This window comes from Canis aureus, chromosome 22 (assembly GCF_053574225.1).
Source record: "Canis aureus isolate CA01 chromosome 22, VMU_Caureus_v.1.0, whole genome shotgun sequence".
Taxonomy (NCBI): domain Eukaryota; kingdom Metazoa; phylum Chordata; class Mammalia; order Carnivora; family Canidae; genus Canis; species Canis aureus.
The window spans coordinates 39,057,755-39,201,933 of NC_135632.1; the positions used below are offsets into that span (position 1 = coordinate 39,057,755).

The 144,179-nt window shown below is 40.5% G+C and overlaps 3 long non-coding RNA genes across 11 annotated transcripts; 1 reads left to right on the plus strand and 2 right to left on the minus strand.

Moving 5' to 3' along the window:
• Window positions 1-1,411: 1,411 nt before the first annotated feature.
• On the minus strand, window positions 1,412-28,514 carry LOC144294024 (uncharacterized). The gene is made up of 3 exons (XR_013361417.1): window positions 28,456-28,514; window positions 7,633-7,744; window positions 1,412-1,754 (listed from the first exon to the last, which is right to left on the minus strand). It is a non-coding gene; the product is annotated as an uncharacterized LOC144294024 (long non-coding RNA).
• Window positions 28,515-28,549: 35 nt separating this feature from the next.
• Window positions 28,550-91,290, plus strand: LOC144294023 (uncharacterized). 9 transcript variants are annotated; one of them, XR_013361409.1, is made up of 8 exons: window positions 28,550-28,738; window positions 35,193-35,279; window positions 36,700-36,845; window positions 37,591-37,885; window positions 39,948-40,044; window positions 66,213-66,405; window positions 89,478-89,842; window positions 91,158-91,285. It is a non-coding gene; the product is annotated as an uncharacterized LOC144294023 (long non-coding RNA). The 9 variants fall into 9 exon arrangements; XR_013361410.1 differs by lacking the exon at window positions 89,478-89,842 and having other exon boundaries at window positions 91,158-91,290; XR_013361412.1 differs by lacking the exons at window positions 89,478-89,842; window positions 91,158-91,285 and adding an exon at window positions 72,221-72,594 and having other exon boundaries at window positions 28,550-29,016.
• Window positions 91,291-94,902: 3,612 nt separating this feature from the next.
• Window positions 94,903-104,981, minus strand: LOC144294026 (uncharacterized). Its single transcript, XR_013361420.1, has 3 exons — window positions 104,903-104,981; window positions 104,225-104,343; window positions 94,903-98,719 (listed from the first exon to the last, which is right to left on the minus strand). It is a non-coding gene; the product is annotated as an uncharacterized LOC144294026 (long non-coding RNA).
• Between the last annotated feature and the right edge of the window lie 39,198 nt (window positions 104,982-144,179).

Genomic DNA, 144,179 nt, shown 5'->3' on the forward strand with positions numbered 1-144,179 from the left:
GAGTTTCTACATTGATTGAACACATCCCTATACCAAGAGGCTGGTGCACCCCAACTCCACAGATAGGGACAGATACTCCTATGCTCGGGATCTTTCCAGACCTTACTACCATATGTATCTTTTCCCATGATTGTTCATTTGTATCCTTCATCATTTCTTTTATTATATAATAAGCCAGTAAACAAAAGTAAGCATGTACTTCTTTGAATTCTGTGACCCATTCTAGCAAACAATAGAACCTGAAGAAGGAGTTTCAGGAACGCTTGATTTATAGCCAGTGGGTCAGAAGCACAGGTGACAAGCTAGGACACACAACTAGCATCTGAGGGAGGGGGTGGGAGGCAATCTTGCAGGACGGAGCACTTAATCTTTTGGGTCTGCACTAACTCCACTTAGTGTCAGAACAAGATTGACTTGTAGGACATGGGCTGGTGTTGCCAATTGTTCAGTGTGGGGAGAACCCACCCAGTTGGGGTCAGAAGTGCTGAGGATGTAACAGTGGTGTGTGAGTAAAGGAGATACACAGGAGACTTTCTTCTTGTACAGAGGGGGACAATGTGAGAGTTGTAAACTGTATATACCCTATTGCCACACAGAGACACCACTATAGCTGGTAAACCAAAATCCCTGTTATTCTTGACCAGGATGTCTGAGTGACATAAATTTTGAATTATCAGATGCTTTCAGTGATGCATCTGTCACACAAAGTGTGGCCATGCAATAATTCTCATTTCCCTTTCCATGATCCAATATCAAGACAGTTCTTATATAGAAAGGCATCTCTTGTCAAAACAGCTGTTACCTCTCACATCAAACTGCCAGTTTTAAGAAGCTGGGGTTAAAGAAAATAAGATTCCACCTCTACTTCTCTCCACTTCTAATATTAAGTAGAATAACAATGTGAGTAGTGATCATGACGAATGTGAGAAAAAGAATGTGAAAATGTAAATCCCAGATTTATATTTCTAGCTTAGACACCCAGCCCAAACTGAACTCCAAATTCATATATATAACTGTCTCCACTTGGACGTCCAATAGATTCTTCAATCTCAAAACATCCAAAACTGAATCCTTAAAACATTTACACTGTGCACATCCCCTCTCCATTGAGGACAACTCCATCCTTCCAATTTTCCAAACCTTCTGCAGGACAACTAGGGACTTTTCTCATTTTCTCCTCCCCACATCCAATCTTCCAGAAAACTCTTTGGGTTCCATCTTTAGGAAATATTCAAAATCTAATGACTTCTCACCGTATCCGCCATTCCTGTCATAGCACCAACCACCAACTTCTTTCTCCTGGGCTACTGCAATATCCCCCCCACACACACACCTGTGTTCCCTACAGTCTACTCTCAGCAAAAGAGCCAGCTGACACTTTTATTTTTTTTTATTTTATTTTTTTTTATTTATTTATGATAGTCACAGAGAGAGAGAGAGGCAGAGACATAGGCAGAGGGAGAAGCAGGCTCCATGCACTGGGAGCCCGACGTGGGATTCGATCCCGGGTCTCCAGGATCGTGTCCTGGGCCAAAGGCAGGCGCCAAACCGCTGCGCCACCCAGGGATCCCAGCTGACACTTTTAAAACATGACTCAGATCATCTTCCTTTATTCAGAAGCTTCCAGTGGCTTCCCATATGCCTGATAGTAACCGTCAAATCTTCACAGTCATCTCCAGCATTCTGAGGACCACACCTCCTAGCACACTCTCTCTTCTCACTTGTCTGAGCCACACAGGGCCTGCTTGCTCCTCCTGGGAGAGGCAAAGCATTTCTGCCTGAATATGCCTTGCCTAAAATGCCCTTTCCTCATCCTCTTGGCTCACTACCTCACCTCCTTTAAATCTTTGTTCTAATCTTACCTCCTCAGTGAGGCTGACCTTCCCCTATTTAATATTTCAACCCCCTACCTTGACACTCTAGATTCTTATTTATTCTATTTTGCTTTTTTCCTTTCCTTTTCCCTTCTTTTCTTTTCCTTCCTTTTTTCTTTCTTTCTTTCTTTCTTTCTTTCTTTCTTTCTTTCTTTCTTTCTTTCTTTTTTTTTTCACACGGTGTTCAGTAACTTCACATCTTAGAATGCCAGCTCCATGTGGACAAGGATCTACCTTGCTCATGGCTGTATACCCAAGCCTGCAGCAGTGACAGACACACAGCAGACCCTCAACGCGTATTTGCTGGCCAAAGAATTTTAAGCGAAGGTCTCTCATCAAGCCAACCATTTCACCTAGGGTGAAATATTTCACCCTGCAGACCTTCTTGGTTTTGAGAACAAAAACACAATCATGCCATGTATTTTTGCTGAGTCCCAACCATGAATGTGATCTTATATCCCTAGGTCTGCTGACTCTCCCATCAGTTAAGCTCTGCTTCTCCTTAAGTTTTAAGTAGCTTAATAGTTCCTTTGCTATTTTGTGGGATTTCAGTTTAAATCTCTGTTTATGGCACATTCTTCCTTGAAAGAGAGGTATCTTTATATTTGTCACCTCCCCCTACTTCAGGGTTTTTGAACTCTGGGTAGCACACCATTAGTGAGTCATGATATCAATAGTGTTTCATGATCATAATTTTTAAAATATGGAAGAGAAGTAGATTAGAAATAGAATACAATAGAAATAAAATAGAAATAGAATAAGATAGAAAATATCAACTAAATTATACATAATAGGGGTAAACATTTATTTAGTGAAATTTTGTCTTATATCCATGTATTGGCTTGTGATATAAATAATATTTCTAATATTGGATTTCTGTCAAAATATGTTTGAAAAACACTGTCCTATTTGACTTTCAGGCCCATAAGGCAAAGAAAGTTCTCCCTCATCCTTCTATTCTTTATAAGGCCATCACACTGCCTTGTAAGTAGGCTAAGAATATGATTTGAATTGAATTGATACTCTGGACTTCAGGACTTTTCTTTTCATTAAAAAATATTTATATGCTAATATATGGCTGACATAAACACCCATTTAAGTGATGCTACCACCCTAAAAGTGATGACGTAGAAGCAATCCCAAATGCCAGCCTATTATTAGAAATCCTTGAGTCCTGTACACCACTGCTGCTCTAAATGTGGTGGTGAACTAATCATGGTGTGCAAACATTTTTTCACTAGTCTACAAAGAGATCATTGAGAATAAACATTTAGAGACTTTTATACAATTTGACACAATAATTACATGTTTATTAAAACTAATAATAAAAAATAGAGATTGTATTTTTAAATTTTTATTTCACTTTTCTGGTAATTCATTTTTATTGTATTTACAAAAACATGGCTTTATGGTGGTTTGGAGATTAACAACAACAACAACAAAAAAAAAAACTGATCCTTCACAGAATTCAAGAAGTACTATTCTGAAATATAAGTGGAAGATGTTCATTTCCAAATTATCAAAGCACAGATTTTTTTCCTAAAGTTCTTGATTCTTAGTGTGGACAGAAAGTGTTGTATGTAGCCTGGCCCTGATTGAAGTCACATGTATATTTGCTATCACTTAGTAGATTATATTCATGTATTTCATCTGTAACATTCATGTCTCTTGGCTATTGACCTCCAAATCATTATGAATATGCTTCTGTATATATATTTATTGATATAAATCATTACATATTTCTTGTGCTTAAATAAGAAGTACATTATAAGACACATAACAAAAATAGAAATTAGAAAGGTTGAGCTAAAAATAATAAATACTCATTGAAGTTCTGGCTTAGTATTTTCCTCCTGTCCCCTTAGGATGCCTATACTTCCACTTCAGAGATTCCTACTTTATACCTGTGGCAGCAAACTTTTCCTGAAAGGTCTGGATAGTAAATATTTTCAACATTCAGTCTCTGTTACAACTACTCAGCTCTATGAAAGCAGCCATAGGCAGTATGTTACCAGATGGGTATGGCTGTGTTTCAACGATCTTTATAAAAAGAGGTGGCAAACCAGATTTGACTTAAGGGCCATACTTTGCTGATCTTTGTTCTGGTCTCTAGAGAAAACTGCTAATCCAGATCCACTCTCCCAGGAAGTACCAGTTGCTCTATACAGAGCAACAAGAGAAATCGAGTCCCAGTTTCTGTTTTATTTTGTTTTAAATCCAAGTAAAAGCATTTTGTAAATGAGGAAGCTAAGGTCCAAAGAGCTGACATTCTCTATGATCCCAGCAAGGAAATTTTGCTGTGTATAACTGCAAGGTATGCCCACTCACTGTTATCACCTTGCACTTATCATAGAACTATTACATTTCATAATAACCATGTCAAATTGTTTTATTGATAAAGAACATTCTGTCTCAGCAAATTATGATATCCTATTGATGGTATTTTCCTCAGATTTTACAACATTTCATTAGAAAATATTACATTCATGTCTCAGAAAGCCCAGCTGAATTACTTCTAACTAGTTGGATGGTTAAAAGAACTCAGAGAGAAGTAAAAAGAACACTTGCCATTTGCTTTTAGGAAAGGCTCAAAAATTGGCAAGAATTCAGATTACAAAGGGAAGACATTCTTAGGAGTTTCATTTCAGTAACTGTACCAGGTATTAATGATCCACCTAGGTGTTGTTTAAACATGCACGGTCAATACATTATGCAAACAACACCCGGTCAACAGTAGAGGGCTTTCACACACACTGCACTTAAGACCCAAAGTCATGGTTAATTCATGGCCAAGGATACAACTAATGTGAGCAGTAAAAAAAGTTTTGCCCTGAGGGTCAGCAGATCAAGGAGGATGTTGCTACAACGGAAGTGCTCAAGGACATAAGCTTGCACCTCTTTATTTGTTCTTCTTCTGAACCTAGGCTAAGCAAGACCTGGCACAGTATGGACAGTCAGTGTTTGTAGAATGAACGAATGAATGCCAGGGCTGCTAAAGAGGATTACAGAGATTTCTTAAAGTTGTTCGCATCATTTTCAGTTTTCTTCATTTCTCCTTCTATTTCATTAAGATGATTGAAGAAGAGGGTGAGAAGGAATCTCACTCTGAGAGCAATCTAAATAATCATCTGTGTCATGGAAAAGGAATTGAAGTCCAGAGACATAAAATTCCTAGGCCAAGACTGTATAACAACTGGTAAAGACTTTACAAATAAATAAAATGTACAGATGTTTTCTCACATTTTTACAGTACTTTTTCAAAAACCAAACCCATTATTCTAAGAATGCATCCAGACTATGGAAGTTTCCCAAATTTACTCTGTCTTTAAAACCATAACTAGGAAGCTTTGCTTTGTAACTCTATTCAAATTCCAAGTGGATGGGAAATACAATTCATGGGTGACCCATCCCCAGAGAGCTCATAGACCTTCTTACTGAGGTACTCCACTCTTACCCTTCTGTGACCCTAAAAAACTCCCCAGTTAGAACTGATTTTGAGTGGGTGGGAAGAGGAAAGAGTCATTCTTCCCTATCCCCAATCTCTCTACTGAAGGATAGTTCCTTGAAATTCTTTTTAACAAAAGGACCACAATTTTTATTCCATAAAAATACTTAAAATGCAAATATCTCTGGAAGAGAGAAAACAAAACTGTTGACTTAGATTCACACTAAGGGGTAAATAGCTTATCAGATCTTTTCCAGAGAGTAGCTATATACTCCATGGAGAGAAAAAGGCACTGAGGAAAAGTAAAACAAATGTTGCCTAATTTACATTTCTGCTTGAGGCTGCCCTGCCTCTGAATTTAGTGGACTCTCTACCAGATCAATTTCGAAGGATTTGTTCTGAGCAGGTGCAGCTCCAGCATCAGTCCCTTTTCTGGGACTTGCTACCTGAACTTTTGCTTTCTCCTCTACCAGCTTGCTTCATGCTCCCAGAAGTCACTACAACAATTGCAATTCTGGCTTTGTCACCATCTATCTCAATGAAGCTCCTTTCTGGATGAAATAAAATACTTAACAAGAATCTTTTTAGGTAATTGTAACCTAGCTGACTAGAAAAGGACTCAGGTTTTCACGAAGACAATAGTACTGGTTGGCTGCATGGGCAGTCGGCTCTGAGATGAACACCTTTGGCCGGAGCTTTATTAGAAAGTGTTCTCAGAATCATCAACCCTGGGAGGCAGAGGGGAGCAGGGCTGGGCAGAGAGAGAAGTTAAACCAAAATACAGTTATAGCAAAGGTCTCAGCCAATCCAACAGAGATCCAGAACTGAGATGGCCCTTTAGAGTTGTCCTGAATTCAGGCAGAACTGCCTCATTCATAACCCAGCATTGACCAGCCATTGAATGAAGTCTGTCTCTAAGAAAGAGGAGTAGTGTTGGGGAGATAGTGGGCAAGGCAGTTTTCTTCAGTGGAGGGCAAGCTCCAAAGAGACCTATCAGCTGAGGGCCACCAGCAATCAGCACTCCCAGTAGCTGGAGAAGTAAGTGCTTCAATCCTGGAAGGGGAGTCTTCATAGGGAGTCATGGCATCCACTACAATAAGTCACTGCCCCTTAAATTACACACTTTGAACCAGGGCTCAGCAAAACAGAAAATTGTTCATTATTTTGTTAGAAATTTTAACAAGATCTGTTCTTTTCAGAAAATTATGTCACTCACGGTAATGTCATCCACGGTGTTTGAGTTACCAATTCAACATACAGGGATCAATCTGCATTTGCAACTATCATATTGATAATAACTCACTGAATCTGTCTGCTTCACTGTAAGTGTGGTCAGACCCACAAATTAAAATGTTTGAAATGCATATTATCATAAATTACTTTTCTGTACTTTCTACTTTATATTTCAGTTAAAAATATGTGCATGAGTAATAATATTCATATAAATTTTATTTCAGGTTAGTAAAGGAACCATTATATTTTATATGAAAGGAGAGAATTAGATTTGAAAAAGTAATTTAGGATGAGAACTGCCCTAGAGTAATTCTCAAGCCTGGTTACCCATTAAAATCATCTAGGAAGCTGCAAAACACCCTGATGTCCAGGCCATACCCCAGAGCAATTAAATCAGAACCCCCAGAGGTAAAATCCAGGCATATCTTATTTTTGAAACTCTCCAAAGAATTGCAATGTATAGATACAGATTGAAAACTCTGTGCGCTAGCACAATGGTTCCCAAACTTGAGATGTTTCACAATCACCCCGAGAGTTCCTTAAACTATAAACTGCTGGATCCTATCTCCAAAGCTTTGATCCAATAGCTCTGGGATGGGGTTGATAATTTGCATTTCTAATCAGTTCCTGGGTGTTGCTGATGCGGCTGGTTCTGGGACCACACTTTGAGAAACAGAGTTCTGGAAGCTTTGACTGTCTGATCAGAGTCCAACCACATTTAGCAACTCCCTTCTAATTTCTTCCTGGTCCCCTACCTTCCTCTGCTCTACTAAACATACTATGAAATATTTTTTTAAGTTCCTTTTATCAACATTTGGAAGCACACTTTCTCTCTTCTATACAGTTATTTCCAAATCCTCTATCTTTCCATCTCTGAGTAGCACCCACCAGCCATCAGGTAAGTTGACCTCTTAACTTCTTCCATTATTTTTTCATGTCCTTTTATCTTGAATCTCTTTATGATTGTAGGCATGATTCTACAGATTACAGGACTAGAAACATTTCTTTGAAACAGCAAACTAATTGCTTCCATTGCACATGTCAATCCCATTTATGTTGTTGGAAAGCAAATGCACTCACCTGTGTCTTTTCACATTTGCTGTTTTTTGTGTGTGTGCGTGTGTTTTTTTAATCCTGAGATGGGCCAGTTGCAGCTGTTCTTCTCTTCTATAAAGCATTCTGCTGCCAGGACCTAGAATTGCACCCCATTTGTCATAACTCACATCAAACAATGTCAGCAAATAACACAAAGATGGGCAGTGGTAATTTGGCTACAATCCTTTCTTAGTTCCCCTTAAAATCAGAATATTTCACAGGTGCATTTAAAATACGATTTGTTTGATGCCTACCTCTCTGGAATCCTTTCAATAGGATAGAGAATTTCTAAAATTTGCATTAGGACTTGTTTAAATATATATATATTTAATATATCCTATTTTGGAGGCACTTGTGCTAAGACCCATATCAGCATATCAGCAAACCAAGACTTAATATCTAACCTAATTGCAGTTCAGTCTCTCCCAGGAATGCAACCATCCACCAGTCAATCTGAAACTATCTGGTCAGCAATAGCGAGGTAAGCTGCCTGGCAGCTGCCCTAGCTGCACCAACACCTGCCCTAGCTTCTGAAAGGAAGGTGTGTTTGCCACAAATGATCCATTATGTCTCATCCCCATTCCACCTGTAAAAGCCTTCCATTTTGTATATCTCCTTGGATTTCCTTTCTGTCTATTAGATGCGATGCTGTCCAGTTCATGAATTGCTGAATAAAGCCAATAAGATCTTTACATTCTACTGAGTTGATTTTTGTCTTATAACCAGTTCATACCATCAGCTCCAACACCAAATCTCAAAAGGCAGTTTGGAAGTTCAGATAAAAACCTACTTTCCTCCTTAAGAAAGCCTGAAGAAAAAGGAGACCAAAAAAGCCCTCATTTTCTCTAGTAAAAGAAAAATATTCACACAATTTTTCAGTTTGGCTAAGATTAATAACTCATAATCTGAAGATATTGGCTTCTGTTGAAGTGAATATCAAGATTTATTGTCCTGCGGAGTAAATATTAACAGAGGTGAAACTGAGGTTAATAACAAACCTCAAGGGATAATACATCTTTATATTTGCTGAAATAAAAAGTCAGCCCATATATTGCTCATACATACATTCAAAAACCTCTTTAACCAGAAAGCTCTGGAAATCTCTTTGCTGTGACAGGTTGCTTAAATATATGGCCAAATTTCCATCTGTATTAACGTTCTCTGGGTATGGAGGCAGCTAGAAAAGCAAAACATTAATCATTTCCTCTGAGGATCATCAGTAGCCAATCAAAGGGCAACCGCTTATTTACATATTAGATTTGATTGGAAGAAATTGATCCTAACTAGCGTCTCATTCTCTTCTATCTTATTAATGTAGGCAATGCGTTGATCTGATACACATTAATATTTGGTCACCTAATAAGCCCATCTTTCCCCTATGTACAAAATAAAAATAGTCTCAACTCCTAACTTCATACAAATTCAAATAAATATGCTTATTGTCAACAACAAATCTTATAAACTAATGTTTGTTAAAGAGACATTAAAAAAAAAAACAACAGGAAATATAATTTTACATGAATAAAAAGAGAGATTTCTGGGCTATGGTGTCAGAGGGCCTGTGTTGGAATTCTAGCTTTACCACTTATTTGCTCTGTAACATTGGGCAAATGCTCAATGAAAGATGATTGTAAATGAAGTAAGGACTTCTGGGGAACATAGTGGAGTAGGAGGACCCAAGGGTCACCTCTTCCCATGGATATAACTAGATATCACTCTCAGCAGTGTAAATAATCCAGGGAATGACCCAAAGATGGGCAGGATACATTCCACAACTAAATGTAGAGAAGTAGCCACATTGAAGAGGGCAGGAGGGGCAAAGATGTGGTCATAATTACAGGACTGCCCACCAGAGGGAGGGATGCATGCTATGGGCATATAAAGGAGAGAGAAACAGACTTCCACACCAGGGATCCTGCTGAGGGAAAATGAATCTCCATAACATTTGGCTTTGAAAACCAAAGGGGCCAAATTTCATGAGTTCTTACAATCAGCAGCACTTAAAACTCAGAATTTAAAAAATTCAGTGGGTTCAGCTCTGAGAGAGCTGAGAAGGGGAGAGGAAAGTGAGTCTTTGCTCTTAAAGGGATAGCATAATAAATAGTCCACAGAGATATAGCATAGAAACAGCACTTTGAAAAGTGCCTGGGGGCATATGAGAGAAAGAGGGCTATTTACTAATCTCAGTGTCCTGGAAGGACAGAAATCACTGGGGAACTCCTCTAGGAATAAAGGAACTGGTAGGCACCGTTTCCCTCCCCCCTCTCCCAATGTACACATACACACACAGCCACCTAGAGGAATCACTATCTATATCTCTAGCACTTCTACCCTGCAACCCCCCTGTAGTTCTGTGGTTCTGTCAATCCATCCCTTTGGACATCAGTCCAGGTGTTGCAAGGCCCCTCCCACAGAGGAACCAATGCACTCAAAGCTTGCAAGCACCACTATCCCACTGCATCATGCCCTGTGCTGTGTTCCCTGGACCCAGCCCTTCAGATGGCACCTCAGTCCCAGCACTACCAGGGGCCCTCCTGCAAAGGAGCCAGGAATAACAGTTCACAAATCTTGCTAGCTCCACAGCTCCACTAGCCTTGTTGGTCTTTCTAGGACCTGACCCTTCCAATAGGATCTTGGCCAGAGCTATACAGGGTGATGCTATAGGCCTGGTATTGTGCATACAGCCCCCACAGTGGCCAGCACCACTCCAAAGTAACTCCTGTCCCAGAGAGGGGGAAAGATAATCACACTACCAGTCACAGGACTCAGCAGTAGACTAGGGGAGGCCTCACTCAGCAAGGAAAACTATCTAGGTGACAACAAATGAAAGTTCCCTGCAGTTCTGTGATACAGCATCTTGGGCAAATGCCTGGTCTGAATCAACTCAAGCCCAAATGTCCACAAACTGACCCACTGAGAACACAGGAATCAAGCACTGTTCGCAACAGGCAAAAAAAAAAAAAAAATCTTTTGCAGATGACAGGACTGAAGAAAAAATCAGCTCAGCCACAACAGCAGGGTGCACATATCAAGCAAAGGAGACACCCCTGAGGCACCAGGTTCTGATACATGGGGAACACTGCACTGCAGGACACTACAGGACCTCTTATTCAAAGACCATTACTTTCAGGTGCAGGAGATGTAGTTGTCTTTCCTAATAAGCATAAATAGACACAGTGAGTTAGACCAAATGAAGACACAGAGGAATACGTTCCAAATGAAAAACAGGACAAAACCACAGCAAGATCTAAGTGAAATGGAGATAAGTAATGCACCTGAGAGAAAGTTTAAAGTAATGATCATAAAGACACTCACTGGACTTGAGAAAAGAATGGAAGACATCAGTGAGACCCTTAACAAAGAGCTAAGAACCAATCAGAGATGAAGAACACAAAAAATGAAATTAAAAAAAAAAAAACACACTAGATGGACTAGATAGAGGAAGCAGAAGAATGAATCAGCAAAGTAATGGAAAGTAACCAAACTGAGCAGGTGAGAGAAAAAAAATATGCAAATGAGACTTAGTGATATTAGTGACACCATCAAGCAGAATATCATTCACATTATAGGGAACCTAAGAGGAAAAGAGAAAGAAAAGGAGAGGAGCATTTATTTGAAGAAATAATAGCTGAAAACTTCCTGAAACTGGGGAAGGAAACATAAATCCAGATTCAGGAGGCATGGGGATTCTCCAACAAAATCAACCCAAGTAGGTCCATACCAAGATACACAGCAATTAAAATAACAAAAAGTAGTCATAAAGAGAGAATTTTAAAAGCATGAAGAGAAAAGAAAGCAGTTACCCACAAAGGAAACTCCACTGGGCTATAAGCTGATCTTTTTTAGCAGAAACTTAGCAGGCCAGAAGAGAGTGGCATATATTCAAAGTGTTGAAAAGTAAAAAATCTGCAGCCAAGAATACTCTATCCAGCAAGGCAACCATCCAGAATAGGAGAAATAAAGAGTTTCCCAGACAAACAAAAGTTAAAGGAACTCATCATCACTAGATCAGCCTTACAAGAAATGCTAAAATGGATTCTGAGTGGAAAGGAAGGAACATAAGCAGGAGTAAGGAAAGTAGAAGCCCTAAAACAGTAAAGACAAGTATATCTATAGACATCAGTCAAGGAACTCACAAAATAAAAGGATGTAAAATTTGACTCTATATACCTGAAACGTAGGGAGGAGAGGAGTAAAGAATGGGTTTAAACTTAAGCAACCATCAATTTAATATAGACTACTATATCCAGATGTTATATACAAACCTAATGTAATCACAAATCAAAAACGAGTAGTAGATATGCACAAAATAAAAAGAAAGGAATCCAATTATATCGCTAAAGAAAGTCAACTAATCATAAGAGAAGAGAGGAAGAGAAGAGAGAAAAACTACAAAAACAGCCATAAAACAAACAAATAAAGGAAATAAATACATATCTATTACTAATTGCTTTGAATCTAAATGGACTAAATGCTCCAATCAAAAGACATAGGGTGACAGACTGGATAAAGAAAATAAGACCAATATATATGCTGCCCCTGAGAGACTCATTTCAGAGCTAAAGATGCCTGCAAATTGAAAGCAAAGGATTGGGAATACGTTTATCATGGAAATGGAAGTGAAAAGGAAGCTGAGTAGCAATACTTATATTGAACAAAATAGACTTTAAAACAAAGACGGTAACAAGAGATAAAGAAAGACACTATGTAATCATTAAGGGAACAATCTGACAAGAATATGTAACAATTGTAAATATTTATACACCCAATATGGGAGCACCCAAACACTTAAAGCAGTTAGTTAATAATAAACATAAAAGGAGTAATCAATAGTAATACGATAATAATAGGGGATGTTATCACCCCACTTACATCAATGGATAGATCATCTAGAGAGGAACTCAACAAGGAAATAGTGGCTTTCAATGACACATTAGACCTTATGAATTTAACAGATATATTCAGAATACTTCATCCTAAAACATTAGAATACATATTCTTTTCAAGTGCACGTGGAACAGCCTTCAGAATAAATCACATATTAGGCCACAAAACATATCTCAACATAATAAAAAAAGATCAAAGTCAAGTCCATGCATCTTTTCTGACCATAACACTATGAAACTAGAAATCAGCCACAAGAAAACATCTGGAAGGACCACAAATACATGGAGGTCAAATAACATTCTACTAAACAGTGACTGGGTCAAACAAGGAATCAAAGAAAAAAAAAATACATAAAGACAAATGAAAATGAAACCATAACAGTCCAAAACCTCTGGGATGTAGCAAAAGTTGTTCTAAGAGAGGTTTATAGTAATACAGGCCTACCTTAAGAAGCAAGAAAAATCTTGAATAAAAAACCTAACCTTACACCTAAAGGAGCTAGAAAAAGTACGAATGAAACCCCAAACCAATAGAAGGAAGGAAATAGTAGAAATTAGAGCAGAAATAAATGAAATAGCTACTCAAAAATAATTCAGTAAATCAATGAGACCAGGAGCTGGTTCTTTATTTATTTTTTATTATTTTTATTTTTTTTTATTATTATTTTTATTGGAGTTCAATTTGCCAACATATAGCATATCACCCAGTGCTCATCCCATCAAGTGCCCCCCTCAGTGCCCACCACCCAGTCACCACAACTCCCCATCCACCTCCACCATCCACTACCCCTGTTTGTCTCCCAGAGTTAGGAGTCTCTCATGTTCTGTCATCCTCACTGATATTTCCCACTCATTTTCTCTCCTTTCCCCTTTATTCCCTTTCACTATTTTTTATATTCCCCAAATGAATGAGACCATATAATGTTTGTCCTTCTCCGATTGACTTACTTCACTCAGCATACTACCCTCCAGTTCCATCCACGTTGAAGCAAATTATGGGTATTTGTCGCTTCTAATGGCCGAGTAATATTCCATTGTATACATAGACCACATCTTCTTTATCCATTCATCTTTCGATGGACACCGAGGCTCCTTCCACAGTTTGGCTATTGTGGACATTGCTGCTATAAATATTGGGGTGCAGGTGTCCTGCCGTTTCACTGCATCTGTATCTTTGGGGTAAATCCCCAGCAGTGCAATTGCTGGGTCGTAGGGCAGGTCTATTTTTAACTCTTTGAGGAACCTCCACACAGTTTTCCAGAGTGGTTCTACCAGTTCACATTCCCAACAGTGCAAGAGGGTTCCCCTTTCAGGTGCTGGTTCTTTAAAAGGCAAACAAAATTGATAAGCTTTTAGAAAGATTCATCAAAAAAAGAGAAAGAGAGGATTCAAATAAACAAAATCAGAAATGAAAGAGGAGAAATAACAACCAACACCCAGAAATATAAAGGATTATAAGACAATATTATGAAAAATTACATGCCAACAAATTGGACAATCTAGAAAAAATAGATAAACTCCTAGAAGCATATAACTACCTGAAATTGAACCAAGAAGAAATAGAAAATTTGAACAGACTGATTACCAGTAATGAAATTAAATCAGTAATCAAAAAACTCCCAAAAGTCCAGGACCGGATGGCTTCACAGGTGAATTTTACCAAACATTTAAAGAGTTCATATCTATTCTCAAAATATTCCCCCCCACCAAAAAAAATAGAAGAGGAAGGAAACCTTCCAAATTCATTCTATGAGGCTGACAATACTCTGATACCAAAACCAGATAAAAATACCGCAAAATAAGAGAACTACAGGCCAATAACTCTGATGAACATAGATGCAAAAATCCTCAAAAAAAATCAGTATAGTAAACTGAATCCAACATTATATTTTTAAAATCATTCACCATGATCAAGTGGGATTTGTTCTCAGGGTGCAAGAGTCATTCAATATTTGCAAATCAATGCAATATGTTACATGAACGAGAAAATTGTATAATCCTTTCAATAGATGCAGAAAAAGCACTTGACAAAGTTTAACATCCATGCATGATAAAAACCCTCAACAATGTAGGTTTAGAAGGAACATATCTCAATGTAATAAAAGAAATATATGGAAAAACACACAGCCTTTTCCTGAAGATCAGGAATAGGACAAGGATGTCTTCTTTCACCACTCTTATTCAACATAGTACTGGAAGTCTTAGACACAGCAATCCGACAAGAAAAAGAAATGACATGTATTCAAATCAGTAAGAGAGAAGTAAAATTTTTGCTATTTACAGGTGACATGATACTATATATAGAAAACCTTAAAGACTCCACCAAAAAATTACTCAAACTGATAAAGACTTTAGTAAGGTCACAGAATACAAAATCAATGTACAGAAATCCATTGTATTTCTATACACTAACAATGAAGCAACAGAAAAAGAAATTTAAAAAGCAATCCTATTTACAATTGCACCAAAAATAATAAAATACTTAGGAATAAACTTAACAAAGGCAATGAAAGACCTATAATCTGAAAACTCTAAAACACTGATGAAAGAAATTAAAGACAATACAAACAGAAAGATATCTCATGCTTATGGATTGGAAGAAGAAATATTGTTAAAATGTCATATTACCCAAAGCAATCTACAGACTTAATATGTCCATATCCAAATGCCAACAGCATTTCCCACAGAACCAGAAAAAATAATCTTATATTTATATAGAACCACAAAGGACTTTGAATGGCCAAAATAATCTTAAAAAGAAAAACAAATCTGGAGGTATCACAATCCCAGATTTCAAGTTATACCACAAAACTGTAGTGTTCAAAACAGTATGGTACTGGCACAAAAGTAGACACATAGATCAATAGAACGCAACAGAAAACCCAGAAGCAAACCTATGATTATATGATCAATTAATCTTTGACAAAAGAGGCAAGAATATGCAGTGGAAAAAAAGACAATTTCTTCAACAAAGGGTATTGGGAAAATTGGACAGCTACATGAAAAAGAAAAATAAAGAAAAAAAGAAACTGAAACATGAAAAAAAGAAACTGGATTGCTTTCTTACATCACACACAAAAATAAACTCAAAATGAATTAAAGACCTAAATGTGAGGCCTGGAGCCATAAAAACCCTAGAAGAAAACACAAGAAGAAATTTATCTGACATTGGCTGTAGCAACATTTTTCTAGATAGGTCTCCTGAGGCAAGGGAAGTAGAAGCAAAGGTAAACTATCGGGACTGCGTCAAAATAAAAATCTGCACAGCAAAGGAAACAATCAACAAAACTAAAAGACAACCTACTGAATGGGAGAAGATATTTCAAATGACATATCCAATAAAAAGTTAGTATCTAAAATATATAAAGAACTCATACAACTCAACACCCAAACACAAATAATCCATTTGAAATTGGGCAGAAGGCATGAACAGATATCTTTCCAAAGAAAACATACAGGTGGCCAACAGACACATGAAAAGATGCTCCACATCACTTATCATCAGGAAAATGCATATCAAAACAACAATGAGATACCACCTCACACCTGTCAGAATGGCTAAAATAAAAAACACAAGAAAATAGTGTTGGCAAGGATGTAGAGAAAAAGGAGCACTTCTGCACTGTTGGTAGGAATGTAAACTGATACAGCTACTGTGGAAAACAGTATGGAGATTACTCAAAAAATTAAAAACAGAACTATCCTATGATCAAGTAACTGCACTACTGGGTATTTCCCCCCAAAAATACAAAAACACTAATGCAAAGACATATGCACCTTTGAGCTTCTTACAGCATTACTTACAAGAGCCAGATTATGGAAGCAGCCCCAGTGTCCCTCAATAGATGGATGGATAATTATAGAAGATGTGGAATACACACAAAATGGAATATTACTCAGCCATAAAAAGAATGAAATCTTACCATTTGCAACCACATGGATGGAACTAGAGTGTATATTATGCTAAGCAAAATAAGCAGAGAAAGACAAATACCATATGTTTTCGCTCATATGTGGAGTTTAAGAAACAAAACAAACAAGCAAAGAGGAAAAAGAGAGAAAGAGACCAACCAAGAAACAGACTTTTGACTGTAGAGAACAGACTGCTGGTTACCAGAGGGGAAGTGGGGGTGGGGTGTTGGGGAATGGGTGCAATCGATGAAAGGGATTAAAGGATTGCGCTTGTCATGATGGCACTGAATGTTGTATGGAAGTGTTGAATGTAGTATTGTACACCTGAAACTAATCTAACAGTCTATGTTAAGTATAATGGAATTAAAAATACCAATTATCAGTTCTTCTACATATGTATATTATATACATATGTAGAAGAACTGATATCAAATAATAATAATAAGTGAAGTAAAATGAAAATAATAATAGCTCTTCTTAAAGTCATTGGGAAGATTAAAACAATTAGGACATCTAAAGTGCCTTAAAGTATATGCTCAGAACATAGTAAGGGTGCATAAATGTGTGTCATAAAAAATTAAGTTCCAGGGAAAAGAGAACTTCAAGGTCATTTGGCCCAAAGTCTTAAAACATTTTGTTCATGTGATCCAGTTTTCTCTTGTTTGGCCTGATTCATTAAGACTATTCAGTGTTGCTGCTATTAATGTTTACTTCTATTTAAATTTAGTTGCCAACATCTAAAACTCAGGAAAATTCCATGTAAGATAATCTGAATTTGCAGCTTTGAAAAAAGTTTAGGAGATACAACTGAACGGGACTCATTCTCAGAGGCCAGTAATCAACGGGTGCTAGGGCCAAGTGCCTGCTACAGAAAGGGCAGGTGCCTCTGCCCAGTTTGCAAAGTGCACACTCTCCACTTACCATAGTCCCCACCACTCTCTACTACTCCCCATCCTGAGGCTGAGTGTCAATTGGCAGATATTATCCTATTAACACTACTGGCTTCTCTTATAGTAGAATAAAGCAGAAGGAAAAGTATATCCTCGCACCCCAGTCTTTTTCAAAAATGGAAAAAAACAAAACCAACCAACCAAACAAACAAAAAAAACGTTTCAAGAAAAATGAAAGCCATTTTCTAGAACATTAAGAGGATTTCTGGGCTTAATATGGAACAAAGTGTGTCCATAGCAAAAGAATACAACTTAATCTGCCATTAGGAAAACCAGTCACTAGAAGAAGCATGGCTGCTGAGTGGAAAGGATGCTGAGGGAAAGCTTAATGATCTGTAAAAGAGCCTGAAATTTCAACAGTTGTTTCTGTTGAGTGTGAGGCAAATAAGTGGTGATGCTATGATAAGCAGTGATTTACATTTGTCACCTGCCCTGCCCACATTGCTACTTGTGCGCCTGCCCCCTGACCAAGCCAAACTTACCCTTGTATAGAGGAAAGAATGGAGGCCAAGGAAGTGTAGGGATTTGACCAATTGTAGCTTGCTAATTAGAGGCTGAGATAAGACTGGAACCTGGTCTTTTGGCTCCACTCCAGAGTCTTTCTATGATTCAAGTGCAAATGCAAACAGCTTCCAGGGCTTCCAGTGTGAATTCGTAGTGACGCCCAGTATGAATACACACCCTCCTGTGACTGAACTTCAACCTCATCTCCTAAGGAGACTACAGAGTGAGATATTTAAGTAAATGTGTTAGCTCCCCAGTTAGAAAACACTAATTGCAGGCCTAGAATTATAATTGTCCAAAGTGTTTACAAGATGGAATAAAATATTTGATCCACTGGTTTCTGGGTCAACAAACTATATAAATGAAGTTAACACATGTCTAAGCCTTAATTGCCAAAATGAAAATCTTGAGAGTGAAAAATATAACACAAATGCTTAAACAGTAAATACACATTTGGTGACATGACATCTCACTGATTGCCAGAAATTTCTCCATTTTCGTAATACAGTAGGAATAGTCCTCATTTCTTTTGAAGAAAATGCAGCATCGTTTTATTTAACCTTAGCCAAGTCTCTGATTCACCCCAATTTATTGTATTATTTCATTTTTGACAGTTCTGTGAGCCCACTGGTCAGACATCTTTGGAAAGATTGAAAGATACATGCCTCAAACTATAAAAATAAGGACTGGGGCCAAACGTTTGTTTAAAGAAACCAACAGACAGACAAACTACCCCCTCCACACACACAGATTGACATGCAATTTACTAACTTCAAAGGCTCTAGTATTGAAATTTACAATTATTTACTCCAAATGCTTTTTGTTTTCTATGCCTTTACTGTTCCTCTTTGGGCCAATGGCTTTCCCCGGTAGAAGATGAAACTTCTTATTTTTATTCTATTGCTTATTTTCTTTCTTGTGAGGTGAGTTTTGTTTTGTTTTAAGATATTAACTGATCTGTTTTTTCTTCAGTACTGCTCTCTTCCCAGCCCTCCTGCTCCCATTCAAGGTAATGGTGCTTTGAAAATTGCCTCAAGGGAGAAATCTAATGCCTCAAGTTGGAAATCCCTTAGAGAGTGAAAACTGGTTTTCAGACTTTGGTTTCCAAAAGTCTAAAACAATCAAAAACTTTGCTGGTCAAACACCAAGAGATAGAGTCAGAGGAGGAGTACTGAAGAGAGGGAGATTGCCTTGAGAGAATGAAGAAGGGGACAAGATGTGAGATGGGGACTTTAAGGTCCCCAGAAAAAAGAGGTTCTGTATCGTCTTCTGGGCAAAGCCCTAGGAGAGATCAAGATAAGACCCCAGGGAAGGGGCATGAGGAGTGGCAGGGCAGGAGAGATTTAAGGTTCCCTCAGGATTCCATATCATTCACATGAGACCTCCAGATGTGAGAGGACCCTGAGTTCATGAGAAAAGGACATCCCAGCTCTCACGAGTGTAGACTGATATTCAAGATGCATCTTCACAGGTAGACCATCCCCACTCACTTCCAGTGCCTTGGCGTGAGGCAATCTCCATGGGATTACAACTCCTCACAGAGGTTAGAACCTTAAGGAAGCCAATGGGAAACTACATGGACTGGCGGGGCAAGAGAGGTAGTCAAAATGCAAATAAAATTGAAAAAAATAAAATTGTGAGATTTTAAAATTATTTTTTCTTGCCTATCTGCTTTTATGAACTCATATAAGGACAAAAGTCCAGCACCAGGATTATTCTGACTTAAAAATAAGGTAAATAGTCCTATTGGTTTTCGGTAATGAGTTTAACCCTCTTTGAACAACTCTGTCTAAAATCCCTTCACTGAAACCTGTCTTTCCACCAGTGACCTTGGCACCCAAACCAGAAACAAGGACTTCTCTCTGTTTCTTTGGTTTCTTCTACTCCTCAACCCACCTAACATTACATTCTCTTTTTCCTTCATCTCTGTGATTGTAGAGTCCTTCAGATTTGAGCACTTATTTTTTGCTTTGGCCTATCCCCTTTGTGATGGCTAATTGTGTGTGTCAGCTTGACTGGGCTGAAGGATGTCCAGATAGCTGGTAAACTGTTTCTGAGTATTTCTGTAAGGGGATTTCTAGAAGAGGTTTGCATTTCAAACAGCAGACTGAGTAAAAAGTGCCCCCTCCCCCATGTAGGCAGGCATCACTAAGCAATCCCTAAGGACCCAAATAGAACAAAGGCCAGAGAAAAGGTGAATTCTTTCCCTCTTTTCTTGAGCTTGGATGGCAATCTTCACCTGCCCCTGATAATACACCCTACTTTCCTGGTTCCCCAGCTTGCAGAGGACAGGTTGATGGTTAGATTTCTTGGCTACCATAACCATGTAAGCCAAGCCAGTTCTCTCTCTCTCTCTCTCTCTCTCTCTCTCTTTCTCGATTAAGGGATTGCTACTGGAAGATATACCTCGACTAACTAATGCCCCAGTTGAGTTGATACACATATCTGCCCAGGAAAGAGCAGGGATTTAAAGTGCTGGGTAGAGGAAGAGCAAAAGGAAATTGGAGAGTGACATAAGGTTACTTGCAGCCGCAAAAAACTAAACAAAATAACAATCATGGAATGTGTAGGTGATGACAGAAAAGGAGAGAAATGGGCATTTACTGACCTTTTTGACTACTCAGCCAGGTAAGTGCTGCATACTTTAAGTATATTAACTTATTTTAATGTATTTAAAGTTCTTTTGAAGTAGATACTATTGCCCCCCCCCACCAAATGAGGAAGCTGAAGCTGAGTGAGCATAAATAATATACCCTGGTTTGAAGAGCTGACAAGAGAGGGAACTTGAACCTAGGTCTGGGTGATCATCACTGATGTCCTTGTTGCTTCTAAAAATATAGATGAGAAATTCCTGATTTTTCCTTGGATCTTCCCAGGGACCAAGAGAAAGGAATAGAGGGTCACAGTCGCCATCTCCTGATTATTATAATGATAGCAATATCAAATACATAGCACTCGAAATGTACTTTGCGCCGTTGTACATGCTCCAGATACACTCATTTTATCCACATCACCTTCCAGTGATGGAAATCTTATCATGTTCCTCCGCATTTTACAGATAAGCAAACGAGGCACAGAGAGTTTATAAACATGCCCAAAGCCATGTAGATAGTTGGTAGCAGATCTGGGATTCCAAACCAGGCATGGCTGCGGGGTCAATACCTTTAGCTATTCTGACCATCATCCCCGCATAGGACAGAGAAAGACCAGCAGAGCATGGAAGAAAAGAAATCCAGAATGCACAAAGACTTTTTTCCTAGCCATTCCAAGGGCTTTCTCTGTAACTGTATGAAGACAAGGTTTATATCAGTAGTCTGTTACATGGGTGACCTTCAAAGACCTACAACTCATGGCTAAATTTTACCCTGGAAGAAAGCTAGCTACAAGTCATACCATTATAAGTAAAGTTCTTATTTCCTACAGGTAAGAGTGATAAACTGGGTCCTATTTTTGGAAAACCATTAGATTCCACAAAAATACTCAAATCACAAAAATCCATTGAAAGGAACAGAAATGTAAGCTTTTATAAACATCTCTTATGTTAAAAAACACTTAACATAAGTTTGGTTTCTGTATGTACTAGTCTCCTTGAAGTTTGTTAAAATACAAATCAATGAAGTTTGGATTGAAGATAAATTATTTTTCCCAGCAGATTTCCCTATAGCAAGCATAGGCATATGTCACTGCTCTAGGCATCTCAGGCTTGAATTCAAAATTAGAGTGATTTGTCTCAAAAATTTTATTCCAAGTCAGTGTGAATGAACGGAAAATTTTGCATAGTAAAAGCTGGAAGAAAGACAGTTTCCATGATGCCATTTTTTCATTTTTTGCTCTTCTGTTTCAATAACGCTGCTGACAATGACCTCAGCCTGATCTGCCGGTATTGCTAGTCATTGCAGTCATTATTGATTACCCTCTTGGTTTTGGTATTTTGGTGTTCTGATCTATGTTACTGAAAATGCAGGCATTTTTATTGATGTAACACCATTGTTTTAGAATTTAAATAAATCTGAAAATTATTTGCATATTGATTGCATACTTAAAGGATTCTCTGCCGCATTCAAATTTTGTATTGAACAAAGCTTCCTTGTTTAGAAAGCATTTTTCTAAAGCTCCAGAATCCTCAAGAAGTGGAGGGAAATGACAATTGATAAAGTAAAGCTTCATTCACAAGAATAATTCTTATCTAGTTCAAAGGCTTTCTGAACAAGTGGTATATAAATCTGACAGTTTTGAAATTGGAACAGGTAACTCTTCTTTGGAGTATCAGCAGTACAAGATAAAACCAAAGAAGACATAGATAAACCTGAAATGCTTTCTTTCGAGACAAAAAAATACTGCACTTTCTCTCCCTCCTTCTCCCCCCTCCCTTCCTCTCTCTCTCTTTCTCAACTTCTCTCTCTTCATAAAGTTTCCCTTGAACAGGACATACAATTACAAAACTATTTGGGGATCCTTGGGTGGCGCCGTGGTTTAGCGCCTGTCTTTGGCCCAGGGCAGGATCCTGGAGACCAGGGATCAACTCCCACATTGGGGTCCCTGCATGGAGCCTGCTTCTCCCTCTGCCTGTGTCTCTGCTTCTCTCTCTGTCTATCATGAATAAATAAATAAAATCTTTAAAAAAAAATTTACAAAACTATTTGAAGATGAGCCTTCTTTCTCATTTTTCCCTGACAAAACACACAAAAGCCATTTCAGCAGCTAGAAAAAGCTGTGCAAAAACATGTTCACAACTCTCCAATTACAGTACTCATTGCCCCTAGTTTTATTTTCAGATTTAGCTTTTTATTTTTAAAAAAATAGCAAGTTACATTTTGCATCTTTTCATGATATCATCTCTTCTATGTAATGTGCTTCGATGCTTTGTTAATTTTATCTGTTAATATGTACTTAGCATTTTTATTTTCAATATATTTGAAACTTTCTAAATATTTTATGTGTTTATATGTTTTGAGGTTGGAAATGTGTTTCTATTAATTTCTTGGTTTAAAAAATTATTTTATGAATCCTGAGCATGCTTTAAAAAGATAGCAATAATGCCAATATTATGCAAATTAATTGCCAAAATTAATCAATCAGCAAAAATAAAAAAAAATTATCAATACAAGTTGAGTTTTTTAAAATAAGTGACTTAGGTGATGCAATGCTTACAAATAAAGCTGCTGTCATTTGTATCTCACTTAGAATTAAACTCTACTTACACTATCTCTTTAGAATAATTTCTCAATTTAATATGCACAAAAACCACCTGAAGATATTGCTGACCTTCAAGTTCTGATTCAATAGGTCTGGGTTGGGGCCTAGGAATTTGCAATTTATAACAAATTCCCAGGTGATAATGCTACTGGTCCAAGGGTCACACTCTGAGTAGCAAGGCTCATTGAGTCTACACACATTCCACCACTAGGCTCAGTTATTCCCAAGTGAATACTAGTTATCACTACCAGGTAGGATCATTTTAAAGCCTGTGATTTGAATGAAATGGAAGATGCGTGCTGGGAGTTATGAGGTAGGAGAGGTGGGGTGATCTTGACCTTAAAGGTTGGCCAAGGATTTGATGTATGTGGAAGAAAACTGAGAGTCATGCATTCTTAGGAAGAAGGATCTAGCAAGCATTCTGGTCATATAAATTGCCTTCTGGTACAATGAATTGAAGTGGACGAAACTGGCTGAGACTGTTTCCAGTCCTCTTGCAATCAATGGCACCAAAGGAACATGAAAGTGAAGCCAGCATCCCACCTCCCCCCCTCCCCCCCCCCTCCCCCCCCCGCCCACCTCACCACAATGGCTTGTTGCTCCTCTGTTCCCAGGAAGCAGTGAGTAGCTGGCCCAGAAATCCCACCTGAGCTTTGGATGGTGAGACTAGCACAGCAATGGAACTGATCACCTGCGCTCACCGCATGCTTTGCCATCTCCTCCTTAGAGCTCCTTCTGAGTGTGCCTGGTTAGATCAGGTGACCCTCCTGCATGCCTGCATGGTATGCAACTCCTTTCATCCTAACCATCTTTTCACCCTTTATCTCTCTTTTGAACTCTGTGCCCCCCCGGGGCGGGGGGGCCACACATGGACTGTTCATACCTGTCTGTTGTATACCTGGCACACAGCAGACTGATTGTCCAGCCTCTAGTGGACACAGATCATTAAATATTTGTTCAGTAAATGAGACTTTGAGCAAGTCTCTTGTCTGAATGTTTTTTTTCCCACTGTTAAATTAGGGGATGACATGGAGCAGAGTGAACTGGCTGCTGTGCTCCTATAGCTGCTCAGCTGGTTTTCCTTTTTGCTTTGACCTCTATGTCAAGACAGTGGTTTTAATGCTTTCCTTCCACCCCAAGACTCTACTTAATCCACCATCACTCACACTAGTCTCTCTGATTCAATGCAGGTCTTGTTCCTGGATTAGAGGACAGGCTTTATGCCAGCAATGACCACAGAGTATCTCCTACCTTTTCTCTGTCTTCATTAAGCATTTTGCTCAGATAGTGCTCAGAAGGTCACAAGGAGTGCAGGGGAGGTTAGGAAGTCAGGAAGCTTCCTTGGCAGTGGCAAAAGCACCCTGGTCCCAAGTTTCCCAGTAAAAGCAGCCTGCAGCAACATGGTGATGCTCATAACCACTCAAGAGGCACCAGTAATTCTAGTGTCCCATCTTGCTTGCTATACCCTCCCAAGCAGGAACTCAGAGCTCCCTGCAGCTTTCACTGTGTTTCGTTAGTGGCAAGGGCAGGAGGTTCACCTAGTACAAGGAGTAGCCTTTATATATGCAGAATCACCAGGTAGTCACAGTCAATAACACTAAGTGAAATCATTAACGTTGTAATGAGATATGGGGCACAAAGCCCACTCAGTGGCCTTTCAGATTGCCACTGGTTCACCCTGCAATTTGGGGGCCTTGCTCATGACCATCCTCTTGCCCAAACAGTGGGAGCCAAAAATGGTACTTTCTTGGGTGTTCCAAGTGTCATTTCATGGACAAACTCACCCTGTACAGGTCATCTTTTCATGGGACAGAGCTACTGTCTCATATCAAAGAATGTGCAGACATAGTAGCTGGAGCCCCTAAGTGCTCTAAGAGAGTGCTTTAAATGAACTTTGAATATTACACTTTCATTCCAATAAAATTGTGTATGTTTTGGATGATTTGTTTACTGAGGATGGCTATAGTATTTAAGTGCCCATGTTTGCATTTTGGTTTATGATCACAATAGTGCCAAGATGAATGCCTTTGATTATTGCAAGCTAAGGACAATAATAGAGAACAACTATATGTAAATGCTAAATAATTCCTTCCTGTTGAGTGAAGGCAAGAACCTCCTGACTTCTACAGATTAGGATTTGCAGAAGTTCTATTAGAGAAGAGTGCTGGAAAGGTGGTTCTTCAACACAGCATCTTATAACATAGGTCGTGTGAAACACATGAGACAATTTGCGATTAAAAAGTCTCATATTTATCTGGAAATGGCAACCTAGTTTCAGCAAGATAGTATCACCCATCACATTGAATTTATGTCATTTTGATTTTTAATGGTCTTGTGCTTTTTAAATTTTAATTTGTAATTTGTTTTGATTTTATGTCTTTTTAATAAATGCAAACATAAGTTTATTGAATCTTTTAGGTTTATATGTATTTAAGTAAAGTTTTAATAAAAACAATTTAAGCCAATTTTGGAAACTAAGAAAACTTTCCCTCCCAAGAGAGCATCCATATACTAATTGAGCTTGAGAAACAATGAACAGCCTCTTCATAACATCCTCTTTAACCTCTCTGTTCCACATCAATTCAGTCAAAGCAGCATGAAGAGGAACACAGCTGATTTCAAATGAAAGCACCATCTGTAAGGGATTCCACCGGTCCCTTTTGTTATACTAGTGCACCTATTCCCAGCTGGTAGGAATGGTGGCTCTAATGGCTCTTAGCTGTCCCCTTCTCTGGAGAATTGCCCTCAGACAAAAGGGAGCCCACAAGAAAGATTATACCTTCCTCTCCCAACAGAAGATACCCCACAGACATATTGACTTGTTGACTTGAGGTGCAAAAACCCAGTCCTCTTGTTTCAAGATGGACTCAACTCTGTGATCCATTTCATGCTCCAGAGTTCTCTGTGATAGAAGCTGACTCCAGAAGAGACCACACTTTTCCTTAGTGTCTTGTACTCTTTATCTTGCTTCCCTTACTCTTCCTCTTCTGAGAGCACACCCCCAATGTTCAGCCATGTTCCTGTCTGAGCCTCTGTTTCTGGGAACCCACACCTAAGATACCTTTCCAATCTATAGGAAACCTACCTGGCACCAAGATAGAGTCTGCTGTTTGAGCACACATGAATTCACATGAAGAATTCCTTCTTCTTCTCTCCTCATTACCATGAATAGGTGACACATATCTTATTCTCCAAAACATGAAATTTAATAACCAAAGAACTCTGGCAGATTTAACTTGAGGATTTCTGACTCATAGTCTGTGCGAGAATATCAAAACTAAAATGACTCCTTTATATATTTCTAAATCTCTAAAACCAATTTTCAGGATCCAATTATATGGAACTCCTCTAATCTGAGAAATTGACATCTCCCCAGGTACTCACTGCTACAGCAGACTGAACAACCTTTAGACCCTAGAATAAATATACCTGCGACCAGTTATCCATCTTTATCTATTATGACCACTTTTCTCTGTTTGGTAGAAGTAACTTAAGTCTTCAAGTATGGAAAATAAAATCCCTGATGGTCAACCTCTATTCTGTGTGTCATTTCATGAAGCTTGTAGAATTAGACATCTTTATATTTCCTGTCATCCTATAGCTTCCCTACTCACCCCCTGGCTTAGAAGAAAACAGAAGAAACCCACACCAATTAACACGGAGTTAATAATAGCAATAGTGATCAGCTATTGAGCATTTACTATATATCAATTACTGTATGAAGAATTACCTTATTTAGTGTTCACAACTACCCTGTGAGGTGAATATTATCACCATTCTGCAGGTAAGTAATCTGAGACCTCTCCAGGTTAAGTAAGGTGTCTAAGATCACGTGACTAGTAATGACCTCAGGTCTCTTCAGTCTATGCATTACTTTCTCATTGATAGGACAAATCACGTGAAAATGCTTGTTTCTCAACAGAGATTTCATGTGGCCTACCTAGCATTACCTTGAGTCAGTAGTCTATGAATCAACATAGTTCATGATGACAGTTCCTTGTTACTGTGGCAAATGATTAAAAAATTTTCTTTCTGCTTTTCAATAAGAGAATATCCTCAGTAAGAGAGGATATTATCCCATTCGTAATACGTACCCATCAAAAGAATGTTAATTTGCTTAACACAGCAACACACTCACAATACTGATGAAACAAAAATTATGCCATTCGGTTATAGGTATATCAGGATTTATTCTACTATTCTGCCTACTTTTGTGTGTTTGAAAATGTCTATAATTTAATAAAACACAATCAAAAAGAAATATTCAGATTGTGTTCTCAAACAATGTATAGTTTCTTTTCATAGAAAAGGAATTAAAGTGTTTGCCATATAAACACACTTACCTTATGGCTTCACTTGATACAACCTAACATTAAAAAAATTTAATAAAAAATCCATATATCAGCAGAATTTCTATTTGGGTATGAGGTTCAGAAATCTTATTAGATTAACCTAGAAGTTTGGGTTGATTTTTTTCCTGTATAAGAAGTCTGGAGGTGAGCAGTCCAGGCCTGTGCAGCAGGCCCATGAAATCATCAATATCCCAGTCCCCTCCATCTTTATCTTCACCATCCTGGCCATAGGCTTTCATCCTAATGCTCACATAACGGCTGGTGCATCTCTAGACCACGTGTGTGTAGTCCAAACAGGAGGAAGGGGACAGAGCCATAGTTCTCCCCAGTGTTGACTTATTAAGGAAGACAAGTCCTCCTCAGCCTCCTGCCTCTAACTCACAGACCACAACTATGAACTGACCACCGTAGCTATAGGGGAGGCTAGGAGTTTGGATACCTCACTTTCTAGTATTATAGCAGCATTTCAAACTGAAATTATGTATTCTATATTGGCATAAATCTTAGTTTGCCTGTGTTAGTCCTGGTTTACACTGGTAAAGTAGTAACAGCATGATCATTAATGGGGTCCCCTTCTAGCCTTAAATGTCCCTATTTGAGTGACAAATTATACAATTCACCTTTCTATAATAGAGAATGGCAAAAGAAGTGCTGAGCAAACCAACCCTTAGACTCTGTCATACTCCAGCAACCAAAATAATTGAAAATCAATGTAAATCTTAATTTACAGGCTTTCATGAAAACACCAAAAGTGTGTGTATTTATAACACAAAGCTAAACTTCTTTCAGATTTTCCTTCCTATTTCTCTCGTTGCCAATATCTTAATATATGCATGGCTGATGCCCTAAAGTGCCTTTCCTCTTCCATTCTAAGTCCAGAAAATTCTCTTTCCAACTCAGTCTGGATGCCTTCTTTCTTTCCACTCCAATCCCCTCTCTGGCCCAGGTTTTTTTGTGCCAGTCCTCTCAGCTTCCCCACCACCTGTTCCACTTTTCTTCTTGCCTCACCTCCACAGTAGAGTAAGTAGAACCTCTTCCATCCCCCCCCTTCTCTGCTCCAACTAAAGAGCCCTTTGTCTCTGTTGCTATTGACAACCACCTTGTAACAGGGTGAGAGTCAGTCTGAAACAGCAGGGAGGAGCCTCAACGGATGGTGCTGCAGCCTTGAGGGTTCTCCGCTGGAGCCCAGCCTACCCACCAAACTCCAGAAATGGGACATAACAAATCTTGTTCAAGCCTATTGAATCAGGATTCTCCTACTTGTCTCCTACTTGTGAAGACATCTTAAGAAGTATGCTGGATTCTGTACAACTGAGGAAGTCTCAGCATAGATGCTTACTTTGATGGTAGAGGAAGGGAGAAAAAAGATTCACAGATTAGTAAACCAATATTTTGTTTAAGGATTTTATTTATTTATTTGAGAGACAGAGAGAGAGAGCACGACAGAGTGAGGGGCCAAGGGAAACGCAGACTCCCCACTGAGCAGGAAGCCTGATGCAGGACTTGAACCAGGACCCCAGGATCATGATCTGAGCTAAAGGCAGATGCTTAACTGACTGAGCCACCCAGGTGCCCCCGTATTTTGCATTCCCATTACATAGCTTAATATATTTTTCTTTTGTTCTTTTTAAAAGTGTGTAATAGGAAACCATAATTCAACTGGGTTTTATTTTGTTTTAATGTTTGGGAGCAGTGTCCCTTGAAGAAATTTAGAAAGGCAATAAATGTGTTTGCTATTCTTTAAAATGGAAAGACATCAGCCTGTGGTCTATGTATACAATGGAATATTACTCAGCCATTAGAAACGACAAATACCCACCATTTGCTTCCACGTGGATGGAACTGGAGGGTATTATGCTGAGTGAAATAAGTCAATCTGAGAAGAACAAACATTATATGGTCTCATTCATTTGGGGAATATAAAACATAGTGAAAGGGAATAAAGGGGAAAGGAGAGAAAATGAGTGGGAAATATCAGAAAGGGAGACAGAACATGAGAGACTCCTAACTCTGGGAAACGAACAAGGGGTGGTGGAAAGGGAGGTGGGTGAGGGTGGGGGTGGCTGGGTGACAGGCACCGAGGAGGGCACTTGATGGAATGAGCACTGGGTGTTATGCTATATGTTGGCAAATTGAACTCCAATTTAAAAATATATATATATATGTAAAAAAAAAAAAAAAAAAAAGGAAAGACATCAGCCATTCTGTCCTAAACTGTTTTAAAATCAAAGCCAGTACGTCACTAAGTTGGTCCTGATGTGGGACAATAGTTTCCCTACTGTGGAAAAATACGAAGTTGTGTATGGACGTGTTGAAGGTGTGCTGGAGGAGTATACATACATATGGACGTGTGGGCCCGTGGGGAAGGGAGGAAGAGCAGAGTGTGGAGGAATCAGTTTGGCCTCAGAAATAGGAAACTTTGGCTAGAGGCTTCTGTGAAGGCCAAACACCATTGCGAGCAGTGAATAGCAACTACAGCTCACAGAGGGATTGAAAGTCAGCCTCTGATAAAGCGAAATAATGGAGGGAAGAAGATTTGACGCTCAAAAGTCACCAGGAGACTAGCAGAAACACGAGGAATAGAGCCCAGATGGCAAACCCTCATGCCGAACAGGTCTTTCGACTGTGGACAATCCTTCAGATGCCATCATGGCACAGGAACAGAGGGCCAGCCTTGCAAAAAGCATGGAAGAAAGATCATTGCAAACTAGAAAATACCACCAAAGGCAGTTTTTATGCTTGCTGTGATGTGATGAGGTCAGTCCAATCATGAGAAAAACATCATGACAAATGGCAATTTAGAGATGTTTTAAAAAGTATCTGAGTACTAATCCTCAAAACAGTAAAGCCCTTAAAAACAAAGTTTGAGAAACCATCTAAACCAGAAGGAACCCAAGAAGAAATGACAAATAAATGTAGCATATTATCCTGGATGGAATTTTGGAACAGAAAAAAAAAAAAAAGGAATCAGGTAAAAACCAAGCAAGTATGAGTAAAGTATAGGCTTCAGTTAGTAATAATGTATCGGTATTGATTCATTAATTGTGATAAGTGCATTGTATGAATAGAAGGGATTAATAATAGGGGAAAATGAGTGTGGAGGGTATGAGAACTCTCTGTTACCTTTACAGTGTTTCTATAAATCTAAAACCTTTCTAAAATAAAAAGTTCATTAGACAAAAAACAAGCAAACAAAAACAAAGGCAGGTTGAGAAGGAATAAATCCCAGTGAGTTTTTTGGAAATACTGTGTCAGTGTGTACCTGGTGCTTTAAATCTTGTTCTCTATTGTAATGATTTTCTTTTGCTAAAAGCATATGTACTAGTATATACTACTATATTTAGATTCTTACCCTGATCTTTTTTTTTTTAACAAATGACACTGATGGAAACTTCTTCCCTACCTGACCTGAATGTGATTTATACGTTCCAATGGATAGTGTAGTTATGAAAGCTACACAACCAGAAACCGATGCTTAGCTCCCCGGTGGTCCTCAGCTGATGCGTTGGCATGTGACCTGTCCAGTAAATCAGACTCTATTAAAGGAGGCAGTTATTCCAAAAAGAAAAAGACAAAGGAAGGAAGGAGGAAAGCAAGTAGGGGAAAAGTAGGAAAGTTAGTTGTGAGAAGCAAGAGCTGAAGGCCTTTCAGGAATGAGGAGAAGAGGTCACAGGAGAAAAGCCCAGAAAGTAGGAGGATTTTTGTGTTATCTTGAGGATGCTGAGATTAATGAAATGCACAGAGCTTGCTCTGAACTGACTGCTCAGGAAAACAGACACTATGTAAGCACAACATTCAACTTATTGTGTTTCTCACAGGACATATGAAAAGGGTACTTAGTCATTTCATAGTTGAACAATGCTCTATTATCAAAATGAGGCTAGATTTAAACTATTAAATAACTGCATTTACCCAAAGCATTTATATATATGGCAAAGCTATTTAGGCCAATAGGTATAATTTTGAAAGGGATTATTATATTAATTGTTTCACTTTTGTTATGAATGGCAGTGGGACAGTGAATACAGCAAAGCCAGCAACTGCTTGAATTCTAGGACATAGACCAATGCTCCAAAATGAAATCTTATTTTTCATTTATTCAACACGACTAATGTGGTCAGCATTGAACACAAATTTAGATACTATTCATGACTAACTGCTTTGTGATTTAAATAGGCAGAAACAAGCCTTTCCAGGAGAGAAAAGCAGATGCCAACCAGCAATAGACAGAAAGGTACTATTTTCTTCCCATGGTGTTATTTGCACAAAGCCCATCTTGGTGTATGTCTCCTAAGAGGCCTTGAGAGGTCAGCTGTCTTCAGACAATCAGTCTGGATTATGTCTCCTGACTCAACTGGAAAAGAATAAAGCTTTTCTTTTAATACCTAGAGAGAACCCTTGGTAAATTTGTAGGAAATACTGACTCCATGATGCACAAGTATCCACTGGAGTCAATCAAGCCTCCTGCTCCAGGTCAAGGGATTCCTGTAACATATGCTTCCTGTCTCATTTTCTCTGTCCTTCCAGCAGTTGTGGAAGAGAGGACTCTAATACAGAGTCCTCTCTGAGCTCATTCTGAGCTCATTCCAGGTGAGCTCAGAGTCACTTCTAATTGGGTGGTGTTTTCAAATGGTAGTATCTGTGTGTCACATGTGCTTAATATCAGTTGGTCTGTGTGTATTTTATCCATAGGGAATTAGCACAAGTCCCAATCTGGTAGGTTCAGAGTTCCCAAATCAACAAATGAGAGTCAAAAGGCCAAGGAAGTACTGGAGATTTGGACTGGGAATTTTAGTTCAATAATACTGAGTACTTACTATGTCCTATAGTAGTGAAAGAATCAGCAACCTAAAAATCTGAAAAATCCTAGCATGGAAGCCCATCTGGGAGAGCCTCACAGACTTTCTTGTGGCACACTGTGAGGCAGGAGCAGCAAAAATGACCTTTTGCACTCAAGAGGCATGGTGCTGTAGAGTTTCCAGAAGCCCTAGGTGGAGCAGTAGAGGGAGTGTATCAGGGACACAGTTTCAAAAGTTAATAGACTAGGGGCAGCTCCGGTGGCCCAGTGGTTTAGTGCTGCCTTTGGACCAGGGTATGATCCTGGAGACCCAGGATTGAGTCCCACATCAGGCTTCCTGCATGGAGCCTGCTTCTCCCTCTGCCTGTGTCTCTGCCTCTCTCTGTGTGTGTGTGTCTCCCATGGGTAAATAAATAAAATCTTAAAAAAAAAAAAGTCAATAGACTAGAAAGGCCCTTAGGTTCAGGAAGAGGGAGAGACCAAAGTGACCCCTGTGAACTGATAACTACAGATTAGACAGGAAGAAGGAACCCCAGGGAAGACAGCATAGGTTGATGGTGACACCAAGGAAAGCATGATCAGACATTCTCCCTGACAACACAACAACATAATGCCTCCCAGCTTAGACAATTCCACAGAAAAGAATAGCTTGGCTCACATGGCTGAGCCTCATTTCTCTCACCCGGTGGAATAAGAAGCTGGCAGTTGCTCAGCTACGTATTCTGCATAAAAAGCCACCCCAAACTAGTAGCTTGAAGTAACACCAATTATTTCCCTTTTACCCCACACCTCCCTGAGAGTTAGCAGGGCTCAGCAAGGTGGTTTGCATTTGTGTCTCTCACGTAGTTGCAGACAGATGGTGGCTAGAGCTAGAGTCTGTGGAAGGCTGGCTCAGTCATGTGACTGGTACTCAGCCTGGAGGACTCCAATGACTATCAGCTGGAACAGTTGAAGCTCCGGTGGCATCTCTATCTCCACATGGTCTCTGAAGCACCAAAGCTTCATGGAAGCTGAAATGATAGAGAGAGGCAGAGGCTGTTCTGCTTTTAAGACTGGGGCTCAGAAGTCACACAGCATCTCACCTGCCATACCCTAATAATAACCAGTCACAAAAGCTTGCCTACTGCCACAAGGAGACAGAGACTCTAGCTCTTGATGAAAAAAGAGTAAGTCCTGATACTGCAAATGGAACCCAAAACATTGTTGCAGTCATTTTTATCAGATACATTTTGTCCAAAAAAGTTCACTTGGAGGAAAAAGAAATGTCTTGCAAATTCAAGGTGACATACTGAAATGTGTGTATATCACACTAGGAACCAGCTGAGGGACAGTAAGGCAGCAATGGGGTCAGTGACTTACGCAGGATCTGTCTTCCAGGTAATGTCAGAGCAAGCCCAAATCCCAGAGCTCTGAGCTCCAGCTTAGTTCTCTTTCTAGAATCTTCCCCACCAGGTTTCCCACTGACCTTCACAGGCTCATTTCCTAAGCAGAGCTGAGTGAGGAAGGACACATGGAGTTCTTGCTTTTACATACCCAGTGGGAGTGGCAGGAGAAATCTCTGCCAACAAGGGCCACCCTGCATTCCGATATGGAAGAGAGGGAAACACCACAAGGTCTTCCAAATGTGAAGAGAGCAAAGCTCCCTAGCAATGATGATCTAAACATTGCGGGGGAACCCACGGATCAGAACAGACACCACATAAACAACTCTTAACAACAGTATCATAGTGTTCCAAGTGGAAATTACCTTTGCCTCCCTTCTGAGCCACGTTAAGAAGATATCTTGCTCTGTTTAAACCCAAGACCACAGCTCAAGTGTTCATAGCTTTGGGCTAGAAACTTAAGTTTAAAAACCATTTGTTCTAGGGTAAAAAAAATATGTGATTTTCTATTTGCTGGCAAAAAAGATTGTCGAAGTTACTTCTTAAATACTTTTTAGAAGTTAAATCACTTCTGCTGAGGAAAAATGATGAGTCAATAGAAACTAAATCATGATCAGATGGATTAAATTGTTCTCAATAAAACAATTTTTTTAAAGGAAGGGCAAAGTGTTAAGGAGAATGGGTTTCCAGTAGATTTCATATTAACAACCACCACTTTTCTGTTGTTAAGTCTTATCCAGCCCGTTGTTATGGAAATACAGGATGTGGTCCCAAATGCAACAGCATAATTTCACTGGAGGATTAACCAACACGGCAGTGGAAACCTTAGCTAAAGTATGGCACTTTGGTATTCTGTTAAATGTGAGAAAGTATACAGTAGACAGGAAGGAATTTACATTAACATCTTACATTTCTAAAGCTTTGGTTCCAGTGGGGAAAATCTGTCTGCCTCTCCCTTCTAGATGGGCATCTGGTTGAACAATCAATCAGGACATCAGAGAATCCCAATGTTTTTCAAGTGAGAAAGGTCTTAGAAGAGATTGTGACCAAATGTCTCAGCTTATCGATGCTGCTGCTGAGGCTCTCAGAGGAAAAGAAACTCATTAACTTACAGCTGGTGAGGAAGGACTAGAACCCAGGACTACTGATTCCAAAGCCAATGCCCTGTGCACATAAACCCCCAAGTAAGCCTTGTAGAAATATTTTAGCAAAAGCCCACACCATAGTTAGAAACCAGAGACTGTGAGAGGAAAAAGGGATTTTCAGAGCCATCTGCTCTCTGCTTCTCCAGCATCTATCCTGCCTGCCCGCAACAGCCTATTTTTGTTGGAAGATACTCAGCTCCCCCATTTCAGGCCACAGGGCTAGATAGGGGGTTGCTACTATCCTAAGGAGTCCAGCACATAACCAGGTTAAGCCAATCACACATTGCAACCATTTCCACTGTGACTAGTTCATAGACGGACACATCATGTGATCCGAACCAACAGGAAAGAATCCATTGTGTGGTTTTTGTTTGTTTGTTTTTTAACTCAAAAATATGTTTTCTTCTCTTCCCTTTTCAGCTTGAGAGGGAGAAAATATTAGACTTGAGGCACTGCAGCCATCTTCCTACAACTTGGATACTATGAGTGAAGTCAGGATATCACAAGGTAGAGAGAGCGACAAGATGGGAGAAATTGAATTCAACAGACATTGTTTAAACCCTGGATCCAGTCATGTCTGATTGGCACATGTTCTAATCATGTGCCTTTTAGTTACATGAGCCAGTAAAGTTCATTTAATCCCTCAAGAAAGTAGTTACTTTGGAAGGTGATCTCAGGAAACATCAGGAGAGTTGTGGAGAGAGGAAGCAGGGAAAAAAGAAAGCCAATAGAAAGTACACTATCTAGCAAGTTACCACTGTGGCCATGGTTGCCCGACCCTAGAGTAAACAGCACAGGTCCCTTCCCCAGATCTCTGGAGAGTTATCCCACCTAAGGATTAAGGGAGTTGGGGTATTTTTACACCAATCCTCGCAAGTCATTGTTTGAGGACTTGGAATTAGTTTGGGGGGCACCTCTGACACTTGTACACATGTGAGCAGAGCAGACTCAAGTAGTCAGAGAAACCCTCAGGAAAGAGATTCAGGCAGTGGTTCCGGCAACTGGAAGTTGGACTGGTATACACAGAAATGGGAATGGCCAAAGGGATATGGGGGAGGTGGGGAGGCCCTGAGGATGCCAGCCAATGCCCCATGTGCACAAAACCATAGACTGGATCCTAATATCCTGCTTCGAAGGCTGCTTGCTGACCAGGACCACACAATTGTACTTAACATTAGCAAGAAATAAACAGTTGTGCCAAGCCACCAAAATTTGGGGATTGTGTGCCACAGCAGGTAGCCTACCATGACTAATACAGGGGGAAAAGCAGGTATTTGTACCGCCAGCCACGCTCATGGCTTAAATCCTGGGATCAGTGGGTGACAGATGATGCAGCTAGATCACTACTGTGTTCATAAAAATCAGTGAGATGCCAGGTGAAGAGCTCTTGAGGCAACAAAGGCATGACAGGCAGGCAGACAGAAGAAAGAGCCTCTGGTTTATATCCCAGAGAAGCCCTGGCTCAGAAATACAGAGGATTCCTGAGCTTTGGCCTTTGGCTGCAGAAGAAGCTGTCTCTCTGAGAGAACAGATCTGATTAAATATTGCAGGCGCACAGACCCATCTATGATTGCAGAATGAAACTCCCCCAGGGGCAGAAACCAGCCCTGAATTTGTACCTAACTTCTAAGCATGGTTACAAGAGAGAGGGCATGATGTCATCTATGGCTGCTGCTCAAAAGAGAAGCCAGCCTCATGGTTACCGCCCCGGGGGCGGGGGAGGTGGGGTGGGGACAATGATGACAAGGGTGTTGGGAACTCGAAGTAGAGAAGAATCAGATGGGGGCTGAAGGGTTACCTAATACCATGACAAGCCATCAGCCTTCACAATAAAGATCATTAACATTTGTTAACCGCCCATCACTTACCAAACATGGTACTGTAATCCCATTTGGTCTCTGACAGTATCATCGCCCACATTTTTCAGATGAGAAAATTGAAGTTGGGGGGAGGAGAAGTCCCCTGTGCAAGGTCAAGAGCCAGGGAGTGACTGAGCTACCAGACACCACAAACAACACGTATGGCACCGCATCACGCCTCCTCCTCTGAGCTCTCTCTGCCTGGCACACCAGTGTAAGAAACAGAATGTATTGAGAATTTGTGAAGCTGGTAAACTTAAAATAAAATTGCATATTTATCTTAATTTTCCCAATATTCATTTACACACCTTATTTATATAGTTACTCAAATTAATTTTATGTAAGCAGTTATCTAAACATTCCCTTCTAGTAACATATGTGCTATGCATAGACAAGGCATCTAAAAACACTGTATTGAAGGAATAAATGAAAGTACTACATGTATTTCGACGAAGATTTTTTTTCCCATTCTCCTATACAATTGGTGAGCTTTTACTGTCTTAATATCTTTGCTTTTTCAGTCCACTCCACTCTCTCCCTACCTCTTGTCCTTTTAATGCTGCAACAAGCAGCACATCTCACAAATTTTTCCCAGCAGCTGCAATCTTCAGGATCCCATTGCCGCCCCAGCCCCCATCCTGCAGTCCCCTCCTGCATGGCTGCTTTCTCCCTGAGGGACACCACCTTGCTGATCCTCCCTGATAAAAATGATCAACATTCTGTCAAATTTTACAATTCACAGAGGGACACCTGCATGGCTCAGTGGCTGACCATCTGCCTTTGGCTCAGGGCGTGATCCCGGGGTCCAGGGATCGAGTCTGGCATCAGGCTCTCTGCAGGGAGCCTGCTTCTCCCTCTGCCTATGTCTCTGCCCCTGTGTGTGTGTGTGACTCTCATGAATGAATGAATAAATAAATGAAATAAATAAATAAACATATTTTAAATTTTACAATTCACAGAGCAATCTCTCCAAGATTAAGCCATTTGATTTCCACGGTAAACAGAGAGGAAAGCAAGACAGGTATCATTAACTCTTGTTTCAAATGAGAAGACCGAGGTTCGGATTTGCTCAGGATCATGCAACTAGCAGATGGACAAAGGAAGACTCACACCACGGTTTTCTCTCTGAAAACTTCACACTCCTTACAGCAGGTGATGCTGCATCTATCCTCCTCCTGATTCTTGAGACAACTTGCCAAGTGACCACATACCAGCTCTGCCACCTTCCGCTACCACCATCTATGGCAGTAACAGGTAGGCTCGCAATGGGGAGCCACCTTACCCCCCCTCTTCTAGGCAACAAGACTGTCATAGAGATAGCGAAGCAATGAGGGGGAGCTGGTGGCCAGAGTAGAGCCTGTGGGATCAGAGGCTGTACCTACAAGCAGTGCCAGCCCTTCCTCAGCTACTTACAATTACCTCCAGAGTCTGAGAAAAACTCCAGGCTCTTAAACATGTTGGAATTGGAGCACAAGAGCACTGGAACCCAGCTCTGCTGCTTCTGTCCCCTTGGGTGAAATTTAACCTCTCTGAACTCCCAAAATGGGGAAGAGAATATTAACATAGCATCTTTCAGCATCAGCCGAGGTAGGTAAAGTGTTTGGCATAAGATCTTAATAATAGAAGCTATCCATATTTATAACAAATTTAACTGTACGTGGTCATAATAATATACATAAAATATACGATAATAAATATAAGTCAACTGAGGATCATAAATAAGACATGAACAGCACAAGGAAACAAAAAACTACCCAAGGAAGTTTTGCAAATGATTCCTATTCCCTTCTTTTTTTTAAGATTTTATTTTTTTTGAGAGAGAGAGAAAGAAGAGAGAGAATGAGCAGTGGGGAAGGGCAGAGGGAGAAAGAGAGAAGCAGACTCCTCACTGAGCAGGGAGCCCAATGCGGGACTCCATCCCAAGACCCTGAGCCAAAGGCAGATGCCCAACTGACCAAGCCACCCAGGCACCCCAGTTCCTATTTTCTGTATCACCTCACAAGCATCGAGTACTGGTCCAGCTTCATCCTGTCTGAAATTTTCTTATGAATAATGAGATGGGAGAAGCCTTCACCCAGCATCATTCTTGTGCGTGGAAGGAGCCAAGTAGAACAGACATGCCAAATGCACTGTAATCATGACTGCAAAACTGTGTTTAGGGACATGTTGAATTTGTTCTCTAATGAAGTAACTGCAGCACATCCTGAGTGTGGTGTTTGCTTGGGTGCCATTCGGAGAGAATGAGAGTCTCCCCAACATAGGGAGCTATGTGATTCTGGGGGAAGGTAAGTCTGGGGTTTCAAAGTAGCAGAGCATCTAGATCTGCACCACCCTGGAGAAACCTAGATTCTATTAAAATGTAAACCCTTCAAAAAATAAAAATATAAATAAATAAATAAATAAATAAATAAATAAATAAAATGTAAACCTTTCGAAGGATGCTGACAGTGTTCATCTGGCAGCCAGAGTTCTAGAGGCGGAGCTTTTTCAGGATGAAGAACCCAAGGACTTAGAAGGACTATGTAAAAAATAAATAAATTATGTGTCCATGGCAAGTTTATTATACAAATCTTAAAAATTTGACTTTGATAGCTAAGGGGAAAAAAAGCAAACCCTACTGGAAAATGAGAAAATTTGTTATTTCCAGAAATTAAATTATCCTTGCAGAAGTGTTCATTATCTTAATTAACATAATAGATATACTTTCTATTTATGGAAATAAGGATTCTCTGAACTAATGGAGAATTTATTGATTAATTCCATATGTACTAAGTGACTTCTCTCTTCTAGTTGCTGTGCTAAGTTTTAAGAATAGATAAAGAAGAAGATCTAATTCATACTCTTATGGTCTAGTGAGGGGGCGGGGCATGCATTAAGGTTTGGTAAGTACTAGATGAAACCATGGCAGATTCTATTTTCTAAAAATGGTTATGACAACATCTCCTTTCTCATATGCTCTTCTAGAACCTTTTATTCCTCCATCAAGAGGTAGAGCCTAATTCCCCTGCCCCTAAATCTGAGCAGGCTGGTGGTGACTTACTTCTAGCTAAGAGAATGCAACAAAAGTGACAACGTGACTTCCAAAGCTAAATCCCAATAGGCAATGTAACCTCTGCCTTGCCTTCTGGAGTAATCACTTTTGAAGACTTCAGTTGTCACATAAGCAGTCTGACTGCCCTGAGGATGTCATGCTGTGAAGAAACCCAAACTAGCCTGTGCAGAGATACCAGATGGAGAGGCTCTGAGATCACATTAAAGGAGGGAGATGCTTGCAAGCTGACATGGTCCAACACTCTTCCTCTCTCTACTGTTCCAGCTGCAGCCACCATTTCGCTGCAACTCAGTGAGGACCCTAAGCTAGATGTACCCAGCTGGAGCCTTCCAGAATTCCTGACTCACAGAAGCCACATGAGGTAAGATGGTTGCTCTACCTCTACAGCATTGAGTTTCATGGTGATTTATCATGCAGAAATAGTACCTGGAATGGGGACCCTTGAGATGGAACCCTACTCTCTCTGTTCACCAATGTTCAGTGTGGTGATTACAACACCTGGCACATAGTATTTCAGAAATATTTGTTGAGTTTTGGTAAGTAGAGGTAAATGTTAGGTATATTAGCAACATAAAGGAAAAATGAATAATGACATTGATGAATTAGGAAATGCTTCTCAGAGGAAGTGACAAATCAAGTGGATCTCAAGGGATGAATCAATATTGTTCAGTCAAACAACGGATGGGAAGGGAATGCCAGGCAGAAGAGAGAGCAATTGCTAAGGCACAAAGGCATAGAATGGCTGGGTAGATTTAGGGAAGCATAGGTAATTCAGCAGGGCTGAAGTCGGGATGAAATGAAGGTAGGTGATGAGGAATGTGGCAGAGGAGATAGGCGGAAACAGATCAGGAGAGGCCTTGTATGCTCAGTGGGTCTCAGAGCCACAGACACAGCCCCACCACACCCTCTCCCCATTTCCAAACAGGAGGCCTTCTCAGGCCAGTGACACCTCTCCTCCATGTCTTCCACTGTGTCTATGCCTGGATTGGGTGTGTAGGTTTCTTCCCTTGACCTTGTGTTGCTAGATGGGTGAGAACTCTGTGAAGTGACTCAGCTATAGACACGTTTCAAAGACCTTATCTGCTCCTCATTGAGCTGTGTGCAGTTTTTCTAGAGGGTGACACAAATCCTTTCAGTTCTTGTATCTCCAAGCCTCTATGGATTTTATGGAGAAACTACCCACCTTGCAGAGACACAAGCAGGGAAAGAAGACTCAGGGATACACTTGTGTCTAAGCTCTTTGCCTTTCCCACAGTTTTCCATATTTTTTCCCTCCAAGTCCAGAACATCCTTATTTTAGTCTTGCCAAGGATAGCTTGCCTCTCCAGTTGATCTCTCAAACGTGTTGTTTGTACTCCTGGACTTTAGGCTTTGAACTGGAAAGTCATAACTAACTCCTTTGTTATCTGTGCTCTGCAGGGACATCTTTAAGACAGTGTATCAGTCAGTGCAGGCTGTGTAGTGCTGCAGGAATAAGTATCCCAACACTCAGTGACAAAACACAACCAATATCTCTCTGTCTCATCTGACCAGGAGGGTGCTCTGCTCACCTGGCTACTCAGGACCCCAGGTAGACACAAGCTCTCTCTCAACATGTGCTTCCGCCATTACCCCATCAGGGTAAAGAGAAGGTATGGGACTGTTCATTAGCTTTTAAAGCTTCTGCTCAAAAAACAAAACAAAACAAAACAAATATATACATATATATATATACAAACACACACACACACACACACACACACACATACACACACATACACATCTCACCATTGGAACTAAAAAGCAAAGCTGTTATAGAAGTTACAGGAAAAGATCAAGGAAAAATAACCTTAGCTATTGTCTTAGTCTGCTTAGGCTACCATAACATAATTCCAGAGACTAGGTGGCTTAAACAACAGGATTTTATTTTCTCACTGTCGGAGGCTGGAAGTCCAAGATCAAGGTACTAGCATGGTTGGTCTCTGATGAGGACTCCCTTCCTGGCTCATAGGTAGCCAGCTTCTCACTGTGTCTTTACATGACCTCTTTGTGCAAGGAAGGGGGTGGAGCTGAGGGGTCTATGTCTACAGCAGTCTAGACTTTGAAGAGATATATATATATATATATATTTTGTTAGAAGCATCTCAATTTGAACCTCAGCCATGCTACAGCTGGTGTTCAGCAGTGGCAATGTTTGGGTACTTTTGTAAACCAGCAGGTCGACCTCAGGAGAAGCCAACCTTAAGTGAAATGATTCACATTCAAGCTTTGATCTCCTCTGAAAGGAGCAAGAGCAGGTTCAGTCCTAACCAACTGGGTTTAGAGATTGGGGAGGCAGAGAGTGATTCTTTCCCACCTGGCCCCAGAAACCATGGATTCATGGAGAAAACTATTTTCTTCTGCTCCTTGAATTCCTGGTGACCCATATATTATGTATAAGATCTTCTCCTCTCCCAGAAGATTTTGGCTCTTGGCTCTCCCTATAAGAGGAGAGGTAATGGATCTGGTTAGACCCATAAGGAAAGTATCATTACAACTGCGTGAGTTTTTCTGGGTCTCTCTCTATCTTCTCATCTGCCCTGTAGAGAAGACCCACTCCTGCTGGAAGATGTTTAGAGGTCCTATTTATGGCTGGATGTATATGTTCAACTCAGAGGAGAAAGTGTAAGAAACCCATTGGGTCCTTTGTCTGTATTGTACACTCCAAAATCTATCCTTACAACAATAATTCTAATCTTGTTGACTTGACTTTCATGGAAAATATCAATAGCCAAGCTTTACATAATGCTCAGAATGTGCCAGATTCTGTTCCAAATGATTTACATATACTAATTTATTTAATCATCATAAAACCCTATAAGGTACATGGGAGGCCTCACAAAGATGTCCACACCCTGACCCCCAAAAGCAAAGACAATTGCTATGGTTACATGACAAAAGGAAAATTAAGGAATTAAGGTTGTGAATTGGCTGACCTTAAAATAAGATTACCCTGGATTTTCCACCTGGGCCCAGTGTACTCATAAGGGTACTTTAAAAAGGCAGAGGAGAGGCAGAAGTGTTCTCTGTGGAGTAAGGCAATATGAGAAAGGCTTGCTGGCTTTGAAAATGAAAGAAGGGGGGCACCCTGGATGGCTCAGTGGTTTAGCGCTGCCTTTGGCCTGGGTTGTGATTCTGGAGACCCGGGATCGAGTCCCACATCAGGTACCCTGCATGGAGTCTGCTTCTCCCTCTGCCTCTCTGTGTGTGTGTGTGTGTGTGTGTGTGTGTGTGTGTGTGTGTGTGTATCTCATAAATAAATAAAAATCTTTAAAAAAAATGGAGGAAGGGGCCAGCAGCCAAGGAGTAGAGGTGTCCCCCAGAAGCTAGAAAAGTCAAGAAAATAGATTTTCCCCTAGAGCCTCCAGAAAGAAACACAGCCCTGCCAACACCTTGATTTTAACTCAGCAAGGCCCATTTCAGACCTCTGACTTCTGGAACTGCAGGATAATACACGTGTATTGTTTTTAACTCCCAAGGTTGTGGTAATTTGTTACGGCAGCAATAGGAAACGGACACAAGGCAGGTTCTGTCATTATCCCCACTAACCCCCAATGAAACTGAGGTGAGGAAATGTCTGTCCAAGATCACGCTCAGGCCACCTGATCTGAAAGTCTGCCTTCTTGATCACTGTGCCAGCCGCCTTTCCAGTGCTTTCCTCAGATGGATTAGAAATGGATGGGAAGAGGGATGCAATCAATTAGTACCTTTACAAATCCCATTGGGGAGAGAAGACAATAACAAACATTCTGTAAGTATTTATAGCTCTGGGCATTTGGTAAGCATTCTCTTGTCTGACCCTAAGAACAACCGGATAGCAGACACAATCATTATTCCCATTTAGCAGATGGGACAATTGAGTTCTGCAGAGGGGAAGTGACTTGTCCAATGTCAGGAGATTAGTAAGTGATGGTAGTAGTTGCACCTGCTGGCTCAAAGACGAGCCAGTACGTGTATTGCTAAACTTGAAGAATCTACCTTTACAAGGCCTCCAAGAAACATGGATATATGCTGCCCTGCCTGGCCGCCCTGCTGACAAAATATCACAGAATTCAGGGAAGGGGGCATCTTCGGCTCTTCTGCATGGACAGAGCCCCATACTCTGAGAGCAATCCCTGCTCCTGTCACCAGGAGGCCAGGAATACCTGGAAGACATAGGGGTATGGCTGCTCTTACCTCCTTTGTGGTTACACATGAGCCATCCCCAGAGGTTTTCAGAAATACCTAGGGCATAGAGCTGAGCCTTTGGAGTAAAAGTGGGTGTAAGAATCAACAAAAATGAGATAGCATCTGTCCTGTGACTCTGTCTATATCCATAGTTGGTGATATTAGGAAAAGCAAGCTGTTGCTGTGCTATTCACAACAAAATCTCAATGACATAACAATAAGCCCTTATGTCTCACTTACGTGCCCAGAGTTGGGCTGATCCAGGCTGGGCCAAACTGGACCTGGTCATTGGTCATGAGTCAGATCCAAGTCTGCACCACGTATTTCTCATTATTCTGGGCCCAGCAGGCTACCTGGGACACCTTGTCTTTTTCATATTAATAGTAAAGTTTGAGGACAAGGAGAAAACAGGGTGCCTCTTAAGGAGGAGGCTTGGAACTTGCATGTTGCAACTGCTACCCTCTTTGGCCATATCAAGTCATGTGGCTAAACCCATGAAGGGTTTATGCTGTGTGCATAAAGGCTGGCTCATTGCAAACTCATTATTTCTGAAAGAACTTCTGAGGTGTGCTGAGCTCAAAGAGAAAGGAGGGAAATTTGTTTTCAATTATCCTCTCAACTGAACACTAAACAAAACAGCAGAGAAAAGCTGAAGCTGTAAACCATATAGTTCTCACAATAAGATAAAAATATGATTTATGAAAGTTTACAAAGGTAGAAAGAGAGCCTGATCTTTTCTTTGAGAGGGAAAAAAAAAAAGCAAATGACAGGTTTGGAGAACATGAACATATTAATTGTGTAGGGTTAAAAAATATGGTACTGGACATAAAATGTTGGATTTTCCAGTTTGCTGTAAGATATTAAAGGGTTCTCTTTCCTGACTCCCAGGAACATCATCTGAGGAAAGAACAGGAATTTCTTAAGCAAGTGAAGAAGATGGCTTTTGCAGTTTTATATTGCTCTCATTTTTTCTCTTCATGTGCTTTCTCTTGCTTTCATAATTAAAAACAAATAACAGTAGCGGTAGGATTTGCCCTGGGATTTTGTTAGAATGAAGAAGGATGGCTCTAATTCTCTATAAATTAGTTCTGCTAGTGACTGTACCCATTGAATTTCTGCTCAGGAAGTTACAACAGAAAAAACAACATGCTTTGGAATCAGACAAATCCTTAGCCTTGATTTCCTTTTCTATAGGATTGAGATGTTTGTGCCTGATTCAATTCAATAAGTGATTTTGAATATTAATTGATAATTTCCAAAAGGGAATGATCACATTGGGAAAATTTTTAGTCTTGAGTTATCGTTTTTGTTCTCTTCCTTATGCCTATTCTACCAGGTGGACCTTGAGTTAGAGTGATCACATGCTTCACCTATTTCCTCCTTGCATCAAATGACAGGATTATGGCTAATCTGGAAATCCTTTGTGTATAATCCTTAACAAATCCTCACGCAACCTTCCTCCATGTGGAGACTCAACAATGCCCTCTACAAGCCACAAACAAAGGAGAGGAGAGCTGGGGAGGGAACCCCTTGTTGGTTTGCAAATGCTTCACTTTAGAAGTGACACACATTGCTTGTACTCATAGCCTAGTGGTCAGAACTAGTCACCTGACCCAGACTCCCTGCAATGGAAGTAGGGAATATGAATACCTATTAACCTAGCAGTAAATATCTCTGCCACACAAGGTTTCAAGAGAACCAATCCAAGTCTTAGCTCCCCTGACCACAAGTGATGCTGGGTAAGCTGAGCAGACAGGCACACCCTCTTGCCCTCCCATCTGTCCAATGTGGTCATCATTTTAGGAGCTCAACAAGGAGAGTGATACTAGAGTTCAGGGAAAACTTTTGAATATTAAGAATACACACAAAAGACAAAATATAGTGTAATGGGCTGAGATTAGGGAGGAGCCCTGCAAATCTGGTGCCTGGAAATCAAGTCAACGGGATGCCAAGAAGAAAAGAAATATTGAACAATGTGGAAACATTTACAAGAAATCTAGAGCACAGCTATGCACTGGAAGCTTCCAAGGCACAGCCTTCCCACAGATGTGTTTTGTATTACTTACACAAGGTCTAAAAGATGTTTTTAATTAACTGCCAATGTTTAAAAATGGGAAATTGTACATAAAAATCTAGACTTTTCCCCTTCTGTTGAAAATTTAGAAGATTGGGTAACACTGAGTCAGCAACAATTTTTCCACAATGCCTGGCAATCATTAGCTGGAGGTGAGGGGCTGCTGCTCCCTATAGATGCTTTGCCATTCACCAACCCCTACTGAGCTCTGTTCATTCATTTATAGTAACTGATGATCCAAGAGGAGTTTGGGTTTGCAACTTCTGGTCTCATTGAGCTGATGGGAGCTCTTTCCAGCTCTGTGAACAATCATACTACATAAGTTACATAGAAATAAACCAACAGGGGCCACCTGAGTGGCTCAGTGGTTGAGCATCTGCCTTTGGCTCAGGTCATGATTCCAGGGTCCTGGAATCGAGTTCTGCATCCGGCTCCCCACAGGAAGCCTACTTCTCCCTCTGCTTATGTCTATGGTCTCTGCCTCTCTCTATCTCTCTGTATGTCTCTCATGAATAAATAAATAAAATCTTTTTTAAAAACTACAAAGACAGGGCACCCCGGTAGTTTAGTGGTTTAGCACCACCTTCAGTCCAGGGCCTGATCCTGGAGTCTGGGATGAGTCCAACATCGGGCTCCCTGCATGGAGCCTGCTTCTCCCTCTGCCTGTGTCTCTGCCTCTCTCTCTCTCTCTCTCTCTCTCTCTCTCTCTCTCTGTGTCTCTCATGAATAAATAAATAAAATATTAAAAAAAAAAAACTACAAAGACAGAGCTCATTTCAAATAAGAACCTCACACAGCTCTCCCCAGGCGCCATTACAGGCCAGAACACCTCTTCTGGAAAACAATTTCACAAGGTATCAAGGACTTTCCAAATGTCTACACTCCTTGACCCTGTAATTTCACCCCGGAGACCCTGTGTTAAAGACACCTTCCCTACAGTGCTTTACATAACAGTACATTATGACTTTACTTATAATGGAAAACCATTGGAAGCCCCTGAAAAGTTTATGCTGAAATCGTTAGGTAAACTATACTATGTACACTTAGTGGGCTCTTATGCATAGAGACAAGTACCAATTGAGGGTCGTGCTATTAAATGACAAGCCTATACTCTGAAAAATATTAATTCATACAAATCAACTGAGGATCTGTTGCAGAAGGTCATCGAGAGAAGACCTGACCACCACTTGACCTGTGATCTGGACCTGGGCACTGGAAGCTCTTCACCCCCAACCTGTCCTTGGAATGTGGGTTCCTCTTGCCTTTCCTGCTCCCCAGAGGCTGCTTCAAGGTCACAGCCTTACGATTGTGATGTGGTGTTGAGAACACCTGCATGGTATATGTGACTGAATCCAGTTAAGGCCTCTTTACAAACTTTTAAGGTTTAGCAGGCAGGTGTGGGGATTCACTGTCTTTCACCTGCCCAAGGGAAGCCTTGGATAGAATTTCCTTGGTTCATCAAATCTGCCACCTACCCACATGGAGTGGCCTGCATGGTCATCTCCCTGCTCTCTGAGTACCAGCCAGTTTCAGATCTCACTCAGGATGGGCCTGATGGTGTAAACCAACAGAAGCTCTTTAAGATTAAAAACCACTCAGGAGATATGTCTGCTAAATGTAATGTGTTATCTGTGATAGAATCTAGTTTGGAAAAATACTGCTAGATAAGACATTGTTTGAAGTTGGCCAAATTTGAATAAGAACTTTTATTAAATAATTCTATTGTATCAACATTAAATAAATCCTAAATTGGGTGATTTTGTTGTGATTATATGAGTGTCTTTGTTCTTAGGAGATATTCCTGAAATACTGAGAATAAAGAGTCATAAAGCCTTCGACTTAATCTCCAATGAGTTGGGGAAAAAATAGTGATAGTATTACTATTGTATATGTAATGGAGAGATAATACAAATGTGGCAAAATATTAACAATTGGTAAATCTGAGTGAAGAGTAAATAGGTAGTTCATTGTACTATTTCTTAAATTTCAAATTTCTTGAAATTTTTCTGTGTTTTAAAATTTTTTTTCAATTAGAAATTAAAAAAAAAGATACTCATCTGGAAAATGTCATGGCATTATGTTGAATAAAAGATTCAAGCCAGATAATCATGTATCCAGTGTCATCTTAATTTAGAAAACTCCCTCCATATAGAAGATGACACTGGAAGAAAAATGTGGAAACATTAATATCTAAATTTGTAGGTGAAGTGACCTGGGAATGCCTTGATACTTCCATTTTTCTATGTTTTCTTCACATTTTTAATAACCATCTATCACTTTTATAATGAAAAAAAAAATCCAACTACCAAGCACCATGGGAAAAAAACAAAGTCATTATTTTCTACCTCCACAACTTTGAGCCAGAAGCCAAGACCCAGAGCAATGACAGAGGAAATGGGTTCAAGCTCTCAGCTATTACGGTGTGAAACACTGTGTTTCAAGGGTTGCCAAGTGACCTTTAATGAACACCTGTCTGAGACAGAAAAATCATAGTATTCCAGGCTTAGGACTCAATGTATAATTTAGCTTTAGTGTCACAGTGGGACCGCTGGGTATATCCCCAGATTTAAGATTTGTGGCCAAGTCAAGAAGTAATTTTTAATTTGGCTGTTTCTCCATGGACATAGGTAGGCTTCAGGTTCACATGCTGCAAAGTAGTGAAACTTGACTTCAGATCAGAAAGGCTTTTTTTTTTTTTCCTTTTAAGATAAAAACTTTACAATTTTATAAAGTAGCTTTACATTAGGCATAAATCAAGTGGGTCAGGCTGAACTGATTCATTAGCCCACAAGCCTTTCATTGCGGGCAAGGTCAGCATTCTCTTAGCTCTGGGAAGGGGGGCAGGTGGGGATCAGAGCCTAAGACTCCCCCATGGTTCTTCCCCACCTCCTTCCAGCTACTGCCTTCTACCTGAACTTCTGTTCTGTGTCTTTTTCCTGGCTCCTGTTCTCAAATCCCCCCTCCTCCTCTAGACCTCTCCTAAAAGAGGAATCTGTCTCTCGCTTGTCTATCTGAAATATCTCCACATCCTTAAGAGCCTTCTTCCTTCCCCTGGCCTTATAAGCATGCAGTCCAAGTCTCCCTTCTCTCTACTCCAAGGTCTCCAGGCTCTATCCACCCCTGCCTCTCCCCACATCTGTCACTCTATCTTGCTGGAACCATATCTATCTTTGGAATCACAGCCAGCAACTTGCACCCACATAGCCTGGCATTTCTTATGACTCTTTTAATTGTCTCCCTTATTGGCTGGGACAAGAGCTTTTGTTCTGACTCTAAGACTTGCCTTGGCAGAGCCTAGGTTGGAGCTTGCCTAGACCAGAGAAGTGAGCTATCAACATTGCCAAGTCCCCTCCAAGAGACCAGAGACCTTCTTACCTCCCCTGGCAGTTGTGGTGTTCCTCTGGTCCAATTGACCATCATTACGCTGCCTCTAAGCCTTCATCCTGGTGAGCTGGTAGAAATATCAACCTCTGCCATGCTAGAAGCTTCCCACTCCCCAGGGGTTATGCAAAGGTCCTATGTGATGCCAAGGCATTAAATGAAAACCCCTTGAGATCAAACCCTGTCTCTGTTACTTAACAGCTGTGAGAACTCATGCAAGTCACCCCACCCTCTGTTTGTTTCCTTATTTGTGGAGTGGGAATAATAGTATCTGCCTTATGGGGATGTTCAGAAGATGAAATGACTTAAAATACATAAAATGCAAAAAAACAAAACAAAACAAAAAAACCCCACCAGTGCCTGGCATATAACAAGCTTAAAGAGTTAGTTTTTGTTACTGTTAATGCATCTGTATTGATTATGGGCCACTGTCCTGGAGCACATCTCCTTGAGATCCAATTGTTTCATCACTTCCTTGACACATTCAGGATTTAGGAATCCTTGGAGAAGCAGGGAGCTCCTGTGCCCAGGATCCAGGCCCCTTGGAGGGGTCTTCAACCTTCCCTGCTGGAGCCCTGCCACCTCCTTGCGGGCTTCCTGGGAGCAGGGCAAGCTCCTGGTTCCTCTGGAGTCCATAGAACATGAAGGCATAGAGCAGAAACTCAAAGCTTTATTAGGAAATGAATGAAAGAATCTCTAATGACTAAAAACTCAAATTAAAAAGGGATATAAGGAGATAGAGGAAAGAGCAGATGACAGAAGACAAACTGGTTTGACAGAATGACAGTCATCTTCCACTTCTGCTCACCGTGAGTTTGTGAAAGCTGGGCTTCAGGGTTTAGGGGAGAAAACAGGATGATCATAAGGATTTTTGTCTTCAGGCAGACCCTGGCCAGCATTTGCTCCTTAGATGGCACAGATTCTTGCTGAGACTAGAGCTACTGGCCAGGCTCCTTTGTGTGCCAGGTAGACATGGCTGGGCATTGGACATCAGAAGTGATGCGCTGCTCTATTTGTATATGAAAAAGTTGGCACTTGTTTCTAATTAACCCCTTTTGGTGGCACCTTTCGTTCTTAGCAAGTTTCTGGTGTCACCAAATGGAATGTAAATTTAAGATAAAATCATCATTTAAAAAAACCTACAGAGATGGGGTCACAGGGTATAATTGGAGAGAGCATTGACTTTGGTTATGGCCTTGGTTGTATGGCAAATGGTTTATAGACCTGAATGCATAAATCAAAGGAAGATCTCCCCAGTGGAGGGATTTTAGCACTGGAATCATGAATAAGAAAGACACTTCTGGTTTAGAGGCAAGGTATGTCAAAATCCTCCCTCAAACAACAGCCACTATGGAATATCTGTAAGTTGGTGAGAGTCCTACGAACATTTATACTACTACTTATAATCGGTTTGTGTATTCCACGTACTTGACAGCCACATACTATGTGACTTCAGAAAGGTTACTCAGCCTTCTCATGACTCAGGTTTTTTGTTTGGTTGGTTGTTGTGGTTGTTGTTGTTGTTGTTGTTGTTGTTGTTTTTTAATGGGGCTAGTAATATCACTCAGGGAAAATATTCCTACTCCTAGTTAGAATATGGAAAGTCACAAGAGATCGTTACTACCACTCTCGTAGCGAAAGCGAAATGACCAGACTGAACCCTGTGGAGAAAAGGAAAGAGCATGGAACATCTATAAACCAATATCAAATGTTCTACTGCACACGTAGCTGGAGTCTCAGAAAGGGAGGAGTGAATGGGGCCAAAGACATATTTAAAGAGATAAAGATTGAGAGAATTTTCCAAAACGGATGGACAACACCAAACCACATACAAAAAGCTGAGAAAACCCTCCAAAAAGAAAGACAGAGAAAACTCCCCCCAAGCATTTCAGACTCAAACTGCAGGAACCAAAGGCATAGACGATCTCACAGGCAGCTGGGAACAAAAGACAAATGACATCCAGGGGGAGAGTAGAGACTTACTGGAGACTTCTAATCAGAAAAGCTGAAGCCAAGAGAACAAAAGATTGGCTATTTTAACATAGCAAGCAGAAAAAGAAGCTATCTTAAATTTTACATTCAGTTTTGCTCCACCACATCCCTCTTAAACCAATAGCAGGTGGTACCTTTATTGCATCTTCCAGCCAGGGGGATGTCAAGTCCTGGCTGAACTTTCTTTTACATTTGCAAAGCCCTCTAGGACAGTCACCTGGCCCACAGGACCACCCATTCCTTCAGCAGCCCTAAGCTCACTAGACATCCCAGGAGCAGCAACTTCACTCCTGATCAAAGTGGCAGTTCCCAGCCTCCATATCGCCTGGGAGCCTCCTGGGTACTTTAAAATATCAACCACACCCAAGCCCCACAACTAAAGACTCTAATTTCATTGTTCTGGGGGGTGTCTGTGCATTTTCCTTTTTAATTTAGCAAAAATAATTGGCGTGGACAGCCAGGTACCTTGCAACCTTTTGTTTAAATAGGATGCTTTCTCTTGTTAAGACGGATATGATTTAAATACTCACCTGTTGGGGCATCTGGGTGGCTCAGTTGGTAAGCGTGTGCTTCCGACTCAGGTCATGATCTCAGGATCCTGATATCAAGCCCTGCATCAGGCTCCCTACACAGCAGAGAGCCTGCTTCTCCCTCTACCTCTGCCCCTGTTCATGTGCTCTCTCTCTGGCTCATTCTGTCTCTTGATTAAATAAATAAAATCTTTAAAAAAAAAATACATAAATACCCACATTGTTTCTTCTGTTGAATATTATGTAAGTTTTCTAACTGTTTTAAAAATTAGTAGCTAGAACTGTCCTTTGGCAAGATTGCTATACAGCTGGCTTGCTCCCAAATTTGGATGCACTGTTGGTATCACCAGGAGAATTCTAAACTATTCTGATACCTAGATTCATAAGAGATTCTAATTTCCTTGGGATGGGTGACAGCCTGGGCATCTGGATTTTTATAAGCTCCACTGCTCCTGAGATTTCTAGAAGGTCCAAGTTCCTAGTAAGAGGTTGAGGAATTCTGGCCAACCAGAGATTGTCATGGAGAGCAAACAAGAACAGATGGCATCAGACGAACTCCTAGGCCTCTGGCCTGCGACTTGCCCCTGTATTTACTCAGCCACCATTTTCCTTCCCCAAAAGGGCATCCCTGGGACACCCTGTGGCCCCGCTGCATGTCAGCGTCCAGCTGGCTGCCTGCTTACTGCCGAGAGCTGCACCTTACAGGGACCTCACACATATTCCCCTGCTGTCTAGTGCCCAGCCACAAAACGGAAATCTCATTACATCAAAATTGAGGGAGTTGCCAGAAAACAAACGGTTGCTGCTGTCTGGGGATATTGAAAGCCCTGGGGGAGGGTGGATTCCTGAGCATTGCTGCAGGCTGTCACCACACTCAGCAGCTGTTACCATTGCAGGGAAAACCTGCCACCAGATTGATGGCTAAACTATGTTGTCCCCTTCCCCATCCTCTTCCAGTTGGGTAGGAAGAGGCGTCCCCCAGCCACAAATTTAGGGTCCTCAGCACACTAACGTTACCTCCTTGGCTTAAGCAGCCTCATTACCAGGATCATGTCATTCAGCCACGGGTGGACTTAATTGCTGTACAATTACTGTTCCACTGAGTTCTGTAAATCCAACTTCTGTTTTCTGATATTAATGCTTCAGGGACTGAAATAAAGCCACAATTCTTCTCATCTTTGCATTTTTGTTTTTTGTTTTTGTTTTTTTCTCCTTTAGTACCTACCTCTTCTATTAAGGTTCATAGTTTTTCAAAGAATGCTCCCCAAATCATACATTTATATCATCTGGGGTATCTGTGAAAATCTTAGATTTCTAGACCTACCACAACACCACTGAATCTTATCTAAAGTAGGAACAGTTACTGTATTCTTAAAAGTACCCCCAGGTAATTGTAAAGATTGAGAACCACTGATCGGAGGCAGTATCCTGGGAAACAAAGTTTCCTGAGGCTGGTTCCAGTGTGGCAGTTTGCTGGTTGAATGTCCTTGAGCAACCTCTCTGGGTTTCAGTATCCTCCTCTGGAAAATAGAGCTGAAGTATCATCTACCCTGTAGGATCGTTGTGAGGTCAAAATGAACCAGCATAGTTAGCAAGCTTAGATGAACGAGTACCAGGCACACAGTAGGAGCTCATCGCCACCAATCCATTCAGTAAGCAAAGATTAACCTCATTAAATGTCAAAGAATGAAGCAAAGCAGAGTATGTTAAGTGCTAAAAGTGTAACAGAAATATGTTCATTAAAATATAGCAGAGGTTAAGATACCTCCGGCATACCTGAGGCTGGAGGCTTTAATCGGGATATAAGCAGACCTCACCTTAAACTGAGAAAATTTCAGTCCATCGGTGTAGAGATCCAAGTCAAGAGTACTACCTAGCTGATTCTTATTTTTCTTTTTCATTTAATTATTTAATGTACATAATTTATGAATGTAATACATTATATATCACAGATGTCACATATGATATACATATCATATATACAATCATATATACATATATAGTTGAATATGAAAAATGAATAAAATTACACATGCTTTTAAAAAAAGGTTTACAGAAAAATCAAGTACGTGATGCAGAGTTCCTACATACCTCCTGCTTGCAGTTCCCCATTATTAACATCTTGCACTAGTGTGTAATAGGTATGTTACAATTCATAAATCAATACTGATACAATATTACTAATTAATGTCCAAAGCATAGATTAGATTTCACTGTTTTCAGTTCTATGGGTTCTGATAAATGTAGAGTGACATGTATCCACCTTATAGTATTGTACAGAAGTTTCACTTCCCTAAAACCCCTATGCTCCAACAGTCCATCTCTCCCCCACTTTACCTCAAACCTTTAATGATCACTGACCTTTTTATGGTGTCTGTAGTTCTGCTTTGTCCAGAATATCATAGAGTTGGAATCATGCAATCCAGCTTTTTCAAACTGATTTTCTTGATTTAGCAATAATGTTTGGTTCCTCCATGCCGTCTTATGGATTAATGACTCACTCTTTTTTATCATTACATAATATTCTATTGCACTTTAAAGGATGCAGCACTTTATGTACTCCCATATTGAAGGATGTCTTAACTGCTTCCAGTTTGGGGCAATGATTAATAAAATTCCTATACACATTTGTGTGCACGTTTTCCTGTGGACATGTTTTCAGCTCATTTGGGTGAATACCAAGGAGCGCAACTGTGGAATCATAGAGTGAGATTATGTTTAAGTTTGTGAGAAACTGCCAGTTTTCCTATGTGGCTGCCCTATTTGCATTCCCACTAGCAATGAACTAGAGTTCTTGTTGCTCTACATCTTTGCCAGCATTTGGTGGTGTCAGCGTTCTGGATTTTTACCATTTTAATAAGTGTGCAGTGATATCTCATTGTTGCTTTAATTTGCAATTCCATAATGACATGTGACGCTGAGCATCTTTACATAAGCTTATTTGCCACTTGTAAACCTTCTTTGAGGAGGTGTCTGTTCAGCTCTTTTTGCCTATTTTTTGATTGGGTGTTTGTTTCTTATGGTTTTAAAGGAACATTATATTTGCTTCATTAACCATATATGTGGATACAGGTCCTTCCCTGTATATATATTTTGCCAATATTTTCTCCCAATCGGTGGCTTGGCACTTCACTCCCCTAACAGTGTCTTTCAGAGAGCAAAAAAATTTAATTTTACTAAAGTACACCTTATCAATTTTTTTCTTTAATAGATTATACTTTTGTTGTTGTATCTAAGAACTCACCACCAAGCCCAAGATCCTCTAGATTTTCTCCTATATTATCTTCTAAAAATGATAGTTTTACATTTAGATCAAGGATACATTTTGAGTGAACTTTTTTGAAAGGTATGAGTTTTGTAATACCAATATGTATTATATTTTTAGGGATAAGCTTCCAGGATTGAAACCTTAGGGTCAGAGGGCTATGTAATTTTCATTTTCACCAATGTTCGTTTCACCAGTGTTTCACCATCCAGAATGAATGTTCAGAAAATGTATTAATATTCTACTTTGGCATTATAAAAACATGGGTGGAAAATTTTAGCCATATTCCCACTAGAAATTACTATTATCATTCTTAATCATTTTCTCAGTCTGATGAGTATGAAAGAAGATCACTGTGTTACTTGTATTTTTATTTCCTTTTAGTTGAATTTGAATGTGGGACTTGACCCCGGACCCGGGATTAAACTCTGAGCCGAAGGCAGACACTCAACCACTGAGCCACTCAGGCGTCCCTACAGTTTGTTTTTCCCCCCAAACATAGCCATTTAATTTATTTTTTTATGGACCACTTATTGACTTTATTTCCACCTGAAAGCATCAAGTATTGGCTAAAATTTATAAGGAATATTTTAACTAAAGAAATCAGAGTCATATGAATTACTAGACAACTCATTCTTAGAAGTATCCAGATATAAGAAAACCACAGAGAAACTAAGGTCACACTGCCTGGAGAAGAAAATATTGGGCAGGTGGTTGGCAGGTAGAAGGAAATAAAAAGTTATTTCAAATATTTGCATGATGGCCATCTGGAAAAAGGATCACATTAATTCTGAATGGTCCGCAAATGCTAGAGCTACTTCAAAGGAGAATGATAAATAGGAAGAATTGGACTTGATATAAGGAAGAAGTGTCCTCACGGTCATGTCGGCCTCAGAATTAAATGGTTGCTTAGGACTTAGTGTTCCGTGAAATTTCAGAAGATGGTCACCATAAAGATGGAGAACTGGAGGGAAATATTATGCACACATTGCTATCATTCAGAAAACCTGAAACCAGGGCACCTGGATGGCACCATGGTTGAGCATCTGCCTTTGGCTGAGATTGTGATCCTGGGATCAAGTTCTACATCAGACTTCTCAAGGGGAGTTGCTTCTCCCTCTGCCTATGTCTCTGCCTCTTTCTCTCTCTGTGTGTCTCTCATGACTAAATAAATAAAATCCTTTGTTTTTAAAGAAAAAAGAATCTGAAATCAGCTGAGGTATTTCAGAGAAAATGGGACCTCAGTATAAACAATTTCATGATCACAAAACTGTTGGAAGGGCTGGAGAAGTTAGAGGCAGGAAGCAGGTGTTAGCTTTCAGCTTCACTGCTACAATTATAGCCTCTTAAGATGGAGAAATGCTGCTATCCCACAGGGGGCAGTAAGATGTTGGACCTCACTGCTAACTTCCCAACTCTTCTGTAGCCGTAGGTCAGGTTAAGCTCAGGAAAACTCAGATGTGAAAGTTAAATTGCATCTGTGCAAAGCCCATGTCCATCTGCTGTCTGCACTAAAGGAAGAAGAAATGGTGTCTACCTCTACTCCACCTTTGTGTAAGTGCTTTTCATTAACAGAATGTAAATGACATCCATGGGGCTGGAAACCAGAGGTCCTGAGAAAGATATTTCATAGACTTCTAGCCCCTGAAGTATAGAGTTAGAAGAATGGGGCAGAAGAATGTTGTCAGACCACATCTTGTGTAGGGTTCCAGCCTCAGTTTGGGGACAGAAGGATCATTGTACTTGATGCTACAAGGCCTGCTTAAAATTTATAGAAGTGGGATTCTATAGAACTCTATATAGCACTTTTCTTTTTCTTTTAAATTGTTTTAAGTCTTCTCTACACTGTCTCTGAAAAGCATGAGCAACACTGTCTTTCTAAATGTGATGGAAACCCACCCACTCTATCGCTCTTACAGATTTTATGCAAATTGTACTTTAAAAAGGTGTCATTTCACTGAAGATGACCATCTTTGTGACTGCTGAAAAATAAACTTATTTAATTAATTTAACAATGTATTGAAGAGTACCTTATATGAGTTGTTAGAGTAGTTTAAAAGGCCAAGGCCTGGTTCACCACTGGTGTTGTAGGCATAGCCATGTACTGCAAGTCTTCTCCTTCCCAGCTACAGAATCACCATGGCGTCCTCTGGAGAGCAAGGAAATGAGGACCAGTGGCCTTTTTGGGCTAATCACATCATGCTGTGATTTGGGCTCTCCCATTTATGCACCAAATTTCAGGACTAATTCTCAAGATCACATTGTGAAGAGTATGGAATAGACTTGGTTGAAGAAAGGAAAAACTCACAAGAAATTTATAGTGTACTTCATTGTTCATTATCCTATTAAAAGGCATGTCAGAGCCAGTGAGGAAGCCAGAGTATCCCCTCTCACGCTTCATTCAAGAGAGATTTGCCATGAGGAGTGTAGCTAGTTGACAGCCTCCTCTTTGAGGGGCTCTGGGATCTCTAGTAAGGGCATGCTGTTCTCAAGCAGCCTCCAGTCAATGACTGAAAATCATACAGGTATAGAGCCTGGCCATTTTTGCCCAGTGTGGAACTCCTCTATGGCCAAGCTATGCTGGCTTTCTCCATTGGGCTGCCAAAACTATCTCAGAGCTCCATCAGGGGATGCACGGGAATAGTTCTCCAGGTACATATATGCGAGAATCCCAGGGGACTTACCTATGAATGAAATTGCAGAATTGAAAGGAATATTTTTTACCTGGCTTCCAAAGAAAGCTCCCATTATAGGTCACCTCATTCATTCATTCGAGCACTACAATTTCAAATCTGTAGTGTGTCACAGAGTTAATTTGGACCAAACTGTACTTAGGAATTTATAGTATTTCTAAAGCAAGATGAACCTTTGAGGACTAGCCTCTCACTGCCATTCAGAAATTATAAGTGTGATAAGCAAAAGATTATTCCCCAAGCTTATAAACCAAAGGCAACTGAACTTCTGTTGAGTTTGGGAGATGATGACAGATTTTCATCTAAAGGAAGACAGGACTCCTAAAGCAGCAAGAATGGCCAATGAAACTGAAATTGCATTCTTTTGTGAAGAGGATTATAAGAACTACAAAACTCATCCCATTTAATCCTGGTGGAAACCATGTCGGCGGTTCCTTTTTGCATACTGTTAAACTCTTTATTCTACTTGTAAGTACAATGCAACTGTCTGAGGTTCTTCCTCCCTCACCTGCCCACCTTCCACTTCTCTTGATACAAGTGTCCCGTCCGTAGTGTGGTCTGAGCTTTCCCTGCTGAGCCCCCCTGCCACTTACTTTTCTCAGATGCTATCCCCAATGCATGTCTCGCCCTTGGAATTGGGTCTCAGTGTGCACTTTCTGGATGACCTAAACAAATACAGCTGTGGCATCTGCTAACACAATGTAGGCTTTGTTCCAGAGGAAATAGCCCTTCCGTCTTGTCAGCTCTTCATTTTCACATTGCTAGAGCCAGGGGAGGGGGGCAGGGAGAAAAAGAATTCTTACTGCCAAGCAGTCTGAATTTGGAATGCCAGCTGTTTATAGGAATTGTCTGAGAAGCCAGCTGCTCTGAGTCTGTGGGAAATTTGACCTCTGAGATTATAGAAGATCCTATAGAAAGCTGATCTTAGATGTAGTTTCTTCTACTAGGAGAAAGGAAGTCCTGCTCCCAAGTGGTTGCTTGCCCAGGAAAGGCAGGGTAATTCCCAAGACTATTTGGGAATAGTTCTGCTCATTGAATAATGTGCCATCAACACTGTTCATTTTACTCATACGCCATGGTGGTTCTGCAGAGCAGGAGTTAATTAGGTGATCCTGGATTCTATAGCTTTCAATCCCTAATTTACAGTAAGGATATGTACGCATTTTCCGATCTAAAAAACTCTCAATTAAAGAAAAAAAAATCCCAGCTGGAGAGACACACGGTCACATGCATACCACTCTCTATGCTCCAATTCAGAAGCAAGTTTTGCTTGTGAATCACAGCACTGTTGGGTTTTGCAAGGATTTATTTTCCTCCATTTCCCTTCAAACATGCAGCTCAAGCCTTTTCCACCCCTAACACCATATAAGTGTCCTTCTTCCCTCACCCTTGTTTTGTTCCTTCTGATGCCAGGAAGACAAAATTAGCACAATTCCTCGCTTTGAAAAGTTGATTTATTCCAAGGAGCAGAGTGGAGTTCACATATCCACATATCTATACCCCTTTGAGTCAGGAAAAGAAGAAGAAACTGAGACACAAACGAGGTAAATTGTATTAAGCAAGTTATACAGCAGCTTTTCTAGCAAGAGGATCCACTCCTTGGGTATCTAATCTGGGTACATCTGCCCCTCCCTCAAAGTCTAAGCACACAGCTGCAAACAGGAGACAGAGAGGCATGGCGGCACGTAGCACAGCAGAGGTCACAGGATCAGCTAAGGGCTCCTTTGGCTCATAATACGTAGAAGGCAGCTAGACATTTCTTTGGTCCAGTGCTTCCACTCACAGATGAGGAACCAGAGGAAACTCTGAAACCTCCTCAGAGCTTACAACCAGTTGTAACCCACCAGAAATGTGATCCAGTTCCCTGACCCCAAATCCAGGGCTCCTCCTGGATTGCCTGATTGCTCCTTTGTCATTTAAGGTTTTTCTGCCTCACTTTCTCCAATTACTTTTGTGTAACTCTCACCAAGGATAGATGTAAACAAGGTGGCCCACATTTCCTCTTGACTCACAGCAAAGGTATATGATATGGTCTGCAGATATCACATGGATTGTCAACAGCACCGTCATCTTCCCCTGTGGGCCCATTTCTTATATATTTACTCCCTACCTTGCCTTCTTCTGTCTAGCAGGCCCACTAAAATCCACATGTATTGCTTTCTCCAGAGAGGAGAGAAGCCCATTTACAAAGTTGATGAGGGCATTGCAATCTTCACTCTTGATGAGCAAGAACAGGTAATGGTAGGCAACTACGCCTCAAAGTGCTGAATCGCTTCCTCTGTTATTACCTGTGGTCATTTGCATCATTGACCCCAAATATCTTAGCTCTTTCTGAATCCACACCCTTTTCCACATGTAGCAGCTTTGTTTTGCCACCTTAGCTTAGCTGGAACTACATTCCCCAAAATGTTCTTCTCTGTCTGGTCCCGGATTGAGTTTGCCAGAAGAAAAATTCTGTGAGTTTTAGAAAAGGGAAGGAAAGCAGCAGCCACTTATTTTATGCTCTGAAGGTGGGTGTGGGTTGGCACTGTGGCAGCTCCTGCATGTTCTCACTGACCTGCCCAATCCCCGAGTTGACATGGAGCGGCGACCACCCCACAGCCCCTCCAGCTCCTGCTACCAAGCCTCCTTCCCCTTCCACAGCTCTTGAGCCTCGGATGCATGCAGCTGGCCACACCAGCTGGGGTGGCAGCTTCTCCTCAAGCCCCCAGAGTCTGCATATTTGAAGACAGAGCCTATGTCCGGAAAGATTCCTATCACCTGTGCTGTATACTTCAGCTACTCTCTCAGTGACTAAATCACTGCAGAAAGGCAATATTTCTACTCAGCGATGGCAACTGAGGCTGTAGTAGCCAAGAAGAAACACATTTTATGCATCTGTAGACCATTTTAGGAGGAGACCAGAAAGATAAAATGTTCAGTGATTGGGGGGTGGGGGCTGTTTGTTCTGTTCAGCTGAATTATCATTATTGTCATCATTATTTCTGTTTCATTTCAAGTCTGTCAACTCTTATATGGAACAGTGACAGGATTTCTATTCTTATCCGTGGCTTCTGTTTTACCCCAACTGTAAATTTTTCTGTTGAATGTATGATCTAAAAAAGCAACAGAATTCTCAAGTTGTATTTCCCTATGTTCTTAGGACCGTTTTAGATCTGAAAGGAACTTCCTGAGTCTTATAATTCATAAAATGAGCTTAATACTTTACTGGGCCCAAATGTGTGTTACTGACCTCATTTTAGGCTAACAATAGCAACACACACTTATACATGCTTGCCACCTGCCTAGCATGATTTTGAACATATGATATAAATGCATCCACTTCCTAGGACAAAGTCACATAAGCAGGATATTATAAGTTTGCCCATTTTGTGGATGGGGAAATGGAGGCAGAGAGATTAAGTAACCTTCCCAAGGCTACGCAGTCTGTGGCACAGGAGAAGGTCAATCTGGCTCCAGGTTCCAGGTGCTTCGCCTCCAAATTCCACCCCCTCTTCTGTGTGCTCCACTGCTCCATGAAGCAGGGAATCTCTACAGACAGAACATATTGATGTTTAATACAAATCCCCCCAAACGAAACATTCCTCAAAATAATTCCTTTATTCTTCTGAACCCTTAGCCTTGAGCGATGCGCTCTGTTGTATTTAAGCACAGTTTCCATTTAATAAATGTCCTTTCTTTATTGACAAGGAATTTCATTAATTTGGTCATCTCTCGTGCCTGACGGAAATGATTATCCAGTCAGGAAATTAGAGTGAAGTGGGTTATTACTTGGGCAGCAAACAGAGCAGGAAAGAAAAAGAAAAGGGAGCTAGCTAAGTGTACAAGAGGAGCCAGGAGAGGGAAGCGAGGAAGCGAAGAATCCTGGTGCAAGCAGTTTTCTCTGTGATGCTCTCCTCCCTGTGGTCAATTCCCAGAGGGCCCAGGGAGCGACTGCTGCTAGGCTGACAACAGGGAGATCCCCCAGGGAACTGCAAGTTCCCCCTACCCCATGACATCCCATCGGGGAGCAATGAGACAGCAGCAGCAGCCGGGGATGGGGGCGAGGTGAAGTAGTGTGTCCTGTGTGTTTTAACTTCAGGCTCCAGGAAACTTCCCTTTGCTCTAGTTCCTCCTGGGGAGCCAAAGAGAAGGAGCAAATGAAAAGCCTTCCTTCAAACAAGCCCAGGAAGAAAGCCGCCTCATCCTTAGGGGGTCCCTGGGGGCAGCCGCAGTCCCCAGAAGCAGAGCATTTCTCCTGGTTACTTGGTGAGTTTCTATGAAACTATTTGACATGGAAAGACTTTGACTCAAGGTCTCTCCAGCTGGAGAAGAGTGTTTCCTCCTCTGGTCACAGGGGCCAGCTGATTTCTGCCCTGCCATTTGAGACCGTTCCCATCAGCTGTGCCCTGGCTTTGTCCACAGCCCCTCCCTGGCACTCGCATCCCCTTTGTGCCCCAGGTAGCTGATGCAGTTGCTTGGCTGGCTCAGCAGCTAAAGCTCAGTATTTAAAGATGTACACTTGAATGGCCTCCTAGCTGGCCTCCCCGTATTTCTTCCCTCCTCTCCCATCATCAGTCCAGCAACCAGAGTGTCTTTTTTAAAAACATGAATGCAATGATGCCATCCATTATCCTTGCTGAAAACTCTTTTAAGATTCTGGGCAAAATAATTCACATGGCCCATAAGGAGGTACAAGGAAAGGTCCTTGCCTACCACTCCACTCTTGTTACTCACTAGTCTCCCTATTCTTCTCTGTCTTCCTGTCACACCAGCCCATTTCCCCCAAGACAGCATGCTGCCTCTCACCCAAGGACCTATGCACCTGCTGCATTGTTAGCCTAGAACTTGCTCCATTCACAGCTCATTTTTACTTAGCTTTTAGGTTTCTAAGCTCAGTAGTCTCCACCTGTGCCTTCCTATTCTCTGCCCCAGGGGGCTCATCTATATGGACTACATTAATGGGTTGTTTTTTTTCTTCTTCTTCTTCTTCTTTTTTTTTTTGCCTTCTGGCCTCTGGAAGGCCCTTGAAGGGAGAGAAAAGAGTGAAGATAGGGCATTAATTTTCTTGGATCATTCTTTGTGAAGGTCAATTCTTTGCAACTGCCAAGGATACAGTATTGGTCAGCTGTTGCTGTGTAGTGACCCCAAACTCTCAATGGCATACAACAATAGCAACCATTTCTCAAATATCCTCAGAAGGGGTGGGGTGGGGGGCGGCTCCTGCTCAAGGCTGCTGTAGTAGTTCTTGGTTTTCTGTAACTTTATGTTTTGGCATCTTCAAAGCATGAACCAAACCAATGGCTAAAGTTTTTACACCTATATGACCCCTGTGTTATTTGCAGGTTGCATAGATATCATATCACAAACCCTCCAACCACAAATCCCCATATCTGTGTTTTGCTTCTGCCCAATTAGGGTATGTCCTCACCTAACAACTCCTCACAGCTGTAGTAATAAAGGCTCTCACCTCTGCTCACTCCCTCTGCCTACTGACTGACATGTGGCCTTGCATGACCCAGCATACCCCCTTCTCATAGCAGCTGTAAGTAATACATTCTTCTTTTATTTTTTTTTAAGTTTTGATTTATTTAAGTAATCTCTATACCCAACATGGAGCTCGAACTCACAACCCTGAGATTGAGAGTCCCATGCTTGATCGACTGTACCAGCCAGGCTCCCCAATAAACTTTTCTTTTAATGGCATTGACCTCTCCATGTTGTCACTCAGTCATACCTACAAATTAAATCCCAGGTAATTTAAAAACAGCTGTGCTCAGCTGGGTAGCTAGAGAGAAAGCCCAATCACTTATGTACTTTTGATGATTTACTTGTCTTTCTTCCCTACTACGCTGTTAGTTCCATGTTTGTTTTGCTCACCTTTACATTCTTATCACCTAATAAAGTGCCCAGCATGTTGTAAATCCTTGATAAATATTTATTGAATGAATGGATAAAATAGGCAGTCTGTATTCAATGCAGCCTTGTGCCCTAATGCAAAACGGGGCGGTTGGAGCTATAAGAGAGGCCGTTCTATTCTTTAGATGGAAGAAGAATTTTGAAAGGACATTGATTTCCCGTGAAGGCAGAGGTGACTGTGAACTGTCACTACATAAAAGTGACAATTTCTTGCTAAAACTAGCCAACTGAATGTGTACAAAACAGCCCTAACACCATCAAAGTCTGACCCAGGCAGTGGTGACCAAGGCTTCAAAGATGCCTGGGATGCTTTGCGATGCTCAATAGATTCTCACTGATTAACTGGGAAGTGGATTTGGAATGAAATGAGCAGGAGACTTTCTATTTGTTTGACCTCTTTGAGCCCTGGCATTCTTCTCTATAAAATGGGATCACATTACCTGCCTTAAGGGCTGCTGTGACAACAAAAAGACAATGCACATACCATGATTCACGTGCATTATTGGCTGTTTGGTGGTGGCTATGGTAGTGTTTGTAGTTGTTATTGCTCACAGCTGTGAGTGAGGACAATATGAAATGAAACATTTCATTGTTCTGCTTGTATGAACTCTCTTCAGAGCACATAGATGGTTTGTGCATGAAGAAGGAGGAAGGCGTGAGATGATTTGGGTGGGCACAGGCTGTGCCCTCTCATCCCTCCACCTTTGGTGGCCTCCAGTGCTGACAGAAGAGTAGGATTTGGGGCAGAAGAAAAAGAACTAGAGGAGGAGGAAGAGCCCAAGAGCCATTTCAGGGTACTTGGGCTAGGAGAGGCAGTGGGGCATATCAATCAAGGTCACATTTTGTGTCTTGTGTCTTCTAGACCTGGGTTTAAATCTCAGCTCGACTATGTTCTAGCTACATAACCCAGACACTGTACTTAATCTGTTTGAGCCTTATTCATGTATAATCAGGCCTCTGTAATATTCCCCTCACTGAATTATGGTATTAATTTAAATAATGTGTAAGGTTCCCAGCACAAGTAAAGTCTATTGCAATGTAGTAGTCACCACTCATGCTTCAAGGAAGAGCTCAGAGAAATAATGGAGTTTAAAATAGGTGGAGAGGGGTGCCTCGGTGGCTCAGTCGGTTAAGTGTCTGCTCAGGTCATGATCCCAGGGTCCTGGGATTGAACCCTGCATCAGGCTCTCTGCTCAACGGGGAGTCTGCTTCTCCCTCTCTCTGCCTGCTGCTCCCCCTGCTTATGCTCTCTCTTTCTCTCTCAAAGAAATAAATAAAATCTTTTAAAAATAATAAAATAGGTGGGACTCAGCCAAATTGTACCTACCCTCCTATCCCCCATGCCCACCCAACAAAATCTAGCTTTCGTATAAAACTCATCTATATACAGAAAACTAAAAATTACCAGCAAAGGATGGCTGCAGAGGAACTTTGAATCACACCAAACACCTTCAGCCAGGTTCCTAAAATTAATGCCTCAGAGTTGTATGGTCTGCTGTCCCACATCATCACCTGGGATTTCTCAGGCATGACCAGGTGAGCTGCTACGTAGTCCATCACTGTTTTGCGTGGACCGAAATGGGACCTCTTTCACTTTCAGGCATGATCCTCTCCCCTCCTCTCCCTTAGCCACCTAATCACTCCAGACTTTGTTCTGTTCTCTGTATCTGTGAATATCCTCTGTAAGCCTTCACCAGTGACAGGAATGTATGAGTCGAAACTAGTTTGTTCAGAGAAAAAACTTCTCTGAACAATTCACATGACAGTTCATCAACCATCTGGTACAACTTTTCAAGCAGGTTCAGCAGTTTTGAGGCCTTGCATTCATTTCTTGTTGCCGCTATAACAAATTACCACAACTTTAGTGGCTTTAGATGACACAAATTTATTCTCTTACCATTATTGAGTTCAGAGGTTCGAAATGAGTCTTCCAAGGCTAAAATCAAGGTGTTAAGAGGACTGGTTCACTCTGGAGGGTCTAGAAGAGAATCCATTCCTTGCTTCTTGCAGTTTCTGGTGGCTGGGGGCGTCCCTTGGCTTGTGGCCCCATTACACTGCTTCTGCTGCCGCATTGCCTGTTCGTCTTCTGTGTTAAAATCTCCCTCTGCCTCCTTCTTTTAGGGACATATTTTTAAATTCATTAATCTATTTATTTTAGTAATGTCTGCCCCCAACATTGTGCTTGAACCCACAATCTGGGGATCTAGAGTCAGGCTTTTCCAACTGAGCCAGTCGGGCACCCTTATAAAGACATTCTGATTACCTTTCTGGCCCATCTGGATAATCCATGATAATGGATTTAAGGTATTTCACTTAGTCACATTGGCAAAGCCCCTTTTGCCATGGGAGGTATCATTTGCAGGTTCTAGGGATTACAATGTGTATATCTTGGTTGGAGGAGGAAGGGCATTATTAAAGCTCATCTCACACACAAGCTGAGGTAATAAACTCACTCCTTCAATTTCAAAGAATGGTTAGTAACTGTACTCTTCCAATTTCCAAACTTCACAGAGTTTCACGCACCCCTCAGTTATTGAAGAGGAGAAAGAAGAAGCAAGGAATCCAGGAGAAAGAAAAATCACACAACTCTCGAAAAACAAACAAACAAATTCTGAACTATTAGTGACCAGAGCTGACGTTTGGATATCTTTCTCAAAAGAAAACAGAGTTTGCTTCCCTCTCTGGTAGAGTAACTGTTATAAAGGTATGTATACACATGATCACACACCTGGATAACTCATATACACAGTGCTTTTGAGGAGGTACCCTGCTCTCCTTGTTATTCACACAGCGCTCTCCTGCCACCCCACAAAGAGGTAGACTCAACTACATCAAGTCATTTCTTTCCCTAGAGATACAATGCCACACTTCTCACTGAGAGCCGCCACTGTCCCTCTGCTTCAATTATGAATGCTCAAGGATAATCCCAGAGTATGTAGCTCCGTTAGTTCCATTTAGCCATAGCGTAATGAGAGGAAGGAGAGAGCACACAGTTCCCCATCTGAACCATTTCAAACAATTTGAAATAGTCCCCTGGAATTAGGTGAACCAAAAGAGGTTATTAACCAAAAAAGCATTCAAGAAAAAGCATTCAATTTCGAAGGGGAAATTGTGCAATATGTGTAGGACCTCGTACATGCCTTTGTGTGTCTAGAAAGTAAGGAAGATGACATTTTCAAGAGAGAAACATGACTTGCAACTAATAAAACAAGATTCTGTGTAGACAGCAGTCTCATTGTATGCATATTTAACATACATGATTTCAAATGTAAACAGAGAACGTGAAAGTGTTGAAAATGTCACCCTTCTTTTAAATGTGTCATTGGATGGGTTCCCACTAGGCACACCCTGAGACAAGGATTGGATGCATGTAATTTATTTAGAAGGTGATCCCAGAAAGCATTGGTTTTGGAGTGGGGAAGTAAGAAAGGCAAGAAAAGGAAACTAATATAAGATGCATTACTCAGCAGAATATTGCTGTGAGCTAATGGAACTCAATCCCCTGGGGTTCCTCTGGGAGACTGGGTACAGACATTTCAGTGTCTCATCCAAAGGAAGAAGCAGTTGGGATATTTATCTTCCAACCTTGGTCCATAATTGGTAGGGGGCTGCTAGGAGGGCATGAAATCTTCAGGACTTCCAGCCTCCTCCAGTACAGGCTGAGCTTGCTCCACCACCAGAGAAAGCCCTCAGGTGGAGAGTTCCAAGTATCTGCATAAAAAGTGATCCATGGGCACAGAAATTATGAGTGAAGGACTTGTGAACTCTGAGTATGCAGACAGCGGCTGCCCCAAAGTTAGTGAGAGATAGTAGATGAGAATTAGCTATTTTCTCAGCTCTCTTCTTGGGGAAAGCCACTTACATATGTTTAAGATATATATTTTTCATAACACAAAACATCTACTTTACTGCTCAACTGAACAACCACAAACTGTCTTAGCATTTGGCGAGAACTTTCAGGCCCAAACATTTAAGAAAGCCTTGGCACCAGGGGCACCTTTGTGGCTCAGTCAGTTGAGCATCCAACTTGTGATTCCAGATCAGGTCATGATCTTATGGGTCATAGGATCAAGCCCCAAGATGGACTCTGTGCTCAACAGGGAGTCTGCTTGAAATTCCCTCCCTCTGCCTCTCCATCTGCACGTACACGCGTGCTCTCTCTCCCTCTCAAATAAATAAATAAATCTTTTTTAAAAAGAAAGAAAAGAAGAGAATAAAAGAATGCCTTGGCAGTCTCGTCAGCTTCCCTCTGCCAAGAAATCTGGTGAAAAGAAGAAAGCCAGGTAGGGGGTGGTTAGCAGATGATAGGAAATGTTGTTTTAAATAGACAGATGTGAGCCTTCAATTGTGTTACCCTGTAGAGCCGCAGAAAGGGCGTAGTTTTTAAAGAAAGAATCTCATAATTAATATTACTAGCAATTCGATATTTAAGTTTTTATCTTCATAATCCTTTCCTTTTACCCTTGTGGGAATTCTAGGAGAACATAGTTCTGGCTCATTGTGGGCACACGATGCATTTCAATTCTTGCTTTCAAAATTTGGAGGTGCTGGATAAACTAACATCATCAATATGATGTCTTGTATCCTAAAAATCAAAGCAAAGCTGGTTTAGACACCTGACATATTTCTTCCAAAATGCTCCCAAGGTGGAATCAATCCTTTAACTACCTTTGCCCCAAGAAACACTTCCTAAATCTGGGACTGGATTTTGGAGTACAAGGACACCCTCAACCAAGGATCAGTTGAAAGGGGTGCTGCTTCCCATGCAGCATGACTAGTGTATTCTAAAGGCACTTGATGTGAAACTACCTGTATATAGCATCTACTGAGAAGTCTGAACTTGACTGGATACAAGTGTGAAGCTGTATGATTTTTTTTTTTAGCCATTCTCTTTGGCCATTCTCTGTTGAATCTTCCTGTTGTTTATTCCAGGCAGATTCTATACTTTTCCATTGTTTGGGAAAATAGGCCAATCTACTATAAATCCCCAATCAAGTGTTCAATTTAGGGAAAGAAAAAAAAAAAAAGGAGTAGATTGAACTGTGGAGGAAGGGCAGTTGCAATAGAACCATCTTGTCCCAGCCCCCTTACCAGCCTCCTAAGTTCTTTTTGTCCAGCACTAAGAGGGACCCTAAGGGAGGAGGAAAACCAGGAAGAGATTTGAATCAGTGTGGGTGAGATGAGGGAGGCTCACTCCTGCCTGAAGGCTGCCATAATGGCCTGGTGCTGAAAGTTAGGCCATCCTTCAGTTCTGCTCTTGCCCAATCCTTCTCCTCAAAATCCCAAATCTCAATTGTAATCTCCTCCAGAGCCTCTAGACTTGGGTGTTTTCTAGGCACCTAGACGAATAGCAGAGCAAACCCCTTGGATTTCCTTTATCTATGCACCTCATTCTGATTAATCCATTTTTGTCACCCTGCAGTTGCATTGCCAGGACATAGGAGCTCAAAAGCACTGAATCATTATTTTCTTCTTCTAGCTTGTTCAAAGTCTCTTTCCTACAGCCAGTACACATAGCCTCTTACTACTAGGGTATTCTTGCCTAGCCAATATTCCTTGGCATGAGTTGCAGAAAAATAACTCAGCCGTGCTCATGGCCAACTCATTTCTCCTTGTCACATCAAAAGTAGAGGTGCAGGACATTCGGTGGCCCTCTCTTCACCCTGCAACCTCTAATTCTCTTTGCCACCTCCTCAAAAAGACTCAGGACAGTAAAATCAGCAAATGTGCTACAGATAGACTTCCAACTGCACACCATCCTACTAAAGTGCCCTGTGGGCATGAGAACACACAACAGCAGTTGTGTGATGAGGCCAGTGACTCATGACTTCAACAACTCTCTCTCTCCCTGTCCTAATTTCCTGCTTACATAGAATTCACAAGAAAACATAGATGGAGAAGATGGCTGAGGATAGGGTTCAGAGCAGCAGAATAACTTCAGATTTCTTTTTAAAATTTGCATATAGTTAAGTTCAATTTTTCAAGGAACATACAGTTCTATGCATTTCGACAAATACCTAGACTTGTATAACCATCACAACACTCAGGTATAGGACAGCATCATCACCTCCAAATATTCCTCCGTGCTTCCCCCCTATACTCAAGCCCTCCCCTCCCTTAAGGCCTAGCAACTACTAATTTGCTCTCTGATCCTGTAGTTGTATCCTAGAATATCATATAAATGAGATTGTATGTAGCCTTTTGTCAGGCTCCTTACACTTAGCATAACACATTCAAGATTCATCCATGCTGGTGCTTGTTTCAGTATATTGCTCCTCTGCACTGCTGGGTAGTACTCTGTTACATGATTATACCACAATTGTTTACCCAGGCACCAGCTGAAAGGCATCTTTTCCAATTTTTGTGAATTATGAATAAAACAGCTATGATCACTCATTTACAGATTTGGGGGAGGAGATAGCTAGGTCAAATGTCAACTATAAGTTTAACTTACAAGAAACTTCCTACTTTCTAAAGTGGCTGCACCATTTTTCATTCCTACCAGCAATGTGTGAGAATTTCAGGTGTTCTGCAACCTTACCAGCACTTGATACTCAATCATATTATCTTTTTTTTTTTAATTTTAGAAATTTGAATAAATGTATAGTGGTATCTGGTGATTTTCATTTTCATTTCTTTAATTACAAGTGATGTTAAGATCTTTTCATGTGTGCTGTGGTCTTGCATATAATTGAGGGAATAATCAAGTTCAAGTCCTTCAGTGTAACCTCTCAGTGTTTTGCATAGATTTGTCTATTTTTCATCTTAGTTCCATTAGTTTTTGCCTCGTATTTTGAAGCTCCAGTTTTAAGGAAGTACATATTTAGGATTGCTTCTTTTTAGTCAACTTACCATTTTTTAAAAGATTTTATTTATTTGTTTGTTTGTTTATTTATTTATTCATTCATTCATTCATTCATTCATTCATTCATGAGAGACACAGGCAGAGGAAGAAGCAGGTTCCCTGCTGGGAGCTGGATGTGGGACTTGATCCCAGGACCCCAGCATCACGACCTGAGCCAAAGGCAGATGTTCAACCACTGAGCCACCCAGGCATTCCTCAACTTACCATTTTATCATCATATGATGTTTTTCTTTATCCCTAGTAATTTTTCTGGTTGTGAAGTCTATGATGTTTGAAATTAATATAGTCAGTCCAGGTTTCTTGTCATTAATGTTTGCATAGTACATTTTCCCCCATGATTTACTGCTAACATACTTATATCATATTTAAAGCAGGATAATAATAGATAGCTGGTCTTCAATTTTTGTTGGCATTTTGCTCGTCCAATCTGACAATTATTGTTAATGTGCTTAGACCATTTATGGTTAATGTAATTATAGATATGCTATTGATCCATAGTTATTCAAATACTGTTATAGTTTTCTTTGAGTTTTTTCCTGTTTGGTGCTAACTGACCTTCTTGATACTGTAAGTTCATGTCTTTCATCTAATTTGGCTATTTTCAGACAATATTTCTTCAAATTTTTTTTCTGCAAGTCTCATTCATCTATTTTTCTGGTACTTCAGTAATGTGAATGGTAGATCATTTGATGTTCCTCCACAGGAGCCTGAGGCTCTGTTGATTTTTCTAAAATATTTTGTCTGTTATCCCAATGTGATAATTTCTATTGATACACCTTTAAGCTCATTGGCTCTTTCATGTCACTTCCATTCTGCTATGGATCTCATCCAGTGAATTTTTTCATTTCAAATACTGTATTTTCCATTTCTCAACTTTACATTTGCTTCTTTTGATGGTTTCTTATTTTGTGCTATCTTTTTTCTTTCCATTCATTTTAAGAGTGCTTAACTTTACCTCATTGATTATGGTTATAATAACAGTTTTAAAATCTAACTGATAATTCTACTTTCCAGTTAATTTTATGTTTGACATCTGATTTTCCTTTTTCTTTAAAATTTGGCAAATCTTTCTGGCTCATTTTTGTTGAGGAATTTTGGGTTGGACTATACGTGGACATTTAGAATGTTATGTTTAAGACTATGGGCCCTATTCATATTTTCAGGAGACAGTGGAAGGAGCATATTCCTGATGTTATAGCAAGCAGTCAACTCAGGTTCAGATTGCAGGTCCTTCCTCACATTCTGTGTATGGTGGTTTCAATGTCAGTTGAGTTTTCAAAGCCTTCATTGTATTGTTTGGGTCAGACTCACTCATGTGTCATCAGGGGTTGATCTGGGACTTAAGAGATTTATATTGTCATTCAGGACTCAGAGACTTTGCTTTGTTTCTCTGGGTCTATTCCACCCATGTACCTACTTCCTAGGAGGAACCAAGAACTTATGTCAGTTTATACACAGAATTAGGGTATTGTCTTCCTTAGCAGTCTCCTGCCAGGAATTTCCCACATTCTGTCTCCAAGGGGCATCCTTTGGGCCTGGAAAACATGTTTAATCTCTGTATATTTTATAATGTATAATTAATAACATCCCCAAAGAGTAAATATTTCTGGTGGTTTCCTGGCCCCTAGCCCCACATTTCTCCTCTTCTCCACAGTACTGACCATCTCAACAGAGTGTGACCAAAAGAGGAGGATATAAGTATAAATGGCAACTTCCAGAGGAGAAAAAAAATGTTATTTTACCATGACTAATGACAGAGAATGTTTCCTAGACCATAAACACTATATACAAATTTATTTGTGACACAGTGATTGTCTCCACCTGCCTGAGGCCCTCAGAAACATTCTATTAGAGGCAACTGGGCAAGATTTGTGAATAAATTTGAATTATCATTGGAGAAGTCTGCTAATGGTCAGCTAAAACCAGGAGCATAAATATCTTATACATTGTTTGCAATCTCCTGTTTTGTTTAATACGATAAAACAAGTACTGGACCTCTAAATTTGTAAATAACGTGGGTAAAATAAATTCACATACTACAAACAAAATGACCAGATCTTTGAAGTTCTATAGAATGAAAATGACTTTTTATTGAATGTCATTGTGGATTTTTCTAAAATGTTGATTTTTTCCCCCAGCACCCAATTCCACATTCTATTGTACTGTGACCTGAGATAGAACTCTCTTAGACAACATTGATATTTGTGATATGGGATATTACCCTTAACATTGATGAGCTTTGGGTTAACAGCAGAGAGCCTGCTAAGAAATTTGAGAAGTAATGGTCTCTGCTTAAATCCAAGAGCACTGAAAGGCCACTGGACTCTCTTCAGAGTTCCTAGACACAGAAACCCTCCTATAAATGAATATTTGTATCAGTGACCTAGCATAGACATTTATTCACTGTAAAGGGAAAGGAAGAAAATTCAAGGTCATGGCAAGAAATGCTTTCCTAAAAAGATCAAAAGCCAACAGTTAAGAAGACAAAGCAATACAGAGAATTATATGTGCCCACATATGGTCTTTGGAGTATTTTTATATTAGAGAGGAAAGTGGAAACAACCTAAAAATTTAGTTATAGAGAAATAATTAAGTTAATTATGGCCCATAGACACAAAAGATTAATATGCTGCCAGTAAAAAGTGTTTACAAGAGGCTTTATTGGCATAGCATAGTCTTTATTTTCTAATATAAAGTGAAAAGGATACATATATATACGTATACATATAAGGTATATATATATATACATATAAAATGTGTGTGTGTGTCACAAGCTTGCTTTACAAAACTAACTCTGGGAATAACTGGCAGCTTGGAGATATTTTAAGGGCTTTATGAATCAGCTACATAGCTGAACTTATCCATTCTGTTATGATACCATAAAACACAAAAGTTAAGTATAGGTAGCCAAAAGAAATATTATTAAATGAGTCACTTAAGCTTTTAGTGAATAACTGAGCTAGACTATAATGGAATAAATAGCAACCCAGAATCAATGAAACTGCCTGGGGTGAGCAGTGTCTATGAGTTCACATAAACCAACAGCTCTGAGCGCTTAGGAAAACAAATGGTATAGCTACGTGATTCCATTTTATATCATGGAGAAGAATTTGACCAGGTGCCAAATTACTACTAAGTATGTTACTTGAACCCAACCCTGGAATTCTTAGAAAAATTGGGGATCTGGTGACATATCACCTTCCCTGTTCTCACTGTAAACTATCTATGAGAGAAAAAATGCAGAGAGAAGTACCAAAAAAATATTGGTACCAGAATTAAGTAGTAAATGCTCACCAAGAGGTAAATAGATAAATAAGTAGTACCATATTCAGAGACTAGATTACTGCTTAGCAATAAAAAGAATGAACTATTGATACATACAACATGGATAAATCTCAAAAACATTATTCTGTGCAAAAAAAGCCAGACACAAAAGGTTGCATAGAGTATAATCCCAAAACTCATCTGTGATGACAGGAAGCAAATCATTGGTTTCCTGAGATGGGGTTAGAGGAGCATAGAGGCTAACTCCAAAGGGACAAAGGAACTTTCTGGAAATGTCCTATGTCTTGATTGTGGTAGTGGTTACATCAGCATTGTAAAGATGCAAATTGTTGCTTCTACCATCTTAGGGCTTTTCAGCTGGACATGAGAATTAAATTGACATCAAACAGATTAACAGGAGAAAAGCACACACATTTGTATAAGCTTTACCTAACACGGGAACCTTCATAAGGAGTGAAGACCTGAAGAAGTGGCTTTGATAGTAGGTTGAACAAAGAGAAGCAATTATTGAAAAGTAACTACACTAGGTGGGAAGAGGCCAAAGGAAGCAAAGAGTAATTTTAATGAGGTCTGTTTGTATAGAATTCTCTAGGTCTCCACTTCTCATCCTTGGTAAGAGGAATTTCCTTTGCTTCTGGTGCTGGAAGAACATCTTTCACGTGGGAATTTCATCTCCTGTTTTTAAGAAAAAGAAAGATCAGGGTGTTTTTCTTGTATTTGCTATTTTTCAAGTGCCTCTAACTCAAAATAACACTCGTACCACAGTGACGTATTTTGGGGCGGCATACTCTGCCACCCTCAGTGTGTATATGTATTTGTCAAAAGCCAGTGAATTATGCATTTAAAATAGGTACATTTTTATTCGATGTAAGCTAATACCACAATACAATTTGATAGAATTTTTAAAATAGTTTAAAAATAGCCCCCAAAAGCCAGAAGAGTTAGCAAATGCTAAATGGAATTATGAGGTTCCATTACATTTGAAAAGTAATGGTCATTGTATTTACCAAAGCATTTCCCTGTCGCATGAAGGTCTGAGTGGAGTTGCCAGAGAAGGCTGTTTTCAGTCTTTTTTTTTTTTTTTAATTTATTTATTTATGATAGTCACACACACAGAGAGAGAGAGAGAGAGGCAGAGACATAGGCAGAGGGAGAAGCAGGCTCCATGCACCAGAAGCCCGACGTGGGATTCGATCCCGGGTCTCCAGGATCAGCGCCCTGGGCCAAAGGCAGGCACTAAACCGCTGCGCCACCCAGGGATCCCTGTTTTCAGTCTTAACTGCACATCAAAACCACCTGGAGCTAGATAGATGATCGATAGATAGAGAGATGATAGATGATGATAGATGATAGATAGATAGATAGATAGATAGATAGATAGATAGATAGATAAATTTTTTTTATTCTGATTAAGTGGCACTGGGGATGCAGGCTGGCCACAGAGATTTTTCAAAGCTCCCACTGTGGAGCCGGGATGGAAGACCACCTAGGTCATCTGACACCCCTTCACCGGCCCACAGCTCCTATAGCAGAGAATGTGGCTCTGTAGTTGAGCTTACCTCCCGGGTATCCCAAGTGTTTCCTAAGGTCAGGGAGGTGCCTAAGTTCAAACCTTGGGGAGTCAGATGAGGCAGTTGCTGGGACTATCCTATTTCAGTAGGAGGTTCAGAGAGGAAAACCAAATCACTCTCACATGTTCACCTGGACGTGTACTGTTCACTAAATTAAATTACTTAACTAGACTCAGGGGTCCTGGAGAACAAAGATGAGTCATTTCAACTCCATTATTTGAGTGTTGCTGATATGTTAATCCTTCCAATAGAAGAATAGGGTAGGATGGGGTCCAGGGAAATCATGTATTTTATTTCAAATGTATTTTATTTCATTTTGTCAGAATGAAGGAGAAGGGTGAAATGTATCAGGACAAAGAAATGAATGTAAAGATGCAAAACCTAGGGTCTTTTACTGGCCCTCCAAAAATGGGGGAAGAGGCTAGTACGTACTGAGGACTGCTAGGTGCCAGGCACTAACATGCATTACCTTATTCAGTCCTCACTTTCCTTACTGAATATCATGTACCAAGAGCATTGTTTTGCCCATTTCGTGATTCAGCTCCTGTGCTCATTAACTTGGGCCCAAGGTCTCACAGTAAGTGGCAGAGCTATGTCTTGAGAATTCACTTTCCCTAAAACCTATGTGTGCTTTTGCTACTATGCCATACTGCCCTCTTACTATCCTGACAACTGATAATAATAATAGCAGTAGCAGTACTACCCAAAATAATATTTATTAAGAGTCTCCTATGTGCTGGGAACAGATTTAAGATTCTATCTATATCTCAGTATCTGTATCCAGACCTATATTTATACAGATTTATACAGATAGAGATTTATAAAAGCCTATTTAACCTTAACAACTCTAAGAGCTAAATGCTATTATTATCCTCGTTAAACAGGATACAGCTAAGGTGCAAAGAGGTTAAGTAATTTTCTCAAGGGTACCACGCTACAGAAAATAGACATTATTTAATGATAATCCTCTCCTAAAAATCACCTGACCTAACAAGCCAGCCAGGAAAAAAAGATAAGAGAATTTTGCTAACCTCTCAACCTCAATACTCAATACAACTATGATTTTTAAATATTGCCTCTTTTCCGTCCAACTTTGCAAACTTGTGATCGCCCATTTTGACTTGAGTGATTACGGTATATGGGAAAGGGCTAGTTATCACAAACTCCGATTTGCAAGATCAGTGTGAATATTATTACCCATCATTTTAAAAAATCATGGATTAACAAGCTGGAAAAATACTTTTGACAGCTTCTGCAGGAAAAAAAAAAAAAAAAAAAAAAAAAGCAATGCATTGTGTCTGACATGGTGAAAGGGACCAAAGAAAGTAGAGCTTAGAGCAAAGATTGTCAGCTGGAATTGACTATGGAAAAATGGGGCCTGCCTTCTTTATCAGATCCGCTTCCAAGCAGCAACCCATGCGTCAGGGCTTCCCATTTCACCGACATATGCAAGTTCTTACCTCGCTAAGCCCTCCGGGGCAGTCGCAAGCGTGGAAATGGGAACGAGGGCCAGCCCTGCCTCGTACATCATCAGCACAGCTGTCGGCTGAGTCTTCACCCAGGAACTTTTATTCATAAGATACAATCAGAACTGGAGCAGAATCACAGAATTCATCATACCAAAGGCATTTTTACGTGAATGTATTTTCATATGCATCTACTCAGTGGTGTCGCATATAAGTAGAAATTATTCCAATATCAGAGAGAGATGATTTGAATGATAACTGGTGCAGTTTACCAACTTAAACTTTTATTGGTTATAATCCGCATTTAAAAGTCACCCACATTCGTTCAGTTATTTACACTTTCTCGAATCCAGACCCCAGGCTCAGTCTGGGGGCACGGAACCTCCCTGGCTCCCATGCTGGGTTGGGCCCTGGGGGTGTCTTCCATGAGGACACTTGTCCAGGTGTCTTCAGCCTGGCAGGGGTGCTTCTCCCTTCCCTGCTCTTCCAGCAGTGCTGCAGGCAGGGCAACAGGACCACATCCCCTCCATGCGTAGCCCCTCCCAGAGCCCCGGCTGTCCCATCACCAGGGGAATCTCCCTTCTTGGATTCCTCTTTGCTAGATGGCACTGGTTTATGAACATTTTTATACCCCTTGGAGTTAGACATAAAAGAGTTCTTTTCCTTCCCCATCTCTCCTTTTATTCCCACTTTATCAAATCCACATTTTCTCTTTATGACATCTTGGGGAGATTCCAAAGTATTTAGTGAATTTTCATTATTAATATTGGTTTGGACCAGTTTTAAATTTTAATTTTATATGCACTTCAATGCTCTCTGCCCCCTCCCCCAAGTGAGACTTTGGACTGAGGACACAGTGTGCATGTTGAGTGGGAGGCTTGCACACACCACTCTCCTTCCATCCTAGGCTCTGCCTCTTCTGAGGTTGAGGAACAGGTGGAGCAGGAGGAGGCAGTGAGAGCAGAAACATCATACTTCCTTGGCCATAGAGACCTGCCTCTTCTTGTTGGCTGTGGCTACTTCTCTGGCCTTCACCTTCTAGCCTTCAGAACCTCCAGACCTTGGGTTAGGCCTCCTATTACTGGAAAGCATAGGGGTGAGTTATCACAGAGCCTTGAGATTTCTCCCTACCCTACAGTTCCCTGAAGTGGAAATCCAGCTCTATCTCTAAGCTAATACAGCCCCCCAGCCCCAAAGCCTCTGTGCAGGGGCATTCCCCATGACCTCTGCTGCTAGTGGTGCTTTGCCTAGCAGGCATCCCTCCAGGGGGTATATCAGAACACCTGCTCAAGCCCAGCTACTTTGTGCAGCACCCCCTGGATGCGTGGGTTCATCCTTACCAAGCCAAATGGTGAAGCATACTCATCTTCCCTGCCACCCTACCCTCTGTTTCTCCTGCTCGGTGGGCACAGGGGCTAATCAGCGAGATCCTATCCAACCAGAAAATCAAAATCTCCTCTCCTTGCAGGGCATATACCTCTAATCTCTATAAGTGCCCTCGAGGATATTGCATCTTTCTTGCTTTAGACAGAAACATAAAATTCTCGCTCCCTCCTCTGTGAGGAAGGAAGGAGACAACCTCATTCCCCAGAATGCTATCTCCACAAAACTGCCCCCAATGACCCTCTCCTCTCCCAGTCTTCTCAGTATGTAGACAAGAGGGGCAGTGAGGCTGGGCTGCCAATAGGTGAGATCAGAGATGCTTCTGCCACATTTTAATAAGCCCTGGATTGCAAGTATTGGACCTCACATTGCCAGATAAAATACAGGAACCTCAGTTACATTTACATTTCAGATTTTTTTAATTGTTTTTGTACGATTATGTCCCAAGTATTGCATGGGACATACTTATTGAATAGACAACTTTTCAGTATGCTGCAACATTTAGGACTTATTTATACTAAAAGTAATTTGTTATATATCTGGAATTTAAATTTAAATGGCTATCCTATATTTATTTTTATTGGCAGATTCTGGCAAACCTAGCTGGGTCCCCTGTGTTAGTCTTTGACAGCTCTTTAGAATGTGAGGTACTATGGTTTTCAGATTTGTCCAACAGGCAACATTCTGGGACAACTGAAAAATCCCCATCAGCAACCTCTCACACGTGGATTTATTTCCAGTTTTCCCTCTTCACCGCAACAGGGCCACTCTGTTCTTTCTTGTCTGTGCTCACCTGCTTTAAGTCCCAGAAAGATTGCTTGAGAATTTGCCATGCACTCCAGAGGGCGACCACAAACCTGCCATACTCTTCCGGAATCACGCACCTGCCCTGCTTACCACGTCCACGGAGATTTGAAAACCAACCTACAAGCACTCCTTGGAGATGGTGATCTGCTGGGTTTGCTGCTTGAGTTCTATAGGGGAAGAACAACTTCCTTCTACCCTCTTAGGTTTTGTGGTTGGCCTAAGAATTGAAATGATACAAGTCAGATGAGCAAGAAAAGCATACAGCATACAAATAAATTTAACATTTTTAGGTATACATGGGAGCTTTCAGAAAGAAAACAAAAACCTGAAGAAGCCATTAGGCTCAAAAGCTTACAGCCCCTTTTTACATCAAGAACAATAAATTGAGGTGATGTCAGAAAACAGAGGGGCTTGGGTTGCAGGGAATAAATAGTGTGGTGGTGACCAGGAAGTATATGGGGGAAACTAAGGGTGAAGAAGGATTATTTGGGGAGGTTTGTTTGTACAGGCCCATTTTGGCATTGACTCCCTGGTGATTAGTCTCTGCTGATAAGAATATTCTTATCTTCCTGGTATGGGGAAGGCACTTGCCTCACAGGAAATTCTATGTCAGCTTCTAGGTAGGAAAGGTGAGGCCAGAGAGACCTTCCTGTATCTGCTGTTTCCCGAGTGCCTTCAGCTCAAAATAATCAGTATGCCAAAGCATGGGATGCCTGGGTGGCTCAGCAGTTGAGCGTCTGCCTTCGGCTCAGGGAGTAATCCCAGGATCTGGTTTCGAGTCCCACATCAGGCTCCCCATAGGGAGCCTGCTTCTCCCTCTGCCTGTGTCTCTGCCTCTCTCTCTGTGTCTCTCATGAATAAATAAATAAAATCTTTTTTAAAAATATGCCAAAGTAGCATATTTGGCAATGGCATGATCTGATTACCTTTAATTCACAGCTTCCTGAATCTTCAGCCACGCACAAAGATGCTGACATCCACCGTTACAAGTATATGTGACTATAGTAGATTTGATTTATCCAACTACAGGTCACCATGTACAAACTTGATTAACTGTGAACTGTCTGACAACAGGCCCCGAATGAGTTTGGCCATGGTCACCAGGTAGCAACCAGGGTGGACTGGGATACCTGACAGTTGGCATACAGCAGTGTGGTGGTTGGCATATAGCGTAGAGGATATTCTTTGGCATTCATGCCTCAAATTCAGATCTGTTTGGACCAAATATCCTAGCTCTCTATTTATTTTCCTCCTTGAGGTGGATTGTGTCAGTGCTCCACCCTCAAGTCCTTATACCATTTCCATGTCCCAATCCCAGGTTCTGATTCAGTTGACTTTGAACACACTGCATCTGTGACTGATTTCAGACATCTCTTTCATGCTGTTGGAGCTGTTTTGCCCACAGAGGGAAAAAAAAAGTCAGAAATGTCAGTTTCCATCCCACCTTGTCTCTGGAGCCCTTGACCAATGACTCGTGGGTGATGAGACCGGATCCCAGCCCTCTTCCCTCCTGGATATCCAACTCTGAGGTATCCTTCGTACCCTGAGCTCCCCTGAGCATTCAGATGAAGCTGCTCTCTCTGGGACTCTACTGTTAATGCCACCTATTGGTCTTCCTCTCCTCCCTGCCCTTCTGCTCCACTGCCTTACTATTCTCCATCATAGGACTTCCTTAATAAGTCATTTGCACATAACATTTTTAAAATATTTATTTATTCATGAGACACAGAAAGAAACTCAGAGACATAGGCAGAGGGAGAAGCAGGCTCCCCACAGGAAGCCTGAGCCCCAGGATCACACCCTGGGCCGAAGGCAGACGCTCAACCACTGAGCCACCCAGGAGTCCCTGCACATAACTTCTTACCTCGGGGTATGCTTCCACAGAAGGAGCCCTAGTCTAAGACATTCCCTTTTGACCAAAAGGCAGAATAACACAGAGGGGATAGTACTAGAGAAAGAAAGCCATTGCCCTTGAATTCTTACCCTTTTCCACCAGGATCTTCCATTCATGTGCTCAAGTTCCCTCTCACTAGTGTTAAATTAAACCACTCAGAATAAAAGCTCTACAAAAATGAAATAAAAAGCGTTCATTTTTTGGAACGTTTATACGGATAGAGTTTTTGGAAAGGAAAGGGCACTTTAATACACTTCCAGAAGCTAAGATAATTAGTTCTAAGAGGAAACTCAAGAGTTTCAAAGTCATGATTTTGGCAGAAAGAATCGAAACACATGGAAAGAACATCAAAAGTGTAATTTTCTAGAGTAGTTGGATAATTGTGGAAGTACTGTGGGGAGGAGAGTCACTTTCTAATTAGTAGAAAACTTCCAAGAATCCCATGCTGTACTGATGAAGCATTCTTATGAAAAAATCCAACTGAAATCCAGCTCATAAGCAGTGAGAACTTTTTTCCTTTTAATTTTTTATTTAAATGGTGCCTGGGTGGCCCAGATGGTTAAGCGTCTGACTCAGGCCATGATCTCAAGGTCATGAGATGGAGCCTGGCAATCAGGCTCTGAATCTCAGGAGGAATTCTCACTCCTCTCCCTCTGCCCCTCCCACTCAAGTCTCTCTCTCTTTCCCTCCCTCTTTCTCTCCCTAAAATAAATAAATAAATCTTTTTTTTTTTTTTTTTAAGAAACATTTTTTTTTTTAAATTTAAGAGGATCATAGTCGGGCAGGCCATATCCTATGAGAAGCCTCTGTGTGCCCACAATTAAGTTGCAATCTACTTGGAGGGCACTTTGGGAGAGAGAAGGGAGGGCGGTACTTTACACTGCCTCTGACAAAAGAGCCAATCAGCTCCCAGCCTGCCTCCTGGATAAGCCAGATGTCTTGGGTTGGGTTCCGCAGACGCAGAGCAGGGATTCTTAGGTCTGTGATTCTTAGGCCTGTGAAGCAGGGATTCTTAGGCCTGTGATTTACTGAGGGGACACCCTCAAGTGAAACTCAGAGGGAAATGAGGGATCCAGGATAAGGCAGATGAAAAGTCTTAGCAAGGGGCACCTGGGTGGCTCAGTGGTTGAGCATCTGCCTTTGGCTTGGGTCATGATCCCAGGGTCCTGGGATCGAGTTCTGCATCAGGCTCCCTGCACAAAAAGCCTGCTTCTCCCTCTGCCTATGTCTCTGCCTCACACTCTCTGTGTCTCTCATGAATAAATAAAAATAAATTTTTAAAAAAATATTGAGCTCCTTTTTTTTTTTTCTTATTCATGAGAGACACAGAGAGAGAGAGAGAAAGGGAGAGAGAGAGAGGGAGAGAGGCAGAGACACAGCAGGCTCCATGCAGGGAGCCTGATGTGAGACCTGATCCTGGGTCTCTAGGATCCTGGGCTGAAGGCAGTGCTAAACCACTGAGCTACCCGGGCTGCCCCTAAAAATAACATTTTTAAAGAAAATAAAAGTCTAAGCAAAAGCATGCTTTTAAATGAAGCATAGTCTCAACCCATCCCAATATGAACTCTGGGAAGTAAATTGCACCACACTCGTCCTTCCAAAAAACACGGGCCTGGGATTTTTACCCTCAGTAAAAGTCACTCACTGCCTTTTGGGCTATCTTGTGGGGATAGGGTGGAGTAGGAGTTATAATCACCCATCATCACCACTGGGCATGGCAGCACGGGCCATGGAGAGACCTTCCCTGGAGAAGGTGACAGCTGTGAGCCTTTAGCAACCAACACCCAGAGCAGCTGGGGGTGGCATGCTGGCCTCCTAAAGAAATGGGCTGGGGGAGCCCAGGTATTTATACTACACCAGTTTGCTTCAAAACCCTTGATGTCCCAAAGGAAGACCACTGTACAGTGGTGACTCTGCAGCACTGGCCTAAAACATGCCCCCACATTCAGTAGTTTTCCAGCACTTTTCTAGAGAAGGAAACCGAATCCTCAAATCATTCTATTCTATAATTACCCACTGCTGGCACCCAACGGAAACAAAATGATTTTTTCCCTCTTTTGCAATTTAACGTTTCAGGCTTTATTAAAAGATGTGTATCTCATCCTCTCCAAACTCCCCATCTCGCCCCTGGAAACCTCACCCTGGCAGCTCCAGGCACAGGGTTTTGCTCCCAGGGGATGGAATCCTGCTCTGAAGAAGCCAGACTGGGTGATTAATGAAATCTGCCCTTCCCCAGTTCAGCCAAGGGCCTAAGCCCCTGAAAACAGAGATGAGCAGCCCTTTCAGGATTTTGCCATTTTGATACTGAGGAGATTTAGGAGAGGCCTTTCCAGCATTTGGGGATTTCTGTTAAGTACCTGAAATCTGGAATCACGCAGTTTGATCCTATGGGAGATGTTAGTCACAGGGAAGGTCAGTTTGAGAGCTGCGGCACTGTGGCACTTTCCCCTGATGACCAGAGGAAAACCGAGGATCCGGCCTCACTAGCAGCCCTGCCATGTGTGGGGGGCGACAGGGGGACCCGTGCCAGGCAGGTGGGAGGTTGGGAGAGAAGGCCCAGTCGAGGGCTTACCTAGGATTCAGTCCAGGATTAACAGAAAGCCTCAGGCACACTCAGAAAGCCCAAGAAAAATGCCACAAGACGACATCCTAGTCAATTCAGAGGCTTTTTTCAGGCTAAATAACCGCTCTCGGAAACACCGCATTGTGAATTGGCCAGCTGAAGAATCAGCCAGCACAGACTTCAGAACAGAATGAAAGAGGGTGCATTCCCTTTGTCATCCCTGCCCTACGAGACAATTGTGCCTATTTAGCTCAGGTCTGTGTTTAAGAATTCACATTGCCATCCTCCCCACTGGGCGGCTGAGCGGGGCGGGAGTTCTGTGTGTGCCGGACCATTTTCATGGTCAGGAGCATGAAAGGGAGGCGAGGTGGGTGGTGACTTTTGTTTGAAATGAATTGTGTTTGAGCCTTTTGAAGAGCAAAAAATAGACCTACTTATTGACCTAAAGCCATCCATGAAATGGGATATGATCTCTGGCACAAAGAATAGAATAGAAACTCCCCCAATATTGGAGCTATCGAGAGATGAAAAAATTGTCTGGAGCTGAGAAGATTATTTCTTCATCCACAATCCTAATGCTGAGCTTTCTGCAGAATCCTGAACAGTGTTATTTGCTTCTAGGCCTCAGATGGGTAGATAGTGAAGGGGAGCAGAATATATCATCCCTAAGCATGCCCCTTTGGTATAAGAATTATTTTAGGCCGATTATTAAGAAACAGACACAGGTGAAGCTCTGGAAACTGAGTAGAAGTTATTCTTTTGTGAGGGAAATTCACGCTTATAAGAGAAATCTTCATATGTAAGAGTGTCTCCCTCCCTGTACCAGGAAGAGGAGGATGACTCGAAATTCCTAGAAACTCTCATCAATAGAGAAGCAAGGACTTAAATCTACATAACAAACTTGCTATTGTCTACTGTGTTTTTTCAGGATCACCTTCCATAACTGGCCTCCCCAACCCCTCTACATCTTCTTTTGCCTTTGGCTGAAGACGGTATTTAAGGTGATGGCTCAGGCCATGTCAGGGAGCTACTCAGTTTTCCTGGGTCTCTCCCATGTATATGGGAAGTATACATGTTATTAAAACCCTGTTTGGGGATGCCTGTGTGCTCAGTGGTTGAGCATAGGCCTTCAACTCAGGTCATGATCTTGGGGGGTCCTGGGATCGAGTACCGGATCGGGGTCCTGCTTCTCGTTCTCCCTATGTCTCTGCCTCTCTCTCCATGTCTCTCATGAATAAATAAATAAAATCTATAAAAAAATAAAATCTTGTTTGTTTTTCTCCCATTAATCCACCTTTTACTACATGGGGTTCTCAGTCAAGAACCTAGAAGAGTAGAGGGAAAATTATTTTTCACAATAGAGAGAGCTATTTAGATACAAATATTGATAGAGTTTTTGTTTTTGTTTTTGTTTTTTACTTTAATAATCTTCTTTTCTTATGGTTATTGCAAGGGAGAGACAGTTCATCCTACCTTGATAAGAATAATTGACATCATTTCCTGAGCACTTGCAGGATTGCAATGACCACTCCCATGTATTATCTTGTTAAATCCCCAAAGCACCATCATAAAGGAGAGAGACTCGTCTCATCCACATTGAAAAGCTAAGGAAACCAAGGCTGGGGACATTACTAAGCTTGCTCAGAGCCATACACCTGGGCAACAGGAGTAGGATTGGAGCTCTGCTGGGTCTGACCCCAGCTCGAGCTCTTTAGCAACGCTTCAGTTAATTAAAAAGTGCACTCTAGATAGTAGCTGCCATCCAACAGGAGCTCAGCGTGGCCTTGGGAAGGAGAAGCAGAGAGAGCCAGACACCGTGTGCACTTTACCATTGGAGGGAATTGGTTTCTTCCAGCCGCACCAGCCTGTCATTAGTGCTGCTCACAGCTTGAGGCGTCAGGTTTGTGGGCTGAGGAGAGCAGCCACCACTGACTCATCTCACCCGTCCTTTGTAGCCAGTCAGCCACTAAATACAATGGATTCTCCTTTGATGACTCACAACCACTCTTCCTCACTGTATTTTTGCCTCCACTTGAGATGCAGTCTTCCTTCTATTTCGATCACATGGACATTTCCCACTAGCTTCTCTGACTCAGCACTGTCCTTCCTCATTCTGTCTGCTTGCTCCCAGCCAGACACAGCCTCTGATGGAAATAGTGCCTCCAACAGTTCCCGGCACTACTCAAACACCTGGGATGGTGCCCTGTTCCCTGCTGACCGCACTCCTTTTCCTGCATTAGTCTGACCCCATCATCCAGGATGAAAGTCCACTACCAATCTGCACCCCATTTCCCCACCTGCCCCCTTGAACATCTCGCCACCTTCACCTGTGCTGTCCCCTTCTCCCCACCTGTTACCCAAATCCTACCCCCATGTCGAGCTCAAGTCTCACTTCACCCATGAAGTTTGAAGTTTGTGCTTTAAACCAAACCACCCCTGGTCCTCAACTTTTCTATAGATAAGGATGCTGTTTCAGTTTGAATTAACACCACAAGGAAGAGCTGAGACAAGAATTTGAACATAAATACATTATTTGGAAGCTATCAGAAACACTCCAGGGGTGTGGAAAACAGGGACAGGGGAGGAAAAGCAGCCAATGAAAGGCTCATTATCCAGTCAGTTACCGCTGTGGACAACTGTAGCCTAATCCTGTGGGGAGTGGCAGAGCCAGGATAGGACACAAACCTCAGTTTTCCCACACAAGGGGCAAGGGAGTTGGCATATTGATACGCCATCAACCATCATTGCTAGAGAGCAGCTCTCAGATGGCATTAACTCCCCAGTTTTTCAGGCCTGTTTAGCAAGGCCAGTGAGAAGAAACAGTTCCAAATGAAAGAAATGCAGGTGCCACGTGTTTGAAATCAGACAGTGCACACTTAGATTGTAAGGATGAAAGGATATGCATGGGGCACTGCCAGCATCTGTTCAATAATGGAATAGTTGTGATCAACTGAACCAGGGCACTTCTAACAGGAAAAGTGAGTACTATGAATTCGGTGTCATCCAGTTATGTGTTCTCCATTGAAGCTAGCATAGCACTTAAGACATGTTCAGAACACACTGGAAGCTTGGACCTAGGATGAGGTAGCTACCAGAAATTCAAAGTCATGTTATCCAAAGAGCAAAGTCTTTGGGATGCCTGGGTGGCACAGCTGGTTAGTCATGGGACTCTTGGTTTCTGCTCTAGGACTCTAGAGTTTCTGCTGGGGTGGTGATCTCAGGGTTGTGAGATCGAGCTCAGAAGGATGTCTACTTAGAGTTTCCCTCTCCCTCTCCTTCTGTCCCTCTTCCCCCTCCCCAGAATAAATAAATATATCTTAAAAACAAAAAACAGGGAGCAAGGATTTTGTCAGACAGTCCTAAGTTTAAATCCAAACTCCACTGATTCATTGTTAAACTTTAGTGTAGATATGACACATCTCTGAGCTATTTCTTTATCTCTAAAGTGAGGATGATGGTAATACCTGCCTTGCAGAGTTGTCCTACATCAGGGGTATAAAAAATACAACCTACTATTTAATAAGTCCAACTACATTCAGTAAGTTGAACTTCAATTAAATGACAATTACAGAAGCTAATAATAATTTTATTGATATCATTTTGATCACTATCCCCCAGGCACATGAGACATGCACTATGTTTCTCTCATCTAAGATTCTATTTTCTTCTCTGTGGCTGTGGATCATTTTTATACAGCAGATAAATTGAGCACTCAAGACATGCACTGAGACAAGAAAGCTGGAATCTCTGAGACATTCTCTAAGTCAGGGGTGGATATGAATTTGGAGAGGGGGAAATATTTACCAGCAAAGAAGTTGAGAGAATGAGATCAGAATCTCCAGATTAAACTTCACTGTTTTTTACAGTTTAAAAGGTTATGAATTAAGAGGAAAACCACAGTAGAAAGATGCCCAGCTTCCCAAAAGGAGATATCTAACACCTTGGAAGTGCACAGATCTTATTGAAGTCTCTGAGATGTGTCACTTATTTATTGCCATCATAATTGCTTCTGATGTCTACTGGGAAGATTTTCTTTGTATTCATAGGAAAGCAAGAAATATAGAGTAGAAAGAGAGAAGACCATATAAGCCTAATTATTATCTCTCTGTAATTTGGAATCATAATTTTTCAATTTGCAATGGCACTTAAGAATACCAGATTCAGGGATCCCTGGGTGGCGCAGTGGTTTGGCACCTGCCTTTGGCCCAGGGCACAATCCTGGAGACCCAGGATCGAATCCCACGTCGGGCTCCCAGTGCATGGAGCCTGCTTCTCCCTCTGCCTATGTCTCTGCCTCTCTCTCTCTCTCTGTGTGTGTGACTATCATAAATAAATTTAAAAATTAAAAAAAAAAAAAGAATACCAGATTCACTTTATGTTTAGAAATGAGCAGGGGTAAAATAAATAAATAAATAAATAAATAAATAAATAAATAAATAAATAAACAAACAAACAGAAAGCAAGCAAGCAAGCAAGCAAGCAGGGGTAATTATGAAGAAAAAATGGAGAGAAACATCCTCCCAACCTGCATAGCCTGCTATCACACCCACATGCCAGGGACTCCTATTGTTTCTTTTAACTTATTTATCAATATAATACAATGCATATAATTTCTTAAAAAGGTAAGGGATAAAAGTATCAAAATTTTGTAACAAAATACAGCAATAATATGCACCCCCCATCCAAAGTCCTCATTTTCCAATCAGTAACTAATTCTAATAAATTTAGATATTTCTGGAATTTACTCCCATATTTCTAAATTATATGTGTCGAAAAAATGGCCATTTTTTTATAACTGTTTTCCCATTCCCCCATAGATATACATACCCGAATTTTTAGCTGAGTTCATGATTTCCAGAAAAAAAATATTTTTTCAAGTCCCCCTTTTAATTTCATATAGTTATGCAACTGAATCCAGGTCAAAGAGATATAAAAGTGTTATATGTAACTTTCAAGAAAGTTCCTTAAAAGACAGCTGAAACATATCCTGTGACTGCTTTCTTCTTCATTCTTTCTTCCTTCTTGATGGCCAAAATTCAGACCTAATGGCTGGAATCTAAGCAGCCCCATTGAACCATGAGGTTAACTTGGGGATGAAAGCCTATCAGACCAGTTATAGGAGACTGGAGTATATTGAGGAGATTGTGGAATAGAACTATCACCACAACCCTGGACTGTCTAGCTATATTGAAGGAGAAGGAAATAAAAACTTTTGTCTAGTTTAATTCATTATGAGTTCATGTTTCAGTTTTTCACAGCTAACCAAAGCACATATTTTATTGCTATTTCTTCATTTGCCAGTTTTAGAAATTATGTACTGATGACTCATAAGAGCAGGTAAATATTTAACTTTCTTAAAAACCTTTACCCCTCCACTTCCAGGCCCTTCATCTCATTATATTTTTATTATAATATGATAGCTCTATAATACTTATTCGCTGGCAAACCAAGTAGTATGCTATCAATGTTTCCCTTCTTGTATAACTTGTCATTTTATCTGGATTTCATAGTTGCCTTATTTTTTCATTTACTAAGTTTTCTCTATAGCTATTGCTAGTTGTTTTACAATTCATTTCATTTTTCCTCTCAATTTAAACTCTCCCTGCTAGAGCCTTTTGTCTTGTCCCCTGGGATCTGCTTCACAGTTGTCATTCCCGGGCTTGCCTTCATTTTCATCCAGGGGTTTCCCTGCACCACACTTCTGTGTGGGATTGTCAGCTTCCTAACGCCAAACCTTTCACTTTTTTGGTTTCTCATTTATTGTGGAAAATTGATTCTTGTAGCTTCCTAAGAATGGGTGCTTAAAGTTTATTGCATTTAACATTTGGGGGAATACAGACCCATGGATGGCCCTGGGATTTCTGCAGGCTTGCAGGACCCACCAGAAGACTCAGAAGAAGTGATGCTAGTAAAATATCACATCTTTCCCCCCTCCCCTTCAGGTACAGCTATGCTGGTGCATAGAAGCATGTAAAGGAATATAACCAAGGCAAGAAAACCCACTCTGTACAAAAGGCCTTTCCAGGAAGAGAGAAAGGATTTACTGATACACCTGGTACAAGAAATCCAAGAACTCCAGATGCTCCTCCTATAAATGTGCTGCATTTCAAAATCTGACTTTAGCTCTGTTTAACTCACTCCCTAAGGGCAGAAGATGTTATGTGGCACTTTCTCCACTTGTCACCTAGAGTGAGGGAATCTGAAAGCAAACTCCCCAGAGCTCATTAGCTGTATAATTAACCACATAGCATTTTCAACTCAAAATCTTCCAGCAATGCACAATGAAATCAGCAGATAAAACAGCACGGTAAGAACAGAACAGCGCTATTAACCCAGGAGACAAGGGGCAGGTACCTCTGAGAAGCCCGGGCTTTGCATTGCTCTTCCACAGACTCCTCAGCCCTTGGTTTCAGACTTGCCCAGGGAGCTACTGTGTAATGCAAACTCCAGCCCAGGTTTTGTGCCATTTCCTGTGCAATCTTGGATGGGTAGCTTAGAAAGTCGGTTTTGCTCCAGGTAGAAAACCAGCCATGATGAATTAATCCAATACACTTTCTTGTTTTTTAATTTAAAATTGTATCTTGAGGTGTATTCGCTGAAGGCTAACACACAAAGATCCAGAAAGTGGAGGGAGAGGCTCTTTCCCACTCCTTGGCTCTCCTCGACCCAGAAAATCAGGCTCGTGATATTATTGCAGTGTAGTCTCAACAACATCTGCTAATCTACCGAGAGGATGCTCCTTAATGCCTATAATTGTAATAACCATCCCATAAGCAGTCCATGACCCACAAGCTCCCTCCCTAAATATTGCACAGGAGAGAGTGGGAAGTTTTCACAGCCTTTGGGCATCCTTGGTGACATCTGCCTGTTTTCAAAGGAGGAAACAGAGAATGGTTCTTTCCTTTGGCTTTGTCTTCTCTTTCTACTTCTCTCACCTTCCCTTCAAAGCTGGGCACTGCCTCTGTGCTATGTGGATGTTCCCCAAATGCACATGTTCCCTTAGAGGCTGAAGCATTACAGTTGTGAAATACGTATGGGGGAAGGTGGACTTGACCTAGGTTGTCTCCATTGTACAGGCTTTATAGGTCTTCAGTATGCTAATTTATGATAATTCTCTAAGACCATGGAAAGTGGCATTTCCAAAAGTTATTTGACTATAGAACCTGTTATCTGGGGAGAGGGGAAGGGGCACGGATGTTACTTATATTTCACAGAACATTGGTCCAAGGAATGTAGTTTAGGGAACAAAGGAAAGGCCCTACTAGGGCCACTTCAATACCTCCAGGCAGCCTCCGTGCCATATTTCCAAACCAGAGCAATGCAGGCTTTGGGGAAACCAAGAGACCAGGATATGAAAATGTCCTTCACCATACCCTGGCTTTTTACCTCAGTCAAGTTACTTAAGCTCTATGAGATCCATCTCCCCATCTATAAAATGGGGATAATTACACTTACCTTCTTAGAGATATTTAGAAAGAATGAGTGAGATACTGTACATAAAGCCTCCCCCTGCCCCCACATCGAATGCCTCACCCTCGGTGGGCTCCAACAATAGTTAATAACATTTCTATTTTGTTTTCAACTTCTCTTTTCCTATACACATCCACCTCATGTCATTAAAGACAAGATGATGGCCAGGAAGTGGAGAAAATATTAATGTGACCAAGGATGAATGTAATTTGGAGATTTCTGAGACTCACTAGCAGGACTCCTCAGGCAGCCATGCACTTGGGCCTGGTAAGCAGCCATCTAATTGGCCCCCAAATCATCTCCAGTTCTGCCAGTACCTATAACCATACCGATTACAAAAACCTGTTGTCATGACCAATAGTCCTTTGACAAGAATTTTTAGGGACCTAGGAAAACCTAATACTGAATTATCTAAAATCCCAGTATCCTCTTCTGGTATCATGGCAGGCTTCACGTGTCTACCTTTTTGTGAATGGAACTACCAAATCATCATCTTTGGTTAGCCTGAAATTGGGATGCAATTTCAGTCTAACCAGTTCCTTATCAGTCCATGAGAATGGTCTGATAAACAAGGAAAGAATCATAAGAAGAGAAGCAAAAGGACCAAAAAGTCAAAAAGCTCACCTTTAAATTTTAGAATTCAGTGAGGATTTAATAACTGACATGTATGGCCCATGGTCTGGTGTTCCATGGGAGAGGAGCAATAGGTACTATTATTACAATCAGACTGTGGATGTCTTTAGTATGAGGAGTATGTCTTTTACTTCTGTCTCTCAATTAGGCCCAGGGTCTACCATACCACAGCAACTCAATAAAGTTAGCTAGCTGACTGGATGGTGCAAATTCTAGTACTAACTATCAAATCAGCAAATTTTTAGAAATATTTACTGTGTGGCCACCCCATGGTGACTCTACTGGAGTGGTTCAAAAGAGGCAATAGATCTTTTCCCAGCTTAGGCATTTATGATTCTGTCTGGTAAGAAAGGCTTACGCACGCATGCACACGCACACACACACGCACACACACACATCCCATACTATACTCTGAATATACTCCAAACAGTATATAATTAAATGGTAAGTTGCCACATGGAGACATGGTCTGGTGATTTGCGTTAAAGGAAAATTTGGTATGGGCTGAGGTAGCCTTGTGAGGGAAGAAGGACTCTTCATGAGGTAATAAAGAGAATACTGGCTTTGGAGTCAGACAGTTGCTGACCCAAACTTTACTTAACTCTTCTGTCAAATGAGAATAACAGCACTCGACATATAAGGTTGTTAGAAAGATATAACAAATTAGAACATAGAGCAAGGTATTATCTTGCAATATTTTTAATATAATTTTTTTAAATTTTGCATAGTATGGGAAGTTGAATAATGCTCCCTAAGGATACCCACATCATAGTCCCTGGAATCTGTAACTGTGTTACCTTATATGGTAAAAAAAAAAAAAAAAAAAAAAAAAAGGCCTTTGAAGATGTAATTAAGGGTCTTGAGATGGGGAAAGTATCCTGCAAGTCCCATGTGAGCCCAATGTAATCACAGAGGTCCCTCTAAGCGGGAAGCAGGAGGACAGAGTCAGAGAAGGAGCTGTGAAGACAGAAACAGAGGTGAGAGGGATGCAGGGCCACCAGCCAAGGAGTACAAACAGTCTCCAAAAGCTGATGAAGGTAAATTCTCCCCTACAGCCTCTAAAAAGAATGCAGCCCTGCAGACACAAAGGTTCCAGTCTAAATCTAATAAAAGCCATTTTGGACTCCTTGTCTTACAGGTCTGAAGATGTGTTATATGAAGTCACTAAGCTTGTGGCAGTTTGTTACAGCTGCAACGAGAGACTCATACAGGTCGTTTCTGTTGAGCTGTTGCTCTTCAGCTGGGAGGGTGAGGCATTCATCCTTTCAGGAGGACAACAGAACTCAGACAGGAGCAGAACACCAGATGGTTGGCTTTGGACATTCAAAATAGACTCCCAAAGCATATCTGTAGATAATAGCTGTGAAAGCTAGGAGTTTTCATTTTGTAGAATCTGTGACTTTCTGAGAATGAAGAAAAAAAAAGATTGCTGCTTCTGAAGGTCAAAAGCTTGTAAACTCAGGACTCGGGGATGGAGGAAGAAGATGTGTCCCAAGAGAAGCTCAGCCACTCAGGGAGGAGATAAAAGCACAGGGGTACATGGAAAAGGACAAGATTATAGGTAAGGTGTGATCCTCCCATCCCATAGGGAATGTGGTTTAGAGATGTGTGCAAGATGCTAGAAAAACCAGGTCAGATGAATTCAGGACATGCTGAACGTGCAGGAGAATCCCCTGGGAGCTTCTTAGAGTGCCACAGTAGAGTAGGAAGGCAAATGGAGGCAGCAAGAGCACCTGGGATAATATTTGTGGTTCCCACAGACATCCATAGTTCCTTGTGTCCCAGTGGAGGGACCCAGCAGAAGGCTGAAGGATCCACACACTGAGAGGGGCCTGGGGTCAGGAGAAAGACGGTGTCAAGTACAGACATCGTGACAACAGCCCATGGCTTGGTCACTGGACAGCAGTCAATACAGCAAGCATGCGGTGGGAATGAAGGCCCACTCCCCAAGGGTGAGAACGAGGGAGCTCAGCTGAGGCCCAAGGGGGCAGTCACTGGATTACAGCCTTGCCTTGCAGCCGAGATGCTGCTGTGCATGCTCTCCCTTGCACTCAGGCAGCATCCTGGAGACAAAGTGGGAAGGGAGAACCCCTAAGAAGGGAGATCAACCTTGAAAGGGAATTTCGACTCTGAATTAACTAAGTGTAAAGCCTGAATTGATTGAGCGCTGACTCAAAAAGAAATTAAATTTTAAGCCAGGAGAATCTGAGTTATCTTGATGTGACAAAAGCTCCTCGATCCCACCCCAAAGAACAAGTTGAGTTTGATTATGGAGAAATAAACTGAATTCCACCGCTGTTCTTGCAAGCTGTGACTACAAATTTTAAGCCTCGGACATAGATATGAAACACTTGGCACACAGTAGATGCTCAATGATATTAATTATCCAACCTACCTACCCTTCTGTGAACAAAAGAAGGGACCTGCCTAGGGGAAACTGAAGGGGAAGAACATATTTTATCAAAAGATTTGGTACCCAGGCTTCAAGAAAGTAGTACATTATCTATTGTTTTTGCCTGCTCATTTTAAGAACCGTTCTGTTGGTAACAGCAGCCTGATTTTTCTTTGGGGTGCACCCCTTCCTTGTTTTTTCCATGTGATTTAACTATGCTGACATCATCACCAGCCCTGGGACTGGCACATTATATAGGCCTATTCAGTCAGAATATTCTAGCTCGGTGATCACAGTAGTCAAGGAAAGTGAAGGGATCCCAGCTTTATCCCACCTTGATATAATTAAGAGTGAGATTCTCTTCCTGTTAGGACTGGAAAGCTGAAAAAAAATGTACGAAAGCCTGGATTTCCAGTCCTATCTTTCCATAATATGAGGGATCTTACCTGAAATTAAAGCCACGGCTGAAAAAAGAAAGCTTTAGAGAGAAAGATACCAGGAAGCATTATTAGTGCACCTGGATCCATTCACACTTGAACCTTTTTTTGCTTAAGCAAATGGTATGTCTTTTACTAGACAATGTAGAAGCCTGGATAAAACATTGAGGTGCACACTTCCTGTGTTCTCAAGATAACAAAGAAATCACTTTGTGGGGGACACCTGAGTGGCTCAGTGGCAGAGTGTCTGCCTTTGGATCAGGTTGTGATCCTGGGGTTCTGGGATGGAGTCCCACGTCAGGCTCCCCATGGGAGCCCATGGGGAGCCTGTTTCTCCCTCTGCCTGTGTCTCTGCCTCTCTCTGTGTGTTTCTCATGAATAAACAAATAAAATCAGAAAGAAAGAAAGAAAGAAAGAAAGAAAGAAAGAAAGAAAGAAAGAAAGAAAGAAAGAAAGAAAGAAAGAAAAAGAAAAATTACCTTGCTAGGGAGCAGAATCCAAGGTGAATGATGATGCCAGAAACTTTTGGACAAGTAGCATAGCAGGTATCATGAGGGCTCCTAAATACTGAGCCCAGTAATTTGATTTGGGGCGAATGAGCAATAGAGAGCCAGAACAGGTTGAAGAAAGGAGAGACACCGTGAAAAGATTGTGTGGAGGAAACTGACACAGTTACATGCAGGACTGATTAATGGGGGTGCTCTTAACCTGGGATCCTCGTGCCTAGGTAGAAAAAAAATTAACCCTTTTATTTACCCTAATCTTTGATGGCAATGCAGTATTTTCTTCTACCTTGAATGTAGGCACCAGATTGCAGTAGTATCTGTATATTTGTCAGCATAAAAATCATGGATATCTTCACATCCTGGTACAGTGGTTGCAGATATATAAAAATATCATTTATACTCCTTACAGCTTTAAAATTATAGTTGTTACTGAACCTACTACTGGATCTTGTTGTCTGAGGCATTAATATATTACTATAGATGTTTACGTGGGGGGGTTCTATTTCAATAACTGTGTTTCAATGTAATTGGTTTGCTTTGTAATCCTATGTATTTTACTTTGCGCATCTAAAAATCATTATATGGCAGAGCCCTTAAGTTGTGCCAATGGGACACCAAAAAAGAAATGTCGCAAAAATTATTAGGAATCCTTGCATTAGAGGAGGAAGAGAGTCTGGAAGCCAGAAGGCTAGTGAGGAGGGTCTGACACAATCCAACATAATCCAAAGCTTTGAGTCAGTCAAGAGAAAGCATGGAAAGGAAGACATATCTCAGAGAAGTTTGGGGAAATTTTCAGCCAGCTGTAGAGGAGAAAATGCACCCATGCAAGTCACCCAATATAGGGAGATTTAAGAGAATGAGGATGCCAAGTTTTGAAACTTGAATGAATGGCACAAAATGAGTACTCAACAAATGATAGAAATGGAATTTTAGGACACAGAGCTGGTATATGGACAGCTTTGTGATCTATTCTAAGATTAAATGCTGGGACGTCCCCAAAGGAAATATTCTGTAGGAAAATTGCTATATATCCTAAGAGCTCAGCTCAGGGGTCAATGTGGGGCTGGGCTATAGGAAGGCTTCTCTATGAAGGTGAAGTAGGACATAAATACATTCTCTGCTGACAGGGTGTGGAGGAAATCAGGGACCTGGGTCACGGTGGCCCGAGCTCTGTTTTTGTGGGATTCCCCAATCCCCCCGCCCCCTGCTTCCTTCTGTGTGTTGGCTTTGTTACCCTCGGGGAGCAATAGGACAACACAGACTGTACAAATTCCCAGCCCAACATCTGCACACAGCATCAGGCAGGGAAAGGGCTCGTCTCTTCGAACAGCTTCTGTGGAGAGAGCTGCATTTTCAGATGCTTGTTCTGCTCAGACTGCCTTGGGTCAGGTGGCCTCCCTGAACAAGGGTGACCACACATCCAGGTCTGTCTGGAAGAGTCCCCATCTCCCTGTTGTCCCAGCATAATCATCCGCAGTACCCCCTTTCACTCTCGAAAGCAGTCCAGTTTGGATGACAGAGCATCTGGCCACCCAGTCACCGAGCTAGGGAAGCAGAGAACAGATTCATCTGGGCCACGTCCATCCTGGTCCTGGGTAAGGAAGGATTCCCGGAACAAAATCAGGTTCGGTACCGGAAAGGAATGCGGAAGCTGACTAGTAAAATCCACAGGTGCCCACGGGGGCAGGTGTGATGAATGGATTCCTTAAGTTGGATAAGAAATATTTGTAGCAAGGCAAGACTTAGAAAGCTGGTGAGGGAGAACGGGCAGGAGCAAGCCTGCCCACGAGATGGGAAGAGAGGCCTTGAGAGAGGTGACTAGCTCTTACTCAGTTGTGAATAGCAGCCCTGGTTTCTTTATCCTGCGTCTCCTAGCAACCTCCAGCAGAGTGCCTGGCAGTTTTTGAAATCTTTTAATTGAAAATAAAACATCAGGAACTATTGGCCCTCAATACGGAGAATTCTGTAACTTAAGAAGACTTCTATTTCTCAAAATCGATCTCTCTTGCGATGTGGTGTGGTGCAAGAGGGCAGGCAGCTCCTTCAGACCGCCTTTATTCGGCTTCCCTGTGAGAAGGCCCATGAGGACACACAGATGCAGACAGTAGAGTCTCTGTCCTCAAGAGTTTGTACATGATCAGCTAGAAACATCAAAGAGGCTGGTGTATAAGCATCTAACTTTTTTTCTCTGTTTCTCAATTTAACCAAGTTTCCAAGCCACCGCTGCTGACCAGGAAAAACACCTTCTTCTTTTCCACTCAAAGTAATGCAGAATCTCTTAAATTTCAACTCGGTCAATTCAGGATTTAAATTTAGTCTGCTAACGATTTCTATTCAGAACCAGCTTTGTCATTTTGGGCCCCACCATGAAATGATAATGCATATATAATTCAAGTTATTAATAATTTCAAGACAGCAAGGGAAGAGGGTTAACTCAAGCATGAAGCCCCCCCAAGCAGAGGACCCCATACAGATCTCAGGTCAAGAAGCCACCCCTGACTCTTCTTTCTCTTCTTCCTCATACCCATGAGACAAGGCCTTTCATATGTATCTACTTTCCCACTTCCCAGGTTTATGAGGACATTTTGATATTTTTCCTTACAGAACCTCAGCCAGCTGGGAGGCCTCCTCTACCTCATAATCATCATGTAGCACTCACATCACATATTCCCGCTCATTCCATCATTGTCCATTGCTTATCACTCTGGGGTCTGTTTGTTTAGACTTCTTTCTCAGTTATTTTACTCATAGGTACTTTCTTTGACTTATTGCAAATCTGGAGATTTCCATCTTTCAACTTGGCAGGTGAATAATATCCTGGATGCATATGAGAGTCTGCAGGCACAGAGCTTTCCTCTCAGAAGTGTATATAGACATGATGCCACTTATTCTAATATGTGGTGTTGCCACAATACAGTCAAATGACGGTGATTCCTTTATCCTCATAACTTTTTTTCTATCTTGCAGCATCTAGGATTTTTCTCTCTAAGTTCAGGAATTGCATCAGGATAGGTGTGTCTGGATGGTTCAGTTAATCAGCCGACTAAGCATCTGCCTTCAGCTTGGGTCATGATCCTGGGGTCCGGAGATTGAGACATGAGTCAGGACTCCCTGCTCAGCGGGGAGCCTGCTTCTCTCTCTCCCTCTGTCCTACCCACCCTCCTCCAACTCTTGCTCTCTCTCTCTCTCTCAAATAAATAAATAAAAATCTTAAAAAAAAAAAAAAAGAAATTGTGCTGGATATACTGAATTGTATGGCTTTTCTCCTTAATACTGCTTATTACTTAGAATGTTTTTACTCTGGAGACTTCTTTCACATCAGTTCTCTCATCAGCTCAGATAAATTTCTTTTTATATTTGTTTGTAAATAAGCTCTCCTTTATCTATTCCTCGTGCCTTCCAGAACTGCTGTCATTCATATACTGAGCCTCATGGATCTGTGCAGAAACTTGCTGACGTTCTCTCTCCAGGATTTCCTTCTCTTTGCAATTTTGTTCCAAATTCTTACTCTTGAGGTTCATGTCACAGTAGTCACCATTGTCTTCCATTCATCTACAACACTTTTAGATTCAAAGATCATGGCTTTTATTACAGAGAATTTTCTCTGTGCTGTTATCCAATCACCTCTCATGTTCTTACCACCTTTTCACTTGTTAGTGAAGGTATTTTCCAGCACCCTCTTTTCTCTGAGGAGCTGTCACCACATAAGAAGTCTGGGACTGGGGGCTGCTCAGTGGAAAGACCACCTAGAGAAAGAGAGAGAGAAGCTTGGTCAGTCCCTATTGGGCCTGCTCTCAGCTCTTTGTCTTCCCAGCCCAGGAGTAAAACAAGCCAATAAATATTTAAGGCAACCCCAGCTCCAGCTACCATCTGCAGCCATGTTAGAGGCTCTGAGCAAGAATGGCTGAGCTGAGCCCAGTCATTCACTCCCACAGATTTGTGAGCAAGACTAATAGTTGTTATGGGTTTACAATTAGGTCAGCATTTTAAAGCAGGTTATTTTGTGGTAACACATAACTTAAATACATCATTTGCTGCTGTACCTCACCACCTACTCTCCCACTAGAATCAATGTTCAGTAATACATCCAGGAGTTCCATGGGTGATGCTCTCACACTTGGCTATGTTCTCTATTCAGTGTCTGGACTGGGATAAGCAATCCACAGCTTCCCCTCTGAAGTCCCCTCACCTAGTGCCACAACGATGCCCTGGCAATCCTGCCAGCTCTCCACCAACTCCTTGATCCCATTCCAACATGGAAGGCAGGGGTGCTACCTCCCAACCCTTCTCCAGATAAGACCTGCAGTTGCCTACTTCAGTTGCTTCTTGTTGGCATGACACAAAGGCTGACTGACTAGTTCCAGATGAGAACTGGAATTCCAGTCCCCTTGACCCACAGATTCCCAAATATCATTCCACCTTCCTAAAGAAGATGCACCAGGCATTTCTCTGAGAGGCAACAGCACTTATGCTTCAATATCATTCCTTCCTAATTTCTTCCTCCTTCTAGATGGTTCTTCCTCTTGCATAGCATTCCAAGACTGCTATGTCATCCCGTATTTTCCTTTCTCTGTCGTGTATGTATTGTATTTTCAAAATCCTCCAAACATTATAGTTTATGCTTGTAGCTTAGCCTTGTGGGATTTCATGATAAATCATACCCCAACAAATCCTGTCTGTTGAAAACAAAAATAAATATTTTATCTTTCAAAGTATTGAGAACCAAAACCATCTATGCCCACCCAATTTACTGTCTATGTAAACATGACTATTTGAGGACACTGTCACCAGGAAAAGGGAATTATTTTATTGTTCATTTCAGAGATTTTCTGAAAGTTCTCAACAAATAGCAATAGATAAGTCAACTACCCTCATTAGCAATCAAGATCTGATTGAACCTCTTCTCTTGAAAGTCTTCACTTGCTATGTCAACCAGTCCTAAACTATTTCATCATGAACTTTGCTCACTTCTTTTTTTAAATATTCTATTAATTTATTTATCTGGGGGAGAGAGAGAGAGAGAGAGAGAGAGAGAGAAAGAAAGAGAATGTGCACAAGCAGGGGGAGGACCAGATAGGGAGGGAGAAAGAATTCCAAGCAGACTCCACACTGAGCTGAGCACAGAGTCTGATGTGGAGCATGATCTCACAACCCTGAGATGATGACCTGAGCTGAATCCAAGAATCGGATGCTTAACTAACTAAGTCACCCAGCCCCCCTGCCCACTTCTCATAGAATCATGAATATTCCAACTTTCCCCTTCCATTTCTGAGATATTATTAAGACTCTGTTAAAGTAATGATCTCCCCTATTGTAGTAAGTGATGAACTCAGACTTCCTTTATCAACAGGTTACCATGGGTAGTATTTTGAGATGTCAACATTCAACACTATTACTTCTGCTATAAATTTGCAGAAGCTTATTTAAGAAATTTAAAACTAAAAAATCAATTATCCTAGACTGTATCCACCACTCCTGAGGGTAATTTGTATACAGAGAAAAGTACGAGGCATAAGAAATGAGGTATATAAAGGGAGGAGGAGAAAGAGGCATAACAACAATTCATTTACTCCTTAAAGCAAAGCAAACTTCTGAAGCAAGTATGATTATTATTACCCTCATTTCACAGATGGGGAGACTAACATATAAAGACCAGGTAACTTGCCCAAGACTACACAGCTATTAAGTGGCAAAACTGGGACTGAGCCCAGAGAGTCTTGCTTCAGAATACCTATGCATAAACATTGATAGTATCCTATTATTTAGGAAAACAATTGCAAAATCATGTCATAAACACTCCAGCATGGGTACAAATAGAATTTAAGGAAACAAGCAATTCTATGTAGGGAGGGGGTGAGGTGGGAGAAACAAGGCTTTATTGGGATCAATATTGGGAGTGATGCTTGACCAGTGCATTGAAAGATGATCACATGTTCCCCCATGTGAACTGACCCAGAGAGCAAGTGTGCAAAGGCCCAAAGCTACCAACCAGTGTGGAGTGTCTGGGGAATGGTAAGGAACTTCCATAAGGCTGGACCATGGGGAGTTATGAAGGAGAGATAGGCACTGTAAGAGACAGGACCGGCAGGGCTACAAGGGCTAGATCCTCAAACATCCTATGGGTTGGGCCAAGGAGTCTGGTCCAGAATACAAATTCTTGGATATAGCCACGAGCAGTCCGTTTCACCATCCCTCCCATTTCACAGTGGAGGCTTTGAAATCATCAAAGACATGGAGTCAGAAGCTTCTGCTCCCCAGCAGAAATCACAGCACCTCCCATTCCCATCACCTAACTGAATAGCAAAGGGCTATTGTTGTGTGAAGACATTCAGAGGTAGCAGGTAGAATTTCATCTGGAGTAAAAACCCCCGTTGAAACAAACACCTCATTGCCAAATCCCCAAAGAGCACATTATGTGAGATCATTGCTGTCTGTAGGTAAGTAAAGTTTCCACTTCGCCATTCTCCAGAATTCCTCCCCTCGGGCCTGAAGCTAAAGAGAAACATGTGTGATGGATGAAGTCAGCAGAAAGAGAGGTCTGAAACACACACCTTCCCCCAGGCACCTTTTCTTCTCTCTGAGTGCCATCCTGTGTTACTTGGTACATGTGCAAAGCAAAAGAGCAAAGAATGAAAGGCTGAATTGGAAGAGAGAGAAGAAAATCCATTATCATCAATTCTCAGATCCAGAACCAGAAAGAGTCATGAGGGAGGAAAGCAAAAGGCATTTCCATCATCTACTGAATATTTCTCAAGAGCTAGACTAAAACTAGAACAGAAATCATCAAGACTTCAGAAACTTCATTCTTACGGTGGGAGCCTACCCAGGCTAAATGAAAAAGGATGAAAAACAGAAGCTTCTATTTCTGAATTCCAAAACTACCACAGCAATCTTACCTTAAAAAATGGCAAGGACCTTAGCTCAAAATATTAACTCGGAAATTAGCATTCATTTGCATCCATTTCTTAGGTCCCCAACATTATGAGTAAAATTAACTTAATTAGTGAAATCAATTGCAAAAGTATCAAAGCTATTATTTGGAGCATGACAAAAAACAAACTCATAACACACACCCACATACACACGTGCACGCGCACACACACACAACCTTTCATTGTCCGACACACAGATGTTACTCAACAGGGTATATGAAATGATGGAGTCAGTCAATGAATGAATGGATGGTCCCCCGGTGGCCGTATGACGCATTCCTTACCTTCCCTGTGCCTCAATTTCCAGTGTATAAGAAGAAAGAAGTATGAAGGAGTTGATGAAGTTCAGCTAACTCTACCCAGATGTTTCATCGATAGTACAGTCCAATTGTTTCAGATACAGTCAAGATCTTGTCACCAGCCACATGATCACATCATTACCCATGACCCATTGCCTCTTCCCACCTATCTCAGTTTCAGAGTCCCACTTTTTCTTGGTGTCATGGTCATGCTGGGGAGAAACTGATTCCCAGGTTTTGTTTTCAGAGGAGCGCCTACAGAACCCTCAGTGAGTGGGGCCCTCAGTCTGGAGGGCTCTTGGGTCACCTGATAAAGGCACCTGTGCCCAAGACAACAGGATTAGGAGCTCCCTTCAAGCTCTTGCGCACAAAGTCATCCTCAGCTGAATTGAGAAGTGAGGTTTCCAGCGCCTGCTACCACCTCTGGCAAAGGAAGCAAATAAAGTTGTTTCCTTTAACTCAATCAGCCAGGCTTTGCTTGAAGCCCCTGCCTGTGGGGGATTTACCATCTGGTGAGACAAGACTTATCCCTAAGGAACAAGGAAAGAGCAAAGTAAACAGTACTGGATCAAGGCCAATAGACCATGAGGGAGCATTTTTACCTCTTTCCTTCCTTTTGCCAGTGACCAGGAAAAGAGTGTCCTGGACAACAATAAATGCCTCATAAAGCTGAAAGTGAATAAGACTGCAGCTAAAAGACCTTCAGACACCTCACAAAATGGTGATTCCTGGACTGCGAACAGACATTCCTTTCACTTCCACAGACTGCATATGGAGAAGAACAAGGAGGGGTTTTATGTGATGCTCAGACAAGAGCCAGGGAAGTAAATTTCCTTCCACAGGCTGATTTTATTTTCAGCAAATGCGTGCCTCAAAGTGTAGACCAGTGATTCTGAGACTTATGTGTGATGGAATCACCTAGAAGACACAGGCTACTGGGTCTCATCGCCAGAGTTTTTTGATTTAGGAAATCCAGGAGGAGCCTCAGGATTTGGAAGAAAGAAGGAAGTGGGGGAGGAAGGAGAGGCAAAGAGGAGAAAGAATACAGTCACTGTGGAGGAGGCTGTGGTGATTATAACTCTAACTCAGGGCTCGCAGAATCAGTGATCCATGGGCTCCAGGGAACCATATAAATGAGAAATGGCCATTGTACAATATGACAGAGTCATAGCAGGTGGGGTGGCTTTGGGGACTTGGAACTCCGTGCCCTCTCTAAAGGAGACAATCCTTATTCCATTCCAGCTGCTTGTTGCTATTCAAAGAGTGGGGTCCAGAGTTTGCCAAAGTTGCTAATCTTTCAAAAGAGCAAAATGGTTAGATTTTCATAAGACATGTCTATGAGGTGATGATAACCAACCTCACCATGAAAAAGAAAACTCTCCACTTTACCTGAGGTGACCCCAAAAGAAAGAGACCAGGATTAAGCAATTTTCCAGAATTCTTCTGTGAAACAATGACTTATATTTCTTAAAGTATCAGAAAATTGGGCCCCTATACCCAGAAGATGAGCAGATCATCTCAAATTTAGTAGCCTGCCAAGGACACTGAACTGCCCTGAAATTGGCTTCTAAAGAGATCAATGCCCATTTGTGCTGGATGACAAACATTGTTTATCCCAGGCCAAGAAACTGTGTGACACTTACACTTCACTAGAACTCTAGAAGCCGAGCAAGTCTCTCCTGACACAGTCATGGTTGGGGAAAGAGGCCTTGGTGTGGATTTCCAGTTGGAGCTACACCAAGGCTTCCCTCTCTGTTGCCCAAAGTGGGAGTGGAGCTCATACCACAGACAGTGGCCAGGAGAGCAGGATGAGGTGCCCTTGGGGGCAGGACTGTATCACTCATCCAAGTGTCTTGGGGCCCCACACAACATGGGAGTTCAATAGTGCTGACCTAAATATACCTTCAAGGTGAGACTCCTTTGAAGAACTGACATGCTTTCATAAAAATCTTTATTTCCTGTTCCTTCTCCTTGGGTCTCCACAAACCTATTTGCTTTTCCTGCTCCCCAGGTCACTTACCACAGGTTCCTTGGGTTTCTGTGTCTATAAAACACCACCATTGTAGATGTTGAGAGTCTCCTTTAGAGCCGTTATACCAGGGGACACATCCTGTCCTTCACTCTTCTCTTCATGGAATTCTAGTAAAAGAAAACAGGTACAAGGGAAAAAAAGACAAAGAAAATTTCAAAAAATATATATTTTTCTTTAAGTAGCAATTAATACTTGAGGCAACCTCCAAAATACCCAACATAAGGCACCCCACTGACAGCTGAGTTGGAATATACAACTTAATTTGGAAGATAAAATGGGAACCAGGGTGAACAACTGTCTGTTTACTAGAGACTGAGGGGGTTTTCCAGGTATTAGACCTTGGGTGCTAAAACCAAGATGGCCAAGGCAAACCAGTTGGTCATCCTAGCCTCCTAACTTCTCCCCCAAACCTAAATAGTTGGAGAAAGACAAGAGGAAGGAAATTGGGGATTCAGGAGAATAAACCCCTTGATCATACCATGTTGTTAGAGACACAAGATAAAGGAAAGAAAGAAAACCCAAAAGCCTTTCTTGGCCTTTAAAGCACAGTGACCCATCCACAAATTAAATCCAGACCAATCAGCCCAGTAAAGTGCCCTCCCTTGGAAAGAGGAAGCTATGCATGGGCTAAAGAGGGAGGCAAGAGAGTGTTGGGGAGCCCTTCACCCCAGAGGAATTCATTCTAAGGTGAGTTCCTTCCTTTTACTTTCTAGGAGTCCTGACCGCCCTGCCTCTTAGATGCTCCTTCAAGGACTTGCTCCACAGATTCCATTGTCTCTGTGTTCCAAAACAATAAAGCAATGGATTTTTGCAAATCATTTCTGGAACCTGATTGTTTTGACACAGTGAACCTCAGCATTTGACCAAAGCAGATTTCTCTTCCATTTAGGTTATTTCACCGTGAAATGATTCCATTCAGCAACAGTGTGTGAGATGCCACGCAAAGACACCGCCATCCCCATTGATTGTCGGGAAATGAGGAAGCAAAAAGAGGCTGCTCAAAATGGAACATAAACTCTATTTAAAACAATTTTCTGAAAATCAGTGATTGCAGAGGCTCTGAGCCAGGACAGCTGGGAGCAAGCCATCAGATTCCCCTTTTAAGGCACAGCTCCCTGTTGCTGTCAGCAGACCACATATTTCTTAGCATCTCTGAAGAAATGTTAAATCAATAAACTACCTAGAGGTTGCTGACAAATCAGATGCTGTTCTATAAAAAGATGAACCCCATTGCTAGGGAGAAACTGAAGACCTGAATAATTTTTAGAAGGAAAAGGCCATTTCCACAACTTCCCACCCTGTATTCTGACCTCTGAGGCATTGTAGCACATACAGGGGCACAGTCATAGGTCCTATTGACTCAAGGTTTAGGACCCCTGGGAAAGCACAAATAGAATATGGGCTTCAGAAATGTGCTGTTCCATGTTAATTTTGAAAATTATCGCTGACTGCAAAGTAATCCCTTTTATTTGGGTATTACCTTACAATTTCCAGAGCATTCCACACCATCATGTCATTAGCTTGCCACAGAAATCCTCTGAGTCTGGCCAAGTCAATATTCTTATACTTATCCCATAGCTGAGAAGGGGGATTAGAAAGCCCTTAGTAACTTGTTCTGGATCACAGGACTAGAAAATGACAGAACCAGGCTTAAAACCCAGGGCTTCTAATTTCTAATTTCTTTCCTTATTCTTCTGGGAACTTAGTACCTTCATCAAATCCACCCAGAATTTCCTGAGATCTGCTACACAACCTGATAATAACTGTGATGTTCTGCCCCAAAGAACAAAATTTTTGGCTTCTCCAACAGATAAACCTACTTGTATTTCTTAATGTATCAACTCCTATGTCAATAATTGTGTGGATTTATGTTTTGTCTCCAACTTTCATTCAAATGCTTCACAAATATTTATTAGATTCTCCCATGCAGTGTGTGAGACACTGACAGTGGGCACACAAAAATAAATAGGACAGCTCCTGCCTTCATAGGCCTCACAGTCCAGAGCAGAGATTACCAAAGATGGTGTGTAAAGGGCCCATTAGTAAATGCTTTGGTGGCCATTCAGTCTTTGTCACTACTATTGAACTCTGCCTTGGTAGAGAGAAAGCAGCCATAAACAATGAATGGATATGTCCATGTTCCAATATAACTTTATTTACAAAAGCAGGCAGTGGGAAAGATTTGGCTCATAGTTTGTAGTCCATCTAATTCTTGACCCAGATGGAAACTCAAGGCATAAAAATCCAACAGTGAAGCAATATGTTAAGTATCCTAATGTTATATGTGCTTGGAGTGCATGTTGGCAACTCAGCACAATCATTCATTCCCACCTGTGGTCGGGAACTATAACCACTGGAATCACCTTTCCTTATGACTCTAGGTTGAAGCTGACTAGAAGAAATTCATGAGATTTGGAAAGCAAGAGAAAAGCAGAGGCCATTACTTTAGGAGGTTATAATGGTCAAACATGAAAAGAAACAAACATAGATATGCCTAGAGGGCCCCAGGGTGTCCTTTCCCTCCTTTTATCTGCACCCACCTCATATTCCCAATTGACAGCCCTATTGACCAACAGTGACCCCAAATTGACTACAAGGCAATGGACTGTCAAAATGACATCCCATAAGGACAATAGCTTTCACAGGAGTAGTAATTTCTATACCTCACTCCATGAGCACTTCCTCTGGAGTCCCACATCAGCAACAGACATACATAGCATCTCAGATTTCCCCGTATGCTCCAGCCGTCTACTCATGTCTGTGCTTCAGGCAAACGTGATGAGTTACTATCTGTCTGATGCTCTGACTCCTCACTTCCAGACCTTCACCCCCTCAATGCTTTCCATTTTTAAGAAAAAGGTCCTGTATTAAATCCCAGATTTTCATGCTGTGGTCTAAATATTTGCTGTCTCCCTGCTGCCAAATTCACATGTTGGAATCTTTATACCAAAGTGATGGTGTTAGAAGGTGAGGCTTTTGGAAGGTGATCAGGTCATTAGAACAGAGCCCTTGTGAATGGGATTAGCACTCTTACAAAAGAGCTTCTATATAGCTCCCTACCCCCTTCCCCTCTATGAACTAAGTATCTTGGGGACATAGAGAAGGGGGTGATAAACTAATTAAATATTTATTCTAACTTGTTGGGGCAGGGGCTGAGAGAAGTTGAAAAGACTTTGCAGAGCTAGGTCAGGTTATCTTAGAAATTGACCCCAAGTCTCTGAGATGTGAGTGCAGATGGTTGACTGAGGGGTGTTCTGTAGGAGACTGAGTAAAGCAAAATTGGACCAGGGAAAGTATATGTACTGTAACTGCAACTGAGATCTCAACCAACCCCACAGGAGCCTCTTGACATGGGATGAACCATAAGAGATAAAGTTTGTGATAAATGGATCAGGCAGGGCTTCATACCCTCAGATTGACCAGTCAGATCCCTGAAGAGCAAGCTATGAGCCATCAGCCACCAACACCTCCAGTAGTATAGTAAATGAGTGCCTCAGTCCTGGAAGGGGGCTCCCTGTGGCAAACTATAGCTTCCATTAGAGGTATTAACTTTCAAGATGGCTTTGAAGGAAAAATACAAGTTATCTACATATTAAGATGGGAAGAGAGATTTAAAAGGTGAAACAGTCAAAGTAAAGCATCTTGAGGAATTCCAAAAATTTCTAATGGACCAAAGTATTCATGGAATAGAAGTACTAGAGATGAGGTATGTTGAGGTCAGCTTATGAAGGTCCCAGTTGACCTTTTATAAATTCCTTGTTTTACCCTAATTTGATTAGCATGATATTATATCCAGAGTGAAGACTTTTTTTTTAAGATTTTTTACTTATTTATTTATTCATAGAGACACACACAGAGAGAGAAGAGGCAGAGACACAGGCAGAGGGAGAAGCAGGCCCCACTCAGGGAGCCCAATGTGGGACTCCATCCCGGGTCTCCAGGATCACACCCTGGGCTGCAGGTGGCGCTAAACCGTTGAGCCACAGGGGCTGCCCCAGAGTGAAGACTTTAAAAGTGTTTGAGGATGGGTAGTGAGGGGTGAGCAGTAAGGCAATGCTTGGATGGGTGGTGAGTAAATGAGTTAATATATACATATGGATTGATGAGTGAGAGGACACTGAGTGTATGGTGAGTATATGGATAGGTGGAAAGTGAATGGGTTGACAGATGCATAGGAGGTTAGTAAATAAGTCAATGGGTAAAAAAAGAATGAGTGAATGAGATATTGAATAAACTATCAATCATTCAGTCACTACCTGTTGGCAGTCATTCCTCCTTAGGCCCCCTGGGAAGCTAGGACTATATCTTGGGAAGAAAGAATAGCTGGTAAGCTAAAGACTTGAATACTAAATATATTGGTAGTTGGGTACCTCAGGGGAAGAACGTCAATTTGCTTCATTCATTTACCACACCTGGTTGGCCCCTGTAGGCAACTGAGTCTGTATCCCTTCTTCCATACCACCTTGAAGTCAGGGATCATGTCTTCAAGCATTCCCCCCCAAAAGCAGACTCTAAGACAAGGATTATATGTAAGTATTTTATCTTGGGAAGGGATCCCAGATATTCCCAGTAGAGCAATGAGACAGAGAAGGGAAAACAATAAATAAACGTTGCTTTTATCAAGCCACTGCCATTTTGGGTAAATGAATTTTAATCCCAAGGGGTAACTCTGGGAAACTGTAAAACACATGCTACAGAGGTTTCGCATCTGATAGATGAGAGAGTAGGGGTATTTATACACTAACTCCAATCAGTCATTGTTTAATGGCAGCTGAGTGTGGTGGTAAGTAACTTCTCATCACCTTGGAGAATGCCCTCAGGAAAAGAGATACAGGTACTGACAGTTGGAAGGCTCATAAGCAGGCTGAAGTTTCAGGGGATGTGGGCAAGAAGCCAACAGCATTTGCAGTCTTATTCACTGCTGCAGTAAACACCTAGCGGATGGTAAGCACTCACATAAGTATACATAAATGAATGAATAAATGTGAATAAATGTGAATAAATGTGCATGAATGAGGCACTCACAGCCTGGTTTCAGACAGGAGATGAGGCAAATGGAGAATATATCTGAGGCAGAATTTCACACGCGTGTGCACAATCCGGCACAGTAACATAACTGCACCCCTCCTTGGGGGCTGCTCCTACAGGAAAATTATTTAATGTTTTCAAATTGCTTTAAAAGAGTCAATTTACTATATAATTGCAACAGTAACAATAAGCATAATAATTCTTTGTACTTAATAATACATTGGAGTCCGTGACAGTAACAATTACGCCTTAATGGGCTTTAGCCGGCAAAGGAATTCAACTTGGGTAATATTGTATACAATATATTGTATGTACCTGTTTTTTTTATTTTATTTTATTTCATTTCTTTGTTTTTGACTAAAGGTGTCTCCGTCACAATTTTCCCAAAGACCATATTCGGGAGATAAGGTCTGGAGCATGTAACTATGGTCTTATTTGCATATCATTTACATTTGCTGGCATAATCTCTTGGCCACTGGCTTTTGTGTTCCAAGGTGATTACTGTCCCCCAAAGGCTGTCATTTCACATTTAGGATAGAAGCCAAGTTCTAGCATAGTGAAGAAGAAAGGCATTGTTGTGAAGTTGATGAATATATAATTTTTCAGTTGTTCTTCCAGTTACCTTATGGGGGAAAAAAAAAAAAGGAAAAGAAAAGATTCCTTACCTAATAGGTGTATAGGTACTAGGCTGATCATTACAACCAACAAGTGCACCAAACACTTGACTCAAATGTAACCTCCTCTGGGTGGAGGAAGATCAGTCCCAAGTCCCAGCTGCATTACACCCAGTATAGCCAGGAAAGTCCCAGCAGCATCCGTTTTCCTCAAAAAAAAATGTCTCCATAAGGATGATAAATTTCATGGTCACCCAAGCTTTAGCTGATTTCTCATCATCACAATTAACTTCTAAATAGGATTTTCTGAATTGTTTCCATTTTGCAAAAGAGAAAACTGAGGCTCAGAGAAATTAAATGTGCCCAAGGTGACACTTCTAGTATTTGCTCACAGCTAGAAGTAGAAGCCAAAGCTATTTTCCTGCCTGGCACACTGCCTTTTCATCCAGGCTGACTCCAACCATTCATCATTCAGCAAACATTTACCTTCACATAATCAAGTCAAACTTATCATTTAGCTCTAGTACCTTCTACTCTTTGTTTTTATATATATTCTATTTTAACATATTAACAACGAGCGCATAGACAGTTATAATTGGCACGGCAGTTATAAGTGGCATTCAACACTTTATGACATAATCTGTTACCATTAGGAGTGGCTTAAACAAGATAGAAGTTTCTTTTTTTCTCAAGCAAGAGAAATCTGGAGACAGGCAACCTGGACTGTTATGATGGCTCCACAGGCATCAGGGTCCTAGGCTCTTGCCTTTCTTCTTCACTATCCTCGAATTTAGCTTCTATCCCAAAGGCATCTCATGATCCAAAGGTGGCCACTAATTCTTTAGTGTTCCTCTGTGAAGTTGTCAGCGGGAAGAAGAGAAGGGAGGGGAGGGCAAAAGGGGTATATCTCTCAGAACAATCAGTTCCTTTTAATGAGATTTCCCAGAAGTCTGACCCCACACTTTATCTCATTGGCCAACACTCAGTCACACAGACGTATCAAGCAATTAAGAAAGCTTAAAAATATATTCTTTTTAGTTGAGCTCATTAATGCCCAAAATAAAATCTTGTTTTCATAGAATAAGGAGAAAATCAATCAGCTATTTTCACAACAGTGCTGCATAAGAAACCACCCCAAAGCTCCACAAGCATTTTTTTTTCATCTGTGTTTCCTGGATGAATCAAGGTTCACAGAATAATACCTGATTCTGCCAGAAGATGTCAGAAACAGAAATCTGGCTGTGGGATCCCAAACTGACAAAGTGGGAAAAGAAGCTATGGTGGAAGTGGTCTGCACTGCTGGAGTTTAGTGGAGAAGCCTGCCTGCTTCCCATGGTCCTACTAGATGGCTTACCTAGAGCTGTTTTGAAAACCCAGTTGGGGGCCCACCAAGAAAGAGAAGCCTCAGGGGTGTATTAAAATGGGAAAGGAGATGAAGGAGACTCACCAGAGATCAGCAGAATATGCATCACCAATATCAGCTAAAGGTGCAGTGCAGATCCAACAGGACTGCTGCACTGTACCTTGCGAGGATGCCAACCATGCCATAGTCTATGGAGTTAGCAGTCAAAATGTACATGGTCTTAAGCACCAACCCTCATAGTGCATATCATGTACAATTCTCTGAACATATCCTCTGTATACAACAGAGACATTGTTAGATGTCAATAGGTACAGACCTAACTATTTCTTTTTATGAGTTATCTAATGCCTATAGTATAGATTTACAATGTTTTTAATTATATATCTAGTAATAGACATAGAGTTTTTCCAATTTTTTTTGCTGCTACAAATAGCATTGAAGAAGCATTCTTCTCCATATATCTTTTCCATCCTTATCTCACATCATACACAGAAATAAATTCTGGATAGGTAAAAACAAACAATCAATAAACTTAGATGTAAAAGAAAAATAGGAAGCATTAGAAAAATATAAAATAATGCTTTTATACTTTGGAGTATGAATAGCCTTTATAAGTATAACATACAAAACCACCCCCTGAATAGTTTAACTCATAGAACTTCTGTGTAGATAAACATAATACAAGATCAAAAGATTTGAAGCTAATGTTTGCAGCACATATTACAGACTAATGGCCAAAATACATTTTATTTAGAAAGCTCCTACACATTGATTTCTAAAATGAATAATTCAATAGAAAAATGAGCAAAGAAGATGAATTGGTAATTCACAAAAGGAGAAATACAAATGTAAAACAAGACACTTGGTCTTGCTAGGGAATAAGGAAATGCGAGTTAAAACAATAATAAAATATAACTTTTAACTACTTTTCAAAACTTAAAAATATTAGTAACTTTGTTGTTGGTGGGAATTTAGAAAAATAAACACACTCATACTTGGTGGAAATAAGGGGCATTGGTACTTTTTTTTTTTTTTCTTCAGGACAATTTAGTAGTATCTTCCAGCATATTACTTAACAATTCAGCAATTTCCATCCTGGGAATCCATTCTAAAGAAATACTCCTGCATGTGTATGGAAATACATAGACATATAGACACATAGACACACACACACATGCACAGCATGATTATTAGAGCATTATTTGTAGAAGCAAAAATAAAAATAAAAAACAAATGGAAATGAGCTAAGCAGCCATTAAGAAGATAGTACTATGGAATACCCTTAGTCACTAAAATAAATGGTGTAGATCTAAATGATCTGACTTGAACAAACATCCACAATATAGTCCTATAGGGGAAAAAATGCATTAAAAAATAAGTGTGGCTTCAATCTGCTTATCCAAAAAAGAAAATTTGTTTCTATGTGTTTGAGAAATTATAGAAAAATACTTAGAAGTCTATACTCCAAAGTACATCTGTAGGAGAGAGGATTTTGGATTGAAAGAGAGAGAACTGTTATTTTATATTTCATACACTCAGTTCTTTTGAATTTGTTTTGACAAGCATATTTACTTTCATGATTTAAAAAATAAAGATTTCGGGGCCCCTAGTTGGCACAGTCAGTTAAATGTTTAACTCTTGGTTTCAGCTCCTGTCGTGATCTCAGTGTCGTGAGATAGGACTCCAAGTCAGACCCAAGATCAGCCAGGAGTCTGCTTGAGTTTTCTCTCCCCCCTGCCCCTCTCCCCTGCACTCACTCATGTGCTCTCTCTCTCTCTCTCTCTCTAAAATAAATAAATCTTTAAAAAATAAATAAAGATGTAAAGAAATGATTTTTTTTTTTAATATATCTGACTCTTGCACTCCAAAGCATAAGAGGTTTTCTTCTGGGTAAGCAGTGGTGTGCTGGTTGAGTGGGGGGCTGGGGGTGGAGAGAGTAAGAAAGGGAGCCCTGGGATCCCTGGGTGGCGCAGCGGTTTAGCGCCTGCCTTTGGCCCAGGGCACAATCCTGGAGACCCGGAATCGAATCCCACTTGGGGCTCCCGGTGCATGGAGCCTGCTTCTCCCTCTGCCTGTGTCTCTGCCTCTCTCTCTCTCTCTCTCTCTCTCTCTGTGACTATCATAAATAAATAAAAATTAAAAAAAAAAAAGAAAAGAAAGGGAGCCCTAATTTGTAGTATTTGTCAATTTCCATTGTATAATGATTCCCACCACACTTAATTTCAAGTGGCTCACAAAATTCCTGAATATTTAACACAGTGGGCATCCAATAGATCAATTTTTTAAATCGGACGTTGAACAGAACTGAACTGCCAAGGTCCTGAATAAATAAACAAGTTAAGTCAGAATTCTGCTCATGAAATGGAAACATCCCTGCTGGCTGGGGCAGGTCTCAGCCTGGTTCATTCACAGTACATCCATGTCTCTCCCCAACTCACCACTGAGAATTCACAGTTCAAGTCTTCTTAGGCTGGTGTGGTCTCATTACACTTTTGCAAGGTTGATTTACTTCACCAATTCTCTAAATGAAGCTTCAGTCTTTAGAAATAGGTCAGATAGTAAAAGGAAAACCTGCCAGGAAGGGTTCCTTATTCATTTCAAGTCCAGGCACCTCCAAGCAATGGAATTCTGCAGATGGTGCACAGGGGGAGAGAATCAGGGTGAACTTTCAGCCTTTACAAAAATATTTCTTCAGATGGAAAGACACAAGAGCTATAGCGGAGCCCCCGTTTGAGGTGCTTCTCTACATTGCAACAATTAACAAGGCACCTAGCAATTTACCCAGCTGAGAATTGAGAACACTGCCTGCCCCCAATTTGTTCACACTTTAATGGCACAAGAATCAGAGCAATATTCTACAGTAAGGGCCGTGATGGCCAGGCCTGCTACCAGCATCAGCTTCTCTTCTTACCTCAGGCTCCATCCTATACAGTAAAAGTTCAACACTAGGGGAGTCTGGATGACTTAGTCAGTTAAGTATCTGCCTTCAGCTCAGGTCATGATCTCAGGGTCCTGGGATGGAGCCCTGCATTGGGCTCCTTGCTCAGCAGAGAGCCTGCTGCTCCCTCTCCCTCTGCTTGCCATTCCCCCTGCTTGTGTTTCTCTCTCTCTCTCTCTCTCTCTCTCTCAAATAAATAAATAAAATCTTAAAAACAAAAGAGTTCAATACCAATGTGTCCAAACTGGATCCACTGTCACCCCCACCCCTAGCAGCTGCCCACTGGCCATTTTTTAGAACCACAGGTGCTAAGCCAACTATCCTTTGTAAAATAACCTAGGGAAGAAGTTCTGTAGGCACTTGGAAGTAGGCTAAGGCCACTGGGGATAGAAATTTCAGGGTCCTGGCTATTCAGAGAACAATCTTGAAACTGGGCCACAAGAGACCTGAGAGGAGTCCTCAAGAGCATAAGACCTAAGACAGGAACCCAATTTGCCTGGGAACTATTGGTCATGGGCATAGTATGAGACGAAGGAAAGACTTAACTCACTCTTGGCCAATAAGGGAAGGCTTCCTGGAGGAGATGAGCCTAACCTAAGCCTTGACATATGCATAAAGTTTATCCAATCAGAACATAGGGTAGGACTCTAGGTAGAGCAACAATGTGTGACAGGACCCTTAAGAGCTGAGAATTACTCACAAGAGCCAATGTTAAATTGTCCATGACAGTCTGCGACTTTGCATTTCCCCAAATCTGATGCTGTGGCCCTTCATCGCCAAACCCTAAGAACAGCGGTTGGCAATTTAGTTGGATCCACTCACAGAAGAGTCATCATTTGGATTCTCTAAATGGAGCCCAACTCCTGATGCAAGAGATGCTGACTCTATTTGCCATGCCGACCAGCGGTTTAACAGAAGCCTCTCAATCTTTCCCGTAACCCATCCAAATCTCCTTCCTCCCCTCTGTCGCAGCCCTCCTCTACAGTTCACTACCCTCACTCTGAGATGTACTGGAGACAGACAAGACTGCAAAAAGGAATTAGTGCCAAGGTGTTAACTGGGGTAATGAGTTAGCAGATAATCTATTTGCATTTTTATGGGGCCCTTTGAGGCTTTAATTTAACTAGAAAGTGTGATTAAGGAGGGAATTTTCAGAATACAGCAGTGCCCCTTATCTTCCGGGGTTATATTTCGAGACCCCCAGTGGATGCCTGAAACCACAGATAGTACTGAGCCCGGTATATACTATGTATTTTCCTATGCATACATGCCTCTGATAAAGTTGAATTTATAAATTAAACACAGTTAGTGATTAATAATTAATAATAAAATGGAACTATTATAACAATGTACTGTAATAAAAGTTAATGTGAATGTGCTCCCTCTCTCTCTCTCTTTCTCTCTCTCTGTCTCTCAAAATATCTTATTGACCTGGATTCACCCTTCTTGTGATGATGTGAGATGAGAAAATGCCTATACATTGTACTGTGACATAGAATTAAGCTACTTCTGGATTGGGACCCTTGGAAAAATCTGGAAGACCTTTCAGGGTCTCTAAGGGAAAGCCCTGCACCTCCTGGTCATTTTTTAATACCTAGGTCAGGGATTTGCACGCTTTATCTGTAAAGGGCTGGACAACTAATATTTTAGGCATGTGGGCCATGTGGTCTCTGTTGCAAGTAGTCAACTCCACTGTTGTAGGGCAAAAACAGCCATTGACAGAATGCAATTGGATGAGCAAATGAGAAAAGGGGTGTCTCTCTGTGTTCCATTGAAATTTTGTTTACAAAAATAGGCAGCAGTCTGGACTCTGCTATCACCTGCTATGTTTCAATTTGCTCTCCTTTCCTCTTTCCCCTCCTTTTAGAGAAGACAGTTCTCCTTTCAGGTGAAATATTACAAATAGCCCTTGAAATTCTGCCAACAGGAATTATCATTGATTGGCATGATTGACATTTGTAAGTCAAATACTTGTGGTCAGATGGGACTTACCATGATATCTAGGTATCTACCTTATATCTGTGTTTGCTTCCTAATTTCTGAAGGGCATCACATATATTATTTCACACCTAGATCCTCATTCCTAGCCCTTACACCTGGTGAAGATAGCATAGCTTAGTGGTTAAAAAAAGATTAGGGGCCTGGGAGTTAGATTAGCATGTGTTGCATTAGTCTAGATAGGTCAGTTATGCTACAGTAACAAACAGACCCCTAAATTTCAATGTAAAAAAAGATTAACTTCTTGCTTATGTTATGTATCAGAGTAGGTGGCTCTGATTCACACAGTTACTCAGGGACCCATGCTGAGAAAGCCTCTACCATATGGACTATCCCTAGGTGTTGCAGTAAGAAAAGAGACACTATGAAAACTTCACATACATTCTGCTTTGACCCAGCAGTGACACACATTACTTCTGCCTATAGCCCATTGTCATGTGTACCCCATAAATAGTCACAAGTCCATAACTAACTAATCAACTCTGGGAGAAATCAAAGAGCAGATGCAATGTTTGATGAGCACTGCTTTCTCTGCCACCTGTGGCCTTACCACTGCATAGCTATATGACCTTGGACAAAGTATTGAAATATTCTGTGCCTTATATTCCAAGGTAAAGCAGAAATAACAATAGCCTCTCACTCAAGTATTGTGGTCATATAAAATGATACTAGGCTTTTAAATTACAGTACTAGGCACATAGTAAGCATTCAGCCAAAGTCAGGTCTTATTTTTATTATTACCAACTGTATGATTGTGAGAAAAATGTTTTGTCTCTCTGGGTCTGCGTTCCCTCATCTGCAAATCAGGCATGCCAATAACATTATTTAAGATGGTCATTAAATTAAATGGCACCAATACATAAAAAGATCTTAGCACTGTGCCTGACATACAATAGACACTCAGTAAAAGTTATCTCCCCTTACCGTATGCAAGCATGAATTGACAATTCTTTCTTGATCTGGTTGCAAAGAGCTTATTTGGCTACAGTAGGGTTTAAGATGCTGACCAATGGAAACTCAAATATGAGTATTTCAAAACAAAGGTGATTTTAGATATTCTCTTTTTCTGAGGCAACTTATACCGAGATACAGTGCTATATACCATGCTTTATTATTCTTTTGGCAACTTGGTTATGTTTGGAACTACATTTCCCAGAACCTCTTTTTTCATATGCTCTTGGTTAAAGTTGCCAACAGTGAAGTTGCCCGAGAAATGGACATGGAAGTGAAGAGGTAGGCATCTGAGGTTCAATGCTGGTAGCCAGTATTGAAAAGGGAATACTGAGGTCCTCTTGGGTTCCAATTCGTCCTTGAACTTCTTTGCTACACATTCAGCTTTCCTTTAATTACTGCTGGTGTTGATGAGCAGCAGTGAGCTCAGGCTCAAGATGACAGGAAGAGCCAATAAACTCTGTTAGCTTCTACATCAGCTCCCTTTGTGGCCACCCTATTCAGGCAGAAATCCAAACTAATTTTATTCTCTGTGATCTTTGTGCTATTACTTAACTTCTTTGTATCTCAGCTACCTTATTGGGAAAATGAGATGATAATAGCGCTCCCCCACTTGCAGAGCTAAATTAAGTGAGCTACTACAAAAAAAAGATTTTGTATAATCCTAGCATGCAGACAACACTCAGTAAGTTGTTGGTCAATATTACGATTATGATCCCTGGGTGGCGCAGCAGTTTAGTGCCTGCCTTTGGCCCAGGGCACAATCCTGGAGACCCGGGATTGAATCCCACGTCGGGTTCCCGGTGCATGGAGCCTGCTTCTCCCTCTGCCTATGTCTCTGCCTCTCTCACTCTCTCTCTCTCTCTGTGTGACTATCATAAATAAATTAAAAAAATATTATGATGATTACAGTTGACCCTTGAACAACATGGGTTTGAATTGAATTAGGTTTCACTTACACATGGATGGTTTTCAATAAAAACATTACAGGCCTATAAATGTATTTTCTCTTGTGATTTTCTTAATAAATTTTTCTCTAGGTTACATTATTGTATGAATATAGTATACGATACATATAACATATAAAATAGGATTAACTGTTTATTTTATCGGTAAGGCTTCTGGTCAACAGTAGGCTATTACAGTAGTTAAGATTTTGGAGAGTCAAAAGTTGTATGTGAATTTTCAGCCGTATATGGGGTTGGTGTCCTTAACCCCGCATTTTAATCCGTTATACAGAAATAGAGAAGTAATATACCATCCAAAAGAATACTGGCCTCAAAATATATCTCATTTCATCAACAACAATGGTTAATAATCATTTGTATTACACATCAATTGCTAACCTATTGAGTGTTACGATGAACATTTTGCAAACATTATCTTATTTGATCCTGGTAACCATGTTATTTGACAAATGACTGAATTGGGTTTATACAATTATTTGTCTTATTTTTCAAACTAGGAAATTGAGTCCTAAAAAGGCAACTGACTTGCTTAGTAGAGTAACTAGTTGGCAATACAATCAATACTTACTCTACCTCTCCAGAATCCCAGCTTTAGCTTCTGTCTGCTGATATCATCTTATGTCTCTCTGGCAGAGCTTGCCAAGTTCTCATAATGATCTTGGTTCCCTAAAAACTCAAGGGAAGGAAACCCCTGGGAACATGTACTTCCTGACCTGGATGCATGTCCTGTAGTTTCCTACAGTGGGGTCGCAGCCTCCAAGTGAGAGGTGAGGGCACCCAGCTAGTCACTGGTTTACCTGCTGTCATACCCCCAGGAAACTACAGTTGAAGTGCGCACAATTCCTTCTCCATTGTTGCACTCTGATTTCCCTCCTGGTTTATCTTTTTTTTCTGCTGGGGGAGGGTGTTGGGGGATTGTTTTAAGAGCAATTTCATAGTTTTTTCAAGAAATCTATACTTCTTTTCAGTGGAGAATATATTGAAGAAAATACTTAGCTCAAAGTTTATAGATGTTATGAGAACCAGTTGCTTTTGGTTTTCAGAGCTACTTATATTTTCTTGAAGCCCTTGTATGTATAAATACTTGGTCTGGCTAGGATTTCTTGTTGGTGTCATTTTTGCTTGCTTTGGGGGAAAGCAATTTTATTTTGCTTGTATGATAAGCCAGTGAGTTCGTATTAGTAAACCTCTTTGACCACAAAATGTCTAATTAATCAAAATATGTTCTCACAGCATGTTGTTGCAAGTCCTATAGTATGTAGTACAGGAGAATGGAGACTATTTTAGATTTCAGACTTTTGTCTCCTTTATTTGCTGGAGATCAACAAAGCTTTGTTGTTTTCTTTCTAATTATAAATTATATAATTATAAATATGATACAGAGTAGGTTGACATACAACTATTTCATAAAAACATGAAACATAAAATGGAACTACCCCCAGCTCATGCCATAGAGATTGTCATTGTAAACAATTCAGAATACATACATTCAACTTTGTCTATACACATGCTAGAAGAGTTTATTTTCAATTCCTTCTTTAAAAGACAAAACTTGGGCAGCCTGGGTGGCTCAGCAGTTTAGCGCCGCCTTCAGCCCAGGGTGTGATCCTGGAGACCCGGAATCGAGTCCCACGTCAGGCTCCCTGCATGGAGCCTGCTTCTCCCTCTGCCTCTCTCTCTGTCTCTGCCTCTCTGTGTGTGTGTGTGTGTCTCTCATGAATAAATAAATAAAATCTTTTAAAAAATAAAAAAATAAAAGACAAAACTTGTGTTCATATGAGACATACTAGTCCTCCCAAATCTTTTTCTTTCAGCAGTATCTCTTGGAAATATTACAGCTTAGATGTTTCTACATTAGTATGTATAGATTGTCATTCTTTTGAATCATGATGATGTGCCATAATAAGATCAATTAATCCAATATTCAAGGATGTTTGGGTTGCTCCCTTTCTGTTTTCAATGACAATGTATGTGGAACTGGTCATTCTTAAACTCATTTCTTGAACATTCATAAGACTTTCTGGAGGATAAATTCCTAAGGAAAAATTTTAAAATGGGATTTACTAGCATCCCAGGTCACCTTCTCACCCACAGTGTCTTAAGCTGCCTGTTCCTCTCTGCCTTACCCAATATGGGATATTATCTTTTCTTCTTTCATCTTTGTGATATGCCTAACTCTTATTATAATTAACAACAGTGAGAAGAACAACAGATTCTTTCCCTCCTTTCACAGGTAGATTGAAAAGGAAATTTCCTAAAAGATAAGTAGGAAATTAAGTTTGCCAGTAGTAATCAGCATTTATATAGTGCCTCATTCTTGGAGCTAATTCTCATTTACACACACACACAGACACACACAAACATATACACACATGGAAATTTGACAGTAGGAAGCTTCCTGGAAGCTTGTGTTCTGCTGTTCTTGGCCTAGCCTACTGACCTAGAATCAGATAGTCCCCCTTAAGGTAGATTAGATTTTTGGCATTTAAGAACCACTTTATAAACTCAAAATGGATGAAAGACCTAAATGTGAGACAACAATCTATCAAAATCCTAGAGGAGAACACAGGCAGAAACCTCCTTGACCTCAGCCACAGCAACTTCTTGCTAGACACATCTCCAAAGGCAAGAGAAACAAAAGCAAAAATGAACTATTGGGACCTCATCAAAATAAAAAGCTTTGGCAGAGCAAAGGAAATAGTCAACAAGACTAAAAGGCAACCTACAGAATGGGAGAAGATATTTGCAAATGTCTTCCGATAAGCGGCTGGTATCCAAAATCATAAAGAACTTATCAAACTCAAACCCAAAAAGTAAAATATCCAGTCAAGAAATGGGCAGAAGACATGAACAGACATTTCTCCAAAGAAGACATACAAATGGCCAACAGACATATGAAAAAATGCTCAACATCACTCGGCATTAGGGAAATCCAAATCAAAACCACAATGAGATATCACTTCACACCAGTCAGAATGGCTAAAATTGACAAGTTGGGAAACAGATGTTGGTGAGGATGCAGAAAAAAGGAACCCTCATACACTGTTGGTGGGAATGCAAACTGGTACAACCATTCCAGAAAATAATATGGTGTTTCCTCAAAAAGTTAAAAATAAAGCTACCCTACAACCCAGCAATTGCACTACTTGGTATTTATCAAAAAGATACAAACATAGTGATTCAAAGGGGCACATGCACCTCAATGTTTCTAGCAGCAATGTTCACAAGAGCCAAACTATGGAAAGAGCCCAGATGTCCATGGATAGATGAATGGATAAAGAAGATGTAGCATATGTGTATATACAATAGAATATTACCCAGCCATCAAAAAAGAATGAAATCTTGCCATTTGCAATGACATGGATGGAACTAGAGGGTATTGTGCTAATTGAAACAAGTCAGTCAGAGAAAGACAAATATCATATGTTTTCACTTATATGTAAAATTTAAGAAATAAAACACATGAGCACAGGTGAAAGGAAGGAAATATAAAGTAAGATTAAAATTGAGAGAGAGGCAAACTATAAGAGACATTGAACTCTAGAAAACAAACTGGGGTTACTGGAGGGGAGATGGGTCGGGGGAAGGATAATTGAGTGATGGACATTAAGGAGAGCACTTGATGTAATGAGCACTGGGTGTTCTATACAACTGAGGAATCACTAAATTCTACCTCTGAAACTAATAAAAATCACTTGAGAGGACTTAGAAAAAATATGGAGATTCCTAGCCTTCCTATTTCCCATTTGCTTCAGAAAGTCCTGTGTGGGAGATTTTTGTGTCTTTTGGACCTCAAACTTTAAAAGTGAAGGTAATCACCCTCCTAAATTTGGCACACAAACATTGTTACTCCATGTAGAGACCTTTTCCTATTTTATTATCACTCCCTTTTGTTCCTACTGCCATCACCAAACCCCTCCCCACTCCGAGCAGCTGTGTTAATATATTAAATATAATTTCTAGAATTTTAAAGTGTCTTTGGAATATATATAGTGAAAAAAAAGGAATATATATAGTGAGATTTTGTGTAAATTTATATATAAAGTATATATGCTAAATAAAATATAACATGTTTAATTTATTATACATGCTATATAAAAAGAATAGATGTAAGGTAGATTGTAGAACAGGTTTCTTACTCTTTCTCTTAGCACTCTATTTTTAAGACCTATCCGGGTTGCTGTGGGTGCATCCCACAGGCTCTCTGCTGATTGGTGTATCCCCTTTTGCTCCCCTCATTTGTCCTTATGAATTCCCACAGTGATGCGTAGCTTGTCTTCCTCTCTAGCTCCTGCTACCATAAACCAGGCTTCAGGGAATAACCGTATGTAAATCCTAAAGGAGAACTTCTTTGGGTCCTGAGGGGTTTGATTGTGAGGGTCGAGCAGTTTTCTTTTGTTTTGTTTCTTTAACGTCTTAACACAATGTCTTTGAAAATATGCAAAAGTACAGAAAATGGCATAATGAATCCTCATACACCCATATGCCAAACTTTTGAATTATCAATATTTTGCTGTTTTGTCTCTTTTCTTTTCTTGCACTATTTAAAGAAAGTCCCTGGTATTATGCCATTTCATTCCAGATATTTCCATATGCAGCTGTAGAGGGGGAAGATAATTTTCCATCATCCCTTCGAGGCTCTTGGCTGAGACCCCCATAAAAAAACGGATTAATAGGAGAAAAACAGATTTAATATAAAAATATGAGACTCAGAGAAATGACCAGATCAGGAAGCTACTATAGACAAAGAGACAGAGTATCTGTAAAGAGTTAACAAGACAAAGGAGTTGGGGCTTTCTGCAGTAAATTAATGAAGAAGTAACAAGGTTTGTTTATACAACCTTCTTGGCTCTAAATTCCCCATATCTGGTGATAAGTTCTCTACCTCCCTGGTGCAAGGAGAGTACCTTTCACATGGGATATTTACCTTCCACTATCAGGGGACATAAGAGAGAGTCTTCTTGGCTGCTTCCCAAGTATCTTTAATTCAAAATAATCAGTATGCTAAAGTGGCACATGTTGGGGTGGAAATTCTGCTCCCCTTCACATCTCTACTACATGTAGACATTTTCTACATAACCCCAATATCAATATCACAACTAACAAAACTAATAATATTTATTATTATTTTTAGTTTTTTAAAACTTTATTGGGGGAATAATTGACCAATAAAAGTCATATATATTTAAAGTATAAAATGCAATGATTTGCTATATATATGCATTGTGAAATGATTACTAAATCACATTAATTAACATTTTGGGAGCACAGCCCCCTTGCACATAAAACGTAATAAAATTTGGAAACGTTTTCTCTTGTTAGTTGATCTTTTGCAAATTTAATCTGCAATCCCCTGTCACTTACCCTAAGAGAGTAAAGGAGAAGTTTTTCCCTCATCGACAATGCCTACATATAACTGACTGTCAGATGCTGGAGAGAGTCAGGAGACAGAATGAATTAGGTACATATTTCCTTCCTTTCAGGAAAGGATCTGTGGAATACAGGGTTGCTGGACTGAGTCCTGAAAGATGATTTGCCATCAGTGAACAGAAGGTGGCAGCAGGGGTAGAGGGTGATCACATGTGACCCTTCTGAAGCAAAGACTGAAGTAAGAAACAGATATGAGCGTTAAATGAGCTAATGGTGCATGGCATGTAGTAGATTCTCAGGAGACATTTGTATTTCTTCTCTGGCAACTAACCCAGATGATGCCATAAGTATTCCTTGTAAAAACTGAGAAAGTGCTATAGGTGCTTAGCTACTCCAGGTACGGTCCGTGAGCCAGAATCCTCAGTATCACCTAAGAGCTGGTTAGGAATGCAGGCTCCCAGGCCCCAGCCCAGACCTGCTGGGGCTGGGTCTCAATTTTAATTAGATCCCCAGATGACCTGTTGGCACATTTAGGTCAGACAAGAACAGACAGGGAATGAAGGGTGGGAATGATCTCACTGACAGGTGGAAGGGACGTTTCCAGCAAGCAGAATCCTGGTGAAGCTCCTAGAATGCAGCGGTAGCAGTGACAGGCCAGTGAGGGTAGGCCATTTGCAGGTGACCTGAGCTTGGTTGACTCAGAGCTGCCAATTGCTGCAGCTTTGGCTCCAGGTGACCTTCCTCTTGAGCAAAGCCCCCTTCCACTAAGCAGCCCATTCTCACCTTGCTGGTCCTGTTCTTAACCGGCTCCCTCTTCTGACTGGTGTCTTCTTGCAACTTAGGGAGCGCAGATCTGATGCAGAGACCCAGGTGAGGGCAGTATTTCTTTAAACAGCGTTTTCAGCCCCTGCCAGCCTCTGAGAAGGGTTTAGTGAAATTCCTTAGCTGAGATGGCCAGGCTGCCTCTTGATCTCTTCCCAACCCCACAGCAGCTTGGAACACCCAAAGCAGAAACCCAGCTTTCATGCAAGAAAACTGTTAGCTCAGGCCTGAGGGGGCAGCAGCTGGCACCCCTCCTCTGAAAAAAGTGGAGGAAAACGGTGAACTTCCAGTTCCCACGGAGTCAGGGCAAAGGGCTGCAGGGAACTGGTTATCCAACCCATGCACTCACCGGTTCTGGCCCAGATTTTTTTGTCTCTCTCTCTCTCTCTCTCTTTTAAGATTTTATTTATTTATTCATGAGAGACAGAGAGAGAGAGAGACAGAGACGTAGGTAGAAGGAGAAGCAGGTTCCCTGCAAGGAGCCCGCTGCAGGACTCAGTCCCAGGACTCTGGATTCACTGCCTGAGCCAAAGGCAGATGCTCAACCACTGATCCACCCAGGCGTCCCTTGTCTCTCTTTAACCTAGTCCATGCTTCCCCTACCCCTCATTTACCAAGTTAGATAATCAGGTAAATAATTAGATAATGTCAGGAGGAAAACATTTCCTTCATCAACTCAGATTCAGTAATTGAGGTCTTGCAAATTAAGCTGACAAAAAGACAAATGAACAGGAGAAAAGATAGTCTCTTCACGTCAGTACAGGGAGCCTACAGAAATGCGGCTTGAAGAGGCAGTTAGCATGTGGGGCATATCTACCATCTGAGTAGGAGGAGGGGAGGGGGAGCAAGGGCACCTATGGAAAAATGAATGACTTTCAGAAAGATAAATGGGCTTTTAGGAGAGTAGATGGGAGGTATGATAGTTTTGTGACAATGTTTGCTTTTACAATTTCTCATCCTACTTCCAACTTCTCATCTCCACTCAGTGTGGAAAAACCTCCTTTGAAGGGGGATTTATGGCAGTTGAATTCTTTTGGAAGACTCTGCTTTTAGGCAGATAAGAGGAGGTCAGATCTTCTTTCTGTATCTGTTGATTCTCAAATGTCTTCAGCTCAAAATAATTTTCATGCCACAATGGGAATATTTTGGGTTCCTTCAATAAATGGGAAAATGAGGAAGCATAGAAAGAACACACATACTATCTCTAACACACACACACACACACACACACACACACACCACTCACTATTCCCATCAACTGCAAATAACTGTTAACATTCATTATGATTTGTCTTTCAATCTCCTTTCTTTTCATTTTTGGGCACATGGTTGAGATCATACTATATATACAGTTTTGTTTCTTGCTTTTCAACCTCACGTTTTCAACTTAGTATTTGAGAAGTGTAAATGAGAAAAAAATTTTAATTTTATTTTAAAATTACAAAATTTTCTCTTTTTTAAGATTTATTTACTTATTTTAGTGAAAAAGAAAGAGAGCATAGTGATGAGGGGCTGAGGAAGAGGGAGAGAAAAGCTCAAGCTTACTTGGCACTAAGCTTAGAGCCCAATGTGGGGCTCAGTCTCATAACCCTGAGATCAGACCTGAGCTGAAACCAAGAATTAGACACTGAACTGACTGTGCTACCCATGTGCCCCTAAAAATTATGAGATTTTTCAAACATAAACTGCAGTTCAGAAAATAACCTAACAACCATCTATGAACCGACTGTCAGGATTTAAGAGACATGAACATTTTGCTATTTTTGCTTTGGACCACTCTGGGGGAAAAAGTCACAAATGCACGTAAGTCTCCTCTCCATCTCCCCAAGCCCCACGACAATCACCACAATCCAGAGGTCACCACTATCCTGAGACTGGTGTGTTTCATTCTTAGGTCAATGTTTAACTTTTTCCAATAAAATGTACCAATGTTTCTTGGGGGGTTAAATTTTACACAAATGATATTATGCTGTATATATCCTTTTGCAACTTGCTTTTTCTCATTCCAATATTAGGTCATCACAGAGAAGATATTCTTTTTTTCCATATAATTGTACAAATGGGAAGTAGGTACCCATTGTTTGGTTAGAAAATGTTTTGGCTTTGCAGAGTCCTAGAAACCTAGAAATGATGCAGACAGAGTCACATGGTATCTTCCTACCACATGTGTATTTGAGTCCATCAATTAACAAGGGATTTGAGAAATTCTCTGGGAGAAATGAAAGCAAGCTCAAGACCCCCTTCCTCTTAAATTCCAAGTTATATAGACAATTTTACTGGATCTCAGTGGCCCTGGCAGAGGCCAGGTAGTAGGGAAAAATCAGAGAACCCTGAGAGGAGGCACCATAAGAGTGAGGAATCTAAACTGAGATTCAGGTTAGCAGAACAGCTGCTTAGGAATACTCTTCGTGAGGATGTGAGGCCCAGACTTCACCCAATGAGCTAATCTGCCTCATGGGCAGGACGCAGAGGTGGTGTTGGGGGCTGGGAGTGCCATATACATATGATAAAAACTGCTCCTGTGAGCAAACTTACTCATGATCACCCTGTATCTTGGTGACTCTGTAACATAAAAATCTTGTCTCCTATGGCCAGACCACCACGTGTGACATACTGCAACAAACAGCATCTCAAAAAGAAGCTGAGAGCAGGATTATACACAGACAGGCGGCACTTTCTGCTTTTCTTTTGCAAGATGGTGGGATTGAGTTTTGTTGTCTTTGGACTCACCTTGGAAATGGTATCTCAGAGAATGAAAGATGGATTTTTAAAATCAGATCCTGTCGGTCCTGTGCCAATAGATTTAAACATTTAGCAAAACATCACCTATCTGTACATTCTCCAAAAATCATGTCCAAAAATGATCATAGCAGTACTGTTTTAATCATCCATGACTGAAAACTCTTGCTTTGTCATTCAACGGTAGAACAGATAAACAAATGGTAAAAAAAAAAAATTAAAAAAAAATTACATGATGAAATTCTCTATACCATTGGGAATGAGCAATCTACAACTCTATGACCAACACAGATGAACCTCACAAATACAATGCTGAGTGAAGGAGAATATATACAAAGGAGCACACATCATAAGATTTCCTTTAAATGAAGCTCAAAAACAGGCAAACTAATCTATACTGTTATAGGTTGGATGGTTGTTGCTCTTGGGATGGGGTAATGAGCAGAAGGGGATCCTGGTAATGTTTTGTTTCTTGATTGGGGTGTTGGGTAACAGGGTACAATTCACTTTGTGAAAATTCATCAAGATTTGTACTTAATAAAAAAAAAGATTTGTACTTAATTATCAATTTTTCTGAATATATATCATAATTTCAAGAATTTTTTAAAACGTTATTTTATCTCATATTTCAAGATGCATAAGTGAAGCTGCACATAAATGATTATCGAAGCCTTAAATTTATTAGTGAGGGGTTGAATATCATGACACCGTTTCATGCCTCTACCTGATGCAGTTCAGTCTTTTGATTTAAACATCTTCTAAACATTTTCTCAAAGACTGTATTGTGACTTTCTCCTTCTCCATGCCCCTCCAGCCTTCTCTGTGTTTCATGAGAAAACACTAGAAATCTGTTAGAAGAGATGAGCAAGCACGTCTGTAAAGGAAAAAACTCTCAATCCCCAGGACATGACTTGGGGGGCAAATTGACAGATCAGAGAGCAGATGGTGCCCACCATTCAAGCATTTCCCAGGGGAGCCAAGGCCCAGCTTTGGTATTGTTTCATCTATATTTGGCAACCTGAGATTTGCCTCGTTCAAATCTCAGTGAGCATTTTAAGGAGTCTCCAATTATTCACACAAGAGAAATATCAAACTGAGAGCCTCCTTGTCTGCATCCAGGCCCTGCCTTTCATTGGACACTGTGCTCCTATTGCATGCTTTGTTTTCTCTGCATTTGTGCCCGAAGCCCTTGTCTCTGATGTCACCCCCTTTTTCTTTTTTTAAGGCATCCTCTTTAGGTAACTGATTCTGTTCCAAACGCTTGCCTCTGCCATTCCAACAACTCCAAATCTGCCTAATAAATTCCTGTTGGCTAAACCTTTCTTGTTGATCCCTCACTGAAAGATTTCAATACAAATTGAAAGGATTCTTTTGAAGGCACAGAAAAATATTTCCTTCCCTAAGGAAGCACGGGTCTGATGGCAGTGTCGGTGCCTTTTTCAGGTGGTTTTCTGACTGACACGTTCTAAACGTAAAATGTATGGAGATGCAAAGATTGCTACACCTTGCTAGAAAAATTAAGCCCTAGTAAATCCCTTTGTCTTTTGCATGGCACCTACATTATTAGTGTCTGACATATATGTTCTCAGTGTATGAGGAAACAGGAAAGCGGAAGAAAGAATGGAAGGTGAATCTAAGAGAGTTGTCTAATTGTAGTCCAAAAGACTGTTAGCCTTTTTTTTTTTTTAATTTATTCATGAGAGACAGATAGAGAGAGACAGAGACAGAGAGAGAGAGGCAGAGACACAGACTGAGGGAGAAGCAGGCTCCATGCTGGGAGCCCCACACGGGACTCTATCCTGGGACTCCAGGATCAGGCCCTGGGCTGAAGGTGGTGCTAAACTGCTGAACCACTCGGATTACCTAAAACTGTTAGCCCTATTTCACATTTGAAAATCAACGTGTTTGGCAAAATAATCTGTAATATAATTATTTGAAGATTAAAAAAAGTAGTCAAGCCCTGGATACTGAGGCCTCTTCTTTGATAGTCAAAACATGTCCAAGAGTACTAATGGTGCTGGGAAGTCCTGCACCTGAGAAAGTGTTTGATTTTGGTGTTCCCGGAGTATTTCATGGTGTCTTTTCACTATATTAGACCTTTATCCCATCTCTTCACATCTTACAGGACAAATGTGCTTCAGAGCATACTTGGACAAATGCTATTTAATTCAACTGGATATGGCTCAGAGACTGACAATCTGAATTTTTCCCATGCAAAGAGCTTCTGAAACCATAGTTATCAACTAAATGAATGCCTCGGAGACAGCACCAAGAGCATCCTGATTAAAATACTTGCTCTTGTGAAGCCAAGGGCATATGATTCTCTTATACTACATATATTGTGCATTTGAAGCATACTTGGAGCATATGTTGGGAGGATGCCATTGAGTCTCAGTGGTTTACAGGTAAAATGACATGAAGCAGTGTGGCTGTGATAACCGGATATATAATTTCAACTCTGGAGATCATTCCAAGTGAGTCAGATGATGGAGAGAAACATTTATTTGTGTATCATCTGATTCTGGCATTCAGTTCCATTCTGTGTCATTAATTTAACACAGCAAAACAAAGCACCGATTACTTTCTTCAATTAGAGATGGCCATGTTTAATAAGGGGGAAAGAAAATGATTATTGAAACCAGAGCTTACAGATGTCAATTAGTCAATGATGAAAATGATTCAAGCCTGTCCTCTATGAAAAAGAATGGAAAATTGACCTGGCTAGGGCATCTCTCAGACCAACAAGAGGGAGGCAGGATGTGATGATTTCTCATGTTCGTTGTTTTTGTTTTTGTTTTTTTGTCACCAGATAGATACTCTACCAATAATTTCACTGTGGGGATGCACTGACATCTAGTGGACAACCAGGTGACTGATATTTTCACTACAAATCACACTGTGGGAATTAGTAAACTACCTGCTAATTTAAAATACTTGAGAAAGGGACACCTAGGTGGCTCATTTGGTTAAGCATCTGCCTTTGGCTCAGGGCGTGATCCCAGAATCCAGGATTGAGTCCTGCATCAGGCTCTCTGCATGGAGCCTACTTCTCCTCCCTCTTCTTGTATCTCTGCCTCTCTCTTTGTCTCTCATGAATAAATAAATAAAACTTAAAAAATAAAATAAAATATTTGAGAAAATTCACTTCAAATAAAATTTAAAGTATAAATACAGATTTTCTTTATTTTTCTCATGGTTGAAGCCAGTTAGTTGAATTCATATTTAAGTTAATAATATATTTGTAAGACTTTTTCTTGTTATCAATAAGATTAAACAATACCAATGAAATACTAGGCCATAACTGCATGCATACCAAAATGAACAGTTTATATATGAGTAAAGACAGGTAACAGAATGCCAGAGACACCCAAAAGATAGCATGGAATGCTGTCCATTTTATATGTTTTGGGGGGGAAATAAATTTGTCTAATTATCAAATATACATGAATTAGTAGGTTCTAGCCACCTGCTGGTCAGAAACTTGAGAATTCTAGAAGTTTTGAGTTAAAAAACTGCAAAGCAGAGTACAATTGTCCCAGATGCTACTCTGGTAGGGGGAAAGGAGGCATTTTTAGTACAAAGAGATTTGTATGTCTAATTTCCCTTGCATCATTGATCAAGAGAATCTGTGAAATAGATCTTATTTATCTAGTTTATGGAATGATTTGTTATCAGAAGTAATTTGTGTTAAGATGTAAGGAGAAAAGTAGACATCTATCTCTTTGACTCTTGGATTGTGTACCAACTGAGAAATTGACTCAAGGGGTAAATCAGAAAAAGGTTGGTGGTTTTTTTAAGGTTATATTTACTTTTTTTAAAAGGTTGTATTTATTTATTTGAGACAGAGAGAGAATAAGCAGGGAGGAGGACCAGAGGGAGAGAGAGAAGCCCTCAGGGAAAGCTCTGCTCAGTAGGGAGCCTGCTGTGGGGCTCAATCCCAAGACCCGAGGATCATGACCTGAGCCAAATGCAGACACTTAACTGACTGAGCCCCCAGGACCCCCCCCAAAAAAAGCTTTTTAAATACAAGTTTTACACTTGGTAAAACAGATTAAAGAATGCTGCTCAACCCATGGCTGGTGTAGATATTTCTATTATTGCCTTTCCCTCCTGGATTAAACTTATGTTGCTATAATTACCATGCTTCTGTCCAGTTCTTGTAGAGTTCCTACCTTCTCCAGAACTATATGGATTACTGACAATTTCCTGTATGTCTTTGCCTAAAATACAATGTTAAGAAAATATTATTCAAAACTTAGAAATACAGTAGTGGGGAATTGAGACGTCTTTTCAATGTTATACTAGGATTGTTGAATAGGCCTACATAAAGGATTATTTAATATTCTAAGAGAATGTATTTGTATTTGACTTACAACTTATTATTTGAGTAGAGCTCAACCTCTGTGAAGTACATGTTAATTTGTAGAGTTCTGTACTGAGAAACTAAATATGCAAATGGACAGTGACCAACCCAAAAATAAAAATAACCCTTATCCATAACTTGCAGGAGCTAACCCTGGAAACAAACCCACGGTCTATAGAAACCAGCCCAGGGAAGCCAGTCAGGTTTAAGTCAGATTTGTAGGAAGTCAGACCACCATCTCTGGTAATAAGCCAAGAAGCCAAACAACTTCTGTAAATAATCAGCCTGAAATGGCTAGGACTAGATCAATAACACCAGCTTCCCTAATTATTTTCCTTGCTTCCAACTTAGGACCAACCAGAGAAAGCCAAATATATACCCTCCAATCAATCAACTGCAATACCCTCCTTCCTGGTGCCAACTGTCTCCAATCAGAGCATACCCAAAGCCTCCCTACTAAGTTCTCCTACTCTTTTGTCTGCTGCAAGTCTCTTCCAAAACACAAGTGATGGTGGCTGGCTCCAATAAATTCTGAACAATAATCTTCGCTTTCTTGCAAGGTTTTCATTTATTTCCACAGTCCAGTAGTCATTCTACAGGGGAAGCCCTACAGAGTCACGTTTCAGAGACGGTGCACATATATACCTCTAATAGGGAGGCAGGAACTGAGCCTAATTGACAGCAAATGCTAAAGTGGCAGAGGAGGAAAGAGCACTGCTGACCAGTTCTCAGAAGTGCTGGCATCCCATCACAGACCAGATGTGGAAGATGGCAAGGGAATGGGAGTCTTTCCACAGTGAAGGGCGCTGAGCTGGTATAATCACAGATGTTGCAGATCTTTGGCGTTTTCGGGCAGAGAAAAGTCACAATTTCAGAAGCAATTTGCAGGTAAATATGAATCAAACTTCACCTTGATGTCAGCCTCTGTAATGCAAATTTCAGACGGAGTCAGAATAATTAGGCATTTGCCCTGCTGTGCTCCAGTTCCCAGAGGCACTGATTGAGTTCTAAGTAAACCATTGCCTGCAAGCAAAGCCTGGGTCTTTGGGAGTAAGGGACATTGTATATTCTGAATATAGTAAATAAATACACCAAATAAGATTTCTGAAAATCTTCCTATGTGATCAAATTCTGAGTAATGTTCATAAAACCAATGAAATTAAAGCTGAAGTCTAACATTATGTGTCTATGTAGATGCGTGCCATAGTTGTCAAGAATTATTGTCTACTAAAATATCAATAGCTCATTGATCATGATAGACTGTTTATTAAACTTTACCAGATTTTATTTTTATATTAATAAATTTAATCAAACTTTGAAAATGCTCCTACATACCTGATGAAATCTGTATTTCACCTATCACATAGACTATGATCATCATGCAGCTTTCCTAAATAGCAGTGTCCAAGTACATGGCCAATTGCTGTAAGACTTCAGATGCCTAGTAAGGAAAACACTTTGGTTTGTGAACCAAGCTGCTTTTTTTCAGTCAATGTTATGTTTGTTTTTTCCATTAATACATGTGGTTTTATTTCAACCCTGAAAGGGTTATATTGCATTTTGTTGCCTGTGTATTCCATTTTTAAAGTTCATTGTTGTATTAACAGTTATTTTAAGTTATTACTTTGGCTTACCATCCCAAAATACCCTTCTTCCTTACTTTATCATCTATTCTTTTTTCTTAAGATTTTATTTCTTTATTCATAAGAGATACAGAGAGAGAGAGGCAGAGGGAGAAGCAGGCTCCCAGCGGGGAGCCTGATACAAGACTCAATCTCAGGATCCCAGCATCACAACCTGAACCAAAGGCAGATGCTCAACCACTGAGCTGCCCAGGTGCCCCCCTTATCATCTATTGTTATATGAATCCTAGAAACACTGCCTAAGAGACATGTATCATGGTTAGAGTTCACTCTCAAATTGTTATATAAAGAAAGACCTACTAGGGTGATGTGCTCCCTCTCCACAACATCTCATTCATAATAAAGGCCAAGATTATTGTAATAAGAGAAATATTCAAGATGCTCTAGTGTGAGCCAGACTTGGTAGATCTTGAATAGCTTGCTTATGCACCTGTGGTCAGTTAATGAGATGGTCTCACCCTTCTGGAGGTAGGGTAGTCTAGGATGGTCTCACATTTCTGGAGGTAGGGTGGCTGGGGCAACAGTAGCTGGTCATGTCTCTCATCCTCCAATAGGCTCCAAAGGCAGAGTAGCAAGATGGAGCAGAAGCTCCCAACACCTTTTAAGTATTGGTATGTGGTCTGGACTGGCTTACATTTTATTGGCCAAAGCAGAACTCATAGCCAGCCAGCTCACCTTGAAGGGCAATATGCCAGCTATCTATTTCTACAAAATGAACCACCTCAAAACCTAATGGCTTAAAACAGCAATCATTTCTTTTGCTCATAAATATGCCATTTGGTCAGGGGTCAGTGAGGACAATTCATGTCTGCCTTAAGAGATGTCAGCTGGGCAGTTCCACAGGGGCTGGAAGATCCACTGCCAAAATGGCTCAGTGACATGGCTGGCAATTCCTCTCTCTGGGAGACTCTTAGTGGCCAGATTAGCTCTCTTACAACATGTCTGCTGGGTCCCACGAGGAGGCCTCTCAGAAGATAGGAAACAGCAGCTTCTAGTTTCTTGAGGCTTGGCCCAGACACTGGTAGGGCACTAGAAGAGTATAGAATATAGAAGAATATACCTCTACTATATTCCTTTTGTCAAGTAGTTACCATCCAGATTCAAGGGAGGGAGCCCAGGTCAACCTGTCAGTGAAAGGAGTGTCAAAGAATTTGGGGCTATATGTTTAAAACCACCAGCAGGCTCTAGACTCCACCCTTGATGGGAATGGTGATAATGTCACTTTGTAAATGACAAAAGGCAGGGATACTGGAAGAGGTAAATAGTTGCAGCCATCACAATCAATGTAAGCAAGGGGAGCAGGGAGATTTCTGGTTCAATATTTTTTTCTACTCCTTTTAACTAAGCTATTATTTATCTCAGCCTTATGTTAGCTATAACTTATCAAAAGGTAAATATAGAAATGCCTCTCTTATCATTTAAATGGCTTAGAGGATTTTATATAGAAAGGCTTTGTAAGTGCCTCCCATTCATTCTGAAATAAATGTTAGTGCTTTTCCTTACTTGAAAGATGTGAAATCATGTTTTATTGATGGGATAACTATTATGCAACAACAGTGCAGGTAATCATCTTATTCCACTTGACGAGATGAACATAGCCATTTTTTGCACAGAAAAGACAGTGAAGTACTCAATTACAGCTGTGTGATCAGTATAGAATCTCTCATTCATATGAGCTGCAGAATCAATAATTAGATGGGGACAGGAAACTCTGTAAGCCATGGCTACCCTGAATTTTCTTTAGGCTGTCTTCTCCATGCCTTATGGGCTGCATCTGAAATGACCTAGAGGCCAGCCAAACAGAATTACCCATTGATTTTCCCCAATCCCACTTATGCTCATTCACAAAGGGCTCCATGGGACAGACCCACTTCATCAGAGAGGAAATTCTAAACTACATTCAACAATTACATTCCCAAATCCCTGTTTTCCTTTCCCAGGTAGCAACCTGATTTCAGGGAAAAGATCTGACATTCTGGAGGTCTTAAAAATAAAATCTATAGCACCCATTCAGTATGGTTTGATAAGCCTAGTCCATATGCTCAAGCAAATACCACCTCCTGGGCAGCACTGAAGTGGTAATAGTCGTAATGCATTGAGCCGAGATTGAGACAGTTTGAGTCAGTCTCTGTATTATGTGCTCTGTATTATGTGAAAACATTTTCAAATGTTTTCAGTTAGGATTGCATTTGGCAACAAGTAACAGAAAAACTTACAGGTAGTTGCTTTTAAAAAGTGAATATTTAAAAAAAAGATTTTTTTTTTTAATGCACCAAAGCAACACAATAATCTAGCAGTCTCATGATACAATTAGGTATCCATGCTGCTTTCTTTTTGGATGTTCCTTATTTTGTGGTTTTCATCCTCATGTTTGTCACTGCAATATTGCAAGTTGGCTCTTTTACTTCTGGATTGAAGCTACTAGGGTGATCTTCCTAGGGGAAATCTGTTCGAGATGGCAGACAATGAAGAGGAATGACAGCCAAGAAATGAAGAACATAAAATAGAGCCTGGAGACTCTCCTCACCTTGATTAAACCAATCCTGAAGACACTCTTAAAATATACATATCCTTGCCCTTTTAAATTTCATTAGCAAACATACTGCCTTTTTGTTAAGTAGATTAGAATTGAGGTTCTTGTCTTTTGGAACTGAATGAAACTTAACTGGTAAACTCCTTTTTACAGATGAGAAAATGTGAAAATCTCCATCTATCTTAAATATATATAAATATATTACATTTATTTATATCATTTATGTAATATAAATAAATTTATATTAGTTATATATATTATATATTTATATATCCATTATACATATTGTATCTACATATATTATATATAACACATATAATGTATTTGCTTGTATTCATATAGCAAGAATTCATACAGTGAGAATTTGGAATATGGACTGAATCCATGGGAAACTACAAAAGTGGTATTTAGAGAGAAATATGTATTCTTGACTGCTTATGATAGTAGAGACTAAAATTTATACAGGTAATTATCAGTGTAAGAACTTAGAAATGAAATGTAGAATAACTCCAGATAAAGGAAGAAAATGATGAAGAGCAGAAATTCATGAAACAAATCAAAGACAGAGGATGAAAAAATCATAATGGAAATTTTATTCTATTTTTAATGGAAAATTTAAAAATACTTATAGCTAAATTATAAGGAAAAGACTCTTTCAAAGCTTGTGGCTTGAAACAGGAATGATCCTCAGAAGGAAATGTATCATTCTATATGCTTGCATTGAGGGGAAAGCCTGGAAGATAATTTGTTAGATATTCAACTTAAGAAATTTGGAAAAGAACAACAAAACAATCCAAACAATAAAAGGAAGATGAAGGTAAAACAAGAGCAGACCAAAGAACAGGATCAAAAGCCAAAGCACGGCTCCTTGAAAAGGCTGTTGAGATGGACAGTGATATTAAGTAAGGGGAAAAGGGGGAAGGGGCAAAAATAAATAATAATAGGAATGAAAAGATGGATATATAAGTACATACAATAGATTTAAAAAGAATAAAAAATCATTATGAGCAATTTTTATGCCAACGAGCTTGATAAAAGATAAAATGGACAACTTTCTAGAAAACTATAATTTTTCAGTATTGATTCAAGAAGAAAAAAAGAGCCTACCCAGTCCAAAACCATTTAGAAAATAGAATCAGTAATGGAAGATCTTCCCAGAGGCAAGAACTTTTTTTTAAGGAAGATTCTATTAAATTTTCAAAAACATATGTATCATTCCAAAACACACAAATTCTTCCATAGAATAAAATATAAAATATTATTCCCAGCCTATTCTACCTAGGGGGAATATCTCTGATCCAAAACTAGAAAAGAATATAAAAATGTCCAACCCATTTTATTCATAGAGTATCTTTATAACCCAACGGTAGAAAAGAATTTCTTCAACAGATGACATAAATCACTAAACATAATAGGATTGATAAATTCTACATTAAAATGAGTATCTATTCACTGAAAAACATGACAAAGTACATAGAGACATCATAAAACAGGAAAAATATTTCAAAATACATATAACAAGATATTTGTATCTAGAATATAGAAGAATTCTTCAATTCACAAAACAAATGGAAAAACTAAAAATGAGCAAAAGACTTGAACTGGTCTTTCACACAGAAAAGAATTACAAACAGCAAATAAACACTGTATTGCCAATAAAGTAAAATACAAATTAAGATCATAAGAAGATAATTTAAATAAACCAGATAGGCAAAAATTAAGAATTTCATAATATTGTATTCCAAAGGATATGAGTGAATGAAAATTCTTCTGTACCTCTGATGGAGAGTAAATTGTTAGAGGAACTGTGACAAACAACTTTGCCCTCTCCTACAAATCTGAGTGTTCACATATTCAAAGACAGTTATTCCTTGCTTCAATACACCCTAGGAGACCCTTGCAAAAATGTGCCAGGATATAGTTACTAGAATGTTCATTATTGTAGCAAATAAGGGAATAGTTGAAAATGTCTGCCAATAAGAGAATGGGTAAATAAATTATGGAATATTCACACTAGTGAATATTTTATAGCATTACCAATCGAATGAATTATAGCTATAAAAATAGGAATGAATCTTAGTATTGAGAGAAAAAAAGCAAGAACTAGAAATAAACAGCTCATATCCAACTGTGATAATGGTATCTAAAGAACAAAGGGTTTTATAAACAAAAATCAAGACAGTAGTTACCTCTGGGATGGGTGATGTGGCATCCCAGATATGAAAGTATATACAGGCAGACTCCATACTGTTCATAATATTCTAATTCTGAAGTTGGGTTGTGGGTACACTGCAGGTGTTCAATTTATTGTTATGCATTAAAACTTATATATATGTTATAAATATATTATTTCAAATATATCAAATGTTATATAATAATTTTTATTTAAAATGAAAGATAAAAATTATTTGGAAGCTACCTATTGAACCAGGAAACTTCTGCAGCAATGTTATCTCCATGACTGCAGTCTTTTCTACAGTCCACACCAGAAAAATGAATGCTACATTCCTTGCACCCTCCTCAGTTAAACACATCAAAACAAGGTTGGAAAGATTTTTAGCTAATCCACAGCATCCACCACATACACTATCCTCATTATAGTTCAACATAGTATTAGAGGTATTATAAGATTGGAAAAGAAGAAAACAAGTATTGTTTGAAAATTACATCATAGAAAACTCAGGAGAGTAATTATGATGGTTAATTTTATGTGTCAATTTGATTGAGACACAGAATGCCCAGATACATAGTTATAGATTATTTCTGGGTGTGTCTGTAAGGGTGTCTTTGGAAGAGATTAGCATGTGAGCTGGTGCATTAAATAAAGCAAATCGCCTTCTTCTATGTGAGTGGACATCATCCAATTGCTTGAGGGCCCAAATAGAACAAAAGGGTGGAGGATAAATTGGTCTCTCTCTCGTGTTTTTCTCTGCCGGACCGCACTGAGACATTGGTCTTCTCCTGCCCCTGGAATGGAATTTACACCATTGGCACTCCTTGTTCTAAGTCCTTCAGACTTCAACTTGTACTGTGCCACTGGCTTTCTGCAGTCTCCAGCTTGCAGACAGCAGATTGTAGGACTTTTCAGCCTCTGTGGGCATTTCAACCAATTTCTTATAATAAATCTCATTCTATATATCCTAATCTCCTATTGGGGATTTGTTGTCTAAAGAACCCTAATACAATGACCAAATTATTAGAACTGCCGGGTTGAAAAAATTTTCTAGCAAACCATCATAAACCCACCACCTACATTCTACTACTAATATTCCACTGGAATTGCTTTAACACACATTTATCCATCTATCTCTATCCATCAGCCCATCTTAGCTGTGGGATCCATTTCAAGTATATTGCAAACATTAGGGCATTTCCCCTCTTAATATGTCGAAGTGCATATCTTTAAATAAGTTCAATATTTCCTTCTAGTTTTTTTTTCCTTTCAGGGTAAAATGCACATGGTTACATTTTATGCATATAGTGAATACACAAATCTTAAATGCACATGCACTGACTTTGACAAATACACACACATTTGTAACTAGACCATTATGAAGATATAGAACAGCACCGTAACTGGTCAACCCCCCACCACAGTCAACAACCGTTCTCATTCTTCCACACACAAAAACAACAAACAAAAAAACTGCTTGCCTGTTCTAGAACTTAATATAAACAGAACAATGCAACACATCTCCCTTTGTTCTCAGAATCATCTATGTTGTTGCCTGTATTGGTAGTCTATTCCTTTTAATTGTTTTTTTTTTTTTTTTAAGATTTTATTTATTTATTCATGAGAGACACAGAGAGAGGTAGAGACAGCAGAGGGAGAAACAGGCCTGGGAGGAGCCTGAAGTGGGACTTGATCCTGGGACCATGGGATCACTCCCTGAGCTGAGGGCAGATGCTCAACTGCAGAGCCACCCAGGTATCCCAATGTCTTTTTATTGTTGAATAGCATTCATTGTATGATTATATCACAGTTTGCTTATTCATTCTCTTATCAATGGGGGCTATTTCCATTTTAGGATTATTATGTCCAAAACCAAATATTCTTATATAAATCTCATGTGAGCATGTTTCATTTCTCTTGGGTAAATACCAAGGAGTGAAATTTTTGTGCCATAAGGTTATGTTTAGTTAAGAGTTTAGTTTTGTAAGAAGTTCTCAGATCTTTTCCAAAGTGGTTATTTTACACTCCCACCAACAATTTGTGGTTGCTGCATGTCCTTGCCAACATTTGTTATGGTCAGTTATTTTAATTTTAGCTGTTCTGGTGAGTGCGTAATTGTATTTCATTGTGGTTTTTATTTGCATTTCTCTGGTAAATAATTGTTGAACAATTTTCCATGTGCTTATTGGCAATTCAATATCTTCTTTTGTGATGTGTCTATTCAAATTTTTGCCCATTTTTAAGACTGTTTAACCTTTTATTATTAAATTTTAGCCATTCATTATATATCCTAAATACAGGTTCTCTGTCAGATATCTATTTTGTGAAAGAATGCTATGAAAACTGATCATCAGGAGCAATAAGCTAGATCTACCAAGAGCACATTAATAGTTTTTAAAAACATAACATTGAATGCAGAACAAAAGTAAAGAATTTCATTTATATCCAGTTACTCTCATATAAATTTAAATAAATATGCACTGCACCACACACATTTTCAAAGCTACACCAATATCTAAATAAACATACAAAGAAGGGTAGGTACTTCATTTATTAAATATATCACAGTGAGTGTCTAAGGGGTGAAATGGCACTGGGAGTGGGCATGAAAGGGATATAACCAATAAAATCAAATAAAACAGAAGAAGAGCCTTGCATGGAAAAAAGTGAATAGCATACCATCAGCTGAAGTGTATAATTGAACGCCTTCCTGGTCAGTTGAAACACATATATGTACAATCATTCATTGGGTATATTTTAAAACTACCTATAAATCTGTTGAACCTTCTGATCTTACAGCCTTTGCTCAATCATCTTAACAGAAAAACCCAGCAGAGGAGACTGTCAAAATTTTGTTGAAATCAAGAATATGAAATGCCTTTGAGCTATTCAAACAATAACAATCACCTCGTAATGTATATAAATGTTGAATCACTATGTTGTATATTTGTAATATAATGTATGTCACCTACCCTTTAATGGGGAAAAAAAGAAGAGTAATCATATAGTTAAAAAGCTATTGTTATTGAGGCATCTGGGTGGCTCAGTCAGTTAAGCATTTGACTCATGGTTTCAGCCCAAGTCATGATCTCATAGTTGTGAGACTGAGCTCCGTATTGGGCTCTGAGCTCAGCGAGGAGTTTGCTTGATGATTTCTCCCTCTTCCCTGCCCCCAACTCACAACTCTCTCTCTCTCTTTCTCAAATAAATAAATAAATCTCTGTTTAAAAAGTTACTGTTAAATCTTTTAAAATAAGGGGGGGGCACCTGAGTAGCTCAGTGGTTGAGCATCTGCCTTTGGCTCAGGTCATGATCCCAGGGTCCTGGGATTGAGTCCCACAACAGGCTCCCCACAGGAGCCTGCTTCCCCTTCTGCCTAGGTCTCGGCTTTCTCTCTGTATCTCTCATGAATAAGTAAATAAAATCTTTTTTAAAATAACAAATAAAATAAATAAAAAGTACTATTATTGATATGACTTATTATCAATGACCAAGTTAGCTTGATGGGACTTATACCAGTGATTGTCAAATTCTTTGCCAAGTTCTTACAGACTGCTACTTCTTGGTTATTCCCTAGAATTGTCTTGGATTTTTTTATTTCATCCATTAAGTATGTAATTCCTTATATGTCCCTTTTGAAAACCAGGTCACATTTCCCCAGCTTTACCCATCTTGTGCCTCTCCCATTCTCCAAAAGTTTTCAAAAGTAAAGATGATGATTATAACAATTATAATAAGATAACGCCTGCAAGTTCCTATCTGGGCTTGTTTGAGAAAAGCATTTAAAGAAGCTTTGTGATTTTTTTTTTGCTAACTCATTAATATTTGATTCTTTCTCATACAAAGACATGGATTATTCACTAAAGGGTATAACCTTTGTAAAGGGCTTCAGTGATTTAGAATAATACATAAAAATAGAAACATACTACGGAGGCAGAACTCACCGCGAAATAAGAAACTACTAATTCAATATTCAGCTGATTATATTTAAAAGGGATTTACATGATGATGTAATGGATAAGAGTCAGAGATGTGAATTTCAGTTCTCAATTGTCTACTAAAGACTTTCAATTATTAAATGCACAGTGTTTGTCAGGATCAAACAAGATCGTGGATGTGAGATATCCCTGTAAACTGCAAAGTAAAAAAAGAAGTGGATATTGAATTTTCATTTCTAAAGTTCAAATGGAAAAAATGGAAGGGTTCATTAGACAAAATGTTTTAAGCTACATATAAGAAACAACCCAATTCCAACGAGCCTAAACAATGGAAAGAATGTACTAGCCCAATGACTGGAGGAAGGTAGTGGCAGGGTGGCAATCCTTCGAACTGGGAATAGAACAGCCAGCCTTATTAATTGTAGGCAAAGTCATCAGTATAAATCTAAGATTTCATGCACTAATAATTTTCTCATCCCTGAACACTCCCCTCCCCAAATCTTTCTCTGGCACCACCCCACCTTGGTTTGTGAACCTGAAGACCAAGAAAGTCATCTGAAAGACCAAGAAAGACCAATAAAGTCTTTTTCACTTTTTTTATTTTGTTACTGCACTTTATGAAAAGCAACGCATCAATAAAACTAGAATGACACTACTCCACTAGAAAAGTTAGCTTCCAGCCTAACTTTCTTTCACATGTTGATTTCAGTCCACTGTTCAGTTTGGTGTAAAATAACAAAATCATACAGTATTATTGTAATTTTATTTAGATGCGATTGCTTCCAAAAGCTCAGGTCTGGAGAGTGCAATCATTTAAGGTTGCTCTTGTGGCCACAAAACTGCAGCTGGGAAATTCCATCAGTTGGTAGTGTAACTTCTCTAAGGCATGAGGAATAAAAAGGATAGAGGCTTTAGCTCAAAAAAAAAAAAAAAAAAAAAAAAGACCCATGATTTTCGTTTCCTGAACCTGTCTCCACTGCCAGCTCATGATGGTGAGATTCCCCCAACATGCTTGTCCTGAGCTCACATGACCATATAGAGCCATGTGATTTCACTGAATGCACCCTTCTTCTCTTCCTTGTTTCAGAAACCATAATTTTCCTCCTCGCCTCTGGCTGACTTCAGCTTCTTTTACCGATTGCTCTGCTTGGCCAGACAAATGTTGATGTGTTTCTAGCATCTCCTCATGTTCGTATTTTCCTATTCCAAGCTCCTGAAGGCTTTAAGCACTGCCTTATGTCCATAACTCCCTCTTATAAACCCACCTCAACCCCCTCCATGTCTGGTCCCCTCTGAGCATCTTTAAGCAAATATCCGTAGATCCCTCAAACTCAAGCATTCAAAACCAAGCTTATTGTTATTATTATTCTACTAAATCAGATTAAAAACAAATGGGAACCTGTGGCTATCTGGACCCATGGTATTACATGGTACTAAACCATACACCCACCGAAGACAGCAACTTCAGTAGTATCCTCTACACCTTTCTCCTCTTCACTTTTCCTATCAATCAGTGACATAGCTCTTTCTTTAACATTCTTGGTTATATCCCCAGTGTATCCCCTGGTGTGTACCCAAAGTATATTCCTGGATTAGTGCTCTCTTTCCCCACGTGGCCTTTCTGTTTCCATTTTGTGCCATGTCTGCACATCTAATGCACAGGAAATGAAAGAATAAAAATCTGAACAGACCATTCCCCTACTTAAAACCATTCAGTGGTTCCCCTTTGCATAGCAGATAAACCAAACTTCGTCTAAAGGGGATGCTATGTGATCTAGAGGACAATGTCTGCAACAATTTCATTTAAACTGAGACAGGGGAACTGAAGGACTCCATAGAAATCTGCTTTTTGTTCCTTTTCCTGCTTTCTAGTCTTGCTAGGACCTGCACCCCCACCCTACTTGACACATGCCTCAGAATGCAAATTGTGTGTGTTCTCCTCGTAAGGGGCAAGGAGTTAATGATTTCTTTAGGATAGATCACATCTAAGGAAGAACCAGCTGGGAATGAACAGGCAAAGTCATCATATGTGTATTCGATCACCAGTGTTAGACATCTCGATGCCAAGACCCCCTGACTCCAAGGAATAACACTCAGGGTCTGTGTTCTAATCAGTTCCTGGATGCCTGAGAGAACACATGTACTAGACCACTGTCCTCAATAAAAACCCCAGACCCCAAATATAGATGACACTCTCTCCTTTCCTTTCTGAGTTTCCCAGACACTCTGTTTGTACCTGCACACTCTCTCTGTACCTTCAAAAAACTTCAAAAAACTCTGCTTTCACCTCCGACTGGCTCATGTTTGATTTCTATCCTAGGCACAGCCAGGAACCCTCTTTGCTAGTCTTGTGGGACCCTTGGATCTGGTCTGCTAGCATCAAAACCAGTTAATGAGATCAACTATTATAGTGAGTTTCAAATCCAGTTCCTCCCTACTCTTTGTATCTACTCTAGCACTATCCTCTATGGTAAGTTATATCTTTGCATCTTTTATTGCTCA